Source organism: Camelus ferus, chromosome 17 (genome assembly GCF_009834535.1).
Source record: "Camelus ferus isolate YT-003-E chromosome 17, BCGSAC_Cfer_1.0, whole genome shotgun sequence".
NCBI lineage: Eukaryota > Metazoa > Chordata > Mammalia > Artiodactyla > Camelidae > Camelus > Camelus ferus.
Genome location: NC_045712.1, coordinates 39,435,590 through 39,574,505, shown reverse-complemented (window position 1 = coordinate 39,574,505; position 138,916 = coordinate 39,435,590). Strand labels below are relative to the sequence as shown.

General features: G+C 50.2%; 6 protein-coding genes and 1 long non-coding RNA gene across 24 annotated transcripts in view; 3 read left to right on the top strand and 4 right to left on the bottom strand.

The window, feature by feature from the left end:
* LOC116657251 overlaps positions 1-5,381 on the bottom strand; it is a 6,618-nt gene extending 1,237 nt beyond the window's left edge. The window contains exons 1-2 of the long non-coding RNA XR_004312326.1: positions 4,985-5,381; positions 1-678 (exon numbers count right to left, since the gene is read on the bottom strand). The exon at positions 1-678 is cut by the window's left edge and continues 1,237 nt beyond it. This is a non-coding gene — a long non-coding RNA (uncharacterized LOC116657251). The remainder of the gene's footprint in view (positions 679-4,984) is intronic.
* A 239-nt stretch (positions 5,382-5,620) lies between these two features.
* Positions 5,621-18,516, top strand: ZBTB47 (zinc finger and BTB domain containing 47). 2 transcript variants are annotated; one of them, XR_004312321.1, is made up of 7 exons: positions 5,621-5,860; positions 9,382-10,935; positions 12,552-12,699; positions 14,046-14,161; positions 14,774-14,918; positions 15,118-15,735; positions 17,013-18,516. XR_004312321.1 is itself a non-coding variant. In XM_032459095.1 (6 exons), exons 1-6 carry the CDS (start codon positions 5,858-5,860, stop codon positions 15,471-15,473), a joined length of 2,322 nt encoding a protein of 773 aa, XP_032314986.1. In that variant the 5' UTR covers positions 5,621-5,857; the 3' UTR covers positions 15,474-17,009. The 2 variants fall into 2 exon arrangements, 1 of the variants encoding a protein (XP_032314986.1); XM_032459095.1 differs by lacking the exon at positions 17,013-18,516 and having other exon boundaries at positions 15,118-17,009.
* An 8,580-nt stretch (positions 18,517-27,096) lies between these two features.
* Positions 27,097-33,611, top strand: KLHL40 (kelch like family member 40). The gene is made up of 6 exons (XM_032459096.1): positions 27,097-28,336; positions 29,650-29,810; positions 30,032-30,139; positions 30,231-30,416; positions 32,244-32,390; positions 33,074-33,611. The coding sequence occupies exons 1-6, from the start codon at positions 27,179-27,181 to the stop codon at positions 33,183-33,185; spliced, it is 1,872 nt and encodes a 623-aa protein (XP_032314987.1). The 5' UTR covers positions 27,097-27,178; the 3' UTR covers positions 33,186-33,611.
* Positions 33,612-33,828: 217 nt separating this feature from the next.
* HHATL (hedgehog acyltransferase like) lies at positions 33,829-42,751 on the bottom strand. 7 transcript variants are annotated; one of them, XM_032459100.1, is made up of 12 exons: positions 42,625-42,751; positions 40,731-40,849; positions 40,284-40,351; positions 39,641-39,754; positions 39,314-39,508; positions 38,736-38,945; positions 38,337-38,508; positions 37,825-37,969; positions 37,665-37,700; positions 34,787-34,988; positions 34,246-34,387; positions 33,829-34,057 (listed from the first exon to the last, which is right to left on the bottom strand). In XM_032459100.1, the coding sequence occupies exons 2-12, from the start codon at positions 40,834-40,836 to the stop codon at positions 33,933-33,935; spliced, it is 1,515 nt and encodes a 504-aa protein (XP_032314991.1). In that variant the 5' UTR covers positions 40,837-40,849; positions 42,625-42,751; the 3' UTR covers positions 33,829-33,932. The 7 variants fall into 7 exon arrangements, with proteins under 7 accessions (XP_032314991.1, XP_006181394.1, XP_032314990.1 ...); XM_006181332.2 differs by having other exon boundaries at positions 42,587-42,719; XM_032459099.1 differs by lacking the exon at positions 42,625-42,751 and adding an exon at positions 41,481-41,606.
* Positions 42,752-48,451: 5,700 nt separating this feature from the next.
* On the bottom strand, positions 48,452-83,417 carry CCDC13 (coiled-coil domain containing 13). Of its 2 annotated transcripts, XM_006181333.3 has the most exons (16): positions 83,154-83,417; positions 80,148-80,374; positions 79,025-79,173; positions 75,303-75,445; positions 73,664-73,753; positions 69,584-69,700; positions 68,259-68,363; positions 65,971-66,132; positions 65,151-65,327; positions 64,365-64,571; positions 62,120-62,259; positions 61,536-61,619; positions 59,174-59,296; positions 51,591-51,745; positions 49,235-49,349; positions 48,452-48,646 (listed from the first exon to the last, which is right to left on the bottom strand). In XM_006181333.3, the coding sequence occupies exons 2-16, from the start codon at positions 80,366-80,368 to the stop codon at positions 48,487-48,489; spliced, it is 2,148 nt and encodes a 715-aa protein (XP_006181395.1). In that variant the 5' UTR covers positions 80,369-80,374; positions 83,154-83,417; the 3' UTR covers positions 48,452-48,486. The 2 variants fall into 2 exon arrangements, with proteins under 2 accessions (XP_006181395.1, XP_014411901.1); XM_014556415.2 differs by lacking the exon at positions 49,235-49,349 and having other exon boundaries at positions 48,518-48,646.
* Positions 83,418-83,553: 136 nt separating this feature from the next.
* On the top strand, positions 83,554-138,499 carry ACKR2 (atypical chemokine receptor 2). 8 transcript variants are annotated; one of them, XM_032459111.1, is made up of 5 exons: positions 83,554-83,593; positions 97,397-97,639; positions 101,244-101,465; positions 113,868-113,925; positions 136,158-138,499. In XM_032459111.1, the coding sequence occupies exons 4-5, from the start codon at positions 113,895-113,897 to the stop codon at positions 137,366-137,368; spliced, it is 1,242 nt and encodes a 413-aa protein (XP_032315002.1). In that variant the 5' UTR covers positions 83,554-83,593; positions 97,397-97,639; positions 101,244-101,465; positions 113,868-113,894; the 3' UTR covers positions 137,369-138,499. The 8 variants fall into 8 exon arrangements, with proteins under 8 accessions (XP_032315002.1, XP_014411905.2, XP_032315004.1 ...); XM_014556419.2 differs by lacking the exon at positions 113,868-113,925; XM_032459113.1 differs by lacking the exons at positions 83,554-83,593; positions 97,397-97,639; positions 113,868-113,925 and adding an exon at positions 98,151-98,222 and having other exon boundaries at positions 101,405-101,465.
* Positions 91,166-105,393, bottom strand: HIGD1A (HIG1 hypoxia inducible domain family member 1A). 3 transcript variants are annotated; one of them, XM_032459128.1, is made up of 5 exons: positions 105,215-105,393; positions 98,907-99,048; positions 93,746-93,860; positions 92,991-93,125; positions 91,166-92,145 (listed from the first exon to the last, which is right to left on the bottom strand). In XM_032459128.1, exons 1-5 carry the CDS (start codon positions 105,235-105,237, stop codon positions 92,096-92,098), a joined length of 465 nt encoding a protein of 154 aa, XP_032315019.1. In that variant the 5' UTR covers positions 105,238-105,393; the 3' UTR covers positions 91,166-92,095. The 3 variants fall into 3 exon arrangements, with proteins under 3 accessions (XP_032315019.1, XP_006181396.1, XP_032315020.1); XM_006181334.3 differs by lacking the exons at positions 98,907-99,048; positions 105,215-105,393 and adding an exon at positions 97,965-98,095; XM_032459129.1 differs by lacking the exons at positions 98,907-99,048; positions 105,215-105,393 and adding an exon at positions 97,965-98,062 and having other exon boundaries at positions 93,746-93,856.
* Positions 138,500-138,916: the final 417 nt, after the last annotated feature.

Below are 138,916 nucleotides of genomic sequence, written 5' to 3'. Positions count from 1 at the left end.
TTTTTTAATAAAGTTGAATTACATCGTGTTTTGTGCTTCTTAATAGAAAATGCATCATTGGACTGTTTTTGTAACGTCCTGTTTACTGCAAATGAAATGATATAGCTGATATTGTTCAAAAACTGTAGAAAATACTTTTGTACATATTGGTAGTGTCTAATTTGTATACATTTCATTTAAATTTCCCTAAAATTTGAAAGGGGGACCTTGTAGAAATTAAAATATATGCTTAGTCTAAGTTGGAGTCTCTGCATGTTTCATCCTTCTTTATTCATCCAGATTTCCAGTCGTCTTTCTGAAATGGAAAAGGAAACAGAGTCTGCTGCCCCAGCCAGGGAAGAGACTTCACCTCCTCTCTCTGCGGCTCATTTTCTTCTGGCCGGTGTTAGCGTTGGGGCATAAGGCAGAGCTAGAGGTAACTTCAGGCAGAGGTGTTTGCCTCTGCAGAGAAGTATCAATGGTGCTTGGTCTTCCCCTGCAAACTCCAGGCTTCCTCCAGGCTCTGTTAACAGTCATCCAACTGAGGTGACCTGCATACAGATGTCTTTGTGGAGGCGGGAAGAGGGCCCCCCTATCTGTGAGCTCCTGCCTAGGGACAGCACGCTTACCTGCTAAGCCACCTGCAGCCGCCACGTTCCCTAACAGTGGTTCACCAGGCAGGCACGTAGCACTCCCTTCCTGGAGAAACATTCACAGTGATATTTTTAGCATCCACATGAGAATTTGCAGGGCAAGTACAATTAACTTTTTTCTCCTCAGAGCTCAAAGGAATCTGTATTTTCTTAGTGAATACAACATAACCTCTCACAGTAACATTTGCAGAGGTTCAGTTTTTAAAGTTAACAGTAAACCCCCAAGTCAGGCAATTCCTGAAAATAGTCAAATCTGGATGTGTTGCCATAAAATTTAAACAAAATTGCCGAGTCTGTTTGCTGTGGGGAAATCCCCAAGTGTGGTTCCTTTAGGGTCTTATATTTTAGAAAACTCCAGGATCTTTATTCACATTCTGATAGTGATCATCTTGATCAACAGGGCAGTATTGGGAGGAAATCTGTTAAAGGCTTTGGTTTTGACTTTTCTGAATTAGCTGGCAAGAGAATTCAAGGGAAATACCCTCTTACGAGCAATCATGAACGCTGTCGGGGCATTACTGTTTGGAAGAGAGAGGAGGCAGAGTGAGTGACACAGACTGGTGAGGGACCTGGAATGTGTAATGTGGCTTACCCATTGGAAGAACCTGGGCTCAGATGGCTGGTCTTAGGGAATCGACTGCCGCAGCCCAGAGTAAGAGGTGAGAGCCTGAATCCCATGAGGGACTTATAATAGAACAGGCTGGGCAGAGTGCCAAGAGGACATTTGCTTGGCAGGGAGAAGTTCTTTGATGCTGTAAAGGTGGCAGCATCTCCCTGAGAGGTCAGGGAAAGGAGCTGTTACCCTAAAAGAAGACAGCATCTGCCTGCAGTAGACCCTGGGCAGCTCCAGTCAGTGCCTGATGAGCAGGAGGCAAGGATAGCCTACCTTGGCAACACACAAAGGACTAGGAGGCTCTAATGGACTATTTAAAGATTTCAGTACAAGGTAGAGGCAATGTTCCCTCGCCCCTGCCTCCTCTTCTTGTGAATCAGAAGGCCTTGGGTGGGGCTGTGCCAAGCTTGGGGCCAAGAACTTTTGCCTCTTGGAGTCCCCAGACCCACCATTCACCATCTATAGCCATCGAAGTCCAGCTCCAGACTGAGCCAAGTTTCACTGTCCTCAGGACCCAGGCTACTAGCCTGAGGAAGTTTGCATCTTAAGCATCCTAGAGGCCTGAGGACATCGGGGTAAAAAGAGTGACCTGAAGTCTCAGGACAGACACCTGCATGCTGCATCTGGAGGCCTGACTCCCATCTGTAATATGAGACTAACGGTCCTTAGATTGCCCGTCTCTCAGCTCATCAGCCCGGAAAGAAGGTGCAAGTGGACGTGAGAACCAGGTGGTGGTGCTCATCCCTTCCTGGACCGGCCTGGAGATGAGTCAGCCTCCCAGAGGCAAACCCACAGGGGACAGCATTCTGGCTGGCACTTCCCAGTCTCAGGTCACCCAGGCCCTCCTGCCACTAAAACCTCTACTACCAGGCCAGATTCCCAGAGAGAGACTGAGAAGGATCCCACTGGCCTCAATGCCTCTGGCCCAACTTGCTTTTATTTTGAAGAAATAAAGGACCTCTCAGAGCAACTATTCTATCGCACAGTCCTAAAGGGTTTGGAGTCTGAGCCAGACTGCCTGGGTTCAAGTTCTGCTCTGACACTTCTAGTCAGGTAAGTAGATGATTGCTTGACCTTTATAATTCAGCTCCTCATCTGGAAAAGTGGGATATTAAGGACTCCTCATTTTAGGAGTGGTGAGGATTAAATGGTTAGAACCAAGCGTACATCAGAGTGGTTCAGGGACACCAGCCCCTGAGCTTACCTCCAGGAGGAGAGGAGCTGTCCCCCAGGTTTCATAGAGGGACAGGCTCAATCTCTAATGAGAGGCCCAGGCCCCTTGAACTGATAGGGTGGGAGAGAATCCTGGAAGCTTCTAGTGAGGCCTGGAATGCCAAGGCCATGACGTTTATGCTGTGGGAGAGAACCGGGCAACCTGCTGGTTTGAATTAGGCCCCCACCGCCTGCAGCTGTAGCTTATTAGTGCCGAGCTCAGTGGAGGGGGAACAGGAACACCACCCCCTCCAGCCCCCACACCCAGGGATCTGTACTCCCCACCCCGCAGGGCCCTGGGTCAGCACCTAGTGGGTCGGTTAAACTTCCTTGCCACCCCACCAACCCCATGCTGCGATGTCCCCTTCTGTTTCTGACACTGCCCACTCTGCTCTCCTTCCCCCATGGCAGCCACGCGGCTCCATGCTCCTCCAGGGAGGCTGAGCCCTGCACTGCACATGTGCACACATGTGCTGCCCCACTGCCGTTTGAATCTATTCCTCCTCTCTGACAGGGGAGAGAAGTCTGGGGCTAGATGCTTAGGGAAGTTGTGAGAAAACTCATCAGCTGTCCTCTAGAGGCAGGGGCATGACTTTGCTGACCTTGCCAGCACCTGTCCCCAAGTGTGTGAGGATCATCCAGCCCTGCCCCTGTCTCTGTAAACGCCTGGCTGGCCCTTGGGCATGTGATTCTGACCTAGGGTCCCACTCTCCAATAACCAGTCACACCGTACCTCCTCCAGAAAGCCTGCCTTGACCAAACCTAAGGGGCAGCTCCCATGGCCTGGCCTTCTCCAAGGCCAACAGAATAATTCTGCCTGTCTCCTTCTGGCCACGCCCACCCAACCAGAATCTGGATTCTGCTACATCAAATTGCCTCTAGTTGCCAGCCCACGCAGGTGCTAGTCTCCCTGCCTCGAGTACCCGTCCTTACCCGCTTTTGCTCTAGTTTAGTGACTCAGCTTTGAGGCCTCAGCTCTGAGCAGCCCCATTTGAGCCCACCAAATTGAGCTCTTCAAATAGTGCCTTCCTACCAGGTCTCCTGTGACCCACATGCCAATAGCCCCTCCCAGAGCTGGTTCTCCCCAGGGGCTCCCTGAGTAATAGGCCAGAGAAGCAAGAGGGAACAGCTGGGGTCTTCAGGAATCCTGAGCCCCCATTCCCCACCTTCTCATCCAACCTCCAGCCCCTCCTTGGGCTTCTGACTGCCTCAGCCAACGCCAATCCTGAAGGGGCCAGCAGCCCTACCTTAGTCACATTGGCCACACCCCCTGCCAAACCTCAGCTGGGAAGTGTGTCCCATGCAGCCTTCTCTGCCAGGCTCTTCCCAGCCTTCAGGGGAGACTGCTTCAGCCTCCCCTTTCCTTGGCTCCTGACGCCAGTGCCTGGCTATGTGATCTGCCTTGCTGTGGGCTTCACTATCCTTATCCAATCAGTGGGTACACAAGCCCTCCGTTACCACCTCCCAGGCCCATGTTGAGATGAAGAAGTGCACTGGGGTGGAGGAAGAAGTGAAAAGCAGCCCTGAGGTGATGGGCTGGTCAGGCATGCAGGCTGCTCTGGCCTGGCCTCAACCTGAGGCCTCCTGGGAGCTGAGTCAGCTGTCTCTGCCCCCACCATGGCCTCAAAAGTGTGAGGTGTCTGCAGTGGCTGCTCTGGGAGCATGTCCCTACCTGTGCCCCTTTCTCTCTTCCCATCTTTTTTTCCACCAGGGTCTCTCCCTACTCTCCATCCGACTATGTGTATTCCTCCCCTTTCTCTTGGCACTCATCAGTCACTCCCATCTTTGCCTGTGAGATGTTATCTCTCTGGTCCTGGGATGGCCCTGTCCTAAGGACCTCCCCACCCTGGCCTGGGGTGGGGGGTGGGGATGGGCTTGCAATCTCCCAGGACAGACCATCAGACTACATGATGGCTCCTGCCTGGGATTTTGGCCTCTGCTCCATTTCCTCCCCTGGCACCCAGAACCCAGTCACACTGAACCAGCCCCAGAGTCCCTGCCCACTCATGAGTGTGGTAGCATACCCAGGGGTCACTGCTACAGCTGGGCATGAGTGGGTGTGTAAGCATGAGTGCACATGTGGGAGGAGGGGGTGGGGGATATTGTGTGGTTCTGCCAGGATGGGGGCAATGTGAGAGTGACCAAAGATGGGGCAGCCGTCAGCTTGGAGCTGGGGCACAGAAAGGCATCTCGATGACACAGGCCACATAAGAGGCCCACAGAGGCCCCCACTCCACAATGTCGGCCCAGCCACCACCTGGACCCTGCCAGGCCCAGGGCCCTGTGGTCCCACCCTGCAGCCTGCTCAGCCTGGCGGCCTTCGTTTACAGCCTCCTGCCAGCACAGCCAGCCCCCTGCCCCCACTGGTGTCCGTGCCAGAGCAGCATTCCGCAGGCCTGGCTGCATCTCCTCAGCAGAGACGGAGCAGGGAGGCCTCAGCAGCCACACGGCTGGGGGATACAGTGGGTTCTGGGCCTCTGGCCCTCACCCCTCCAGTCTTACTTCCTCCTGGCCCTGAGCCTGTTACCTTAAAGGATTTGATCAGTGCAGCTGTGGTCCAGGTTTTTGCCTCTCCTGCCCTGAGCAGCCTTGTGCGGCCAGAGGTGGCCATCAAGTAGGTATGGGTCGACCAGAACCAAGTCCTGGAGGCACAGAGCAAAATGAGCCCTGCGCTGCCCTAGGGGAGGGGTGGGAGGTCAGGTGAGTTGGAGATCCCAGACTCGCCCTCAGAGCAGCCCAGGCCAGAGGGTGGGGGTGGTGACGCGGCTAGGATACGGGGTTCAGTCCTTCAGCGTGAGGTCGCCCAGAGGAGCAGGTGTAAGCCTTTTCTGCAGCTGGTTGAGGGGCGGGAGCGCCCAGCTTCCCGATTTCAGGGCCGCCTCCTGCTCCGACACCGCCTCTGTGGCGCAGCTGGAGGGCACCAAGGTTAGACTCCTGGACGAACTTCCCGGCGGAAAGGGGGCTCAGCGCGGAAGAGTAAGGCCGGGGTCCATCCACTAGGGTGGGAGCGGCAGGGCCTGGCGGGGGCCCCCGGTGGCCCGAAGCGGGGCGAGCTGCACCGGGACGGCGCGCACCACGCGTGTCCGCGCCCCCCGCCGGCGTGCAGGGCGGCCTGGCCCTTTAAGCGTCCAGACGGCGGCCCCAGCTGACGCGCGGGCTCCAATCGGCGCCCCGCGCCCCCCGCCCGCCGCGCCCGAGGCTCTGGGGCCGCAGCTGCTCGGCGGCTGGACTCGCCGCGGCCCTGCGCCTCCGCCAGCCCGGCCGCGCCCCCGGGGGCCATGGTCGCGGGGCCCTGCGCCGGGGCGGCCCCCAGCGCGGCGCTTCATGGAGCGGCCCCGGCCCGGCCGCCGGGGGCAGCGCGATCCCGCGGGGCCCTGTGAGCCCCCAGCGCCACGGCACCATGGTACGCAAGGCCCTGCCTGTCCCTCCGCTTATCCGCCCACCTGCCAGCTCTGCCCTCCCGAGCGCACGACCCGCCGGCTCCAGGTGGACGGGCGGGAGGGATCTTCCCCTTTGCTGGAACCCCTTCTCCTAAGTCCCTACGGGGCCGGGAATGCGGCGCTCTGGCGTGGTCCTCGGCTGGGTAGGGGTTAAATTCCTGGGGTGGGGGCCCGGCTCGAGAGACTGAGGTCCTGCTAGGCTCTGGCCGAGGGGGGCACTGGCTGAGGGGGCTGCTTCCCTGAGCCCGGACGGCGCCGCCCTCGGACTGGGTGATGGGGGAAGGGGGGAGGTCGGATTCCCGCCTGGGCCTTGGGCCACGTGGGCGCTGGAGCCGCCCTGCCTGGGGATTCGGGGCTCTTGGGCCAAGCGGAGTGGGGGTGGGGGTGGGGGAACGCCTGCAGCACTGGTCCAAACTCCTGTGTGACCTTGGGCCAATCCCCCGCCCTCTCTGGGCCTCTTTCTCTGGGATGGACGGGTGGCATGGGTGCAGAGGAGGCTGGCATAGACACTCCCTCCCTAGAAGGAGGAGCCTGGAAGTCATGAGCCTGTGCCCTCTTGCTCATTCTCGGCCCACCCACTGCTGCCCGGTGATGGTAGGATTGGCATAGAAGTATGGGGTGCAGATGCACACCTAGGTTTCATCCTAGGACCTCCAGGGAGGCCCTGGGCAGGTTAGGGAGTTGGTGATTTCGTGACAGTGAGGCATGGTACCCCTTTGGAATAGAAGGTCCCGAGCTTGGTGAGCAGCCTGGGCAGGTGTTCCTGGCACCTGGCCTCCCCCAACCCTGGCTTTGGGGGAGGGTTTGAGGGCCTGAACCACCCTGGCAACAGAAGGGCCTAGCCGCTCCCTTGGTCTTGTATCTTAGCCATGCTGGCCTGGACTTGGGGGTGGGGTGTGTGGCTACAGCTGGCTCAGTCAGATGGGGAGGGGCATCTGCAGCTTCAGGGAATTGGCACAGCTGGCTGGGGAGGCAGACACAGCTGGTGGGCCCTGCATGGGAGATGCCAGGCTAGGGGGTAGCTGTGCCCTCCTGAGAGGCTGAAAGTTATGGACTCGGGTGGCATCTGTGTGCCCTGTCAAGGAAGTCCTGTCAGGGTGCCTGGTTGTGAGGTTCTTGGGCCCCTCAAGGGCCAAGGATGGCGCTGGTTTGGCTGGGGGTACTACCTTGGAAATGGAATCTCTAGGGCAGCACTGCCCCCCAGACTAACCCCACTTCCCCTGCTGAGGCCAGAGGGGTCCTCACTGGATCCTGAAACTAGGTCTGCACATGAGAAATGTTGGGCACTGCCCTTGCCCCATGGCAGGCAGGCACTGGCATTCCATGGAGGGGGAAAAGTGGACCAGAGCCCTGTGGCCTGGGGTGGGCTCTCTACAACAGGCCTGACTTTGACAGGCCACTTCCCCACCACTGTCTGGCCCCTGGAGGCCCTGAGGAGCCTAGGTTACAACTCAGATTGCACCCTGACCCCTCACTGACTTGCAGGTGGCAGTAGTTCTGGGGAAGCAGATCTGATCCTCCCCAGGTGCCTGTTCCTGCTTTTTAAGCCATTAAAGGCCAAGGAATCTTTCCGTGTGGAACAGTGTCTAGTTGAGGCACAAATGGGGTGTTCTTAGCAGAGCTAAGAGTCCGGGAGCTCTGCTACTGCTCACTGTGGGACCCTCCCACTCTGAGCCTCAGTTTCTCCATCTGTATAATAGGGTTTGGTCCCAGAGAATGACTCCAAATGAGTCAGAGGATGGAGATGGGAGGGGCTTGGCATCTAATCCCTGTTAGATTGGCTAGGCCTGGACGAGCCAGCAGCTCTGAGACAGAAGGGCAGATAAATGGCTTCTTGGTTAAAGTGAAGGAGGCCTGTGGGGAGAACTCAAGGAAGATGGTGGTGAGAGAGAAAGAGGGCATGGGGTTGGGTGTTGCCCTGAGCTGCTGGGTGTGGAGGGTAGGGCCCAGATCAGGTGTGGAAGCAGGTTGCCTCTGGTGGGCTCATCCCAAGGCCCAGGGCAGATCCTCATTCAGGGGACTGAGAGGCTGAACACAGATACCACCCCCATACCCCCTGCCCAGTTTGGAAGGACTGGCATGAAGGGGAAGGGTGGGCTGTGGATGGATGGGACTGGGGTTTTATCCTAGGGCTTCCAGGGAGGTGCTTGGGGTAGGGGAGTTGATGGCTTTGCAGTGGGGCAAGGAGGTACCCTCAAATGTAGGAGGCTCTGACTCGGCTGGACAGGACCTAACGAGGGCCAGAACCTGGAACCTGCGGGGCTGGTCCAGCCAGGCAGGTAGTCGACAGATATTAATTGAACATCTGCTGTGCACTCGACCCGTGCAAGGCACTGGGCAGCCTGCCTGTCTGTGCTGCCCACCTTTGGGGGAAGTTGCTTTGGTGGGGCCAGGAATAATTAAGCCAGCACTTATTCTGGGCAATTCACAGGTACTGGATGTGGCCCAGGGGTCTAATAATCTGACTCATCAGATTCAAGGGCCTCCTTGAGGCTCCAGAGGCTCTCAGTGGTGAGGCCTCCAAGATGAGGCCATCTTGGAGCCTCCCAGCCTGGACCACACCTGACTTGGGGTCTGAGGGCCTAGAGGGAAAAGGATTTGGGGCAGGCCTTGGGGGTCTCGTGCCTCCAGGCATGATGGACGGGTAGCACAGCTGTGTCCTTTTACCCCTAAAGAACTTTCATGTGAGGGGAGCTGCTGGCTGCCAGGCCTGAAGCCGCAGGCAGCAGCCTGGCCCAAACTCTGGCTGAGGAAAGAGGGGCTGGCTGGATCTCACCAGCCTCTTCTAGCAGGGCAGCCAGGCTGAGGTGGGGAGAAGTTACAGGCCTTGAGCCTGGATTTCTTCACAAAAGTTTCTGCCTCTGCAAGGCCTCAGGGGCCCGCTGCGGGTGAGGTGAGGGGGGTTCCCTCAGGTGCTGCCCCAGGGATGCAATGGCCAGAGGCCGAGCCGTGAGCCAGTGAGCTGACTTCTGTTCTTGAGGTGTCTGGGGTCAGGCAGGCTTGGTTTTATTTGTGTTTGAGTGAGTGCTGGGGAGAGATTCCGGGAAATACTGAAGGGATGCTTCTGAGGATGCTTCTGGGAGGACCACCCAGTCCCCGTTTGCTGAGGTAGCCCCTGGTTTTTAGCACTGAAAGTCCCTTGTCCTGGGAAACCCCTAGGTTCCTGGCCCACCTAGATGGTTGGTCACCCTCATCCCCTTTCCTTCCTTTTTCCCCCTCTTCCGCTTCCCTTCCCGGGATGACTTCTCCCGTTTCACAGTAGAAGAGCTGGAGCCCAGAAAAGTTAGCCAACTGACCCAGGAGTTGATCTGCAGTCATGACCAGAGTTTGAGCTCTGAGGGACAGTGGATTTGGGCTTGAATCCCAGTTTCCCCTTGTTCTTGCTTGGGTTTCAGCTCCTTCTCTGTAACGTGGAGCCAGGAGTGATGGGTGGGCCACCTTCCAGATGGCCTTGACCATCTGACCTGTGCCCTCTGCCCCGCAGTTGCTGGTTGAGAAGACGACGGACTCACCGGCGGCCGAATTCTCGCTGGTGGAGGACGTGGCGCTGCACTTCGCCTGCTTGATGGGCCGCCTGAACGAGCAGCGCCTCTTCCAGCCCGACCTGTGCGACGTGGACCTGGTGCTGGTGCCCCAGCGCAGCGTCTTCCCGGCGCACAAGGGTGTGCTGGCCGCCTACAGCCAGTTCTTCCATTCGCTCTTCACCCAGAACAAGCAGCTGCAGCGCGTGGAGCTGTCCCTGGAGGCGCTGGCGCCCGGTGGCCTGCAGCAGATCCTCAACTTCATCTACACGTCCAAGCTGCTGGTCAACGCGGCCAACGTCCACGAGGTGCTCAGCGCCGCCTCGCTGCTGCAGATGGCCGACATCGCCGCATCCTGCCAGGAGCTGCTGGACGCCCGCTCCCTCGGCCCCCCAGGCCCCGGCGCCGTGGCCCTGGCCCAGCCAGCCGCCAGCTGCACCCCGGCTGCTCCACCCTACTACTGCGACATCAAGCAGGAGGCCGACGCCCCAGCCTTGCCCAAGATCTACGCCCGCGAGGGCCCTGACCCCTACTCAGTGCGTGTCGAGGACGGGGCCGGGGCCACAGGTGGCACAGTGCCTGCCACCATCGGGCCGGCCCAGCCCTTCTTCAAGGAGGAGAAGGAGGGCGGCGTCGAGGAGGCTGGCGGGCCCCCGGCCAGCTTGTGCAAGCTAGAGGGTGGGGAGGAGCTGGAGGAAGAGCTTGGGGGTTCTGGCACCTACAGTCGCCGGGAGCAGTCCCAGATCATTGTGGAGGTGAACCTCAACAACCAGACACTGCACGTGTCCACGGGGCCCGAGGGGAAGCCGGGCACTGCCACGGCCCCGGCCACCATGGTGCTGGGCCGGGAGGACGGGCTGCAGAGACACTCGGAGGATGAGGAGGATGACGACGAGGAGGAGGAAGAAGAGGAGGAAGAGGAAGGCGGTGGCAGTGGAGGGGAGGAGGAGGAGGAGGAGGAGGAGGAAGAGGAGGGTGGCAGTCAGGGAGAGGAGGAGGACGAGGAGGAAGAAGGGCACAGCGAGCAGGAGGAGGAAGAGGAAGAGGAAGAGGAAGGGCACAGTGAGCAGGATCAGGAGAGCTCCGACGAGGAAGAGGAGGATGAGGAGGAGGGGGAGGTGGGGCCCAGGCAGGGGTCTGGGCGCCGGAGCAGCCGGGCGGACCCCCCTCCCCACAGTCGCATGGCCACGCGATCTGCCCGGCGCCAGGGCCCCCCTGAGCCTGAGGAGCCCGGGCGGCGGGGTGGGAAGCGGCCAAAGCCACCTGCAGGAGTGGCTTCTGCCCCAGCCAGGGGGCCACAGGCAGCTGATGGGCTGGGGGCCAAGGTGAAGCTGGAGGAGAAGCAGCACCACCCGTGCCAGAAGTGCCCTCGAGTTTTCAACAACCGCTGGTACCTGGAGAAGCACATGAACGTGACCCACAGCCGCATGCAGATCTGCGACCAGTGCGGCAAGCGCTTCCTGCTGGAGAGCGAGCTGCTGCTGCACCGGCAGACGGACTGCGAGCGCAACATCCAGGTGGGCCTCCTGGGGCTGACGGGTAGGGCAGCAGAGGCTATCCGAGGCCACACAGCCATCCAGTGTCCGGTTGCCTGCACTGCCCGACAGTCTGCCGAGACCAGACTTAGCCCCTTGGACAGTGGGACCAGCCCAGGCCCAAGGGTGAGCCAGATAGCTGGGCCCAGGTCCTCAGGGTGGTAAGAGCTCAAATATAATGTCCTGGAGGAGGCGGACAGATCTGGGCTTTGGCACATGGAGCAGTGTGCAGATAGGATTGGAACAAACGGTACCCTTGGCCAGAGGGGAGAGGGGAGCTTGGGTTTGGGATGATGAGAGAGTTGTCTGAGCACGTGAGCCTAGGGGACAGCCAGCTTCGAGGAGGGATGAGTCAGTATTTTAGTAAATCTTTGGGCTGCCGCAAGGCCAGCAGGGCAACAGTATACAGTTGCACAGATTGTGCACCGCACAAAAGCACAGATGAGGGAAGGAGGGGTTTGCCCAGAGGAGGGCACCATTTTCCACTTGCTGCAAAGGCTGAATAGAGCAAGGGGCAGCCGGGTGGGAGGAAACCCCTGCATTCAGCATTTTGGAGATGCCAGCTGGCCTGGGCCTGGGGAAGAGGGACCGGATGAGCAGTTTGGGCAGCGCAGGGGCTGCTGGGGCCGAGCAGGGGAGCTGGGCTGGCTGCCAAGCCTTGGGCCAGCCTGGCCTTTCAGGATGCAGGCAGCGCAGGGCCAGCCAGGCTGGTTTTTACCCTTTCTGGCTGGGAGTGAGGTTGGGGGGCAGTAGGTAGGCGGGTGCTAATTGCCTAAACTAATTTCTAATTGCAGTGCCCTGTGGAGAAAGCGTTACCTGGGGGTTACCTGGTCTCCTGCCCCACCCTCGTGTACCTGTCCTCACTTGCCCACCTGCTAGGCTGCCCTTTGACTCTACCTGCACACACCTGAGCTTGCCTCCTGAAGGGGAAAGACACTTATACCTCTTCCACCCCAGCCATGCTGACCCAATTTCTGCCCGAGCCCTGGCCTGCTGCAGGGATGGGTAGAACAAGGGACCAGGGGAAGAGGAGGAGGGCAGTATGGCCCCCATGGTTCCCATCACCCCTCTCTTGCCTGGTAGGCCCTGGTACCCCCTGTGGTCCCCAACAGCCAGTCCTTTGGAACCCGCCTCCTTGGGTATCTCTATGGTGTCAGGGCATAGGTCCCAGCAGGGGGAGGCAGTGGAGATAACACCTCAGCTCTGCCGAGACCTGTTATCTGGAGGTTTTCTCCATGATCTGTGTAGCCCCCTCACCTGCTGTGGCTCTTCAGCCAGTCATATGTCTCCCTTCTGTAGAGAAACACCTTGTTGAAATGAGCACAGAGGAGGGACTTCCTAGAAGAGGTGACCCCTGATCCTAGTGAGTTCAGGATGAGGCAGGGCCCCAGGCTGCAGCCCTGGCTGGGTAGGTGGGTAAGTGTTCAGGGAGTTACCACCCCCAGCTCTCAGAACATCGCATCTGGCTGGTCCTTGGACATCAAGGCCTCTCTCTCCAGCACAGTTCAGGTGGGGAAACTGAGGCCTAAAGTGGGACAGTGACTTGTCCTAGGTCACATGGTCCTGACCCTGGACCTAAATTCCTCTCCCCCCTGCAGTGTGTGACATGCGGCAAAGCTTTTAAGAAGCTCTGGTCTCTCCACGAGCACAACAAAATCGTGCATGGCTATGCAGAAAAGAAGTTCTCCTGTGAGATTTGCGAGAAGAAGTTCTACACCATGGCTCACGTGCGCAAGCACATGGTCGGTAAGTCTAGGCTGGTGGGGGATGGAGCTTGAGGTCCGAGATGGGCCAGCTGCTGGGTGTGCTGGGAAGCACTTCACATCCAAGGGCAATATGAACGGATGAGAAGGCTCCTCGCAGCTGGGAGGCCTGGGCAGGTTGCAGTGGCGGGTGTGTCTGGACAGGCTCTGGGGCCAGGGCTGCCATGTACAGTTGGGGAGGTTGCACATGGCACAAGAGCTCCCAGACAAGATGGTAGGTGGAGACTAGAATCCAGCTGGCACATTGCGAGCCAGGCTGTGCATCCTGGCACGGGGCTGTGTCCACCGGGAAAAGCAACACCTTTTCCTAAATTGCACAAAGTGCCTTAAGGGCTGACACAGGCCCTGTCTCAACCTGAGGACAGCTGTGCCTTTGACAGGGCTGCAGGCTGCTCTGAATCCAACTCTCCCCCAGGGATCACACCCAGACAGAATAAGGAGGCCCCCAAGTGTGTTGGACCGCTCTGCTGCCTTGGGCATGGTTGTCCCTCCCATTTAGGTGGGCCTGGCTAGGAGTCTGGTGTCCAGGTGACACTCCCTTCTTTGCCTGCTTAGGGCCTGGAGCTCTAGGGAAGGGTAGCCAAGGAGGGCAGTGGGCCCTGGCCAGGCCTTACCCCCTTTCTCTGCTAGACAATGCTGGAGGATTCCAGCATGAACTGACTGGGAGGTGGGACCCTGGGGGCTGGCTCTCAGCCAGGAGTATGCTGGATGACCCAGGATTGGTGTTCCTTTCTGGGCTCAGATTCCCCAGCTCTGAAGGGGACCCTCCCTGTCTCTAATTGCTTCTTCTCAGATCCTCCTTGAAGAGTTTGTTCTGGGGGGAGCACAGGTAACTCCCTCCGGATGGCATGGACCCGAGGCTGAGGCCATCCTCTGTAAAGCCCAGCCACGCTGCAGGCTCAGGGCCATTCTAACCTCTCTTCATGAAGAGGATGCCGAGGCCCACTAAGGCCCACAGTGGCCACTCGGAGCCAGTGGCTGGGCCAGGATTTGAGCCAAGGCCAGTCCCATTTGGAATCCTTTGATCTTTCCACAAAGCTTTGGGAGTGAAGTGGCCTTGGCTGTTTCCCTCAGCCAGAGGCTAAAGAACCGTGAGGGCCTCCACGCTGCTCTGACCAGACAGACCTAGCCTGGAGGGAAGGGGCCGTGCCTGGGAGTCAGTCCAGGTCCTGGGACAGAGGCTGTGGGATAGGCCCCAGGGAAGGTGATGCCCCAGGAGGCAGGACCTGGGCTCACTTTGGGAGGTGATCAGAGGGGCCCCCTGGGAGGAGCTAGACAGGTCCCCCCCTCCCCCCGAGATGTCATGGCCATGGTACCTGCCCTGTGTAGCCCACACAAAGGACATGCCCTTCACCTGCGAGACCTGTGGGAAGTCCTTCAAACGCAGCATGTCTCTCAAGGTGCACTCACTGCAGCACTCCGGGGAGAAGCCATTCAGATGCGAGGTGAGCTCCCTTCTCCTCCTGCCCCAGGCCACCCTAGTGGGGCAGGGATCAGGGGCAGCAGCTGCTTAAAAACCAGGTGGTTGAGGGGACTGGAGTCAGGATGCAGAAAGAGAGGGGCCCATCCTGTCTGTGGTCCCTGCCTCCCACTCCATCCTTACCTGGTTGCACACCTGCCCCTCCCCACTCCCCCTGCCATCCCACCCTAACCCAACCCTGTCATGTTCAGGGTGGGAACTCTGCATGGGCTGGAACCTTGGGGTGGGTTTTCTGGAGAGGTGGAGAGAGAAGCATCTCAGGCAGAAAGATCAGAAGTGGAGCTGCAGGTGGGGATGAGGGGGCCTTCGGACAAGTAGGAAGGATGGAGGGTCTCTGCTTTAAGCATGAGGGCTCCCTCCACTCTGAGGCCTTTCCCCACTTTCTGACCCCCATTCCTGCCTGGGCTCCGCGTGCCCACGGCCTCTCCACTGCCCCACCCAGGAGTACCTCCGCTGGCCTTTGCATCCACACCTTCTTGCCCAGGAGCCCCTACCCAAGTGAGTCCTTCCCAGGGCCCTGAGGTCTGGGGCCAGCACTTCCCTCCCTGAAGGCTTCACCTCCCACCCCCACTCTCAGAACTGCAATGAGCGCTTCCAGTACAAGTACCAGCTGCGGTCACACATGAGCATCCACATCGGCCACAAGCAGTTCATGTGCCAGTGGTGTGGCAAGGACTTCAACATGAAGCAGTACTTTGACGAGCACATGAAGACTCACACAGGTGCGGCTGCCCCACGCGGCGGGGCTCAGCGCTGGCCTCTCTGCCTTCCAGGGTCGGTGAGGCTGGTACAGAACCGCCAGGGTGGGAGGATCCGAGAGTGCCAGGCTCGGGCCCCACTCCGGTTCCCTGGGCGCAGGGAGGCGGGCCGAGGGCTGGGGCGTGGCAGCCAGTGACCCATCCCTACCCACCCCGCCTGCAGGGGAGAAGCCGTACATCTGCGAGATCTGCGGCAAGAGCTTCACCAGCCGGCCCAACATGAAACGGCACCGGCGCACGCACACCGGCGAGAAGCCCTACCCCTGCGACGTGTGCGGCCAGCGCTTCCGCTTCTCCAACATGCTCAAGGCGCACAAGGAGAAGTGCTTCCGCGTCAGCCACCCCCTGGCCGGCGACGGTGCCCCCGCGGCCCCGGGCCTGCCCCCCGCCCCGCCCCAGGCGCTGCCCCTGCTGCCCGGGCTGCCCCAGACCCTGCCGCCCCCGCCGCACCTGCCGCCCCCGCCGCCGCTCTTCCCCACCGCAGCCAGCCCCGGCGGGAGGCTGAACGCCAACAACTAAGCGACTGCGCTGCGGGCCCAGGACCCTCCCCGCCTCCTCGTGGGGCGGGGCCAGCAGCCCCTCCACAGGGGGCTGGACACGCTCTGCTGGAGGCCCCTGAATTGGGGGACAGGGGGGCGGTGCAGGCTGGCAGCCCCCAGAGCGGGCGGAGGACACCTCACTCCCAAGTGCCCCCTTTCAGTGACTCCTTGAAGCCTTTTTTTTTTTCCGAAAGTGAAGGAAAAACTAAAGAGAGGAAACTATTGGCTGCATCCCCCTCCAGGTGAGGGGGTTGCTGGAGGCGCAGGTACAGTGGGGAGGGGCCTGGGGACAGGTGTGACTGGTCACACTGTGGAGGCCCAAGCCAGAGGGGGGTGGCCAGGCCCAGCTAGGGGTCAGCTTCAGTGGCTCATCCCCTCCGCTCCTGGGCCCCCCTAACTTGCCCCTCATTCTGGAGGGTTTGGGGAGGAGTTGGGGACCCAGTGGGGGGGCTGCAGCTATTGAGGCAGGGACTCGAGCCTGGATGCTCAGGAGCATGTTGGGTGGGGGCGCCGAGTGGGGAAGACTGCAGATGCAGCTCTGCACCGGTGGGAGTGGGGTGGGCAGGGGCTGGACCCCAGGCATTTGTTTCCCCTACTCACAACTCTGCCGGCAGGCACAGGGCTCCTCAACCCGTATTGGGCTGCACTGAGGGCCCTGGGTCCTGGAGATGTCCCCAGGAGCCGCTGAGCCTCAGGGTGTTTGTGGGCCAGGCCCTGAGTGGGCAGACAGGCTGGTTCCCACAGCACCAGCTCCCAAGGGGCAGCCCCAGAAAGCCTGCAAATAAGTGGACCCCAGGGGCAGGACCCTAAGGAGGAGGCTTGGGCAAATATTTTAAGGTTTCAAGGTGCTATCAGTGGGGCAGAGGGTGGAGCAGCTGTTCACAGAGCACCTCGTTCCTCACCAGCTGCCCCGGCCGTATATCCCACACTAGAGATGTGTGTCTGTGTCCGTCTCTGCTCCCTGAAGGCAGCACCAGGCCTCACCCACTCCTAAGCCTGGTGACAACCCGCTCCCCGGCTGGTGTCCAGCATCCTTGTCCCTCCTGGGCCTCTGTGCTGGTGGGTGGGGCGAGGAGCCTGCATGATCAGGCCCTGGGGGTTGGGGGTACTGGGGGAGCCCCAGCCTGTGCCCAACGCTTATCCCCACAAGGCCAGCACTAATAGGACATCCTTTTTTTTGTTGTCATTTAACGTCTTTATTCCTGCCTTTAAATGAGGAGGAAGGTTCCATAAGCTACATGTTTCCTAGTTAAGCTCTTTCCTGTTGTGTTTATACAGTTTTGTTTGTTATACTCTTTGCACCTTAAAACCCCATGACCACCCCAACACAACCACCTTCCCAGCATGGCTGGAGTGGGAAGAGGCCTGAGCCCAGGGGGGCAGTGAGGGGGACTGGCCCCATCAGCCCAAGAGCTGAGGGAGTCAGAACCCCTCTGACCTCCTTGTGAGGCCCAGGGCGCTGGGGCAGGGACTGGGGACATTTTAATCATCAATAAACGAAGCACTTTATTCTGTACAGATGTGGGCAGGCCCAAGGAGCCCGAGTGATTTGAGGATTTAGAACCCAAGCCACACCGCCCAGATTGTTCTCTGGGCTCAGAGCGGGCAGTACCCTGAGTTTCGGGGCTGCAGGAGGAACAGTGCAAGCCAGAGCCTACGGACACACCGTCAGGTGCCCCTGCTGTCCCCTGGGGAGAAAAAGTGGGCCCCTCCCCAAGAGAGGAAAGCTCCCTGTCTGGCCCTCAGCTCTGCGGCTCCTTCACCCCAAGGCTGGGGGTTCCAGCCACTTACAGGGTCAGGGCTGTGCCTCTCAGGCTCCTGCTTTACTGTCACTCTTCCCTTGTCCTGCACCCTTGATCTCCGGGCTTCCATGGCGTCCTCAGGGTCCCCTCTCCCTGCTGCCCCCTCCCCCTTGCTATTTCTAACCTCCAGTCCCAGTGCCTGGCAGCTCCTCAGAGCTGGCCCACATTTTCCTAAGAAAAGTGATCTCCCCAGATGGGCTATATGCTGGGACTCCCATGGATTTCCCACCCCGTTGCTGACACCAGGGTCTTCCACAAGGGATGGTGGCCCTGTCACATGCTAGCCTCACTGCAGCCTTAGTGAGCCTGGGGGGCCCTCGCCAGGCTGGGCCTCTGGTCCATGAGGTCAGACTTCGACAAGCAGGAGCTGGAGACGTGTACGGGGGAGCTGGTGCGAGACCTTGTCCAAGGACTTGGGTTCCCTGTTCTTACAGTTCCCTTCTGAGGGCATCAGAGGGGTCCAGACATCAGGCTGGGCACTGGTCCAATGGTCACTGTAGCTGCAGATGGGCATGGCCAACCCCTCTCCTGGGAGGCCTCTGTCCCAGTGGGGACAGGAGCCCTGTGTCCCTGGTGCTAAATGCTTTCTTCCCCTTGGGTGGGTGTTGGTGGGAACTCCTTTCTGGCCAGACCACACGGGTCTGAAGCAATAATGGAACCTCAGCAATGCCAGTATGGATAGTGGGTTCTCATTTTACCAGCTTTTACATTTCCTTTTTATCTTTTGAAACAAATTAACAAGCACCTGGATATCAGAGTGAGGGGAATGGGGCATCACTTACCAGGGCTGGTGGTGGGGATCATCACCTCCCACTGGAGCTCTGCCAGGGGCGTCCCTCTGTCCAGCTGGACTTCTCGATCCATTTGGCCAAGACCTCAAGTCCATACCCTGGGCCTGTCCCCTCCCCAGCTCCCCTTGCACTCCCTGGCCTTGGGCCAGCTCGGGGTGAGAGGCCAGAGTGATGAGGTGGGCCTCAAGCCCCATGACCACAGTTCACGACCAGCCCCTGGGGCTGAGGGCACAGAGCCTGAGCCTCTGACCCTGCTGCCGCGGCCGTCACAGCATCCCTTGCAGGAGGCTCAGTGGTGCAGAACCGTGGTGCCCAGGCATGTGGACCCTTGATGTTTGGTCCTATGTGGCCACCCCACAGCCATAGAGCGCATGGGGACAGCAGGAGGGTGAGGAGAAGAGTGAAGGGGAATAAAGGCAGTACCACTGTCCATGGCCCAGCTTCTTCTTTACCCGGTGCCGCCCTATTGGCTGAAAAGACCAGAGCAACAGCAGTGACCCGACAACTCGGCCACAGACCGCACAGACACCTGTGCCCCTAGCGTCTGCAGACCCCACCTCCCTCCTTCCCTTGAGGATGGGCTGGGCTCCTGGGCAACATCCCAGAGCCAGGAGCTGAGGCAAGAGCAGGGGTGCACCCCGCCCCAAATGTGCTGGGTCCTGGGCCAGGTGCAGAAGGGGCTTGAGACAGGTTGAAGCACCAAAAGTTGTGCACACCAGAGGCCAGGGCCCTGGGACAGCAGGGACTAGGCCCTCCCATTCCCATGCTCAGCACTGGGGATGCTGTGATGAGCAGTAAGGACTCACCCTTCCCTCGGCAGGCAGCAGGGGGTAGGTCTGAAGGAGCCCGATGTCAGCACCTGGGAGGATGTCTCAGGTGGAAGACAGGGAGTGGTCTCGGAGACAGGGGCAGGCGGCTCTCCCTGGAGACCTCTGAGGATTATTCCGCTGGAGCGCTGGCTCTGTGCCGGACGGAACTCTGGGTGAAGGAGGCCCCTGTGCCCTGTGTATGTGGCACTTGGTCCCAGATACCTGGAGAGGAGGCTGATGGGTAGGTTCACTAACTGGCCAGAAAAAAAGTGCAGGCCGCCAAGATGTGGACGTGACATTGCCTTCCACACAGTCATACTTCTCTGAAGGGAACAGGGGCTCACTCAGGTAACCCTAAAAATGAAGCTCGATGACAGGCCTGTGGGCACGGCTGCTTGGGGTGGGAGGCAGGTTCTGCTTCTGTGTTTCCACTCTCCTCCCCATCCGTCTGCCCTGCCTCGCCACACATTCCCTTCCCTTCAGCCCCACCACACTGCCCTCATTCTCCAGTGTTCCCATCCTCACCTTCCAGATTCTTGGGCACCTGTCACGTCTGGGCAGGAGTCAGAGGCCGCTGGGTGGCTGGAGGCTGTGGCTGGCGGGCACCATGGCTGACATCTCTGAAGCACTCACTCTCCCCGAGTCTTGCTCTTTGGGACCAAGCACCTCACTAACACTCACGCCCTGGGGCCTGGGTCAGAGCAGCGCCAGCCTGCAGGAGAAAGCTGGGCTTTCTTTTCCTCAAAAGCACAGTAGGTGTCAGTGAGATAAGAAAAGGACACAGCCCTGGCTCAGCAGTGCCCTTGGGGCTGCCCCCCAATTATGGGGCTTTCTAGAGCCATGACTGGTGAACAAGTCAGCGTAAGCTGTGTTCTGCTCCTGTAACAAACCACCTCTAAACCTCGGTGGCTCCACTCTCCATGTGGTGGCTCCGAATTGCAGGCTGCTCTGACCTTCTGTCATCTCTGTATTGACACAGATTTTCTCACTGATGTAGCTCTTGTGTGTTGGCAACACTTTACAATCCCTCCTCAGCCCACAATCTTTGTGGTGGCTGAGGACCTGAGGAAACAGAGGCTCAGAGAGGTCAAGTAATTTGTACATGGCCAGAAAGTATGGGAGTCAGGATTCAAACCCAAGTGTGTCTGGTTCCTAAGCCACTGAACAATGCCACCTCCGCACATTCGACTTCTCTGTGTCCCTTCCACTCAGCAGAGTTGGGCACTCGGTGGTGTCCAGGAGAGCATGGCAGTGGATGGTGAACCAGGGCTATTGGTTACAAACAACAGACCCTCCTCGAGTTAACTGAAGCAGAAGATACTTTAATGGGGTGACTGAGCTGGGAACAAACCCAAATCTCCCTGCAGGACTTGCCCCAGGGGAGGTTTGGCTGCCACCCCAGCTGGGAACTAGTGATACTGAGGACTGAACTCTAGCAGCTCTGTCCCTACTGTCCGCCAAAGCTGGACATCCCCTCTGCCACCCTCAGCAGAACACTGGAGTCTGTGTGGTGCCCACTTCCTTGCTTTTCTTTGCTCTGAATCAGTCTCACCTGGTGTGCCTAGCTGGCACATCCAGGTCACAGATCTATATCCTAGCTGCAAGGGAGGCTGGGAGAGCTCGTCTAGGTTGGAGGGACTCACGATCAGAAAAAGGCTGTCTAAACGCGCTGGGTGGCCGCAAAATGTTCACAAATACACACAGTCTAGCCCGACTGCCCAACAGCAATGCGCCCTCCTCCTCACAACAAGAACAACAAAGTGTGCTTGACAACCTCCCTCATACAAATAAAAAACGCATTCCCATTTTCCATCCTCTTCCCAACGCGAGCAACGTCACTTCTCATTGCTGACTGCGTCTAGCCCCAAAGCCAACATCTACAGTGAGAGCTGCTCTCTTCCGGTTCAGCAGTGGTCCTGTTCTGGTGCTCTGACACGTGTGGGCTGTCTTGTAAATGTAACCATCACCAACCAGACCCTTTACAGAATAGAAGGGGAATGTGGGCCGGGGGAGAAAACTAGGTAAAATATTTGCATATATATATATATATGCAAATATTTATAAAAAACTGAATCACTATGTTGTACACTAGAAATTAACACACTATAAACTGACCATACTTCAATTTTCTAAAAATGTAAGGGTTTAGGGGAAAAAATGACCCAGTAAGTTGGCAAAAAAAAAAAAAAAAAAAAAGCATATATCTTACCCAGCAAGGAAGATGCTCCCATGCCATTCAGCCACTGGTGACGAGGTCAAGACGGTGTTGATGTCGTCTTCCTGCTCTCCCCTTTGACGCTCTCCTGACCACAGCCAGCACCCCGGAGGGTCACAGAACTCACCCCAAGGGCGCCTCGAGTCTGCAGTCTTGCAGGATAGGTGCCCTTCGTGGTCCTGTATGGGGTTGCTCTCGTCACCCACTTTTTTTTCGATTTTTTCACTGAGGTGAAATTCATATGACATAGAATTAATCACTTTACAGTGAACATTAATGACATTAAACATTAAGTGACATTAGCCACATTTAGTGCATTCACAATGTTGTGTAACCGCCACCTCTATCTAGTTCCAAAACACTTTCATCCCCCACAAAAGGAAACCTCACAGCCAGTAAGCAGTTGCTCTCCTTTACCACCCCCAACCGCACACCCAGGCCCTTGGAAACGACCAATGTGTGTTCCGTCCCTATGGATTTACCTAGTTCTGGGTATTTCATATGAATGGAATTACACAGTTTATATCCCTTTTGTACCCGACTTTTCTCACTTAGCATAGTGTTTTTGAGGTTTCTCCACGTTGTAGCATGTACTGTTAGTTTGTTTCTTTTTATGGCTGAATAATAGATTCCGCTGTCTTTTATCTCTCAGTATGAGCAACAGGAATCACCCAAGAGGATCCCATGTTCCAGATGTGCATCCCTCCTCCACGTGGCACCAGCCAGACTTCTTGAAGACCAGGACCAAGCACCCTAGTCCACACAAGACTCTCCCTTTTGCCCGTTCTTCCAGGAGCTCAGACACCCAAATCAAATGGCCAAGTGGCGGTCTTGGCTTCCATCTGCATGAAAATATAATGTGTGCCCATGAAAACCATCCTTCCTTGGCTACTAAGATCTCTCAATCCGCAGAGCCCAAAACGCAAGAAGCAGCAGCAAAGTTCTGCCAGTGAGCAGAACTAGAGGAGAAGGGGGTCCCTCTCCCGCCCCCATCCTGGTTCTGGGACCCAGGGATCCTGAGAGAAACAAAGCCACATGCAATCTGGGCACAGGCTTAGAGTGCAGATTGCATCCAGCAGGCAACTCCCCAACCTTGCAAGGCAGAGTCTCTAGGCTGGTGTCATAACTGATTCCTCCCTAGACAACGTCACCCTCCCACAGCATCGGCTCCTCCTGGACGATGAGGAAGACCAGTGCACGCTGTAAGCAACAGCCCGACGCCACACAGTGCTGTTTTCTATAGATCCTTTGAAAATATCAATTTTTTTAAATTGAAGTTTTACTTGGGCAGAGTTGAAGCAGCCAAATATTTCTAGAAGTTTTTGTTTTTGTTTTAGCAAAAAACAGTCCCCTGCACCTCCTCCTTTCCAGCTCCCAATAGGCAAGCAGTTCCAATTCAGTTGGTATTTTTGGTGTTTTCATACCAGAAAAACACCTCCAACACCACTTCCCGATTTTTTCATTTCTAGGCATCAGCTATTGATGTATTTCTTCAACACTCTCATCACACACACAGACACAAACACTACACACACAGTTTCCTGTCCTCCTCCCAGCAGGGTTATATTATTATTTGAGGTTACAGTAATATTTCATGTATATATGATCATAGTTATAATTACATATACACGAACTATTACACTGATCTCAACCAAGCCATATAATAGAATATGATTCCACTTCCCTTCTTGCACAACTTTTTACTTTTGTCTCTTGTTAAACATGATTTACTTCAGTTTCTCTGTGCTTGTCACTGCTGCGTACCCAAACTCTCTGTCATAAATGCAGTTCTCCTTCCAGTACGTGCAAACACAGAGCCACCCAGTGTCTCCTGGCAGGGGAGGTGGGTCTCAGGCAAGCTGCGGGAGGAGAGCTCTTCCCTGGCTGTTTCTTGTTACTGGGCTCCTGATGAACCCCCCTTGCTGGTGATGCTGGCTTTGCCCAGTGTTGCTGGAGGGACTCCCGTTCAATTTGCAAGAGGAATGAGCCCACCCGAGCTATCTTCTGTTGCTAGGGTGGCCTCAGGAGACAGCAGGCCTGGGTCATCTTTTTTTGTGCGAGACGGGGTGTGTAAGACGTCCTGCCACTGCACTGTTCCTTCATCTGAGGGTCCCAACCCAATTCATCACTCTTTTCCCACCTTTCGGACTTGTCCTTTGATTGCCTCTTGCATTATTTCCAGGGTTTATAGTTGCTCTTAACAGGAAGGAAGATGGAATAAAGAGTCCCATATTGTCTAGGCCAGAAGTCATCTTTTCAATCATTTTTTTTTTTAAAGTAGAGCACCAAAAAGCTCATTGGAAACTCACCATGAGTGAAGTGACTCATTAACTGGAGGGCTCACTGTACAAAGATCTGACCAGATCGTTTCTTTGAGGCCCTCAGTTATTGATACCACTTTTTTTTTTTTTTTTAAATTCTTGGGCTGTCGGATGCCAGGAAAGCTGGGAGCATAAGTTCTGGTTTCAACCCTGGGGGAGGACTGTGATGTCCCAAGCACAGGAAGACTATTTAGGAGACAGATGTGAGTAGACCACCAAGTGTGACAAATGTCGGCCACATGAGGACATACAGCCTGGCTACTCAAGCAAATACTCGGCAGCCAAGTCACTTTCCAGAACCTTCGCCGGCTGGGCCTGCTCCCGCAGGGAGGGCAGCACACCTTGAGGGGTTTCTTGGCACGTTTGCAAGGTGTTCGCCGACCTTGGCAAAATGAGTGTAAATATTCTCCACAATTTCAGTAGGTATTTCTCCTAAATAAACCTTATGATGTGCCAAGATCCCTAAGAAGGCAGAACCCGAGTAGACTACCTGGATGAAGCTCAAAATAATGATCTGAGTCAAAGAAGTCAGAAAAACACCAAGGAAAAAGAGAACCTCCTGTGTAATTTTGCTTGTAGAAAACTTTAGAAAATGCAAATGAATTACAGTGACAGCAGATTAGAGTGTGGAGGCTGTGGGTATTATGGGGAGAGATGAGGGAAGGATTAAAAAAAGGGCACGAGGAAACCTGCGGGTGATGGATACGCTGCCTACCTTGACTATGGTGGTACCTACGTCAAAATTTATCAGATTGCTCACTTTAAATATGTACAGTTTACTGTGTTATTTATGCCTCAACAAAGGGTTTAAAAAATATGGTAGGACTGATCCCTATTTGCTGGTCATCTAAATTTCAGTTTCTGTAAAATGGGGAAAATGATACCAACCTCATAATTTGGGTGTGAAGATTCAAAGAGTAAAGATTAAAAGGATGCAGGGGGAGGGTATAGCTCAAGCGGCAGAGTGCATGCTTAGCATGTAGGAGGTCCTGGGTTCAAGCCCCAGTACCTCCTCTAAAAATAAATAAATAAACCGAATTACCTCCCCCCTCAAAAAATATAAATAAATAAAAATAGAAGATTAAAAGGATGAAATGAGATGACAGTTTCCTCTGATTCAACCCTCATCTGATCCCTGGGCATGTCCTGGGATGATAACAGACTGGGTGAGGCAGAGATGACACAGGACTGGCCATGACTTGATGACTTGAAATGGGGTGCTGGGTATGTGGAAGGTCAGTACATTATTCTTTCCCTGCAAATGTTTTTGTTTCCCATAATTATAATTAAATAAACACTGGCTCCCCGTTTCACTGAGTGGAAAAAACTGAAGTCTGTACACTGGCCAGACATAATCCCGAACTTACCTCTCTGCCCTTATCTCCTCCTACTCACCTCCTCGGTCATCACTCACTGGCCTCTTTCTAGTCCCTGGAACATGCCTCACGGCCTTTGTTCAAGCTGTTCCCCTCGGAATCCTCCTCTACCATCGCTTGAACCTGCTCAGATATAGTCCTCTCAGTGAGTCCATCCTGACTCTCCCATTGAAAATTGTTACCACCTCCCCACCATCACCTCCCAGGTCCCTTCCCAGCTACTTGTTACATAGCAGTTATCATCTGATGCCTTGTACAACTACTTATTTGTTGCTGTTCCCCTCTCCCAGATGAAGGGAAGCTCCAAAAAGACAGGAATTCTTGCCTGATGTGTTCACTGCTGAAGCCTCAACATTTAGTACAGGGCTCAGTAGGTTCTCGATGAATGGGTGAGCCACATATAAACATTCTAGTGGAACGTCTGGTAGGAAGCGAGCATCAGGGGCTTCATCATAATCTAAAAATACGCCACTGAGTCATCTGATAAATATAAGTTAATTGTTCACTCAGTACCTTCTGTCCTGGTCTTTGGAAAATGAGACTGTGACTGCTGGACATTTTTTTTGTTATTTGCAGGAAGCAGCAAGGTAGGGAGGGATTCCCACAGTCTTTGGAGGTGGGCAGGTCTGCTTTGAATCCTGGCTCAGCCACTTCCAGCTGTGTGACTTGGCCAAGTTGCTGAGCCTCTCAGAACCTGGTCTCCTCACTGATGGTGCTAATTGGAAATGCCATGCCATCCAGGGCCAGGCCAGGACAGAAGCCCTTGGGTGAGCCTTTGTCCTTTCCACAAGATGGACAGGACCACCTCCAGGAACTGCCCGGGTGCTGTGCCCCTCTGGGACCTGCTCATAGGGACCAAGCAATGGTTGAAAGAACTGATCAGGAGGGACAGGCAGTGACATTGCTGAAATCACAAAAGGGGAGGTGACTCAGTCCTGGCCAGCCTGAGGCCCCCTCTCCAATCCCTCCGCACCCCCCCCCCAGGTCTGAGGTTATAAACAAGTGACTCAGAGGGGTGATGGGAGAATGCCCCATAACAGTTCACATCGGTGTCTCGGGGGCTAAATTTAACCCACAGCTGCAGCCTCTGGCACTTTGGGAACAAGTTAATCTTGGTGGCTGAGGCTGGTGTGTGTATGCGTGTATGTGTGGAGTGGGGGAGGGTGGTCAGGAGTCCAGAGCAGGGTGGGCATAGGACTGGCTATCCTGAGCCTCTCCCCTGACCCCTTAGGTGCTAGACAGGGTGCTGGGGCCCCAAGGCCAGGCAGGCTCAGGCCAAGCTTCATATGACCGAGAACTAAGCACAGACAGCTAACTGGGAATATTCAACTCTGAGTGTTACTTTTTTGTGTTGGTTTTTTGATCCCTGGGGGTTTAAACACCTAGAACACCAGGAACACAGAACCTCAGTGCTTCCAAACCTCAGCAGAACTGAACTGAGGTCCTTCGAATCGAACTCGCCCATCTCCTCACCGTGCAGGAAGGGAAACTGAGGCTCGGAAGAGTGATCTGGCCTGCCCAGGCCCCACAGGCAAGAGGTGACCTTGTTTACACAAGGCGCCTTCTTGATATCTTGCATAGTCCAAGGAGGGTCTCAGAGCTGGGGCAGAAAGGGGGAAAAGTCTTCCCATTTTATTTATTTATTTATTTAAAAATATTTTTTAAATTTTAATTACTTTGTTCACTTTTTTAATTTCATTTTTGGTGGGGGTGTTGATTAATTTTATTTATTTATTTTTAGAGGAAGTACTGGGGATTGAACCCAGGACCTCATGAATGCTAAGCACACACTCTACCACCTGAGCTACACCCTCCCCCTCAAAGTCTTCTCATTTTAAATTTGGGGCCACAGGGTCCCCATGCCCAAGTTCGCTGAGCAGGAAACCCAAGCACACTGTGTCCAGGGCTGGCTAGAGTGAGATACACTCCCAGGAGGAGGATAGAGGCACAAGGGCAGTAAGCCCCAGAAGGCATGAAGGAAGGGAGACCCTGAAGAGGGACTTTAAGGCTCCCCACTTCTTGGACCTGAGGGGCAGAGTTTGGGTCATCCCCTCCCCTGAGGGACATCACAGGATCAAGGAACACAGTCAAGGCCTCACAGTCCTCCATTTAGAAATGAGGCAGGGAGGCCCTCATCTTTCCGGGAGGCCCTAGACACCCCGCCCCCGTCCCATGAGCCCCCGGGGCTGAGTCAAGGCAGCTCTGGGAGGGGGCCTCAGCTCAGCTGTCCCCTCTGCGTCATGTGCAAGAGGCCAGGCAGCTCGCCTTACAGGGCCCGGTCCACCTCTATATATAGCCTCGCTTGGACAGCTGCGTAGACTGAGCGCTACACAGCAGGAAGGCAGGGAGTGCGGCGAGGAGGCCACTCACCATGGCGCTGGGCTTGGAGCAGGCGGAGGAGCAGCGGCTGTACCAGCAGACGCTCCTGCAGGACGGGCTCAAGGACATGCTGGACCACGGCAAGTTCCTCGACTGCGTGGTGCGGGTGGGTGAGCGGGAGTTCCCGTGTCACCGCCTAGTGCTGGCCGCCTGCAGCCCCTACTTCCGGGCGCGCTTCCTGGCCGAGCCGGAGCGCGCAGGCGAGCTGCGCCTGGAGGAGGTGTCCCCGGACGTGGTGGCCCAGGTGCTGCACTACCTGTACACGTCGGAGATCGCTCTGGACGAGGCGAGTGTGCAGGATCTGTTCGCCGCGGCGCACCGTTTCCAGATCCCGTCCATCTTCACCATCTGCGTGTCCTTCCTGCAGAAGCGCCTGTGCCTCGCCAACTGCCTGGCCGTCTTCCGCCTCGGCCTCCTGCTCGACTGCGCACGCCTCGCCGTGGCCGCCCGCGACTTCATCTGCGCGCGCTTCTCGCTGGTGGCGCGCGACGCCGACTTCCTCGGGCTCTCGGCCGACGAGCTCATCGCCATAATCTCCAGCGACGGCCTCAACGTGGAGAAGGAGGAGGCCGTGTTTGAGGCGGTGATGCGATGGGCGAGCAGCGGGGACGCCGAGGCGCAGGGGGAGCGCCAGCGCGCGCTGCCCACCGTCTTTGAGAGCGTGCGCTGCCGCCTGCTGCCGCGCGCCTTCCTGGAGAGCCGCGTGGAGCGCCACCCTCTCGTGCGTGCCCAGCCCGAGCTGCTGCGGAAGGTGCAGATGGTGAAGGATGCACACGAGGGCCGCCTCACCGTGCTGCGCAAGAAGAAAAAAGAGAAGGGGAAGGAGGCAGCGGGGGCCAAGGCCTCTGACAAGGGCACAGCCGAAGCCAAGGCAGAGGAGGAGGAGGAGGCTGAGCGAATCCTACCCGGGATTCTCAATGACACCCTGCGCTTTGGCATGTTCCTGCAGGACCTCATCTTCATGATCAGTGAGGAGGGCGCAGTGGCCTATGACCCGGCCGCCAACGAGTGCTACTGTGCCTCACTCTCCACCCAGATCCCCAAGAATCACGTCAGCCTGGTAACCAAGGAGAACCAGGTCTTCGTGGCTGGGGGACTCTTTTACAACGAGGACAACAAAGAGGACCCCATGAGCGCTTACTTCTTGCAGGTGCCCGGCCAGCCCTGGGAGGGGGCTGCCAGTACTGGTTTCTCGGCACTGGGGAGCAGCCTTAGGGCCCAGAAGAGGCTTGTGTCTACTTGTTATGGAATGCCACTGGGTCTAGGATGAGATATAAACCAGGGAGGATGACTGACAGCCACTGCCTGAATGCTGAAGATAGTTAATAGGCAGTTAACAATAAGATGCATAACTTTTGTGTCTCAGTGTTGGGGACATACAAGCCCCAGGATGTTGGAGGCCCTAGCTCAGCACAGGGGTTGGAGTCAGGGAAAGTAAGAAGGAGCATGGTCACTATGGGCAGGGCTTTGCATGAGGAATGTGAACCAGAGTGTCCCAAACAAAGAGACCATCCTCCTTTCCCATTGCACAGATGGGGAAACTGAGGCCCAGGAAGGCCCAGGAGAGTAGGGTGCCTAGTCCAAGCTGTAATGTGACAGTGGGACCTCAGAGGGCAGAAGCGCTTTCCTGATGACTCGCCATGTCAGTTTAAGCCTTGCTAGCTGGGTGAAATTTGGAGACTTGGAGGAAAGGGTGTACTGCTTCAGCTAGGGGACGGTGAGCAAGGGATGGAGAAGGGAAGGAGCCTAGTGAGTGGTGTGCGCAGTGAGGCCAGCCCAGGTTTGAGAAGGGTGAGGGGCTGCTTGATGTCAGGGTTAAGTTGGGGGCAGGGGGGTGTGGCAGCTCCATCAGCCAAGGGACATTGTGGGCACATTGTATGTTCTCCCTGGGCTTCCATTTGTAAATGGGGATGCTAGTCTTCCTGCTTGATAAAGTTGTTTGAAGGTTAATTGATGGTTAAATAGTGTTCTTCAGCACAGTGCTCAGCCCTCAGAAAACTCTCCCCAAGGATGAGCCCCAAGTATGGTTATTCTAAGGCTGCCAGGGTGCACAGGGCTGCAGACTTACACTGCAGATTTTAAGGGGAGAGTGGCTGTTTTTGGACGTTCCCTGTGCAGTGGGAGGGTGTGGAAAACAGGGGGCGGGCAGGCCTCAATTCAGGAGTTGTACTGGGGAAAGGCCAGGACGGCAGCTAGACCTCCCTCTCAGAGGCCTCCTCTCAGCTGCGCATGGGTTGCCTATCACAGTGCTATAATGGTGGTCTCTGGGCACCTGGGGGGCGGGGAGACGCTCGGCTGTTCTCAGCCGGACAGGAGGGGCACCGTCTCCAGACACGGCCTCCAGGCCGTGCTGGCCCTACCTGGAGGTCCGGACTTCTCTGTGACCCGGGGGTGGCCGGAGCTGGGCTGGGACTGGGGTGGGGGCCGTGGGGAGCGATCGCTGACTGGCGGCCCGGCCCGCAGTTTGACCACCTGGACTCAGAGTGGCTGGGGATGCCGCCGCTGCCCTCGCCGCGCTGCCTCTTCGGCCTGGGAGAGGCTCTCAACTCCATCTACGTGGTCGGCGGCCGGGAGCTCAAGGACGGCGAGCGCAGCCTGGACTCCGTCATGTGCTACGACCGGCAGTGAGCTCGGGCTGGGGGCGGGGCTGAGGACCGGGCGGGGTCCTGGAGGCTCGGGGCGGAGGCGGCCTGGGCAGGGGCGGGGCGGTTGGCAGGTGGGGTGGGAGCACGGAGCTGAGAGGTCTGGGAGTTCCGGTACCGAATCGGGTACGCCCCAATGTGCGTTGGGCGGTGGATGCATGCAGAGATGGGGACTGACAGCGCCCTGCTCCCATCCCCTCCAGGTCCTTCAAATGGGGCGAATCAGACCCGCTGCCTTACGCCGTGTACGGCCACGCAGTGCTCTCCCACATGGACCTTGTCTACGTCATTGGCGGCAAAGGCAGCGACAGGTGAGGCTGGGGCCTGGAGTGAGTGCGGCTGCCTTGAGAGGCCGCTCTGCTCCTCCCTCCTCCCTCTCACTCACTGCCTCCTACCCAACAGGAAGTGCCTGAACAAGATGTGCGTGTATGACCCCAAGAAGTTCGAGTGGAAGGAGCTGGCCCCCATGCAGACCTCCCGCTCACTCTTTGGGGCCACCATCCATGATGGCCGCATTGTTGTGGCCGCGGGGGTCACAGACACAGGGCTGACCAGTTCAGCTGAGGTGTACAGCATCGCGGACAACAAGTATGGCTACTCCACTTTCCCCCAGCAGCCCCAGTACAGCCAGGGATGAAGGGCCCCACTGTAATTCCCTGGCTGTGTGGCTTTGGGCCTATGTTGGCCCTCTCTGTGTCTGCCCCGTCTTGGATCTCCACTGTTGCACTTGAACATCAGCACAGAAATAGCCCCTCTACCCCGATCAACCATGAAGTGGGTTCCTTCTCCCTACCAGGTTGGGTATGGGTTATGGCCAGTCTGGTCTGTAGAAGAGAGTGCCTAGGAGTAGGGGAGGTGACGCTACATTCCTCATTCAGAGACTCATATGAGGCTCTGGCCTGGCACTAGGGAAACAGCAGTGACCAAGACACAAGCTGCTCAGCCCTGGGAGGGCACGAATAAAACTGAGCTGTGGACCAGTTGGATTCAGCCAGCTAAAAGGGCTGGTGGGAGAAGGATACCCCAGGCAAAGGAAGGATGGTACCAAGATAGTTGGGAGAAAAAAGCCAGGCCCATTAGAGGAAAGGGCGTGGGTCAGGTTAGATGGAGTGTGGTGGGCGAGGTGAGGTGGAGGTGTTGGGTATTGGGCTGGAGAGGTGGTGAGCAGGCTGAGGGACTTTATCCTGAGAGTAATGAAATGCCTCTGAAAGGTTTTAAGCTCCCATCTGTGTTTTACTAAGATGCCTCATGGCAGCAGATATACAGAAGAGATTAGGGATTTCCCAGGAGGCAGGGGTGCAGCTGTATAGCAAGGGGTGACAGTGGCCTGGAGCTGAGGGTATGGCAGGGATGGGGCAGAGAGGCTGCACTGGAGAAAGATTTAGGCCGGGCCTTCACACGTGTGCACTAATCTCCTGGGGATCATATTAAAATGCAGATTATGATTCTCAGGTCTGGGGAGGGACCTAGGACCTAAGGGCATAGTTCTAACAAATCCCCAGGTGATCCTGATGCTGCCAGTGATCCGTGGACCACACTCAGTTGCAAGAGATTAGGAGATAGAAGACAAAGGATTTAGTAATTGAATGGATGGTGGGGGGTGAGAGGGAGAGGTGGATGACTTTGAGTGAGGTTGAGAGGTCACTAATTAAAGAACCACTGGAGTTAGGTAGGAAGAATGAGGGTCCAGTTGGGGACATGTGCATTTGGGGTGCCTGAGGGTGTCCAGGAGGAGCCCACTGGGGCAGAGACGAGGCTGAGCTGGAGGGTGAGATGTAGGAGTCAACAGTATGCGGAGGGGACAAGCTCCCTCAGGAGAGAGGGTGTCAGAGGGAGAAGCTGAGTTCCAAGCTGTCAAGGATGGCGGGGCAGATGCATTATTCAGGAAGGAGTCTGAGGAAGTGAGGCTCGGGAGGTGGGAGGGAAGAAAGTCACATCAGCCGACTGTCAGCAGTCACAGTCAGCGGACGTGGGCTCTGGATTCCAAAGCCCCCTGTGGTGGCTGGGGACCTGAGGGCAGTTTTGGAGGGTGGGATGAAGGCCTGACTTCAGGAGCCAGGGGAGGGGAGGGAAGATAGCCTAAGAGTCCTGGGCCACGAAGGGGAGAAGAGGGACTGAGGAAGCCAGAGTTGGTGCAGGAGCGAAGGTGGGACACTGGGGCGATCCCTGGTGGATGTCATGCAGCAAGTTGGATGGAATGACAAGGGGACAGTGAAGGGAAAGGGGAGGGGCAAGAGAATGCGGAAGAAGTAAAGACCAGAAGGTGTTCACTGAGAGGTCAGGAAACAGGAGGTTGTGCTGGGAGCATGGGTGCCTGGGAGTCAGATTTCGAAGGGTGCAGCTGAAGCTGTGGGTGCTGGCCGGGGACAGGCCCCCTGGATGACACACCCCCTCACGCACCCTCCTCCCCGCCAGGTGGACGCCCTTTGAGGCCTTCCCACAGGAGCGCAGCTCACTCGGCCTGGTCAGCCTGGCGGGGACCCTCTATGCCATTGGCGGCTTTGCCACGCTGGAGACTGAGTCCGGGGAGCTGGTTCCCACAGAGCTCAACGACATCTGGAGGTGAGCCTGGCCCCAGAGAGGTGAGGGGAGTCATGGCTGGGCCCCCAAGGAGGTGGCACCTGGCAGACTCATCTGTGGGCAGAGCTCATTCCTCTTCCAGGGAGCCCCGGGGAAGGGACAGCAGGCAGGCCTTGCTCAGCCCAGGGTCTCTCGGTTTGTTGGGAAAGTCTGGGCTTGCACTCGTGGCTCCACATCCTACTGTGGGCACTTATGGTGTCACAGCCGGGAGCCCATGCCAAGTTTAGGGCGTAGACCCACAGAAACAGGCTCCAGGGAGCAGAGAGCCAGACCTCTCCTCTCCCCTCCCCTCCCCTCCCCTCCCCTGGATGCTTGCCTTGAATTGGGTGGGAGAGCTGGGCCGGGATTGAGAAGGAGCTGGACCCCAGCCTCTCAGAGCCTTTGCTTTCCACAGATGGCTGATCCTTCCGGCAGGTGGAAGGAAGAGGTTTCAGGGGGTCTTCTTAGAGGGTTGAGTATGGAAATTCTCAGGAGGAGGGGTTTGGGGAGGTGCAGACCTTCCTGGAGGGAGGTGGACTTCAAAGAGTGTAGGATTCCCTGAGAGGTGGCCCTTCCTGGAATGCAGGGTGGGTGTTCTTTGGGAGTGGGCTCTCATTCCCAGGGTAGGGGCGCTCCCCAGGAGCTGACTGAGCTCCTCGTCCCTGTCCCCCCTCCTCCCACCCCAGGTACAACGAGGATGAGAAGAAGTGGGAGGGCGTCCTGCGGGAGATTGCCTACGCCGCAGGCGCCACCTTCCTACCTGTGCGGCTCAATGTGCTGCGCCTGACCAAGCTGTGACCCGCCCAGAGGGCCTGGCTGCGCTTCCCCGCCCCACGCTGCGGCCCACCCAGGCCTGGCCTCCTGGGGGAGGATCGGGGAGGAGTCTGGGAGACGCAGGGCCCACCTGGATCCCATCCCATCACGGTGCCTGAGGGGCTGCTTCAGCCACCCAGTGCTAGCCTTTCAGGCAGGGATGAGAAACTTCCAGCCTCTCTGGTATATCCTTTTCCCCCTGGTGTTCTTGGTCCATGAAGCACAACCTCATGGGTATATCCCAGGTACCCAGCCCGGCCTGGCTGTGCGTGCCGGTCACTTTCCCACAGGACTCAGTCTCCCCGGCTGTCAGATGGGGAGTGTTCCCATCAAGTGTACCTTGCAGCCTGGGTAAGTCTCCTCCTGTAAGAAGAATAAAGTGCCTTCCGAGCAGAGTGCTCAGGTCTGGAATCAGGTGCTCCAAGTGTCAGTGACCAGGTGGTTTGAAGATCTGGGGCTTCTGCATTCAGCTGTTGGGTCACCAAGGTCAGTGGTCTCTGCCCTCCACGTGTGTCTCCTCCACACTGTGTGCACCAAGAGCCTGACCCCCCTACCTCCTGCAGCACCTCATCCAGCAGGGACAGGGAGCCAGGAGACGGCTGGGGGAAGGGGCAGGGAACAGCCAAACCACAGTAGAAAAGTCTTTTATTCTATTGGTCAGGCTTCCTCTGGCCTGGCCTGGACCTGGGCCCAGGAATAGCTGAGCAGAGCCTGTCCCTCTTCCCTTTCCACCTACTCCAGCTTCTCTTTGTCCTGCTTCTGGTCCTCCTCCAGCGCCAGGGTTCGCTCTCGCTCCTTCACCAGCTGGACACCACAGTAGGTGACAAACAGGACAGCCAGTGTGGTCCGGGGGAACCCTGTGTGAGGAACAGGTCGTGGATGCCTGGGGGCACCCCTCTCCCCACCAACTCTTCTCTTCCCACTTGACTGGCCCTCCCTGACGAGTCCCTGAGGCGCTGGGGGTGGCGTGGCGGCATCTCAGAAGGTCACAGTCCTCGAGGTTGACGCCTGGCACATTCTGTATCCCCACACCCCTGTCCCTCACCTTTGAGTAGCAGGCGCTGGGCGACCATCTCTGTGAACTCAAGGCTGTTCAGGCTTACAAGGTTGTACATGACGATGGCCCAGAAGTTCATAGCCCCAAAGATGGCTCGGACCCTGCGGGACATCTGCTCCGACAGGGAGGCCTGCTCAGTCCAGGAAAGCATTGGCAGTGAGGCAAAAGGCCCAGGGAAAGAGGACATGGTGGGCCAGAGGCCTTGCCCACGTGGCCACCCAGGTCCTGGGGCTGTGCCTGTGTCTCTCAGAGTCCCAGGTCAGCTCTCCCTCATTGTTAAGGATGGGAAAACTGAAGTCTAGAGAGGGCAGGGCCTGACCAACACAGCCAAGCCCAGATGCCCCCCAACCCTGCAGAACGTAGGGAGGGCCAGGCACCCACAGGGGGAGCCACTCCTCTGACAACCAGGAGGGTGGTGGTGGGGAAGTTCTGGACTGGGAGCCAAGTGTGACTGGAAGACTCTAGAGAGCAGCAGTACCACCCCTTCCAGCGCGTCCGCCGTCCCCAGCCCCAGCCCTTCCCTGCTCACCTCAATTTGTGCTAGGGGCCCCCACACTGCCAGCTTCTGTATCCAGAGCTCAAAGTTGAGGCCAAAGCAGTTAAGGCATGACCACAGGTAGACAATATCACAGGGCCCGAGCCACAAGGTGGTGATAGCAAACGTGGCCACGGTGGCCCCCAGCTCCGGGATCACCGCAGAGTGCTCCCCGCCAATGTGGTCATACACGTACCTGCAGGAAAGGGGGGAAAAGGATACACAAAGGGGCTGCTTCCTCACCGCTGTCATCCTGGGCAAATTCAACATTCCGGGCCTCCGGTGGCTGTTCCTCCTCTACTCAACTTCAAAATGCAGAGAGCTCAGCCTCGAACTGCCTGTCTCCTCTAGCTTTCTTCATTCTCAGGTGATCTCATCCAGACCCAAGACTCCGAAACTCTATGCTGATAGCCCCAAATCTGTCTCTTTAGCCCAGTCTCTCTCCTGATGCATATGTTCCTCTGTTGCCAGACACCTCATGTGAATGACTGACACCCTCATCCCTGTCCAAACCCGCTTCATTCCCCTCTCAGCTGATGACACCTCCATGCTTTCAGTGGCTGGCCAGAAGACTTGGTACCATCTTGGATTCTCAATTCCCCTCTCACTCACATCCAATCCAGCAAATTCCACTTGATCCTGAGAACTGCTCACCAGCTCCACTGACACCACCCTAGTCCATCTCCTCTCACACAGATTATTGCAAGAGCCTCTTAAATCGTCTCCCTGCTTCTGCCTTGGCCCCTCCCATCCATCCTGAACACAGCAGCAATATAGGCCTCTTTTAAGGGTGTAACCAGGATCACCTCATTTCCACATCAAACCCTCCCACACTAGCTCATTTCAAGTAGAATAAACTCAACCACCTGACGGTGGCTAGAAGCTGTCACGTAGTCTGATTTCTGCCTCCCGCCCAGACCTCTGCATCCACCATCCTCCTCTCCTTCACTGTTCTCTCCCCTTAACTGGCCTTTCTGTCCCTCAGACACACACAGCTGGTTCCTGTCTTGAGGCCTTTGTACCTTTTGTCCCCTCTGTCTGGAATTCCCCAAATTTCCTTATCACTCAAGTCTCAGTTCAAATATCATCTGACAGAGGCCTGCCCAGACCCTAGCTGAAGAGGCTTCTATCCTGTGACACTCTTTTATTTATTTATGTATTTATTTTCTTCATAATGCTTACCACTCCTTAAAATTCTTTACATGTGTGTGTTTTACCTGTTTATGGTCTGTTTCTCCCCAATAGACTGTAAGCTCCATGAGTTCAGGGTCTTTGCCATGTTCACTGCTGTATCCCCAGTGCCTAGAACAGTGCCTATATTGGCACATAGTAGGTGCTCAATAAATATGTGTTAAATTAATTCAGTAGAAGACCCACTGTGTGACTGGCCTCTCCATTCCTTGACCTCATTTACGGTGGTTTCTTGAACACTCCCCCTCAGCAACCCTCTCCCATGGCCACACCCTAACTCTGTCATCACTTGTTTCCCTCCTTCCTAATCCCCATCCTTCACCCACCGCCTCCTGATCTGGCCCCCCAATTCCACTTCTTCAGTATCATTGACCCCCAGCCTTCCTTATCTTGCGACCGCCTCCTCAGCCTTCTTAACAGGCTTCTATTCAATGAGTCATCATTATCAATAACCTTAAGACCCTTCTCCATCATTTCCTCCTCCTCACCCATCTGGGAGAGCCCAGTCACCCACTATGCCCTCACCTGCACCCAAGACGCTAAGCCATGATGGGGAAAAGCTCACACCTTCACATATTAGAATCCATAAATCCACCACAGCCCACCCAACCTGGGCTGTCAATGCCAAGGTTTCTCTAGTCAGCTGCTTCTCCCAGGCTCTGCAGTGCCTACTCCACCCTCACCTCTCCTGCAAGTATGAGTGGGTGTGGTGGGAGACCTCGGAGGAGGAGGGGGGCAAACAGAGGCATCAGCCCCTGCATCGCTCAGCTGATGACCTTGCCTCCTACTTCATGGAGAAAACCGAAGCCTTCAGGAGGAATCACTCACCAGCCACTCTTCTGTATCCGCACTGGCTTTTCTTCCTCCTCCCTATCCCAAAGCCAGGCCTCTGCCTGGCACTGGTTCCATCGCCTCCTCTCTCCTCAGGGACCTCACTCCATCAGTCACCCTCCTATCCTGCATGGCCAACTTCTTCCTCTCTACTGAATAATTCCCCTTGGCATCCGAGCATGTCCCATTATTTCTGGTCTTTAAAACACACACTTCTCCCTTCAGCCACTCCTGTGTAGTCCCCTTCAGTACCAGGCTTCTTCCGGGAGTTGTCCACACAGGAACTCCCCTGTGATTCCTCGGTTTCCTCCTCCGACTCGCCTGCCCCTTCCCCTCCAGGGAAAGGCTGGAAACCTTCATGCCACCAACACTCAAGCTCAGTCTCCAGCTTCCTTGGCCCCAGCAGCATCTGACCCGGTTGCCCCCACCATGCCAGCATGGGACTCCCTTAGCTTCCAGGGTGTCCCACGTCCGGACTTTTCTCCTGCTCCTTTGACCACTTCTTTTGGGCCCTTCTGCTGGCTCCTTCTCCCCTCAACCAGAGTCCTTCCAGGCCCACAACTTTCTGGGAATCATCACTTTCTCCTTCCTCATGCACCCAATCCATGGCCAAGTCCTATCCAGGCTACCTGCTGTGTGTGTCCACTCCCACCATTTCTCTCACCTCCAGGGCCCCCACCGAAGTCCAAACCTCTGTCTTTCACCTAGACCTCTGCAATGACCTCCTTGTTCCCTTCTTACTTCCTTTGGCCCAGGGGTGACCTTTGAAAACTTGAACCGTTCTGGACACTGCCCTGCTCAGGCACCTGGAGGATTGGCTGTGACATACCCCCGCCCCACCCCAACTCACTTGCAAAGCCAGTCGTTGATGCCACGGTCAAAATGTCTGTGGGAAGAGAGCAGACGGGTGTGAATGGCCAGGAGCAGGGCTTCGGCGTCTCGGAGGAGAGGCCACAAGGGAAGGTGGGGATTCCCGGGGCCCGTCCCCGGACCTTAACACTCGCACTCACGTCTCAGCGAAGACGTAGAGCGCTGTGATGCACTTGGGAGGCCGGGGCGGGTCCAAGTGGTCGAGGCGTGCCACGGTGTTGACGACGCCGAAGAGGACGGCCGCCTTCACCCAGTCATACACCAGGTTTGAGTAGGCTAGGCCAGCTGGGGGTACGGGGTCGTCACTGCCTGGCGGGCATCACTCTGGCCTCCCTTCCCCAGACCCCCCCAAACCTCCCAGAAGCGCTGAACACCGCCCTCCGCTAAGCACACTCTCTCCTTGCGTCAGGGCCGCCGCCGGCACGGAGGCTCCGCCCACCCACTTCCGCGGGCTGGGGCTAGGCTCTGGAGGCCCGGGGAGACCCGGTTCCGCTGTGGAAATCTGCCCCAGGTCCTAGTGAGGTGGGTACACCTCTGGCCTCACAGGGCAAACCTACCTCCAAATCCTACGCATTTCAAGGAATAAGTCCCCGCTCCACCCACTCTTGGAGGAGTGGCCCCTGTCCCTGTTCTGGGCCCAGCGTGCACCCACCAAGGGCGCTGTCCGGGAGGCGGTGGGCGTACTTGAGGTCACTGGGGATAGTGAGGATGTAGAAGAAGTGGAAGAAGATGTCCACGGCCACGATTGCCACCATGCTGAGGACCGCCTGGGCCCGGATGCGCCATAGTTCACCCTCGGGTCTCACCGGGTCCATCTGGCTCACCTGGGGGATTCCAAGTGTCTGAGAGGGGAGGCAAACCCTGCGGGAGGGGTCCTGTCTGAGGGCAGAGTCGCCAACTAACTGCCTGGGGACAAAGGATGAGGGGAGATGCTTTTCATCCTGGCTGCCCTGCGGTTGGAGACACAAGCCACTCCGGTGTCCCAGGAGGGTTCACTACCTGCCAGGGGAGACCTAGTTCCGTGTTGGGAGCCTACGGGGTGTCCCCTCACCTGGGCGTGGAAGCGATCAAAGGTCATGATGGGCCCGAAGAAGAAGAAAGGCAGGTAGAAATTGTACTTGAGCAGGTCAGCTAGGGAGTAGCGGCGCTCTGGGTGTGCACAGCTCTCCAGTGCAAAGCTGATGCAGCGTAGCACCGTGAAACCGCTGCCCCCGTGAAACAGCACCTCTTGAAGATCAAAAGTCCCTGTTACAAACCCGCTCTGGATGGGAGAAAACAGGCCACCAGCTCACCAGGGTGCCCTTCATCTCTGGGAAGCCCACCCAGCTTCCCACAGGGGCCCAGCCTGGTCCTGCCATCTTCCTCTCTGCCAGTGCCGGTCAACGTTGGCCACCAAGGGCCAATTTCATGTCAAGTGCTGGGCAAGAGCAGGGGACGAGCTGGACCGTCCCTACTGTGGTGGAGGTGACCACCTTGTGGGCAGGGCATGCTCCGCAGTCAAAGACTTGAAGATAGGTGGGAAAGCGAAGGAAATGCTTGGGGAGGCTTGAGAGGCAAGGGTTTTAGATGGGTAAGAGGTTTGAGGTCCTGTCCCTGCACCCTCCACCCCTGCGCCACCCCAGTGCACACCTGCCAGGAGATCAGGGGGTCCAGTTTGAAGGAGGCGAGGCTGGCCAGGCCAAGGCTGAGACAGAGCCAGGGCTGGCCTGACAGTGAGACTACATAGAGGCTCACACAGTGGCCAAGTAGCAGCAGCAGGTACCAAGGGCCCATCGTGCCCACCACGGCCAGGACCCCATACACAGCATACATCCAGGAGCGGAGCTGTAGACAGGGAGGAGGCTTCATTTACCTCTCCATAGAAACAGAGGTGGGACCCCAGGATGGCTTCCCCACAACCCTTATAGCTGAGAGGGAGTTGGAAGGGGAGGCTAGGGTGGCTCAGGTCCAACTCACCTGGGGGGCAACCATGGTACAGAGTTTAGCAAACAGCACATGTCCGGAGAGGGCGAAGACAATGACGTTGCGGAAGGAGGTGAACCACATCACCCACTCAAAGTCGGCCACGTCCTGGGGCAGGCCAGGCAGGTTAAGGTGGGGTGGGGGCAGGATGGGCTGGCACTTGGGTTGGTTGGAGTCCCAGCACCTTCGCTGCCCCCATATTCTTCTTATGCGTTAAAGGAGAGCAATGGCTGAGGTCCCTCCTCCCCTGAGACGGGGAGGTGGAGAGGAATGACGGGCACCATGTGGGCTGCCATGCCCCTCAAAGCTCTCCCTCTGCCCATTGTGTTGCCTGACATTCCACAGTTACTGCATTGTTCCTGGGGAGTGTGGCGCTGGAGGCCCTGAAGAAGCACATTTGGATTTGTTTCCTAAATAAGCAAGGTCTGGGGCAGGCTTGATGTGGCCCCAGGAGGACAGAGGAGGGGCCGGTGAGAAACTGAAGCTGCTGAAGTTCAAGCCAGAGACCCTCCCCATGGCGAGCCCTCTGTAATGTGGGACCATCTGGAATAGGGGAAAGTCGGGAAGGGTTTGGGACAGGAGAGATGGGCCAGGGTCAGGGACCCCAGTCTGGAACCCTGGGGTGTGGGGGACCTACCATCTTCCGGCCAATGTACTCCCAGCCAGGTCGCACAGACTCCCGGAAGGCCTTCCTTTTGGCCCCATCTGAGAACAGAGTGTGGCCTCAGGAGGAGGGGCCCCTTCACACACAGACACCCATGTCTGCCTCTACAGCAAGGCAGACCCCACTGTGGAGGGAGGGGACAGGGTCTGGGTCTCTCTCTGCCTCTGCTGTTCTCTGGGTCTCACTGTGTGTCTAGGGCCAAGTCTCTGAGTGTCCGAGGCTCTGGCTCTGGCTCTGTCCAGGTCTCTGTGCTTCTGCATTTGAGTCTCCCGGTAACTGCATCTGGCTCAGCCTACTCCTCAGGGCCCAGGGACTACCTTGGCTCTGGAGGCTTTAAGTTTCTGGTCTTGCTGGGTGGAGCCCTGAGACCCCCCAGGGTAAGAAGATTCCCACCCTGCTGCCCTGGGGCCCAGCTGTTACCTTGTGAAGCCTCCAGGAGGCCCCGGCCAGCATAGGCTAGGGCCCCGCTCAGCACCAGGGAGTACAGGCCCAGCTCCACCGCGGGCAACGCTGTCTTGATGCCCATAGCCTGGATGGGGCTGAGGGAGACAGATAGGGTGAGGGTACTGCTGCCCCCAAGCCCTGCCTAGCCCAGTTCATGGTCCCCCACTGAGGTGGTGGGGACCTCGTCCTGAAGAGAGACTGCCCCTCCTGCCCCCTGGGGACCTCATGCCATCATTCTCCCCTCCCATCCCCAATGCCTTCCAGGCCCCTACCAACCATCTGGTGTCCCATCCAAGCTGCTCCTGCCCTTCCCATTGATGGCTCCTGAAAGCATCATCTTACTCTCAGCCTGCCTTCCTCACCTTCATTTACTTCTACATACTTTTCAGGTGAGCCAGTCCCCAACCGCTGCTCAAACTGCTCCTCCAAGGCCTCTGATAACTTTCACATGGTGAAACTCCTTCTGCATTACCTCAATCATATTTCTGGCCCCCAGAGTCTTTACTCCCCTCAGTAAGTCTCCCTCAACTCCTGACAAAGCCCCACCCCTCTGGGCCCCTTCTTGATTCCCATACCTCTCCTGATCTGCCTTTACTTCCCGGGACATCCCCAGGTCCTGCCCCAGCACCAAGCCTCCACCCCTCTCATTCAGGCTCTAGCTTCTCCCTGACCCCCATTACTCCAGCCAGCCCCTGAGCCCCAGCCTGCCACGTCCCTTGTTCCTGCCTGTGTCCGTGGCCACACAGGCCCACTCTCTCAGTGCTCTGTCTTCAGGCCCTGGCTGCTGGCTGGAGGCTGTGCTATTTGAAGACGTGCCCTGGGGTATTGGGTGTGCGGCCAGGCTGGGTCAGGCAGACACCAGGGCGTGTGCTGGCTGCTGTCCAAGGTGCTGACCGGTATTGGGCTCAGGATGAGCCTGGCCACTTCCTCCTGCCAGGGCCTAGCCCATTCCCAGGAGTCCTGCTGGGCTATCCCTGGGACCTCAGCTAGCACCTATGCCCTCTCTACCCTTCTCCGGCCTGATCCGGGGCCTTTCCAAGGGCCCCATGCATTACAGACTCAGGGTCCAAATTAAAGGGAGGAACATGTCTAGGCATCTTCTCGGGCTGGGCTGAGCCAAGAGGTGACTGTCATGGCCCTGTCTCCTGCCCCAGATCCTCCCCCAAATCTCCCTCACCAACTCTGAAACCAGCTCTCCTAGGCCCCCACAGTTGGGATTCTCCCCATTACACAGATGGAGGAGTTATGAACCAGAGAGGGGCAGGGACCTGTCAAGGTCACACAGCGGACCTGAGACAGGATTGAGTGTTCTCAGTGACCACCCCAACTCCCACCAGAATCTCAGATTGGAGAAGACCGTCCACTGCCCCTGCCTCTGCCCCTACCAGGGGGCTTCCGGACCTGACTTGTGCACTGCTGGCCTGAGGGCTGAAGCACCTCCTCATGGGCTGGGTGCGGGTAGGGAGGCCCTGAGGATTGGGTTAATGGAGCAGAAGCTTGAAACCGGAGCACGGAGAAGAGCCCGCGAAATAGCTTTGTCAGCTGCCTCCCACTCACCACTTTCCAATTTTAGCTCCCCATGGCCGGTGCCGGGTGTCCCCAGTGAGGCCTCTGTGAGCAGGGCCAGGGCTGGCCCCTGGCCTGAGACCTCTCCTGATAGACCCCCGGACCTGGGTCAGTCTGTGGACATAGGAGTGCCCCCTGCCCCCTGTCCACCTCAGGTACACCTAGGGCAAAGCCCACTTTGGGGCCTGAGGTCGGATGAGAGGCTTGGGGTGAGCTCCACGGGTCTCAAGGACCCCAGAGTGGCTCCATCTTTGGCTAGCACTGACCTTGAGGAGGCTGTGAGGGACCCTGGCACACTGCCCACCTTGGGCTCCGGGGTCCTGCGTCCAACTGCGCAACCGTCCGACCAGCTGGGCTCTGGGGCCACGGTGAGGCGTGTCCAGCCCTGGGGTCCCCACCCCCTCGAGGCTATGAACGGTGAGTGGTGACAGCAGGAGGAGCCGGGGAGGAGGAGGGCAGGGAGGAGGTGGCCTTCCTGGAGCGGAGCTGAGCAGAGTGGAGCAGAGCCGAGTGCTGCAGAGCTGCTGGCCACAGGGAGCCGCAGGGAGGATCGTGGGGGGAGGGGGGAAGGGGTGGCCAGTGGCATAGGCTCTGACAGGGACACCTGGACCTCACTTCAACCTGCTTCCTCTGGGCTGTAGAGCCTGCATCTCCCTCTCTCTGCTGGCCAGGACTCCCCTCTTCCAGGAAGCCTTCCAGGTGGCTCCTGTTGGCCTCTCCAGGCTTGTGAGCCCTTGCCCTTGCCATGCACACCTGCACATACACACACTCTCTCTTTCACACCTGGTTTCATGAATTCCAGGACACACCTGTACATGTGAATTCCCAAGGGCTGTCCCAGGGCACACCCACCTAGCCCCCTGCTCTGGTCTGTTTCATCATGCTGAGTCTTGGTGGCCAGACATAAATGCCTGGGCTAGGACTGACTTGCCTAGTGGGATTGGGACTGGCATGAGACTTGTGGGCTCCATACTCCAGCTCTGTCCTGTACAGAGCTGCCCAGGTGGAGGGTTGCTAGCACGGTCACTTGAGAGGTTCCTTGGAGTGGCTGGCATCCTCTTGATGGCAGGGTGGAGGCAGGCAGCAATGTCTCTAACCAGTTGGGACTCCTCTCGGGGAGAGGGGTGGGGGACAAGGCCCTCACTTTGGGAAGGGGCAGCCAAGGCCTCAGGCCAGGTGGCTCCTGTTGGCCTCTCCTGATGCAGAGGGGTATCCTGAAGGCCACCCCACTGTGGCCCCAGAGACCAGCTGGTTGGATGCATGGTTGGACACAGGACCACAGAGCCCCCAGGTGGGCAGTGTGCTAGGGCCCCTCACAGTTTCCTGAAGGCCAGTGCCAGCTAGGGTTGTAGCCACCCTGGGATCCTTCGGGATGAGGATGTCAGAGTCGGTGAGGGCCTGTTCATGCATGTGCATGCAGGGCACCGTCTGGGGTTTGGGAGGGTAGAAGGGGTTGTGTGACTGTAATCAGTCACAGGACAGGTCCTGGAGCCGCTGTGGATCCTTTGACCCCAGTTACACCCTCAGCTGAGACGCAGAGAGGAGGGAGTGCTCCCCTCACCCCCTCCCTGCAGGGGCACTTCCAGGGCCTGAGCAAGGTCTGAGAGGGAGAGTCCCCTGCTTTCCCACAATGCCTCAGGCAACGAGCTTTCTCCCAAGCATGCAGACACGCTGGCCCACAGGAAGAAGCCAGGAGACCCCAGCACAGTCCCCACAGAGTGACAGAGGCCTGTGTGGCTGGTCCCTGACTCTGAGGAGCATGCATGGTGATCACTGTGCTGTAGGGGCTGGGTAGGGGCTGCAGTCACAGATCATGGGTGCTAGAGGAGGCCAGGGTCAGGGAGGGGTACCTGAGCCAGACTGTGGGGATTAGGGAGGGCTTCCTGGAGAAGAGGGGACACTTGAGCAGATTCCTGAGATAGTCAATGGTTGTTAGACAAGGAATAAGTTAACCACAGTGGCCAGGCATGGTTGTAAGGCTGTACATGGATTAACTCTTTTTAATATAACCACAAGCCCTAGGGAAGGTGTCACTGCTACCATTTTCCCAAACGGATAGAAAAGGAAACTGATGCACTAAGAGGTTAAGTAGCTGGATCAGCCCCATAAGCTCCTGGAGCTGATTGCCCTGCAGGGACAAACATACAGTTCACCCACACCAGGGGCCAGCTGAGACCAGCCTGGGCCGGCCATCCAGCTGATGCCCTTGTGAGGATGTAAGAGAATGGCTCCCGGAAGCAGACGGGTGGTCTGGCTCCACCGTAAAGAGCTCAGGTTCAGCCAACTGACGACCTGAGCTCCGCCCCGCTGGTCATCCCCTTCTCCGAGCCTCAGATACTCAACTGTAAATGGGCACACTGCCGGCCCTGACCTCACTGGGTTCTTGCGTGGATTCAGCGACTCACTCTGATTTCAGGGCATGGCTCACTGAATTGCTCACAAAGAGAGGCTGTTAGAGGCTGCATGTAAGGCTCAAGGACTGGAGGAGACATGGAATGTGCCAAGGCAGCACCCGTGGAGAGGGGGTGGGTGGGCAGAGGTTTCCCTGTGGGGCTTGTGAGGGGAGGAGGTGGGGAGGAGAGGCTGGCTCTGGCTGGATGTGGGGGCCCAGAGCAGTCCCCTCGTGACAGGCCGCCCTGGCCTGAGCTCCTGGGAGCAGGGGAGGGCCCAGGGGCAATGGCGTGTGTATGAGGCTTGAATCAGCTTGAGCCAGACTACAGCCTCAACCAGTTCAGCCATGGTGCCCCAGAGGACCCACAGGGACAGCGGCCAAGCCACACCCATGGCTTAACCAGGTCTCACCTGTCAGTGTCGGAACCTGAGCGCTCAGGCCCACTGCAGCTGCCTGGGATACGGACAGGGAGAGTCCTCACGTGAGGCCGCCCCACACCAGCCTCTTTGTGTCTTGCTCATCCACCCTCCAAGGCACCTGTCTCCCATTCCCACCACCTTGTGGCCCTGGTCCAGGGCTTCATTGTTCTCATCTGTGAAAGACAAGTCCAGCCCACCTGCTGCCTACCTGCCTGAGGGCTGGGGAGGTCATCCTCAGGGCCCCGGGGACAGGTGGTGCTGCTCGGGAGGGGCCACAGGCACTAACCAGGACCGAGCAGGTTGCCCCACTCCCCGCCTGGCCCACCTGAGTTAGACCCTTCAGGGCCCCAGTCCTTGGCCCCTTTGACAACCACTCTTTCCCTTAAAGGCTCTCCCTGGGCCTGCCCTTTTCAGTCTACCAACCCACATGGCAAGGAGGTTGGAAGGACAGCCCCCGCCCCACCCAGACCTGGGCAATGAACCTGGAAGCTGCAGCAGGGAAGGCAGGAGGCTGAGGTGCTGCCTTCTGTCTCTACATCCCCTGACCATCACCCTCTGATTACACAAACTGTATCATGGCCCTCTCTTTCCCACACCTCTTTGACTGGACCAGCAGCTCCCTGAAAGCAGCACCAAGTCAGAGTCACTTCCGGGCCCCTCACAGGCCTGGAGAGGCTGGCATGCAGTTGGCATTCAATGAGTGCCTGATGGCCAGCTGGCTGAGTGGACGGTGGCCTGGGAATCTGTCTCCCCAGCTGGCCTTGGGCTTCCAGGAGTTCAGGGACCATGTCTGCCTTGGGGCAGAGGAGCTGCTGGATGGTTATTTGTTGAACTAATAAAGGCAATAGTGAGGGCTAACATTTACTGAGCACTTACTGAGTGCCGGCTGCTGCTCTAGCACTTGGCACCTTTTGATTCAGTGAGTCCTGAAGCGGGTTTCTGATGGGGGAATGGAGCAGACCTGGTCTAATTAAGCTGGGGTGCCGGTGGCAGGTGCCAGCAGACATGAGAGGGACCCCTGGCACACGGCTCCACAGCAGAGCTCTCTGGGCTGTAAATTGAAACCATTGGTTCAACTGATACCCACAGTTGGCTGAAGCAAGGACTGGATGCCCAGACTGACCTCTGCAAGATGCCCGCTAATCATTTTATCCAAAAACGTGCAAACAAGATTTACTATGCCTGACTGCAGTTTTCTCACCCCATCTCTCTTATATAAACCTTGCTTTTATTTTGGTGGAGTGAAATCAATCCATTGATACATGTCCCTTGTACAGAAGTAAACAGTTAGCTAATAACCAGCTAAGTGTCTTTGAGTCATTCTCTGACACCTATAACGGCCCTTGAGGGAAGTCTCTATTATTGCCCTCATTTTACAGATGAGGACATGGAGGCTCACAAGGTTAAGTAACTTGCCCAAGGCCACAAAGATGGTGAGTAGGGAGAGATCTGCGCTGGGCACCCTCACCCGTTCAGACCCCAGGACCTAAAGCCCTTTCCTCTCTCAGCCAAGCCCTGAGCCAGGAAGGGCAGCAAAACTACCCTTGAATGGTCAGGGTGTTGGTCACACCACCCTGTGCTTCCCTGAGGTGACCCCTGCCACTCTGATCATCCCTGAGAAGGACAGCCAGTCCTATGCCTGTATCCCCCTCCCCAGGGCTGCACTGAGGGCCAATGCCTGCAGGAGAAGGTGCCAGCCTCTTGGCCTGGTGATCTGTGTTTGGCTCACTTCTTGCTGTCACACAGTCCCCTCCAGGCACAGGCCCTCTCCCTCTCTCTGGCTCTGCCTGGCCATTGCCCTTTACGTGGGGTCAGAAAACCCTCTGTCCCAGGAAACCTTAGGACCCCCACCTCCAGAATTACTGCTTCATCCTGATGGCCTTCACAACACTAGCTGGAGGTCTCTAGACCTCTCACCCTGTGCAGGGTGGGGGCTCCCTGAGTGGGGGGCTGGCGTGGACTTCCTCCTCAACCCCATCCCTGAGGAAGGTGGCTTCCCTAGGGGAGTGTTTTCATAGTACATGCAAGGCACAAGTGACAGGTCTTCCTGAGTGGGAATGTGTGTCTACACCCACCCACACATGTGTGCTCACATGCCTGTGTAGAGGGGCCTGTGAGTGTGGACTCAGCACCGTGTGTACGCATATGCATGTACACAGACGGCTGCATGCTCCTGAGCCTAGCTATTTGTGTGGATCTGCGTCTTTTGTGTGTGCCCGTGTGTGCACTGGGGTTGGGGTAGGTGGCTGTGGGTGACCCTTCTTGGAGCCACCCCTCCCCGTGGCTGGGACTGCAGTCGACAGGTGGTGACACTGAGGCAGTCACAGCAGGGCCTGGGGGCTCTCCTGCAGCAGCCCTCCCAGCTCATCCCTGTGCCGTGGTAAGGGAGGTACACTATGCCTTTGCCTGGACCCTCTGCCTCAAAATCCTCCTGCCCGAAATTCCGGGCTGACCCCACCTCTGCCCTCTGCCTCCAGCACCCACCAACCGCAGCCTCTTGGAAGCAGAAGGAGGTACCTCTTGTGGCAGAGCTGCCCAGCACTGGCGTAGGCACGCCCACGCTGGGTAATCCGCTGAACTGGAGGACCCTGGCTTTTGGAGTCAAGCAGACCAGGGTTAAATATTAGCTCAGTGTCTTTCTGTGAGCCTCAGTTTCTCCATCTGTAAAACAGGGTGATAACTCCCTAGGTTACTAAAGGCCTAGATGGGGTCAGGTTTACACAGAAGATGCCCACTCACTGGGAGCTGCAGTGATTATGAAAATCATCATTATTATTATAAGACCCTGGTTCTGCATCTAAGGAAAAGCCCTGAGGGGTGGGCCAAAAGGTGGCTGGGAGTGTGGTGCCCCCAAGGCTGTGGTAGGTGGGAATGGCCACAGATGGAGCCATGGAGGGAGAAGGGGGTGTGAGGATGCTCTGGTGAGGAAGGGAGGGTGGGGCTGGGTGGCCTAGGGAATGCTCCCAGCCCAGAGCCCTCTGGGCTCTCCAGCAAGGGTGGAGTCCTGTGGGCATGCAGGGTCCCCTGCTAGGCCTTCGGACAAGGGCAATGAGCACCTGCCCATGGGACTGCGTCTGTCCGTTCACAGTTGGCTTCTCATCCCTACGCTCTCGCAGGTGCTGACAGGCTGTGGAGTGTCCTTCCCTGCAGTGGCCAAGCCTGCTCAGGGCTTCTCCTTTGCCCTCCTGCCATGGAAGTTTGGCTTTGGTTGCTCTTCAGAGCCTCTTCTGGGAGAAGGGGCCCAGCTGGCTGCCCCAGGTTGGCTTCCAGGAACAGATGGAGTCTTCAGACAAAGGCTCGTCCTCTCAAGGCCTGAGGCTGCGCCGTCCGGCCAGGCTGACACTGAGCTGCCATCCTAGTGTTTGTCTGCCTTCTGCTGCCGCAGGGCCTGCAGGAAGATCCCTTTCACCTGGCCCAGGGTCTCATGGTACATACGGAAGTCCTCCTCCTTTCCCCGCAGGGCACTGCCCAGGGCAGCCTTCAGCATCTCATTCTCCTCCACCTGGATGGCCAGCCTGGACCACATGGAGAAAGGGTTCAGTGCAGCCAAGCTGGTGCGTGTGTGTGCGCGTGCGCACACACACACACACACACACACACGTGTGCAAAGGGCCCTGGGAATGGGGCTGCCAGCATGTCTGCTCTTCAGGCTCAGGGTTCTCTGACCCGTCCCCTCCTCCCGTGGACCCTTGGGGAACACCATGTGGGATTCCTCTCCCGGCCCACAGCTACTGGGCCTGGCATATAGTAGCTTTGCAAAATGTTGGCTGCCTCAGAGATTGAGTACCAATTTGTAGAGGTTCCCCTTCCTGCCTTTTCTACTACTGCATTTGACCTTAAAAGATATAATTCAACAAGAAAAGTGGGTTCAGCAACCCATGCGTGACAAAATATCTCTTGGGACCATGTGGTCTTTAAGGTCATTGCTGGGTCTCTCTGCTTTCTGATGGCCAGTCACCGAATTGCAGGCCTAGAACCCAGGATCCAGCAGGACCAGCCTTCTGGGTAAATAGAAGTCTAAGTAGGGGTGATGTGATTCCTCTGCCCCCGAAGCACCTCCACCCAGACAACGCCACCCTTTCAGGAAGACGGGGCGGGAGCACCTGGTGGTCACCTCCTCCATCTGGGATTCCACGGGCACACTGGAGAACGGGGCGGAGAATGGGTCCTTCCTCTCACTCTCATTCGGGTTGTGCCTGATGTTAGAGGCAGGCAGACCTGCGGGGCAGCAGCAGCCACTTTCTGTGATGAGGCTTCCTTCTCCAGCCCCCAACTGCCCACTTCCTGCTTCTCCACTTGTTGAAACATTTTACCTCCTTCAAGGTGCAGGACAAGGGCTGCCTCCCTCCAGGCCCTGGCTGCCTCCTTTGTACAAGGTGGTTATTCTTGTTACTGCCTCCACCTTTGCACTTTACCAGTTTCTGGAAATCAGCCGGGCCTGAGGCTGAGTCTGAGTCTAGGCTGTCACTGCATCTGATGCCCTCTTATCTGGTCCCCAACCTCTGGTCCCCATACATACATACATACAGGGGATCCAGGGTGGCTGGGGCCAGGGGATGCAATATGCTCAGAAAAAGAAATCAAAGCCCAACTGGGGGAGAACTTGAGCATGATCACAGTATCAGAAAGTCTCTGTGCTGAACAAGCCCTCAGGGCTGGCGTGGAGCCCGGGAAATCCCCTGGCATCAGCGGACCCGGCTTTCACCTGCTGCTGTGCGGCCTCAACCTCTCTGAGCTGGTTTCCTCACCTATAACATGAAGATAGTAGTTCTTGCCTCTAGACCTCTGTGAGGCCACAGTGAATTCACACTTGGCTCTCAAGGCCCTGTGTGATGGGAACACCTCCTCAACACCTCGTGACTCCCCTACCTCACCTCATATTCCTCTCCCCTCCTGTTGCCTTGCTTCACTCCAGTCTCACTACCTCCAAGCCTCCAGCCAGGCTCCCTCTCCGGTGCCTTGGCACTCGCTCTTTCCTCAGGTGTCTACGCCACATCCCGCCCCTTTCCACCTTCTCTGTTCAGATGTCAACTCAACAGTGAGGCTGCAGCCGGCCCCCCACAGAACACGGCTGCTCTCAGCACCACCTCTCCCTTCCCCTGCTGCCAGCCACAGCGCCCGCCTCCATCTGACCCATCATGTCTTTTACTGGTTTGTTTATTGTTATCCTCCCCACTGGCGTAGGACTGGCACGAGGGCCTGAATTCCACAATCAGGCTCCCTGCTTCACAGATGGAGGGGTGTGCTCTGCCCCCAGAGGGCTGGTGCTCTTCCCCGTCACGGGCCATGTGGACACTTTCTCTCAGGCAGTTCCCCGTCTCCCCCTCACTATCCAGGCAGGACCAAGGTGGTTCTTCCTGCTGTGGCTTAGCCCTCCCTACTTGGGAGCCTGGCTGCCTGGCAGGAGGTGAGTCCAGGGCCTGGAGACACCACATTCCTACGGTACCTGTTCCAGAGGCTCAGAAGGGGCAGTAGGGCTAAGCCCCAGGGCTGGCTGGTGGGAAGAGGACACCACTCCCGCTTTGCGCCCCACTTTCGGCAAGTCCTTCTGAAAAGTTCTGATCTTGTCTGGGCTGGGAAAAAAAATCTGAGGGTCCTTGGCTGGGGGAGGGGATGAGGGGAGTACTGGGGTGTCGAGAGGCAGGGAAGTGGGGACGACACCACTACTCCAGAGCCTGGAGGGGTTGGGATGGGGATGTCAGAGACCGGCAGGCCTATCGCCTCCACAATGAAGATTGTTCCTCCACAGAAGTGGCTTCTGGCTCTGACCTCCCGCACCCCTACCTGCCTCAGCCCTACAGGTGCTGCCACTGCTTGTCTGGAAACTATCTTGAGAACCACTGAGCAGTAGACCTTTCAGTTTAGGACAGATAAACTGCCCTCTGCAGCTGGTGTGATAATGTGACTAGGATCTGGCCAACGGGATGAAAGCAGACGTGACACAAGCCACCTTAGGGTCCTGCCCTTGAAAGGTCAGGAGCAGCTGTCCCCTTCTCTTCTCCTCGTCCTGCTGCTACTGGGGAAGCAGATGCAGCCACCTTAGACCATGAGGGGGAAGCTGTGTATTGAAGACACAAGGTGGAGGGGCGGGGTCCCCAAGCCTGCAGGGAGGCCGCTGTGTCCCTGCTTCCACTCCACTGCCATTCCTCTCCTGGTCAGCCACGGCTGCTCTGGCCTCTCTGGCATGACCGACTTTGAACACGGTCAGCTCAGCAGGGTTGAGGCTGCGGAGGGGGCAGCAGTAGGGGTGGTGGCTGAGGGCATTCAGCGGAGGCACTGCCACCTTCTTCTGCGAAGAGGATCTGGGCCAGGGCCGCGTGGGCTGGCGGTGCTCTGGCGCTCCTGGTTCTGACTGGGGGCTGGGAGAGAGGACGCACGGCAGCAGGGCAGGCAGGGCTCCAGCCTGGTGGAGGGGCTGAGCGCTGCTGCTTGCTGGCTCTGCCCCCGGACCAGCCCTACCTGTTTTGCTCCTGGGGGCTGCTCTCTGAGAGGCCGACGTCTTCCCGGGCTCCAGGCGCATCTTCTCTAGGTGTTGCTCCAGCACCACGGTGCGGTGCCTCTCCTCCTGCAGCTTCCTCTCCGACTCCAGCAGCTTGCGGTTGCTCTCCTCCACCCTGGTGATGAGAGGGGAGGAGCCACTGGACTCCCTGGGCCTCCACCTGCTCAGGCTCTCAGAGAAGTGGGCGCATCTTACACTGGTGGTGGTGGGACTCACGCCTCCTTATTTGTGTTGCAGTGACATAGGGACGTGCATTTAAAAACCATATAGTTCTCTCCAAGGCTTAAAACGAAAAATTCAGCAGCCACACCCCACCCCACCCCTCCTCACTCCCAGCTTCTGGTATCTAGAAGCAACCACTTATACCATTTTTAGCCGTTTCTGTCACTATTTACTGCCCTATTTCTACAGATGCTTATGCTGCTATTTTTTAAGGTTTAAATACAATCTTTTGACTTCCCATCATGCAACATGAGAATTTTATTTTAGTATGCTCCCCTTACCAAACAGGAATCACCTGTCCACCTCCCAATTTAGTTATATTGCCATTTTCTGGCTGAATTAACATTAGGTGGCATATTAGTTTTCTGTTGCTGCTATCAACAAATTACCACATACACAGCAGGTTGAAACAACCCAAATTTCTCATCCCACAATCCTACAAGTCGAAAGTTCCCCAGGTCTGCTGGTTTCTCTGCTCTGGGTTTCACAAGCCAAAATCAAGGTGTTGGCTGACCTCAGCTCTTACCTGGAGTTTCTGGGGAATTGGCTTCCAGGCTCACTCAGGTTGTGGGAAGAATCCAGTTCCAACTGAAGGACTGAAATCCCTGTTTCCTGCTGGTTGTTGGCTGGGTGATTTTCATGTTTTAGAGGCTACTCGGCCCCCTCCATCTTCCAAGCCAGCCAGATACCCTTTTCATGCTTTGACTCTCTCTCAGTTCTTCTGTAGCATCTCTTTGACCCCAGCTGGAGAAATTTCTCTGCTTTTTGAGGGCTCAAGTGATTAGATTGGGCCCACCTGGTAATCCAGGATAATCTTCCTATTTTAGGGTCCATAGTGATTATTACATCTGCAAAGTCCCTCTTGCCATATAACATAAAGTATTCACAGGCATGAGAGCAGGGATTGAAGGGCACGGGGGACAAACTCCTGTCCACCACAGGGGGGTTACATCAGGACAGCTATTCAGACAGGCTGTTTACTGATGATTACATTTTCTTTCTTATTTGTTTCCTTTTCTTAGAGTTAGTGATTGCCTTCTGTTTGTTGTTATTTATTATTATTATTATTTTCTATATGCCTGTCATGAATTCATGGGCCTTGAAGACTTTGTGGTTTGGTTATTTCACTGAAGGATTGGATGTAATTTCACTGAGGCTGGGGCTAAAGTCCTTCTTGTGGTTAGGTACGGCATTTCAGACTTTGGTGATACTAAAGGCTCAGCTAGAAGACCAGGACTCCCTGAGATTTAACCCAAGCGAAGTGTTATACACACACACACACACACAGGCAGATCGGAGTGGGAGCCTGCTAATGTATGCACGGTGCTGGAGAAAGTGTTCTTCCCACCTTGGTGACGAGTCAAGAAGGAACTGGATGGTAACAATTTTAACAGAATACAACTACCAACACAAAACTGTATGCCAACACAGTATACAGCTCCTAACACGACCCGTTCAAGCATGTTCCTTGAAATTTAATTTGCAAAAGACTAAAAACAACCTAAAGGTCCATCAACAGGGGAAGGACCCAGTGAATGGTACCCTGTTCGTAGAATGGAATATGGTGGATCATGATGGAGGTGGGCTGCTCAACACAGTGGCTGCAGCCTCAGGTCCACATGTAGCTATTCAAATAAAAAGTTGTGAAAATTAAGTACAATTTATAGTTCAGTTTCATGGCCACACTGGCCACATTGCAGGTGCCCAAAAGCCACATGTGGCTAAAGGCCCCTGGACTGGACAGCACAGACGTAGAACCTCACCATCATTACAGAAAGTTCTGCTGGACAGCAGTCTCTACCAAGGAAAAAGAATGAGGTAGAGCTATTTGCACCCACACGGAGAGATCTCCAAGCCATGGGGTTGGTGAGAAAAGCAAGTGCTACGAGAATACATAGACCAGAATGACACTTATGTAAATAAATGGTAGATAAATCTTAGTGGATTAACACAATAAAATGCTCTGTGACCATAAAAAGAATATGAACTGACACGAGAATGTCCACAGTATATTAGTAAGTCAAATAAGTGGAAAATTATGCATAAGCTATGATCTCATTTAAAAACATACAACAAATGAAAATTTTAAAAACAAATAAATACTAACCCTAACGTAACTGAGCTGATGAACTCAAAATGGAGGACTCTGCTGCAATTATTCACTAGTTATCTGTGGGAGAGGGGCTTTTATTTTTCTGTAACATTTCAAGAATGTTTGCATTTCGTTTACATTTGTATTCCATTTGTCACTGGGGAAGGAATCAGAGAAACTAGCAGCAAACACTATGTAAGATGCTAAAGCACTTTATGAATTCTGACAAAACTGAGGAACAAGCAAACCCTTGATTTCTCTCCTTCTCCCCCAAATCTGATTTCCCCATTGTGGTAAATGTCACCATCACTCACGCAGTTGCTTGGCCAAAAAAACCTGGGAGACACTATTGTCTTCTCTCTTTTCCTCGCGGCTTTCAGCTCCCAATTCATCAGGAGGCCCTGCAGCTTTTCCTCTAAACAAGCACAACACTAAAGCCAGCTCCTTCTCTCTCCTCCACCTGTGGCCTTCCCCTGGGGCCACTCCTCTGTCTGCTGCTACCGATTTCTGTCTCTATTCAAAACCTCCAGACCCACTGGTATTCTGACTATTCTCTTTTGGCCAAGTCTTCATTTCCATCCATTTTTTTTTCTCCTTCAGTCTTTACAGGGCTAATTCAGTTTGCTAGATCTCCCTTGCCAGTCAATGGCTCTGAGTGTGACTCTGACAGCTTTCCAGCATTAGGTGCATCAACCTCATGAAATTCCAAATATTTTTAAAGATGTGCCTTTTTATTTCGTAATGGATTTTCATTTTATTTCAAGAGTCTGACCAAACGGACCCAATGGCAGTGTGAAGTGAAGAATATTAAATAGTTAAGTCATTGATGAATTTTTTTAAACTTTTTTTAAAATGGAGGTACTGGGGATTGAACCCAAGACCTTGTGCATGCTAAGCATTTGCTATACACCCTCCATCCCATCACACCCCTGCATTGGTGAATATTTTGATGTAAAAAATTTTTGTTTTACATGAGGACCGTAACTATTGGGATGCTGATAAAAAAAAATACTCCGATAAGGAGGTCGCCCTACCCAGGAATTAATTTAATACAAATGATACAAGATCTTTATGAAGACGAACACACATAATATTATACATTATATTCATAATGTTCAATATGTAATTTGTAAAAAGCCCTTTACAGATTAAAGAAAAAAATAAACAACTCTCTAAAAATATAGTATGAATAGGTAGTTAACAGAAAAGAACATTTAAAAGGTTCTAAACGTGTGAAAAATATGCTCATCCCCATTTTTGGTTACAGCAAAGCAGATAAAAACAACACTGAGTATTAGTGTTATTAGTCTGATTCATTTTAAAAGGGCAATTTGCCATTATTTGTGAGCATTTTAAATGTGCATATTCTTTGATTCAGCAGTTTTTTTAAAGAAATTTATGGTATCAGTATAATCACACAAAAATGTAAAGATGTGTTTAGTGTGGGTCCATCTTTGAATAATATATGTATGTGCATAATATATATGCATATATATTTTTAGATGTGCAAAGAAAACATTTTGGAAGTTATAATGGTTCTTTTCTGTGAGAACAGGGAACTGGAAGTTGGAAAAAGAGACTTTTTGTAATCAGTATGTATACACTTGTATTAGAAAAACTAATAAAATGTCCAATAGAGTAAGGCAGGGGTTTTAATGCCAACATGAAGGCAGAAGACACAAACGTGGGCCTGGATAAGGCAGCAAACTGCAAATGAGTTCTCTGCATAGTTCTGGAAGCCTCAGAAGAACGCTTTATTTGTGGTGAGAGGACTGAAAGGATATCTATCCATAAGCCAGGGAAGTGGTACAGACGACTGTAGTTGACTAGGGCTTTAAGTGGGGGAGGGAAAGCACTGATCAAGAGGACACTGAAACACAAGGCCAGCACTCACATGGTCAGGAAATCCTAAACCAATAAATTAGCATAAGTACCAACCTAAGACCACTGAAACCCCAAAAGCCAACCTGAGACCACTGAAACCCCTAAAGCGCCACAGAAGCAAAAGCAGAACCATTCTGTAAGAGCACTTTCATAACCTAAGAGCTCCCACAAGGGGAAAACCCACTGAAGATAAGCTCACAAAAACCAACACAGAAATCCAAATCACACAGGGAAATGATTCACCATAAGGGGGAGTCAACAGGCATCACTTACGATCCAAAGTAATGAAGACGACTGAGTAACTTTAAAGGGACTAGGTGAGTTTAAGACTATTACAAAGACAAAGGCAATACATTTTAATAAAAGAATAAATGCTAGAAGAAAGAGAACAGGAGATTTACACAAAAGAATGGCTTGATGTGAAAAATTCAGTTATTAAGATGGGTTTCACGGCAGGTGAAGTGCAGTGAAAGAAATTTAATGAGTTGGAAGGTTGATTTGAAGAAACTACCCAGTCATCAGCCCAAATATTAAGGTATGAGAGTTGTGGAGGAAAGAATAAGAAAGTCTAACACATGTTGAGTGAAATTTGAGGTGAAAAAGAACAGGGACAGTGGGGGAAAAGCAGTATATAGACTGGAGTCCTTGGACTGAAAAAGCACACTAATTCCTAAACAGGAAAAATAAAATTAAATGAAATACTCAGACACATTAGAATGAAACTGCAAAATAATAAAGACAAAGAGAATATCTGAAAAAGCATCCAGAGAGAAAGGACATATCTTTAAAGGAACGACAATCAAACTGATAGCAGATTTCTTCTTAACAACAGTTTGAGCTCAAAGACAATGGACTGTCACAGCCTCCTGGTGCTGAGAAGAAATACTCATCCATCTAGATGTCTGTGCCCAAGTACATTCTCACTCCAGAGAAAGGCATAATGAAGACATTCAGAAACAAAGACTGAGAGTTTACCATTCACGTGGCCTCCTTGAACTAAAGGGTGTGCTTCAGTAAGAAGGAAACTGAACCCAGAATGAAGATTTGAGAAGCAAGAAGCAACAGTGGGGGAAGACATTTTTAAACATGTTGGCAAAAGTAAATGAATATTGACTATTTTTTTTAAAGATGAATTTAAAGGCTTAATTTCAGGGGGTTTAAAAAATGAACATGGAGAGAAATATTAGAAAACAGTACTGTGAAAGATACAAGCAGGGAAGTTGGAGTTAAAACATTCTAAATTTATTCTGTTGCTCAAAGTGATAATAAAGAAACCCACTGACTTCAGACTTGCTGAGTTTCAATGTTCAAAGTTAAGAGTAACCACTAAAAAACAGAGATAGAATGTATAACTTCCAAATGCATATGGAAGAGAGGGAAATAAAACTTTATCCATCCAATATAAGGAAGAAGAATGCAGGAAAAAAGAGCAAAGGAAGATCACGGCACATGGAAAATACTGAGATGACAAAATATATCTAAATATTACAAAGATGAAGATGGATTAAACTTTACTGTTCAAACACAGATTCTCAGATTAAATTTTTATAAAAACAAAGCCAACTTTATGTTTAAAGAAAGGCTGGGGGAGGGCATAGCTCAGTGGTAGAGTATGTACTTAGCATGCACGAGGTCCTGGGTTCAATCCTCAATACCTCCATTAAATAAACAAACAAACAGACAAACAAACAAACCTGATTACCTCCCCCAACCAAAAAAAAAAGGTATATATAGCGACTTTCATCTTGGCAGAACAACAACCAGATTATCACCTCCTTCTGTAAACAACTAGAAAAATGGATAAAATGTAAGAAATATGTTGTTTTCAGCCACTGGACATTGGACACAGGACTTTACCATTGCTTTCAGCCTGAGGCCCCTGGCATGCCGTGAAACAGAATTAGGCAACCTCCAGACTCGTGAGAAAGAACAAACCATCGTGTTCGAGGCCACTATGTCTGGGATGGTCTGTTTTACTGCAATAGATAACTGAGCCACCTTGGTTCACAAACCCCCCCTAAACTCAGCTGCAACTCAAAAGGAAATGGGAGAGAAAGACATAATTGAATATGTTTTTTTCATTTGGTAGACTAGAGCCTTGTATTAGCCACTGTATTTCAATTACAGAAAAATAATTAATGTTACTTTTTTTTTTTATATACCTGAGCATCTGAAATTCATATTCTCTCTGTGTTCTTACTACTGAAAAGAAAACAGTTCAGCTGATCACATTTCACTGCAAAAGGAGTTGCCACCTGCTGACCACTTCCCAGCACCCCAGCCCCCTCTTTGGGGACTATATTCCATCTTTCCCTTGGGCAGGCTGCCCCTCCTCCATTCTATGAGCACCTAGAGGTTCTTCCAGTCAGAGTGCCTGGCCTCCGCCCAGGGGTGGACGTGCACGTGACCCAGGCCAGCTAGATCGTCTCTCCCAGAACCTGTTAGCACAAGAACTGAAAGCCACTGGGCCTGTGTCATTCCCATGGCCCAGGAGAGGCCACTCAAGGGTTTCTGCTACCAAGATTCCTGTGCCTTCCTGGGCTCTTCTCCTACCCTGCACCCCAGCGCCCAGCACCTTCCAAAAATCTCCTTTCCCTTAACTTAGCCAGGATTGGCTTCTGTTGTCTGCTGTCAAAGAGCCCTGACTGACATGTGACACGGCCTGTCCGGGAACTCAGTGGTGTTCTTTATAGTTTTCAGTGAGGAGGTCACATGGTTAGGCCATGTGTTGGCCTAGGCACCTACAGTTCCTGCCAAGAGGGTCACTTGAGTGAGGAACACTGATTTATCTGAATAGAAATCTGTCAACACCCCTTTGGAGGAAACCAAACTTCCTGGTCCAGTGCCTCGGGCCGCATTCTTCCCTCCCCTCCCCTCAGGGGAAGTCCCAGCTGCCCACCTCTCCGCAGTTCTCTTCCCTCTGTAGCTCCAGACCTCAGTCTAGCTTGGGACTTCTCCCCACCAAAGCTTCTGGCGACACTCAGTACAGAGCCACGGGCATCATAGGTTTCCATCACTCGTGGGTTGGTTTGACTGATTAACCTACTCCAGAGTGTCTCTCTCCTGAGACGCCCACCTCACGGCCACATGCATGCAATACTCCTGCTGAGGACGCGTAGGACAGAGCAAACCACGACTGTGATGATGGGGCCCCGAGGCTGTGAGCCCTTGGGGGACACATGAGATGTGGTTGGGAAAGCCTGGGACCAACACTGTGGGAGCCCAACTCACCAGTGAGGTGGGCCCCGTCATGGACACGGCCTGGCCCCTGTCCAAGAGGGAGGCCCTTGTGTCAGGCTGCCCGCTCCCAGCCCACAAGAGTGCATCCCTGGTGCCAGGGGTTACCGTTTCTGCAGGACGGTGACAAACTCGGTGAGCCGGTCACGCTCCACCTCAGTGGCCTGCCAGAGGGCCTTGAACTCTGTCACCTGTGTCTGCCAGCCTTTCTGTTCTGGGGAGTCCGAGAACCTGGGGACCGGGGTGGGGGGCAGAGGTCATTTAAGGGTTACCCAAAGAGATACTTGTCTCTGTGATGGTGGGAGGGACTGGAGGGACATTCAGGGTCCTCAGAGAGAGCCAGAGAGAAGGAAGCCAACCCAGTCCCTCCCAGCCCCCCTCCTCTGGCCTCTTCCTCAGTCCACCACTCCTGGCCCTGCGGAAGTCTCTAGACCTCACTTAGCAGGCGCCAGAGCCAGACCCCACCAGGGCTGGAGTTGCATCAGCACCTCTGTCCATCCAGCCCCTGGAGGAGCCTGGAATTAGTCTGGAGTTTGGTTCTTGGGGACCTGGGGTGTCCTGGGAACTGGGGCCTTGGTCTCCCTTCTCAGTGCCAGGTGGGCCCAGCTTCTGTCTCCCTGCCAGCCTGCCCCGGCCCTCCTATATCTCCTGGCATGGCCCCAAGCCCAGTCCACTTTCCTGGAGTCTGGACACTTGCTTTTGATTTGGTCAGTTCTCTCCAGCCCTGATCCAGCCCATCACCACTTCCCTCCTTACCACTGGGCCTGCCTACCAGCCCCTTACCTGCTGCCTGGGGTTAGGACAGAAGGTGAGCTCGGCCCCCCACCCTGACCCCCCCAGAGCCCACATGTGAGTGCTAGGCTGCTCTCTGCTTTGCCCTCCCTTCCCAGGGAGGCCTTGGTGACAATGGTTTGCTCTTCCAGTGGGATACAAGGAGGGCTGGGCTGGGGCCTGGAACCCAGAGGCTGACTGGCTCCGTGGTCCTGGCCCAGTCTCTTCCCCTCTCTGGGCCCCAGTCATCCCTCTGAACAGGAGTTGGTTGAGATGGGCTCTGAGGACTATAGGCTCCTCCTTGTTCTGGCCCCTAAATATACATTAAGGCCTTGCTGCTCACAGTGTAGTCTCTGAATTAGCGACTGTGGCATTATCCAGAAGCTTGTTGGAAATGCAGGACCCCAGTCTCTAGCCCAGAGCCTCAGAGTCACACCCACATCTAATCTGGCGGACCCTCAGCAGATTCGTGCGCACAGCTCAGTTTGGAAAACCCTGCTACAGGCACCTCCATGATCTCACATTTTAGGGGAGGAGCTGATCCCCTCCCCTACCCACCTCCCAGGCACCCCATCAGAGCCACCATGCCCACCCTGATAGACCCACTCTCTGGGGTCACTCCTGCCCCATGAACATCTGTCCTGTCACTGATGGGAAGGGACTGTAAGCTCTAGGAGGGCAGGGCCTGCATATGGTTGGCTTCAGTAAATATTTGTGTTGAGAAAAAACAAGCTTAAGAACCAGTCTGGGCAGCCCAGGGCACACTGGCTTCTGCATCCCTGTGGAGTGCAAAGGTCACCGCCACATAGCCTGGAAGGGACCCTGGGGGCAGCCTATCCGTCCTCTTGCTCCTACTACTGTGACAGCAACCTCAGAGCGGCAGAGCCTATCATTCTCCCTGTGGTGTGAGAGGAGCGTGGCATGGCGCCTTGAGGCTCAGGGTGGGCCCCTCTCCCCTAACTGCCCTTGCGACCCCAGGCTGATGGGTGGGGCGGCTGCAGGGGTGGCCTTGGCCCCTGGCCCCTGGGCTGCCCCATGTCAGGCTAGAAGTCTCCCTGGCACTTCTTGGGAACAGCAGCCCAGGGAGGACTGATTTGCCCAGAGCCACATAGCAAGTCAAACGTGGGACAAGGGCCACTCAGAGGCCTTGACGGAACCTGAGCTGACCTGCCTGAGGGGTGGGGGCAGCAGGAGCTCCAGTGGACAGTGGGTAGGGCTTGGGACAGGGCAAGACAAAGCCACCCTTTGTCTGTGAGCTGGCAGGAAGAACAAAGGGTCCATTTAAGCCGAAAGGCTTGATTCTATCAACAAAGATGGGGCCAGAGGGCTGAGGGGATATCAGTGGGAACTCATATGACGTGAAAGTCTCCCCCTAGAGACTGACTCTTGATGGGCAAGAGGAGGCAAGGGAAAGTGCTGGGCTCCAGGTCCTGGAAGATTCCTCGTGTTAACTCTGTGGCAGCAGGAAGGAACACTAGACTGTGAATCAGAGACCGAGACTCTAATTCTGAAGCCACTTACTTTATCACCTTGGATAAGGCACTGGACCTCAATGACCCTCCACATCCTCACATAGTCTTGGAAGAGTCCCTGGACTTGGCCGGGCATCAGTTTCCCCTCCTTGTAATGGGATGGCAATACTGGCTGGGCAATCAGGGATGGGAAGGCCTGTGAGGGTCCGGGGGTCCCAGGGTCCTACCTGGGTGAGGCCCCGTGAGGGCTGGGCACGGAAGGCCACGTGAGGGCAGATTCCACCAGTGTGTGGCCCAGGCTGGTCACGGAGCTGTGTGAAGGCAGAAGGGGTTCATCACCATGGGCGGGCAGGCTGGGCCCCGCTGTGAGGGGTACAGGGACCAGCAGGGAACTGGGGAGCCCAAGGTGGGGGGCTGGTGTGGCCCTCACAGCAGCCCTGTGGATTTGCTGCCATTCTTTCCAGAACTCTTGCTTGCTCAGAATGAGACAGAACCAGGGGCCAGCAGAGCCTCAAACAATTCCACACAAGTCTGTTTGAGAATCCTAGAAGCAGGCGAGATTCGAGGCCAGCTGGGAGAGGATTTTATAGGGAGCTGCAACCAAACCCTCTTGAAGTAATGATACCTGGACCTAACTGGCTCCTTCATGCAGATGCAGGGCTGATGGGGAGGGGCAGGGGACATGTACTGGAAGGACAATGGCACAGTCATGGTAAAATTGCACCCTTCCCATCCAGGGCAGCAAGAAACCACCTCTCCCCTGAATAATTAATATCACTTTCCAACCTCTCCATCCCATTTTTTTTCTTACCGAGAAGATCCAATCCTGCCAGCGTGATCGCCTGCTGTGGCTGGGGACTTGGTCAGGCTTGGGTCCTCGGGCAACTTGGTGTAGGTGGAGTTGACCTCAGGCCCACCAGACCCCTCACCTACTCCTTTATTCCGAAGATACTGTAGGGAACAGATGTGGGTTCCATTCTCAGGGCTTTGGCTCAGAGGCCTGGAGAAGGCAGGAAGGGGCCTTGGCTTGATTTCGGGGCTTTCAGTGGATATGAAAGAGGCTTCTTTTCAGGAGTGCCAAGCGAGGCCTTTTTGGTGAGGGCACTCCTTGCATGATAATGACAGCTGATAATGCCTCTCTTCAGAAGGGGAGCTGCATGGTCAGAGGAGGGGGGCTTGGCCAGGAAGCTGTTCCACTTTGGGGTGCCAAGGGGAAGTGCAGGGACAGGCCTATCTCTCCGAGTAGCCCCACCCACATGGGGATGAATGCCAGGTGTGACTTGAAGCCACCAGCCTTTGTCAGCTGGAGACACTCCGACCTTCCAGACACCTGGAGCCAAGAGCAAGGGCCGGCAGCCTGGCGGGGAGGCCAGGCGTCCCAGGCCCCTGGCCCCACCCCTCCACTCTTACGGATAGCTGGTGGGGCCGACTGGAGGAGGAGCACTGGAGGACCCCCAGCAGGAGGTCAGGCCACCATCAAGGGGTGGATAGTTGGTGTGAGCCCCAAACTACCTGGCATGTCTCCCAGGCCCCGCCCATTATGAGAAAACATGCAGTGTGCGCCAGTTTGTCTGGTGGGCAGTGCTTGGCCCTCAAGCGGCCAGTGACCTCAGAGGTAAGGATCTGTCCTCTTTTGTGTGCCTGGAGCCAGGACAGCAGTGTTGTGAGGATGCTGGAATGTTCCTGAGTGCCCCTTCAGACTTCACTCCCTGGTGAACCCGGGATGGGAAGCAGGGGGCGGCCTGCAGGTGATGCCCGCACACTACCACATGCACTCAGTCCCCAGGCCATCCTCCTGCCCCAGCCATTCTCCTGCCCTGGCTCTCCTGCAGCCTCAGGGCTTCTGCATTCTCTCCCACAGCCTGTCCTGGCCTCTGGGGATGGACAGCTACACGTCAAATCACCAACACTGGCCAACACCAGCCTGAGGCTGGGCTGAGGAGCACCTGGGCCCACATCTCTGACTGGACCAAGGAGCTCTGGGAACAAAGGGCAGGGCTGCTCTGTGACACATCTTGGCTGTACAGTCAGCCTAGCTGCGAGGCTCCTCTGTCACTGAGAAACCTGTGTGAAGGTTGAAGAATCTTTCTCCCCAGAGCCTACCAGCTCCCCTCCCCACAGGCACCACCACCGCCACAGGGAGGGGCCACAGCAAGTCCCTGGTGCCCTAGCAGCCCAGGCTGTGCCCTCCGGGCCTCTGCCAAGACAAAATATCCGCAGAGCTCACTTGTTAGACAAGCATTTACTGAGCAACTACTGTGTGCTCGGTCCTGGGCCAAGCAACGAGGCACCATTGAGTTTGGGGAAGAACACAGGAGAAAGATTACACAATGTGATAAAAGTTTGTCTTGAGGATGCAGAGGGAGTTGGGAGAATGCCCAGGAGGGGCAGTAAGACTGAATGGGAGCCCTGGAGCTTCCTGGAGGAGCTCATGAATGGTAAGATCTAAAGGCTGACGGACAGCTGGCCAGGCAGAGGCAGAGGGGGAGGAGAGGGAAGGCGTGTTTCCGGCATGTGCACAGGCCTGGAGTGGGGAGATAGCACGGAAGTGGAAGAGCTAAATGGCCAGAGAGGTGGAGAGGGAGGAGTGAAGAGAAGATGCAGGAGGGGCGGCAGCAGGAGCTGGTCACATGGTGCCCTGCAAACTGGATGAAGAAGCACATTTTCTCTTCTACTATCCCGCTGCCTGGAATGTAGATGTAAAGGCTGGCACTATGGCCACCATATTGGCTCATGAGGATGAAAGCCCCCAGTTGGGGAGGGAAAGGGTGAGTTGGAAGGAGCCTTAAGGATTGGGTGAGGCTGAGGGTGACAGGGAGCCATGGACAGGTTTTATGTAGAACAAGAAGACAGTCAGGTCTGTACCTTAGAGAGGAAATGGAATGGGCCGGAGAGCCAGATGGAAGCAGGGAGCTAAAGTGGGGCCAGGTAGGACGTGGTGCAGCCTGAGTGGAGGCAGGTGGAGAGAAGTGGAAGTGGCTGGGATTTCTTTAGATACTGGGTGGACTTGCCGGGACTTTGGAAGTGATGCTGGGCTGAGCCAGCACCCTACTCACCTGCACACTGAGTTGCCCAATCTCCAGCTCCAGCTGCCGCACCTTGGCCTCCCGCTCAGCCACCATGGCCTGCAGCTGGGCCACCAGGCTGCTGCTCCGCTGAGCCTCGTTGTTGAGCTGCTGGTCCAGGTGGTGCTGGGACACTCGTGTCTTCTCCTCCTGCAGGCTCAGGCTGCCCAGAATCTCCTGTAGCTGCTTCAGCTGGTCCTGCAGGGCCAAGTGGGAGGGTGGGTGTGTGTCGGCCATGGCTCTGGGTAAAGAGGGACAAGAGAAGACTGCCTCTCCTCACCCCCAGCAACCCACCCTTTCCCTGCTCCTGCAGGAACCTAACAGTGGGATGCCAGTGTTGCCTTGGAAGCAGGAGGAACACCTTGCCTTTCCTTAGGGGTATTCAACCAGGTTTTCCTGTCCTCAACATATGTCCCTAGGGATTATCTTGGTGACTAAACATTATAAACTGCTCCCTGAGTGCCCAGAAGGGGGCACTATCACACAGACAAGGATATGTGCCGGCCCCCTCGGTTGTCCCTTCCATTCCTCGATGAGAAGTAACCCAGGGTGTAACCCCATCTGCTACCCCGCCATCCTCTTCTTTCTCCTTTGGGGTCCACAGGCCCAGTGGCTCATGCTGGCATCGGCCTCTCCTGGCCCTCAGGCAGCCTCTGAGCTGCTCCTGTCCCTGGGGCTGGGCTTGGGGCTGGGACCAGAGGCTGCAGAGGGCTCCTGGGCCCACAGTGGCCGGGTGGGTGACAAGACTCTTGGGGGGGGTTCTTGGGGGGCACTCACCACGAGGGCGTCGATGAGCTCGTCGTCGTGCCGGCCCTTCTCCACGAGGGTCCCCATCTGACTCCTGAGGGTCTTCACTTCGCTTGACAGCACCTTGTTCCGGGACCGCATGCCTTCAAATTTCTTTTTCAGCTCTTCGAGCTCTCTCTGGAGGACGTCGCGCTCCGCTGCAAGTTTCTGTAATGCGAGAGCGTGGTTATGGGCAGTGGGGCTGAGCAGACCTGGGCCACGGCCGGGCCCTCGCTCCCGCTTGCTGGGGAGGCCAGGGCTGGGCCTGGGACTTGTCGAGGCCACCGAGCAAGTCAGGGGAGCCGAGCCCTGACTCCCAGCCCTGGCCTTCCAGGGAGGTCAAGCGGCCCGAGCACACGATGGATGTCACTGATGGGTGGCAGCCCTCCTCCCCTCAGCCCGAGAACGCAGGGCCAGAGTCAGACACGAGAGGAAACCTACTAGCCCACGCTGGGTGTGTCCCCAACCCCAGCCTGAGTGGGGAAAAGAAGAAAGCCACACTTCAGCAGACAGGGCCAAGTCTGGGATTCAAACTGAAGAACCTCACTCCACCAAGAGCTGGCTTCAAGTCCAGCATCTCCAGAACAGCCTGAGTAGGGCCCCCTGATGTCCATGAAATGGGCTCTGGGTGAGGAACCAGTCAGGCAGCTCAAGGTGGACAAGGTGGATGGACAGGATGTGAGGAACATGCACAGAGGTTACCCACACCCCAGGTGTCTCCTGATGAGGGGCACCCCTGTGTCCTCCGGGGATGGTCGTGGGCTCCCAGCCCCACGTGGCCCTGGTCTTCCTCCTCCCGGGCCCACGTTACCTCCCAGCCTTCCTGTTTTTCCCTCTCCAGGTTGCGGATCCGCAGCAGGTTTTTCTCCTGTGCCGACAGCTTCCTCGGGTCGGGATAGACAGACAGCTCGTCACCGGCTGTTTCTGCAGACCGGCTCTGACTCTGTCCCAGCTGTTTCTCAAGCTCTCGAACCTGAGGGCAGGAAAACTCACTGTTCCACAACAGGTCTGCAGTCAGACCCGACCCGTCAGAGGGGCCGAGGTGTGGGGAAGACCCCGCCAGACACGGTTCCAGATGAATGTGGAAGCCCCTGTGAGAGGGACTGGGGTGGGGAGGGGTCTGTTGTGGCCTCTTGAGTGAAACAAGGGAAGGCACTAAAGAGGTTTAGCTTGGAAAAGAAAAGCTTCAAAGTAAATGAGAAAAATCACCCCATCTCTGAGGGGTGTTTGAGGCCGAGAAGCAGATGTGTAGCCCCAGGAACTGGGGAGGGAAAGGACAGCAGATGTCAGGACCAGGAAGAGCTCGCCAGCAGACGGGCCACCCAGACCTGGGTGGGCTCCTCAGGAGGCCAAGGGTTCCTTGTCATGGGCAGGAGACACTGTGGAGGGAGGGCAGGGTGTAGAAGCTGAGAGACCAGCTCCAAGCCTCACTGGCTTTGTGTGCACAGGTTACTTAACTTCTCTGAACATCATCTGTGAAAGGGCCTACGAGTACACCCTGCATAATGTTGTTATGAGAATTCAGCATCCTGAACTACTCTGAGCCTGGGAGCCCCCAAGATGCTCCTCGGAATGACAAATCTTGGGGACCACCTCAGACCAACAAGTCAGAGCTCCAGGGGAAGTCCCTGGGGATCTGCATTTTAAACAAGTACTACAGGTGACTTCTAGGATTAGGCAACTCTAAGAAACCCCAAAATGGCCCGGGTGAAGCCCTCAGCACAGGGCAGGTAGATGTCATCCCACAGGGTGATGGCTTTATCACACTGGGGTTAAAATGGATAACCCCTACCATTCCTTTAACCCTGATTTCCATGTTGACACAACATAACTGATGGAACAAAGTTGGATAAGCCTGAGCCAGGGGCAAAATTCACTCAGATCCCTGGTAAAAGGGCCCCACTGTGGCTTTGAAAACACATATTGGTGCCCTCGTGTGGCAACGTGTGGTAATTCCATTTAAGCTGTAAAGAATCCAGTAGATGACTTTTAATCATTTGTTTACACAGCCTAACAACACTAATAATAATGTGCTGAGTGCTCATTAGTCCAGGCACTGTGCTAGGTGCCTCCCAAATGTTATTTCATTTAACCCACAGCAACCCTACCAGGAAGGTATTGTTGTCTCCATTTTGCAGGAGAGGAGACTGAGGCACAGAGAGATGAAGTGATTTGCCCAAGGACACTGAACTTATAGACAAGGAACTGAGGCCAGACTCAAATGCAGGTCTCTGGAACCCCAAGGCCACACACTGGTCATTAATTACAGTTTTTCTGAGACCTTTTCCCCTGTTACGCTGGCTTCAAGGATCCCACAGGAGACCCTGGGGATCAAGTCCACCGGGGAACCGGGGGATGAGGGTGATGTACTTGGCAAAGAGTGGAAGCAACACGTCTACTCATGTGTCTCTGGGTTTCCTGGTCCAGCTAACCTTTGGACAGTGCTTCTTCCCTGCTGGGCACTGCGCTGAGCCTCTTACACATCTGGACTCATGCAGTCCTCCCCACAACCCTGCGGGGTAGGCACTCTCATTATCCACAGTACACAGAGGAGGAAGCTGAGGCACAGAGAGGTGAAGTAAATTGCCAGAGGCCACACAGCTGGTGGGTGGAGAGCTGGGATCTGAACTGAAGCAGTCTGGCTCGGGAGACCCTGCTCCTAGCCTCCAGAGATGCTCCCAAATATTTAGAACATAAAGAGCAAGACAAGGCTAGGTTTTTGCGGGAAGGGTAATTAAAACTTTCAAAAGCCTACAAGCATCTGGAGAAAACTGGAAAAAGCCTACAAGTACCACAGTCACGCAAATTTATATGAACTAGGTGGGGAGGGGGGAATCTTCCTGGAATAAAATAAATCAAAGGCTCTGGCATTTGTTGAGCATCAGTGCCTGGCACGGGATGTTATATAAATGCTTGTTCATTAAATAACAAATGAAAATCAGGCTGGCTGGGGAGAATGTAAAACAACAGCCCCACCAGTGCGTGAAGCAGAACCTCAAGGCCTTTTTTGGGTTCTGTGTCTCTATAGTGGGTCAGCGTGGGTCTTTCTGGGGCATTTCAAGCCCTGTGTTCAGGGCCAGGGGAAGTCTGATGACTCACCTTGCTCTGCAAGACGAGAATTTGTTGAGCCCGACCCCTCCAGGTCCCAGGCGAGGACAGGAGCTGCTGGATGTTCACATCTTCCCCAACCTCGCTGGTCAAAACCTGAAAAAGGTGGGGCCTTCAATGTGGCCAGGAGAGAGGCCCCAGCAGAGCCCTAAAGCTGCTGCACATTCAGAAGCAGTGTGGGGTGCATGGGGCTCCCGGAAGGCCTGGCCTCCACCTACACAACCTCCTCCCTGCCTCAGAAGCCAGGTGACCACACTCCAAGAGCCGCTCTCCCAGGGAAAGCAGTAAACCCATCATCCCCGGCACCTCCTGGCGTTGCTTAGAGCAGACAGGGAACTGCTGACAATGCCCAGATGGGGCCCCGTGCTCTTGCCGTGTTCTGGGATGAGTGACACACAGAGCTGACTAAAACCTGCTTCCTTCGTTTGTTCACCTGTTGCCCAGAACTGAGATCATTCTGGATGGCTACAGGAAGGATATCACCACAGGGCCTCGCCCTCTGGGCAGCCACTGACAGGGAGCCACATCTGAGTGCAGCAAGGAGGGGGCTACCGAATATTGCCTGGGGATGTTTTGGTTCCAGAGGGCCGGGCTTTGTGGCCATTGAAAGGAGGTGTTCAGGCCCCTCCGGGAGGCTTTGAGGTGGAAACTGCATGCCCCAGCTTGTGCCCTGGGCCCCTCCACAGCCTGTCACGGAAACCTGATCCAGCGGACCAAGTCTCTGGTGCTTGTTTCCACAATAGAACTCTGTTTTGGAAAACTTGGCCAGTCTGAGTGGTTCCAGCAGGGAAGACAAATGCCAGAGAATTCACTATGTAAATAAAAATAAATAATGAACCAGCTGGGCCTGTGTCCCAAGTCTGAGTGTTTTCCTTTGAAAGGGGCCTTTAATACACCAACAACCTTTCCTTTTCTAATACTACAGACAGCAGAGGGCAGGAGGCGGGCCTTGAGAGTCTTCCAAGTCCAAGGTGGCTTATTAAGGAGACATCCAGGATCTCCAGGGGTGACACAGCACAGGGATGGTTTAAGGGACCCTCCCAGGGTGGACAGCACTGTCCTCCATGGTCCAGGGTTGGGTGGGCACCACAAGGGTCTGTAGACAGGTTCCCGCAGGCAGCCAGCAACCCAACTCCCCAAATGGGTCTGTTTCAAGGGCTGTTGGAGGGAAGTTACTGGGTCTGGAGCCTGACCCAGAGCAAGCAGTGTGATGCTCACAGGGCCAAGCTCCTGCATGGAAGCCATTGTCCCAGCCGTGCCCTTCCCCGCCCCAGCCCCAGCCCCGTGAGAGGACCTGAACCCTGGCTCGGAAATACCTTCTGGGCCATCCGGAGCTCCTGCTTCACAGCCTGGATCTGGTTGCGAAGGTCACTGATCTTCAGGTTTGTGGCCACCAGCCTGTCCTGCAAGACCTTCAACTCTGGGCTCTCCGGCTGGTTGGGAAAGACAGGAGGGAGAGTGGTCACTTGTCGCCTAAATAGTGATGATAACCATAGCCTGTTTCTCCAGGTGTGTGCAGGAACGACCCTAAGTGCTCAACAAGGAGCAAGTCATTTCAGGCTCACAACCCCTGGGAGGCAGCTGCTGTCACTAGCCCCTTGCAGATGCAGAGCCGAGGCTGGTGGAGGGTAAGCCCCCTGGCCCAGGGGACCTGGTGGGAAAGGGGGAGCATGCAAGTGGCTCCTGGCAGCCCAACTCTGGGGGCTGAGCCCAGGGCGCCGAGTGTCGCACACACCCGTGGACGTGCATGGTGGCCACAGACAGGGAGCATCTGGAGGAGGCTGCGGCTCCACACCCCCTAGACACTTCCGGGGTGCGGACTCTCTGCTGTGCTCAGAGACTGGCATCATGGCGAATCTGTCCTCACTCGGAATACAGACAGAACTAGCTCATTTACAGAAGGGATCCCCAGCCTGGCAGGAGGGCCATGACCACCCTAACTTAGGGCCTCCCTCTCCTAGAATCGTCAGACTGGTCCTTGGGCTCCCTTCTTTGACAACAAGCCCACTGAAGAGAAGTAAGGACCTGGTTTAGTCCCCAAATGTTCCATTTCTGCGGCTTGAAGAACTGCAGCAGCCATGAAAACTGCCTGCTGGGACTCTTAGCAATTTCTTCTTTTTATTTTTTTTAAATAATGCTTCATTTAAACTCTGCAGATAAAATTTTTCTCAAATGTGCTGCCCATTTCTGTCTTCAGTAGAAGTTCCTGAGACCCGCATTACAGAGACTGCAAGGTCAGCCCATTCCAACCCCTTCTGTAAGTCATGAAACTAAGGTCCAGAGGGCGGAAATAACATGCCTCAGTGCATACAGCTGGTTGGAGGTGACCAAAGTGGGGTCCGAAGCCTGGTCCTGCACTCGCACTGGCTGATTCTCCCAGATGAAGGCTGTTGCTGGTGCCCGGGCATTGTGGCAACAGGAACATTGGCTGGTGGGCTTAGTGTCCCATCAGGCAATGACACTGAGACTACCTGCTCCCGTCCCAACAGATCAGGTGGACTGGACTTCTGGGAAACTGCCAGGTATCGCAGTGGCTTTCCGATCTTTCCTGAGTAGGCATGAACAAAACGTCCTGCCAATGCCAGTGTGCAAGATAGATCCCAGTAGACTGGGTCCAGGGAATTCCACGGACCCAGAGGCTCTGGGCAGCCCTGCTGAAAACCACTGGTCAAGGAAACCAGACCTGCAACACATGGTCCAGAAAGCCAGGCTTCGTCTGGTTTTCTCATCTAGGAAATGGTTGTCAAAATACTTCCCTGTCCTGCTTCCTCACAGCACCACCGTGAGGCTAAATAGAGTAACCGACGTGAGCAGAATTAGTAAATTGAGAACTTATTTAAAACACATTTGCATCTTTTTTTTTTTTAAATCTAATTTTTGTTATGTCCTTCCCCTATCTGGCTGCCTGCCATCCCTTCTCAGAGCTGTTGGGGCCTGTCTTCCCTCCAGCTAAGGCGCTGCTTTCAGTCTGCCCTGGGTGGGAAGCAGCACCCTCGCTGTCTTGGGTGCCTTGAGCCCTGTGGCCCTAGTGGGTGGTGGTGTGGAGCCGTGAGAGCACGTGCACTGCCCACGTGCCTGCTGTGACCCTGCTCAGAGCAGAGAGAGAGCACACGGATTGGCCGTGGGTCTGGAACCCAGGCAATGACACCCTCTCCAAGCCTCATTTCCTCATCTGTGAAATGGGGGTATGTTTTTACCAGACTGTGGGGTACCTGCGAGTGTGGCTAGAATAACACATGGAAAGGGTGCTGCCTGTGGCAGATTCTGACAGAGGGCGATGCCCGGAGGTGGGGGGCCTATCCTGGCTTGGGTGGGTAGCGGGCCAAAGGGGCTGGTGCTCCGGCGAGGGCTGGGCCCGTGTGCGTGAGCGGCCGTCACCCTCTCTGCTCTGCCAGGGCCCGGTCCCCACCTCCTTGGCAGCTGGGCCAACCTTACCTCCCTGACATTTCAGAGTTGTTTCTGCCCTGCGTGAGATTGCACAGGCTGTGTGGGGGACCTGGGCAGGGGCACACCCCCACTTTCCTCTCCCTGGGCTGTTTTCCCTGAGGGAATAACTGGAAAGCTTCCGTGCGGAGCAGACAGGGCCAAGGCCGCTCCACCACAGCCTCCTGAAGCCCCACACGGAGGGAGGGCGCTCGGCTCTACTCTGGAATGTGCGTGGAGCTCTGGCCGGACCGTGGCCTCCAGGGTGTTGCCCAGGCTTGGGCGGCCATTGACAGTCTATTGTTTTCTCTCTCTGATCAGGAGATGCCCAGGAAGACACACGGTGTGGAGGAATGGAGACCGCAGCCCACCACCTGCTCCTCTGCCAGGAACCTCCCAGGCTCCCTGCGGCCACAGAACAAAGTTGGAACTCCTACTCCAGCTGCCATTCAATACCTCCCTCCAGGGTGACCCCACCCCAGCTCTGTTTGGCTTACCATTCCCTTTTCTCCCTCAAGGGCCGCAGGCTACAGCCAAACATTATTCAGCTGACGCCCAGCTGGCAAATATTGGCAAAAAAAAAAAAAAAAAAAGGAATATTGACGCTGCCCTGCTCTGAGCTTGCACTGTTTCTGCTGGAAGGCCCTTCCCCATCTTTCTGCTCCAGCAAGGCCACCTTGGGAAGTCCTTGTCATTCCACCTCTGAGCTGCCTCAGGTAGAGGGGGTGCTCCCTGTGTGAATGCAGAGCCGGGGGTTCTCTCAGAAGGCCCTGCCCCCTCCTTCCTTCAGAATGGCTATTTGTCTCCCCTCTTGAACCGCCCCCATCCCCGCCATGGACAGTGGACCTGTCTTTGATGCTCTGTCTACAAGTCTCAGAAAACCCTGTCAGGCTCAACAAGTGACCGAAAAAGCAGTTTCCCATCCAGGGCAGCCCCATCAGAGACATGGATGAACCAGGGACTGCTGAACAGTGTCCCAGGGGCCGGGAAAAGCCCCAAAGGGCACTCAGTCTAGCTCTGCTGAGGCTGGAGTCCCTCCACAGCCTCCCTAGCAGCGAGGCAGGCCCACATAAGAATAGTCTTTGGGAGACACGTTCACCCCTGGAGCCTGAGGTGCCCCTCACTGTACACCAAAGACTGGATTCTCCTCGGACAGGCATGAGGCAGCTTGATCCTGAGCTGCTGGCAACAGGGAAGATGGGGCAGGAAAGGAGCATTAAACTAGGAGTCCTGAGGCTTGGATACCGTATCACTAACTAGTCTGGCTTCTTAAGAAAACCCCTGGGGAGGCCTCCTGGGATGTTCTTGAGACTCTGAAGCTGTTTGTTGTCTGGCTTGGGCTCCGTGTTCCTCCCAGGCAGCCCACCAGGTCAGACTGCCTCCTTTTTGTGGAGCTGCAGCTCCCACACCCTGGGCCTCATGGATGCTCACCAGCTTAGTCAAATGGAATCTTGGGAACAGCCCCCATTCCCAAAAGTCACTTTTACTCTGTAGATTTGGAGCTCCACAAAAGGAAGACTTCTCATAATATTGACTGCTTGCCCCCTGAAAAAAATCCCAGGGTTCCAATGAGCAGTAGTGAGCTCCCAGTTCCTGGGGTAATGTAAAGGCTGGAGGGCTCCCCAGTGAGGATGCTGCAATGGAGATCAGCTTGGGGTGGGGGGTGTTGGACCAGGCTTTCCCTCTTGGTCCTGAAATTCTAGGATTCCAAGGTCCTCAGCCCTCTCGACCTCCCTCTCTGGGGACTGAATCAGAGTTAGACCCTCACCGGCCTCCACTGGGGCATTCCTGGCCTCAGGCCAGAGACCTGGTCACTGTCCCCTGACGGCCACTCTGAGGATGCCACCATGGTGGCACTGGCTCAGCAGTGGGATAGAGGTAGACCCCGGACAGAGGCACCCAGCCTCCCATGGAGGAAGGGAGGCCCAGGCCCATGGCCTCACACACGCCCCAGTACCGAAGAGAATTCATACCAAGGCTCTGTCTCCCATCTGGGTCCTTGACAGCTTGGCTCCTGCGTTGGCGGCCCCCTTGGCTGGCAGCTTGGCCAGGGCTGTCTGCAGCTGAAAGAGCGAACCGGGCATTTAATATTTAATTCTGCTCAGCAACCGCGGCGCCTGAGTGCAGTGCTCTGGTGCTGCCATTGAGTGTGCGGTCACTGCTCTTGTCGGTTTGTCCTTTAAGCTCACTTTAAGGACCACTCACAGAAGAACTCTACGAGCTGCTCTGTGGTGGGGAGGGTTTAACTGATTGTCTGCCCCACTCCCCGGTCACGGAGTAGAGCAGCTGTAGGATTCACAAACAGCTTAGTGAATAGCAATCCTGCAGCCAGGATCTGCTTCTAACAACAGTCTGGGAGGTGGAGAGTGAAGGAATTCCAGACTTCACATTACAGATGAGGAGACAAGGGAGGAGACACTGAGAAAGCTGCCACACGGGGTCATGGCCTGGTGGCCAAGACCACTGCCGTCTAGGGACTGCCGACCCACCCTTTAAGGGTTTCCCATTTGTCCTTCACACAAAGACCATCCCTGTCTGACAAAGCTGGGCATGACCTGCCCTTTCACCTCTCTGACCTCATCTTGTACCACTCTCGGTAACACTGGTCCCCTTTCGGGCCTTTTGCATCTCCTGGGCCCTCGGCATGGAGGCCCCTCCTCTACCCCTCAGAGTCGGGCCCCTTCTCAGCCTCCAGGGACCGACTGTGCCCGCCCCCTCCTCTATGGAGCCCTCGATGCTGGTCTGACTCCAGGGGACCAGGCCTATCTTGCTCCCCACAGTCTCCCCAGGGCTGGGCACAGAGCCTGAGATGGTTCTCATAAAGATATGTTCTAGAATAAAGATGCTCTAATGCCAAATGTAATGACTGAGGAGGATTCTGGAGAGCAACAGAATTGGATTTAAAATCCGGCACCACCACATGCTGTGTGACTGGAGAAAGCCTCTAAACCTCTGCTGGCCTCAGCCCCTCAGCCACAGAAGGAGAGGCCGCGAAGATTCTCTCTAACACACAGAGTCCACCCTAGCTCCCAAGGGACCATGAACTGCTCGAGCTGGGGCCTGGCTGGACAGGAGGGGTTTGTGATTAGCCGTGGGAGGGCAGCAGGCAGCAGAAAGAAGAAGGCAGACAAAGATGAAACCAGCTGGTGGAATGCTCCTGGCTCTAGCTTCAAATCAGCAAGGATCCCTGTTGACTTATTTAACAAACTTTTATCTAGGCACTGTTCTAAGCATTTCACAATGTTCAGTCATGTAATCCTCAGAAACCCCTAGTGTGAGAACCATTATTACAGCCATGCATGGGACAGGTGGAGGAAACTGAGGCACAGAAACTTTGTAACTTGCTCAAAGTCACCGTGCAAGTCAGTGGTGGAGCTGAGATTCACACCCAGGTGGTCGGGCTCCAGGCCCGAGTCCTCCCCACTGTACCAGCTGCGTCTCCACCACCTGCGTGACCCCTTGCTTCCCAATACTTCCCCCTCTCAAGATGTGGCAGACACTGACCCCCCAGCCCTTGGGAAGGACCCAAAGCATCTAAGGGTGTTCCCTCTCTGGAGGAGTGGCTCAGCGTGCGGGGAGCCCCCTAGGGCAGGGGGGCCCGAGGACCCTCACCTCCTGCTCCAGCTCCTGGATGCGGTTGCTTAGCTGCCTTACTCTGGTCTTCGCACCCTCAGACTCTGCCATCAGCACACGGTTCTTTTTGGAGAGCTCAACGATTTTGGTGGCAATCACGTCCCCAGCCATACCGGCTGTTCCTAAGATGAAGGAAAATGGTGAGGTCAATGAAAAACACGGGCCCACGCATTGAAATCACGCCACATCATCAACAGCACTGGGTTTCAGAAGCTAAAGCTGCTTGGCATGGACACTCACGCAGGGGCAGAGGCTAGACACCCTGAAGCCGAACTCCAATGAGTGGAAATGCAGTCACCTGGTGAGTCAGTGTTTTCTAGGAAAATTAGAAAATCAGGAAGCAGAGTTGAAATTCTACGGGAGATGTTTATTGCTCCAATTCTTCACGTCCCGCTCAGTGATAGGTTATACATCCGCGCCCTGTGTCCTATAACTTTGCCATGCCCTCCAGTGAGTGAGGCGTACCCCCTCCACCCCTCTCTGCCTGCCTGACTCTGGGCTTAGCCAATGATTTGTTTATTGTTAGCAGATAAGGTACAGGGAGGGGCTTGAAAAGCACTTAGACACTTAAACTCACTCTTCCCACTTATGCTGTTTCTACAAGAAGAGCATATCCAGGCCAGCTGGCTGGTCCCAGGAAGAGAAGAGGGACACACAGAACAAAGCTGAGCCACCCTGGCCAAGCGGGGACTAGATCAGTTGACTCCCAGCTAAACCCAGATATTTGAGCCAAATCAATGCTTATTGCTGAAGGCTGCTGAGATTATGGGGTTGTTTCATACACAGAACTTTGTGGTAACAATTAATCAATACAAGTGCACACCTTCATTTAGGAAATACCTATTGAGTTTCTAACAAGTGTCGGACACTCTCGGTGCTAGGCATTCAATGGTGAATAAAAAAGGCTTACGGAGTTGACATTCTAGCAGGGGAGGAAGATAAGAAAACAAACAAAAATGTATTCTAATATCTGGGAGGAATAAGGGCTGTGAAATAAACTGAAGCTGGCCAAGGGGATGCGAGGGATGGGGGTGGCGCTCTCCTAGCCAGGGTGGTTGGGAAAGGCCTCTCTGAGGAGGTAATGCGGGAACAGAGACCTGAATGAATAAAGTGGCTGATCAAGCAGTGAAGAAGAGTGTTCTCAACTCAGAAGAGTGTTCTAAGCAGGGAAAATGGCAAGTGCAAAGGTCTGGAGGCAGGAAAGTGCTTGGAGTGTCTGAGGAAGCAGCTGGAAGGCAGTGGGCAAGGCGGGAGGCTGCAGAGGAGGCAGCGGAGGGATGTAAACGGGGGAGGTTGCCCGGTGTGGGGGCTGCACAGAAGGCAGGCGGTGGGAGTGGCGCAGCATTGCTGCTGACTGGCGGAGTAGCCTTGCGTTCCCTTGCCCTCTCTGGAGGGCAGTTTTTCCATCTGTGCAATGGTGGTTTGGGTCAGAAGGCCTGCAAGTTCCCAGAATGCTTCTGACACTGAAGCAGTGGGTAACTGGCAGAGACACCTTCTTAGGCCTGCTTTGTAATACCACTGGGTTGCCCCGCAGAACAAGACTGAGAGTGACAATGGGTGGAAGGTAAACAAAGGTACTTGACAGTTTTTAAGTCAGCTCAGGCCAGGCTTGCTGCTGACACCCAGGCAGTGATTTGCGCAATGCGGAGCAGCTGCCTTCAGCCACCTCGTGTCTGCTGAAGAGGGTGAGGACACATCAGGAAAAAGGGCTCAGAACCTGAGGAGAGAAACCCAATCTAGAGGTACAAATGGTCCCGTGGTGAGTTCTTTGGTTATGTTTTTTCCCCAACACTCAAAAGCAGAACAAATCATGGAACTAGACATCAGAAAGAGAGCTAAAAGAAGCCCTTTCTAGTCCAAAGGGCAGGAAATGGGGCTTAGAGCAAATGGGAAAAATCCTCTTTTTTTCTTATTCTCTCCCAAATCCTGTCTCCAGACAAGCCCTACTCTTGAAGATGTAATGCCGTGATCATGGGGGCAGTAGTGAATGGGCAGGCCCAGAAATGCCAAATTTCTGGGTAAATATAATAGACTCTTTTTGTCTCCTTAAGTCCTTTAAAATATGTATAATGGTTGAAAGCAAATATGACAGCATTGTCTGACAGGATTTTCAACATCTGTAGATATTATACATATAAAAGCTGTAACATAAGGAGGGAGGGTAAAGGGACCTGTACGGTGATAAAGTTTCTTCATTCCACTGAAGTGGTAAAATATTAACTCTAAGTAGACTGTGAAAAGTTAAGTATGATGTTCTAATCACTAGAGCAATTACTAAAAAAACTGTACCAAGGAATAGAAAAAGTAAATTAAAGCCAACACTAAGAATCCAGCCAAAGGAAAACCAGTCTCAGCTGTCAGCAGCCTGTCACTGTGGCCTGGTTTAAAACCATGAACTGGGCCAGGCAGACTTCTCTCTTCAAAACTTGAAGTTGGAAATCAGAAATGGGGACTTCTGAGTGAGGACTGGATTTAAGAGGTCTTGAGGGAGACCAGGGGCTGGCAATCAGATGAGGCCATGAGCAAGCAGGCAGAGACAGCAGGAGACAGAGGACATGGGGCAGGCTGGAGAAGAGGGCGTAGCCCCAGATCCTGTCTCCCGGGTCTCCTGGGATGGGGAGACATCTCCTGCTCTCCCCCTGAATCCCATCATCTACTCAACAGCCTTGCAAAAGCTGTCCCTTCACATCTGAACCCTGAGGCAGGTTGGGTGTTGCCTTCTCTTCAGTGTGGCTTTATTTTAGACAGAAAAGGCCAAAGAAGGGAGGGAGGCACAGCAGGCTACCAAGGGCCTTTAAGATACTAAATTCCTCTGGTATTTTAATTCAGCACGGGTCCTCTGGATGCCCACACCTAAAGGCATTTACTATCAAAGGTAGAGAGGGATGTGCAGATGCCAGGTGAGGCCTGCTGCCCTCTGTGATTGGTCACACTGACTTTGTGTTTTATTAGTCAGCCACCTGGGAATTGTTCAATGGCCATACGTGTGGCGGAGGCCAATTAGGGCCAAGGGCCCCACCAGATCTGCAGGGCCAAGGTCTAGCACATGACCACAGAGTCAATGGTCAATGTCCAGCCCATACCCACAGGGCTAAGGTCATCCCCAGACCCACAAAGCCAAGGTCCCTAACCGATCTGAGAGGTCAAGGTCTCCAGCAACAGAGCCAAGGTCTAATTCAGACCTGAAGAACCAAGGTCCACTCTGGATACTGCTGGGTCCCAGGAAACCCCCCTGGAACAGTGAATTGTCTCACCCACCCTTCTGAAGCAGCAACAGCAAGTGCTGTAAACACCTACTTCTACTGGGAGCTTTTCATGTCCATGATATGGCATTTGAGCCAGATCGTCAAGATAGAATGGACGCCCCTGGCCCACTGAACACGCAGCAAACATCAAGGAGCACTCTCCCCACGACTCCCAGCAGGGTCCCCCATGCTGGCCAGAATGCTGCCCACTGCCCCCAGTGTTCTCAGCCTCCACTTTCTGGCCGGCTGGCCTACCTGGCCGGCTCCATTCCTCCCCCTTTGCCCGCATTTCCAGGACTCATCTGGACAAGCTTGACCAAAGCTGACCCTTGGCACTTGCTCTCGAGCACCTGCCCTCTGGAACCTGCCGTCTGTCTTGCCCTGTAGGCTTCACGGCAGCTGGGCCAGCCGACCTGGACTTCAGGGCAGGGACTGTCACAGCAGTGGTGGAGCTACCTGTGAAGGCGAATCTGTCCTCTTCTATTTTCTTTTTGAGGTGTTTGATTTCAAAGTCCCTCTCCTTCAGCAGCTTATACAATCGCCCGTTCTCATCCACTGTTTCCCTGAGTTGATCCCGAAGCTGTTGGATCTCGTCCTCAAGCACCCTGCAATGCAAAGGCAGAATCACAGGGACCGATGGGCAGGGGTCAGCCTCCAGTGCCCAGGCTTGTGGTACCTGGCCTGGCACTCACTAGGCGGTGGTAAGAACTGGTCTGTATAAAATAGGAATGAGAAATTAAGGGAAACTTAATGAGCAGATTTTTAACACACTGTTCTCAAAACTGAATGATTAAGGACACACACACACAAATGAACGGAGAATGAAGTTTTGAATAACATGGCTTCCTGCAGAGTCAACAGAGGGATATATGAAACCCCCATTCAGAGAATTGATACTTCTTTCCAGTATCCATGGAACATACATAAAATGTATTATAATATAGACTTCAAAGGCAATCTTAGTGATTTTTTTTAGCTAAATGACTAGCAAAGAATTTTGTATCAGTCCAGACTCCTGCTTCTAATAACCAATATAAATCAATATGCATCTGTGCGACTGTGTCCAATTTAGAGAAGAATGAGAAGATTCTGGACTCCTTTCAACCTTTTCGCCAACAGTATGAAAGCAAGGAATCCATCCGGTACTTCTTGACAGGTATGTTTGTGAACTTATGTGTCAGGAAAGGGAAACTGGTGCAGGAGAACAATCCCAGATGAGACTTGGAGCAATGGTCACCTGTGAGTCATCAGAGCCAGCCAACCAGCTCCTCTAAAACTGAAGCACAGTGTTCATGAAAGAGACACTACATAAGAAAATTCAAGTGAATAAATGACATCTTGGTGAGTTTCAAAATTTCCATTTGACTTTAAATGGTTTTTTAATACATTTCACGTCATATTATGTCCACAGGTCCACAGACCTATCAGATGCAAGAGACTTCATTAACAATCTCTATGTCAAAAAAACCTCTGTGTCTCAACATCTAGTCAACCTGACTGTCGAACTGTCTGCAATCATTCTCCTACACCTTCCCTACCTCCCTGCAGTGCTCCTGGGAGAGTTCAAATTTGCATTTACCTCTGCTCAAAGCTGGTTTTCGAATTCTGCTCCCCAGCTTGGAGGACGCTGAGGCCATCGGAGATCTCTAGGGGCTCTTTTTGGTCATCGACTTTGCTTTGGAGGCTCAGTTCTTTTTCCCTCCGTTTCTCCATCTGCTTCTGTAACCGTCTGTGTTGCATCTCCTGCATGGCCCTGAACTGGAGCCGCAAGGTGTCCTGAGAGCCTTCATCCTCTGCCATCTTGTCCTTGGAGTAGGAAGAGAAGCCTGAATTTGTGGAGAAGCAAACTCCACAAAGTGCTCCTTTTCCAAGAGTGGTCAGCACACCGTCAGCCCTGTCTCCAGCCCCCAGCCCTGAAGCTTCCTGCTTAGCTTTGCACATGTCCATGTGGAATCTCAGAAGACCCACCCTCATTTCAGATCCCCTGACTGGCAAAGTTCAGCTGAGCTGAGCATCGCCCCCATACCCTCTCATGCCTGAATGTGCCACTGGACCTCGAATGACATCAGAATACTCCCTATCATTCAAATTCAACAGTTGACTCCTTCCTGTCCCTAAAAACAGTGGCTCTCAATTCTGGCTGTACATTAGAATCTCCTAGGAGCTCCTAAAATATAACAATGCTGGGGCACATCCCTGGACCAATTAAATCTGTTTATAGGAGTGGGGCTCAGACACCATTAGTATTTTTAATTGAGATATAATTTTAAATTGAATTATAATTAACATATAAAGTATATAAATCCTGAGTGTACAGCTTAATAAATCTTTACATAGGTATACCCTCCTGTGGTGACCACTCAGATCAATGTACAGGGCACTTTCAGTCCCCAAACAGGCTATCTTGTGCCCCCTCCAGTCAACCACCTACCATGGTAACCACTATTCTGACCTCTGCCATTGAAGGTGAGTTTTGTGTGTTTTTAATCAGCTCTACTGATGTATGATTTACACACAATAAAATACACCAATTTTATGTGTGCAAATGAGTTTCTTTTGCAGAGGGAGTAACTAGGTTTATTTGTTTATTTTAGAGGAGGTACCAGGGATTGAATCCAGGACCTTGTGCATGCTGAGCATGCACTCTACCACGTGAGCTATAACCTTCCCTCTGTGCAAATGACTTTTGACAAAGACATACATCCGTGTAAACCACCATCGCCATCATGACAGAACATTCCTATCACACTGAAAATTTTCTTTCTAGAGGACCTGTGGTTTGGCAGTGAGTTTTTAGATACTATACCAAAAACATGATCCATGAAAGAAAAAATTGATAAGTTGGACTTCGTTAAAACTAAACATTTCTGCTCTGCAAAAGACAGTTAAGATAATGAAAAGATAAGCCATAGACTAGAAGAAAATCTGCAAAACACATATCTGATAAAGGACTGTAAACAAAATATACAAAGAACTCTTAGAACTTAACAATATGAAAACAACCCAATTAAGAAGTGAGCAAAACATCTGAACACTCACCTCACTAAAGAAGATACACAGATGATGAATAAACATATGAAAAGACCTTCAACATCATATGTTATTAGGAATTGCAATTAAAACAACAATAAGACCTTATGGCACACCTATTAGAACGGCTAAAATCCAAAACACTGACAACACCAAATACTGACAAGGATGTGAAGCAGCAGGTACTCTCATTCATTGCTGGTGGGGATGCAAAATGGTACAGCCACTTTGGAGACAGTTTGGCAGTTTCTTTCAAAGCTAAACACAGTCTCACCAAATGATCCCACAATCATATTTATTCTAGTGAATTGAAAACTCATGTCTACACAAAAAACCTATGAGCAAAAGTTTCTAGCAGTTTTATTCATAATCACCAAAAATCAGAAGCAACCAAGATATCCTTCAATAGGTGAACAGATAAACAAATTGGTTTATCTATTCCCCATACAAGAGACTATTATTCAGTGATGAAAAGAAATGAACTATCAAGTCACAAAAAGACCTGAAAGAAACTTAAACGCATATTGCTAAGTGAAGAAGCCAGACTGAAAAATCTATATATGATAGGGTTCCAACTATGTGACATTCTGGAAAAGGCAAAAGTGTAGAGAATTAAATAGAGCAATGGTTGCCAGAGGTTGAGGAGAGGGAAGGAGGGAGGAAAAGTGGAGCACAGGCGGGTTTTAGGGCAGTGAAACTATTCAGTACGATACTTTAATAGTGGATATATGATATTATGCATTTGGCAAAACTCATAGAAATGTACCATACAAAAAGTGAACCCTAATGCAAGCTATGGACTTTTAAAGTTAATGATAACATATAGGATTATCAAGGATAACAAATGTACCATGTCAATGCAAGATGCTAATAATGGGGAAAGAGGAGAGGAGTATATGTGAACTCTCTGTATTTTCTGTTTAGTGTTTCTGTAAATCTAAAACTGCTCTAAAAAATAAAGCCTAAAAAAAAATTTTTTTTTTTAAGTTAAGGCTAAGGCTGCATAGCAGGAACTCACCGCTCAGGAAGGACTTATCATGGGATGAGGAGAATGGCACCCACTCACCACGCCACTTCCTGTGGCAAAGCAAAGATCCCAGAGGCAGCTGAATGCATAGGGGACAGGGACCAATAAGGAAGGGCTGAGGCGACTTCCAGACTTGGGCCGCCTTTGACCCCACTAACCTCTCTCTCCCCTCACCCTCTCATCTAGATCTCCTCCCACTCTGCGCCCTGTACACTGCACGACAGGCTCCCCGACTGCCTGACAGGCCAACATCAGTGCAGATACGGGTTTGGGTTGAGGATGGGGAGGAGATGATCGGCTCTCCGGGAAGGAATCCCGCTCTGAGGAGGACTCCCTTCTCCGAGTCCTCGGTTCTGAGGTGGCTGGACCCCGGGCGGGAGGTTGGGGGAAGTGCATCGCGTGTTCCCGCTCTCAGTGTGGTGCCAGAACCAGCGCTCCATAGCGCAGACCAGAAGAGGGCGCTGGTAAGGCGGACCAGAGTTGTTCTGACTATGCCACCTACTGTGTGACTTTGGGCAGGTGACTCACCGTCTGCGCCTAACCTCTGTATCGCGCGGAAAATGAATGTCTGCCGGGCGAGGGGAGGAGGCCGCGGGTAAGGATTTACAGAATGAACGTAGAAGAGCCCTCGCTCTGCGCCCTGCACGCAGTGAGCGGCCAGCAGCGCGCTCGGTGGGGGAGCGTGTGCGCTGCGGCTCCGGCCAGGCTCTCGGGCGGCTGCCGGCTCCCTCGATTCCCGCCCGGGCCCTTCCTCACTTTCCTCCGCACTTAAAGTGGTCACCCCTCTGCTCCTTTTTTGGGCTGCCGCAGTTCTGTCACCAATTCCGGACCGCTTCTTGCGCTGCCCCGGCAACCGTCACCAGGGAAACCGGCCAAGCCGCCGCGTGACGTCATCACGGGCCTACGGCGGCCGAGACACGCCGGCAGCTCGGAAGGGGACGGAGGCGCAGAGGGTCCTGGCTGAGGCGGTAAGGAATTAGGCGCGGTGGGCTGCATGGAAAAGGGCGTCTTGTGTCTGAGACTTTAAAGTTGACCCAGGGGTCCGCTTCTGTGGAACATATGTTTTAAAAGGTTTGTGGACCAAACGTTTTTTGCAGAAATGCACATCCCTCAGTCTTGCGGCGGGAGTTAAAGTGAATGATCCCACCGTGAAATTCAACGTAGCCACTCAGAATGTCTTTGAAAAATGTGAAAGAGTGGAGGGGAGATGTTATTTCCTGACAGTGAAAAAGGCAGGACACAAAACAGTAATTGCTAAATAAATGAAATGTTTTTTAAAACGAGGCACGGAAACAAGACGGGGAGGAAATAATAGAAATATTAACATAAAAATGGTTATATTCGGGTGCTGGAATTGCAATACTGTGTTTTTATTTGTACACTTTAGAGAATTTTAAATATAGTGAAGGTGGTTTATTTTCGTAGTGGAAAACACGTGTGTTTTTAAAAAAGGCACTTCCCAATTTAAGTCACTACTCTATATTCAGGGATATGTTGGGTGGGAGGTAACTTTGTAGGAAAGGAGAGCTAAGGAAACTTTCCAAATATTTGTCCAGGCCTTTATAATTTGAAAGTCTTCGGATATCTCTTGGTTGTTTTTCCTTCATTTTTTCCTCATAAGGCATTGACTCCATAGACATACATGAAGGTGCGGCACCAGAACACATTTTGCAAAATTCTAGTGCAGTATCAAAACCAGAATATTGACGTTGATACAGTCCACCTAACTTATTCCGATTTCCCCAATTTTACTTGTATTCATTTGTGTGTGTGTGTTTACTTCTTTACAATTTTATCACGTGCACGTTTGCATATCCATCACCATCTTCAGATACTGAGCGCTTAAATCACCACAAAGATCCTCATGTTGAGCTTTTATAACCACACCCACTTCCCCTCCCTCCGCACCTCCAAAGACCCTAACCCCTGGTAACCATCAGTCTGTTCTCCATTTCTAAAATGTTGTCATTTCAGAAATGTTATACAAATGGAATAATATAATATGTAACATTTGAGGACTGACTTTTTTTTTCTCAAAATAATTTTCTGGAGATTCATCCGAATTGTATGTATCAATTTGTTCCTTTCTATTGCTGAGTGGTTTTCTATGGTATGAATGTACTGCAGCTTGTTTAACCATTCGCAGGTTGAAGGACATCCGAGCTGTTTTCAATCTGGGGCTATTACAAATAAAGCTGATACGCACATTCATGTCTAGGTTTTTGTGGGAACCTACGTCTTCATTTTACTGGGCTAGATGCCCAAGAGCTCAGTTGTATGGTAATTGCATGTTTAGTTTTGTAAGAAAGCATCAACCTGTTTTGTAGAGTGACTGTACCATTTTGCATTCCCAGCAGCTATGTATGAGTGATCTGGTTTCTCCACATCTTTGCCAGTGTTTGATGTTGTCACTATTTTTTACTTTAGCCATTCTAGTAGGCATGCAGCGACATCACATTGTGGTTCTAACGTGTATAATGGATAATGATATTGAACTTTTTTTTTTTCAGGTGCTTTATTTGCCATCTGTATAACCTCTTTGGTGCAGTGTCTGTTCATATCTTTTGCCCAATTTCTAACTGTTGACTTTTGACAATTCTTTATATATTCTAGATGCTAGTCCTTTGTCAGATTGTGTTTTGCAAATATTTTTTTCCCAGTCTGTAGCTTGTCTTTTAATTCTTTTCACATAGGTTTTCATAGAACAAAAGGTTTAAATTTTGATTAGGTCCAGTTTATCAATTTCTTTCCTGCATCATGCTCTGGATGTCAAGTATAAGAACTCCTTGCCTAGCCCTCGATCCTAAAGATTTCCCCCTGTGATTTTCTAAAAGTATTAGAGCTTTATGTTCATGACTTATTTTGGCATGATTTTTGTGTAAGATGTGAGGTTCAGGTTGAGGGTTTTTTTTTTTTGCCTACGATGTCCAATTGCTTCAGTGCCGTTTATTGAAATGTATCCCTTCTTGACTGAATTGATTTTGAGCCTTTGTCAAATATCAGTTGTACAAACTCAACAACAAAAAAGCAACCCAGTTCAAAAATGGGCAAAGGACTGGAAGAGACATTCATCCAAAGAAGAAATACAAATGGTTAATTATCAGATGTAAAGATGCTCAACATTGCTAGTCATTAAGGAAATGCACATCAAAACCACAGTGGGATATCACTCTGTACCCATTAGGATGGCTATTATTTTTAAAAATGGAAGGTAACAAATGTTGGCCAGGATGTGGAAAAATTGGAAACCTTATGTGTTGCTGGTGGGAGTGTAAAATGGTACAGCCGCTATAGAAGTTTGGCAGCTCCTCAGAAAGTTAAGCATAATGTTACAGTATAATCCAGCAATTCACTTCTGAGTAAGTGCCCAAAATACGAAAGCAGGAGCTCTAACAGATAATTGTACACCGATGTCCATGGTAGCATTATTCACAATAGCCAAAAGGTGGAAACAATCTAAACGTCCATCAACAGATGAATGGAAAAACAAAATGTATTATCCATGCCATGGAATATTACTCAGCTATTGAAAGGAATGAAGTTCTGACCCATGCTACAACAATGGGTGAAACTTCAAAACATTATGCTAAGTGAAATAAGCCAGACACAAAAGGACAATTGTATGATTCTACCTACCTTAGGTGCCTAGAATGGAGACAGAAAGTAGAATAGAGGTTGTCAGGAGACAGGGGAAGAGGGAAATGGGGAGTTACTACCAAAGGGTACAAAGTCTGTTTGGAATGCTGAAAAGGTCCTGGAGGCAGGTGATGGTAATGGTCACATAGCATTCTAAGTATTTTTAGTACCATTGAATTGTACACTTAAAAGTGCTTAAAATGGTAAATTGTTATGTGTAGTTAACAATAAAACATTTTAAAAAATCAGTTGACCATGTTTCTAAGGGTCTGACTGCTCTTTTTTCTAATCCTTAAATTAAGTCCTTCCCACTGTTCAGCGTGGCTCCAACTTTAAATTGGGACCTTTATTCTTGCTTATTTATCTTCTTTAAGATAATAAGATCACCAGATAGATTTCCCCTCACTGTAATGATATGCTGTCTCCCACAAATAAGTCAACATAACATGACATAACATGAGGAGTTACTGATCCCGCTCTTCCTAGACAAACAAAATTGAATAGAATAAACTGTCAGAAGTAAGAATACCTGGATTTTAACTCTGTGACATTAGTCAAGTCACAAACCTCAACTTTCTTCTTAAAATAGCAATAATAATTGCTATTCCCATGATAATCACTTTGGTCATGTAAGTGCTTTGTAAACTGAAAGGCTCTTCAGCAGTTAGGTGTTATTACAGGCTTGCCTGTTTTGCCTCAAAATGGAAGTGAGCTTTGCTGCAGCTTAAAACCAAGGCTCCATTTGGCTCTCTCCATTTCAGAGCTCTCCTCTTAATGGACCTTAGCTTTGCAGGCCCAAAATCTAAGCTGGTCATTACACCAGGAGTGTCTCTTGGGGCTGGCCTCCGCCAGCCCTGGTATTAAGTGATTGACATATAAATGAGAACACTAAGCCACCAGTTTACTCTAGGGGATTGTGACCCATATCCAGAGCTCCTCCCTTCCCAGAATCAAAGACCCACGAACCTGGAAGAGTCATCAGAAAGATATTGTGAGCTTGGATTCAGAGCAAACAGAGGCAAACTGCACTGAGATATTTTTGACTCAGGGTTAAACCTTATTATTCTGTTTCACAATTGGAAGCACCCCAGAGATAAAAATTGTCCATTGTCTCCAGGTTCAAGTTCTTTCTTGCTAAAAGGTGCTGGATACACACTGCCAATTCTGCCTCTCCAACTTGCCACGGATTTGGGCTTTCTTTGTTGGCCGCCAGCCTCTCATAGACTCCCCTCCAGCACACTCTGTGTTTTAGCTTAACACCACTTGGGCTACAGTCAAGTCTTATTTTATCTGTGGAGCTGTTTTGTCTAAGATGCGTTTGTATATATGCTCATTCATCATATGTTGACTTTATTAGAAAACTCGATGTTCTGCCAAGATTCATTAGTCCTTAGTTCCAAGGGACCTGTCTGATGGATGAGATCTGCCCTGGCTCTCCTCCAAGCACAATGGATTGGTAATATATTTTGTTTTTCCCTCAAATTTCTTAGTTTCACGCTTGGCTCATACCATGGTCTTTCAGAACACTTGGATGAAAGCACCTTGTCTCAGTGGTAATTGGTTCCTCCCCTGTTGATTAGGTTCCCAATGCCTTGTGTACTTCCTAGTTTTTAATTTACTGCCTCCACAGTAAGACCATGTGGGAATCTCCACAGCTTCCTTCCTATAAAGGCCGAAACAAAGAGTGACTGAGGCTATTTATATATGAAAAAATCTGAGGATAAAGCAGCTATAGTATATTGTAAAAAAGTATTGGACTTAGGATCTAAGTGTGGATGTGTGTGCGGTGGAAGGTGGAAATGAAGGGAAGGGAAGAACAGGTATTTCCTGGACAGGCATTACTTCATGTATCTGCCTTCCCTCCCTTCATGCAGTCTTTCCACGAGACCTGGGGTCTCAAGTTCTGCGTTTGGGTCCCAGCTTTGGGACGTTTCAATTGTATGGCTTTGACTAAATTACAGCTTTCCTTGTTGAAAGAGTCAGGATAATATATCCTTCAGTTTTTGTGAGGAACTAACAAAAAAAGAGTGTTAAAGTATTCAATATGCAGCAAAGCACTGTATAAAAGCAAATTAGTACCATGGTGGATTATGTGTGGTGTGTGTTTTGAACACAAATTTGGCAAGATTTGAAAAAAAGGCAAAGTTCACTGTGGCCTAGAGAAGTTCAGAGCTTTACCAGAAGTAGGATTTGGGTTGGGTCTATAAGGAGTGCGCTGGGTTGACTGGGAGTGGGGAAGGGGTAGAGGGACAGTCAAGGAAGGAAGGGAGTCCGAGCAGAGGTCTCCGAGGTGGGTGGTGGTGAGCCCAGGGCTTTGGCGTCAGTGGCTCGGCTGGAGGGACGGGGCAGAACAGGACCTGAAGGGCCTAGGTTGAAAGTGGTGGCAACAGAGAGGAAAAAAACAAACCTGAGTGATGAAGGGCTCTGCTTATGAAAACTGGCAGGATCTGGTGACTGGTTTCCTAGTGATACATGAACAGCAGGAAGGAAAGACACTTGCAGGAGTTTGAGCCCAGGGAGTGACACCTCTGGACAGAGAGGGAAATCCCTGACAGAAGTGGGTGAGCTCAAAAGGAGCGCCAGTTGGGAAGACATCGGTAAGGATGCTTGCACACAAGCCGAGTTTAGGTAAGAGGGCTCTTAGCTGAAAGGTATGATGGCGTTTCCACCTCATGTTATAAGATTTTAGTCACTCTTTGACTAACTTCAGTTACACTGGGATGGGAAAAAGACCTAACATTAACGTACAGGATACTGTAGAGGGGGCCTGTCCTGGGTTCCTCTGAGAGGACCAGATGGATGCTGGCCTCTGCTCTGGAACTATTGATCACTACTGAATTTAGGAGAAATTTTTGTCCTGCTAGAAACAAATTATGTTGCTTCGTTTCAGTGACTAAGGGGGAAGAAGGCTAAAGCCAGGATGCATGAATAGTGCTGGCTCTTCCGTGAATTTACAGCAGGTAAATCACTCACTAAGAAAGTGGCAATCCAGTCACTGTTGGGTCAGTATGTAAGTAACAGTTGGTAGTTCCACAATTTGACACATGAGAACTTTAAGGTACCTTATGTTCATTCAGCTTTGTTCGGGCCTTTGTTACGAAGGGCCGTAGATTTACATGGGGACAGAGCCTAACTTTTAAGTTCCTGAAGCTCTGAGCAGCATTTCCTCATCTGTGAGGCAAGGGAGGGATCCTCCACTCCAAAATTCTGACTCCGGGATACATATGTTCCCCGAGGGAGTCAAATTCCAACTCTCACGACCAGATGTCGCTGTTGCTCGTTAACTAGAACTACGCCAGTAACTTATCTGGGGTCGGCAGATCCTGAATGTAAAAAAAACAAAGCTTACTTATTCTGATTGACCCTACAAACACTTATTGAACATCCATGAGCCAGGGACTAATGCCAGGTGCTTTGGATGAAAAAGATCTTCATGTCATCAAACAGACTAGTAGAGGAAAGAGGCATGAAGCCATCATACAACCAGGGCTCTGATAACACGCAACAGTTAGCCAAGCAATCCCTCAGTGAAAAATCATCTTAAGTTACTATGGGGATACCTTCCCTGACTCCAGCCCCAGGTGAGGTCTCCCAGCCTCCTGACACTATACCTAGCATTCATGCGTTTTGAAATCACAGATTCAACGCCAGCCTTCCCTGCTAGACTGTAAGTTGTGAGAGGAGGGCCCAAGCGCCTACTGTGCTGCTACATTCCCAAGCTTGACGGTAACAGTGGTAACTGCAACCATTCAGAGTTTGTTCGTGCATCAGGTACTACGCTAAGCCCTTTACCTTCACCATTACATTTCATCTTCCCAACAACCCTAGGCCACTGATACTGTCCCCATTTTACAGATGAGGAAACCACAGCTACTGGACTTGTAAGTGGCAGAACCATGAACCCAGGTCTGATCTGATAAAAAATAGTATCACATGCATCTGAGCCACTTTTAAGAACTAGCATAATCTGATGCCAGCCTACATATCCACCATAATTTACCACTCTCCTTTGGGCAAGCAGCCTTACTCATTTTCTCCCAATCACTGAATGCTCACTACAACCTCAACATTTCACTCTGTTCATCTATCCTCTGGCATCTGTCTAGATCAATTTCCCTCAAGTTAGTATTCATTTCACAAAATCAGTAATGTACTCATCCATCAGAAAAATTTTCTGAAACTTGTTCCCAAATTTGTTCTTAGAAGTTCTTCTTCTAAGAAGGCTTATCCTTCATGAAAAAAAATTGTTAGGACTGTCTACAAGCATCTCCTATAAGGTCTACTGGAGGGTGGGAGGAGTTCCTAGTAGTAGCTTACATTTTTAAAGCACTTTCCCTATAGACCCATAGACTGATCTATAAGCTAGATGGGACCATAGAAATTACCTAGTCCCATCTCTCATTTCTAACTAGGAAGAGATTGAGAAAACCCTGATCTGGTCCAGGTTATACAATCAATGGAGTGGTGAGTCTGTACTCACCACTGTACCCTTTTGTCGGTGTTACTTTACAATAACTGCTGCCAACCCAGCATTAATTTCGCAAACGCCAACGTTTGAGTCTTGAACACCCACTGGCATCTACCCCTTGACTGCCCAGGTTCCAGTCCCAAATCTACAACCTTCTCTAGCTGTGTGAAACCATTCATACCTCAGTGTCCTCCTCTGTAAAATGAAGATCATAGTACTCCTTAGGGTTGTTAGGAAACTTAAACACATGAAAAGTGCTCAGAGCAGTGTGTGGCACACAGTAAATGCTCAATAAACGTTAGCTATTACTCCTGTTTGGTAAATATTCTTTAACCATGGCTCCTATGAAAGGCACAAAATTTTCTCTTTTTTCTTGAAACTGCTTGTGCTACTTTGAAGAATGATGTTTTTTCCAAGTTGAAACAAATACAAAACATTTGCTAGGTTCACTTACTTTATTAACACTACATTTACCATGTTATCACCATGGAATGTAAATTCAGGTTAGACAAGAGAATTTCACAAGTGCAACGAGTTTTCTGTAATATACCAAAGGTGGTTTATAACGTCTCACCAAACCAGCTTGCTTATAAATCATTAATCACTTCCATTATAATTTATTTAGTTTAACATTTATGATTCTTACAGAGAATATAAGTATTTTTCATTTACCTTTGCATTAGCACTTAAAATACACTTCTATTTCAAGATGACATCTAAAAATTATTCTAATATAACAGCAGCAAAATATAATTCTGCAATTACAAAAGAACTAAATGGGGATCTGTAATTAAGTTATTCTTCTGTTTACAAGTATGATTCTGAAATAAATACTACTAGGATGCTCTGTTATCAGCTTTTACATTTGACTTAAAAACACACACATACGGTCAGTTGCAGGGCCAGGTTTAAGACCAACCAGCCCTTAAAACTGAGTACTCAGTCCACAAGGCAGTCAGAAGAGTTAAATTAACTAAGGTAAACAGGATTCCAACGTTACATCAAAAGCATGTGATATTCTGCAGCAACTGGGAGTACTTGGGACTGGCATGTTGTCTTCTGTAGAACTAATTTTATCAGGAGAGTTTAAGAAGGTGAACATTTTACTACCACCAAGTGCATTTAAAAGTGACATGTTTCTTTTGTGCTAATCTGACTCCCCTGAATGACCTGGCCAGTGAACTAGTCACCAGTAACTTGGTCACCAGGCAAATCAAACCTGCAAGAAAGGAAGCCAGTGTTCAAATTACCATGTTATTGTCTGACCCACTCAACCGATTTATTTTCAACATAAACATATAACCTCAATATGAGATGTCAAACTAAAGCAAGCACCGCCAACAAGACCAAGACAGCATCTCTTCTTCTAAGGTTTCCGTTTTGCCCAGAATTCCTGATACATAGAATAGCCCATACCTAAAGAAAAAGAATGCTAGTTAAACATTTAAATATTTTCTTCAATAGTAAGAAAACTGTAAACAGTTCATAAAATAGCTAAAAGTAGCACTCTTCCTAGCAGACAATATTTACAAGGGGAATCAGACCCCAGCCTGCTTATACTCTTGTCTTCTTAAACAATTCACATTTCTGAAGTTCTTTTTGCATAGTTTCCCAAGTAGCTCAAGGCTAGTATGACCGGCTCAGACTGTTAAAAATATAATCGATATTTGTCTGGCAACCTTAAAAAATCACTCTCGGTACATAATACCAGATAAGGTAAATGAACTATAAAGTCAATTAAAGTATGTAATATCTTTTCCACCTTCAAAAACTCAATAAAATAGCAATCATATCTCTCCCGGATAATGGATCTTACTACCAACCCTATTTGCATATCTAGACTCTTCAAAGAAATTATAAACTCAACGATGCCTAGGATTGTCTTTCTTTAAAAGCTTAGTAAAATTCTATTATAGACAGTAAAACTGTGTCACTATTTGAACTATTTCTATTAATCCAGTTTTTAAATGAAAATGAATATGTGACATTTGCAAACTGCTTTAAAATCAGCTAAAAGTATCCACCTTGTTTGATTTACAAAGAAATCCACTAATGGGGAACCACACATTTTTTTTTTTAATATTTATTTTGTTTGTAGGGTTTTTTGGGGGTGGGTAATAAGGTTTATTTATTTAGTAATTTTAATGGAGGTACTGGGAACTGATCCCAGGACCTCGTGCATGCTAAGCATGTACTCTAACCACTGAGCTATACCCTCCCACCTGGAACCACAAATTTGAAAATGTTCTGTAGGAACCTACCAAGAGTCATTGCTCCCACAACAAAGCCTTGGGCTGCCACACGCATGTGGATCAGATGAACGGACATTTTAGTATTTCCTCTGCTTTTCAATTTATATAATCCGTATGCAACAATTGCTGCAAAACCTGCCATTCCTGTGAAACAAATAGTCATGTGTATGTCAGATGCATTGGAACGGGGAACCAAGATGATTTTTACCATCAATCAATGATTTTTTATAAAGATGTTCTGAGACCATTACTTAGCTAACATACAGACTTTCTAATTTTCCTGCCTCAGATCCAAAAATCCATAATTGGTAGCAAGCAGTAGCAGATCCAGAAAGTTAACAGCATCTTTAAAATGTTGGCTTGTGGGGCCAGGAGATAAATTTCTTTGAGTGTCAGGGGAACTCTTCCTCTCTGTTCTATTCCCATCCCCGAAGGGATCAGTTAATATAAGCAGAGACCTTAATAAACTGTAACTGTGATAACAGCTTTTTTGTCTTTTGAATCCTTCCAGTAGATCACTGAGGCTGAGGGAGGGTCCCAACACATTCACTGAAATAAGAATCAATAAAATAAGTATGAATACACACAGAAGAATTTCTATAATGAAAGTTATATCATGCCAACCTCAGCATATTTTAACAACATATGAAAAAATATTTGAAAATCAGTGCTTTTAGGAAATGCTTGATGAACAAGTTGACTACACTTCTATTGTGTTAAAGCTTACAGCAGATTGATTATTAGAACATCAAAGTCAAACTTACCAATGGGGACAAATGGTGCCTCTCTAGCTTTTCGGATAAGTTTAGATCCCTCATCTTCATCATATGAAGAAAGAGAAACATCTGTGTTGCTTGACATAGTGATTGAAGGATCTTCCTGAAAAAGAATTTCCATGAGGTTCTGCAGCTAAAAGCATACCTTCTTTTATAAGACTGTTCCTTTTAAGTGGTACCCAAAAAGGCGAGATACTGGCCAGATCATTGTGTGAGTAAGGGGGCAGTTAAAAAAAAAAAAGTCATTTCCATTATCACAGAGACCAAAGGTGCCCTTCTCTCCTGTCAGTCATTTTCCTTTACATAGGAAGCTAATAGGCATTTCATCACAATGAGGTAATAACATTCAATTGCACCTCAGTCATAGTAACTATGTACATACTTCTTTCCCACTGAGGTGATCTGAACAGCCTGTAAACTTTACCCTTAGATAAAGTAAGGAAGTCAGACATAGTACGGAAGTGTACAAGTCTCTGATTAGTGTCAATTATAATAAACTCTAAAGTCCACTGTCCATCCCGCTACTCATACAAAATCTTATCTTAGCTTCTGGGTTTTTCAGGCACATCATACTCCCTTCTGTAATAACAGCCCTCATTCAACACTTTGCTATTCAAGGGGCGTTGGTAATAGTCAAGCTCCTCAAAGACAATCCAACTCTAGAGGTGGGGCTTAGAGCTAGTTTGAAAAGTGAAATCATCCCTCCAAGTCACCATCCCCATTGGGAAGAGTTCAATTTGTCGTCTGACAGAGAAGAAAACCTTAATCCAGAGGACTTGTACAGTATCACACAGCTAGACAGGAGAAAACAAGGATAAGAACTAGACCTCTTTTTGTTTTGGGTGCTCCATTACCTACTAATTGAGTAAACCTCTATTTTCTGAACTTTTATTATATACAAGGTTCAACAAGTTCAAGGTTCAGGATGCTCACTATATACTTGAGGAGATAAAATATAAACACTGAAATAATGGTTCACAAATTAGATTTTTTTTTTTAAAAAGGAGAGACATAACAGTATGATTACTTGTCAATAGCATAACAGAGACAATGACAACTGAACTTAGAGTGTGCTATCTTTAAGCTAAAGTAGGTTTGGGAAGTTTTAGAGAAATAAGAAACTGGTCTCCAAGAAACTGCATAGATGGAGAGATTAAATACTGTATTTGTTTTAGGCCAGTATGTTTATTAGTTTCCTTCATAACTAACTAATCATAAACTTCTAAAAGGCAAAAGTTCTTAACTTTTGTCTTAACACAAACCCTCCTCCCACCTCCCTCCCCAACCCCACATTCTAATCATGTTAAACTTCCTACAGAGGCTGTCTAAACCTCCAAGCCTCTGTACAACCTGATTCCTCTGCCTAACACTTTTCTTCCCTTTCCTTCTTCAGATACTCTCTTCCCTGGCTAACTCCTCCATTTTCCAGGTTCTTATATTAACAGACCTCCTCTGGAAAGTCTTCTTTGAACCTCTAAGTTTAGGTTAAGTGCTTTGGTTTTGCAGTCCCATAGGAGTCCATGCTTTCTCCACAATAACTCTCTTGCTTGAATCTTTGAAGTCAGGAGGCTACATCTGCCCTCCTTGTATCTCTGTCCATTGTCTGGCACAATGCTTTGCATGTGGTAAGTATACCACAAAATGTTTGCTGAATAATTTTAAAAGTAATATTTTTTCAACAACTAAAACTATTCTCAGGTAATTTATTTTGGAATATTTAGTGAAAAGAATTATACACATTTTTGTAGAGTTTAATCAGTAAGAAAAATGCCAAGCAATATGTACTTAAGGGCTTGTTTCTTTTTTAATTCTTATATTGTATCTATGAAAGAAGAAATGATAACCTGAATAGGTCTTGCTTGGATCCTTGCAACCATGAGACAAAACCATGATATACCACAATCCAGTTTTGAAAACTAGCACCTTCTTTTGCAGATATAAAAGCTTGTTTTCTTCCTTTGCCTTAATTTTTCCTCAACTATGATGTCATTTGGGGAATTGTCTTTAAAAGCAAGCAAGTTGGTAATTTTTCCTTTAATCTCTCACATCTAGATCACTGTAATTGTCCAACAGGTCAATGGAGCAAAAGTTTTTATGTCCCACCTCCTTTCAGAAGGGAGGAGGATGGCTATCTACTGTATATAAAAGAAAATCCCTGGATCTCCATTCCTCACCCCTGATACAGACCCTTAAGTTTGTATGGGCAGGACATTTGATCAGAAAGTAGCCTATGGGGTAAGAATCAGGGTGTGATGGAACCATGTAGTCATCATTTGCTTTAAGTGACTAATGATAATCTGTCTCTGATCCAGAACACCTTGTATGCACATTTCAGGATGAAATTAATAAAGAGGAATATTAAAAATCCGACCCATCATAATTATTTGTTATTATATAGTTCAAATCATATTTTATATGATCTTATAAATTCTAACAGTGTTTATCTATAACACTCCCAAAATATGAGATTTTGATAATTCTCTTCCTAATGACCACCTAGAAGTTTTCCAAGTAATCATGATTTACAGCTACCTAAATTGAAAATGGTTAACTTTTAAAGTATCAGGGTCAATAACTGCAAATCATATAACTTGAAAATAACAATCCAGATGACTAATCCATGCCAGTAGCCTTATTTTACAGATAGAAAAAGGGTTATGAGGGGTTATGTGAACCCCTCAACAGTAATACATCTCTGACAGAGGAGGATTAGAACCCAGCTCTCCCTACACAGTCCAGGGTTCTTTTGATTGCCAATGTATTGCCAAATCATCAGTCTTATAATATTGGTATACATGTAATCTGAAAAATATTAAAACCCATTCCTTAACAGAAGCCCACACCTCTTTGACTTGTAAAAAAAAAAGCCAGTCAAGCCTAAAATTGAGTAGAACCTTCTTCCCCAAGGCTTAACTCATCGAACAATTTCATTTGTTCACTAGCACCACTTCTAGATTTTCTTTTATTATCGTTTTCTCACCCACCCACAGCAACTGACTCAGATCTCTGTCAGAAAGTTGAACAGGTACAAAAAGAGGCACCGATAACCAGATACTCAAAGCCAGCTTGGAAAACACGAACCTGTCTGTAAACTTAGCAAGAGACTACTGAAGACCTTTTCAAATGAATGGGAACCTAAAAAAGGCACAAAGGAAGATGCGATGCCTGGCATCAGGTGGTGTAACAGGTCACAGGATCCACCATCTAACAAGAGTGGTTTCAAATTTTCATGTTTCATCAGGAGTCTGTCAGCTTATCTAAAATGGGGGCAAAGGCCCCATCCCGGAGATTCTGATTCAGATGGTCTGGAGCAGGACCCAAGGAATCTGTATTTTAAGAAGGCCCCTTTAAGTGATTCTGGTGCACAGGGAAGCAAGAGAACCCTTGGTATACAGAACTCAAACACGATTGTCAGGCTGGGGCCAGGTACCACTAGAATCCGTCAGAACTTTTCATCCAAACCGGTCGTGCCTGAGTACTTCCGGAGGCAAAGGTTCCTTCCCTAGGGATTACCCCAGAGGGAAACAGATGCCTCTCACACCGGTAATATAAAAGAGACAAGCGAATAAACCTGCCGAATCATTTCTGCTGATCCTAATTCTAATCCTGTGCTATATTTTGTAATCTCTAACTTGGCAGGTTTACTCTTCAGGAAGAAACGTGAATTCCGTCCAGATGCTTGATACAGGCCCTGGGCCTTCTGACTCTCCTGGCTCGAGAAGAAGCCGAGGTCGGGAAGGTCGTGTGCTTCAACCCTCCCTTCAACCCTTCAACCTTCCTCCCCCTCTCTTCCTGTGACCTTGCCACGACTCCGCGGTCAGCGAGCTCTTCCTCCCAGTCCCTCCTCACCCATCGCTGGGCCCCGCTCTCAAGAAGCTCCGGGTACGCTACCGGGTGCCCGCTCCCCGAAGTCGGCCCCAGCACCCCCGCGAGGCTTCCCTCCCAGCCACAAGCCTTTGCCCCTCGTAGGCTCCGTATGGCCCCATTCGACGGGGCGGCAGGCCTTGTCTTTGGACCCCCAGCCTCCCCTGAACCACGAGGTCGGGCCTGAGCCCAGCCAACTGGACATCGCCCCCTTAGCATTGCCTCCTACTCCTAGCCCGGCGATCCTCAACCCTCCCAAGGTCCGGCCCAGGGCGGCCTCACTTCTTCCCATCCCGAGGCCGGGAGCCCCCAGCTCCCAATACCCCGCCAAATCTCCACTTACCAACTACAACAAGCCCGCTCAAGCACCAACCGGCTTCAGGTCCCCCTCCCGCACTCGCCGTCTGCCGGCTTCTCCATGTCCCGCCCACGGCCGGCCTCAGCCAATCGGAAGCCGGAGGCTGGCAAGAGGGTGTGCCGGTGCCGGCTGGTGGGTGCGTGCGTGTGCGCTGCGGGTGGGGCGGCAAGAGCGAGTTCCGGGTTGGCTGGAGCGACGTGCGCGGGCGCGGCTCCGGCTCTCACGTGGGGGAGCGCGTCAAAGGTGAGAGATTCGTGTTGGCGGTTCGGCTGAGGAAGCTTCAGGCTCCCCCTCCCCCACGCCCCGGCCTTGGGCTCCGCGGTACTTGAGAAGACGCTTGCCCTTTTCTCCTCGGGCCCCGGTGGCGGCGAGCACTTTGAATGCCATGTCCCTTGCTCCAGCGGGCGGGGCCGGCCCTTGGGAGGCATTGGTGAGGTGTGAGCGCGTCCCTGCCTTGGGCGGTGGGGCGACGGGGCGCTCGCTCCCTTCCCACGTCCTGGTGTTTATCCGTCGGGAACGTGTGCTTTCGGGCTCCTGTGGTGGCGCTTCCACTCTAGTGACAGGCGGCTGTTAATTGTAAGCACGGGGTCGCTAGAGCTGCAACCTCACTCAGACTGAGGTGACTTACCTGAGGGAAGAAATGTCAGGCCCCTTGTGACTGAACTTTCGGAGAAAGAGACTGGTTTGTTCGTAGCCAGTAAATATCTGGTGAATTTGTACAAAGCATCAAGCACGGTACCTTGGGGACTATAACGCTGACGAAATTAGAATCTGAATATAAACCACAGAAGGAGATAGATTGCCAAGTGCTCTGTGAGGAGCCCGGTGCCATGGGCTCAGGATTCTGAAAATCTCTTGTCTCATAGTCGAGTTAAGACACATACGGGAAACATTCATGCTGTGTCTGATAAGTTAAAAACTCCATACCTTGGTTGTGTGGTGTGCTTTTAAGCTCCTTGAGGGCACGTGTTTTGTCTTGTTCAGGCCGGTGTCTCCTTGAACACAGCCCAGGTAGGGTCTCAATGATGTTAAATGAAGAAAGGACTTAACTCTTGCGGTAGCTGGAAGGCTTGAAAGATAAGTAGGATGATCAGGGACTTAGGGTAAAAGCGCTTGACTTATCATAACAGACAGTGCAGAAGCAAATATAAGAATCCAGTCATCTCTTAGGCATTGAGGAGGTTTGCAGTAATGTAAAACCATGCCACTCTTCTGATTTTTTCTTTTGGGAAATACTTTTTAATGAAAAGGGTATTCACGCTAAAATATATAGATAAATGATTGATAGCCTGACAGATTTGAATATGAAAGTAAAGCAAACATCATCAAGTTCCTTGATTCTGGAAATACAAAGGCCGACAGCAGTAGTTACCACAGCATATTCATTCCTGAAGGGAATTTATACAAGTCAAAATGGTATTAGCTGATTTGCTAACTTCCAGAGAATGGGATTTGGGGTCAGGCAGACCAGTTGTTGTCAAGAGCTGAGTGCGTTTGGTAGTAAAGAATGCATCAGAAACGGACTATCAGCATTACCCAGCCGGAAAAGTTAAGACTGTTCAGTATGTGGTTTGTTATATTCTTTGTATTGAGGCGGTATCCTTGGTCTTAGCATATGGAAGGCTGCTACGTGCAGTACTGTAAGCAGGTAGGGTAGGGAGGTCCCTGGAGAAAGAGAACTTGACATAAGAGAAGCCATTTTAGGCCTAAGCCATTTTGTGATGTATGCCTGGCCACAAGGCTTGCCCTTGAACAGGTCTCAGTAAAAATCACCTTAAAGGGAACAAAAGAACAAAACTGTTATCAAGCAAGGGAAGTAACAATAGCAAGGATAATAAATCAGTCGTGAGGACTCCCAGTTCTGTTTCAATGGTAAAGGTTAGCCTGAAGCACGTTCTTGGTAGTTTTGCAGAATTTAAACCCCCTTCAAGCACTCAACCACCAGATCAACTGGAACCCAAGGGATGATGATGTTGGCTGTTTCTGACCCTTGGGACTTGAATCAACTAAAGCTTAGACTCTGTTAACTTTTGCCCCAGTTCCATGCTAAGATCTCTGCTGAAATCTCTTCATGAATATGCATATACCACCCAAACCCCTTCATGCATATGCATGTACCTTGGCTTAAAACTTCCCCAGTTTTACAGTTCAGGGGAGACATTGCTTTGGGAAAGATTCCCTTTGTTCTTCCTGTTGCAAGTAATAAATCCTTCCTTCTCCCAATCTTTGGCTTGGTCATGTCTTTTGGCTCGACACCCACCAAGAGGTAAACCCACTTTTCAGGTAACAGTCAACCCTCTACCACCTTGACAAGGACTGCTTCTTTAAAGCAGCTGTAGTCCATACAGACCAGTCCCCAGGGAGAAATGACTAGGGTCCAGGCCATGATAAAATTCCTTTTTTTATGTTACTCTGTAACATATCCATAGCTGAACTGAATTAACTCTTCTTCCCCCTATTCTGGATACCCCTTCCTCACAAGCCTGCACTTTCTCCTAAATTTCCTGACTTGGTTGGTGGAACTTCTCTCCATCCCATTAACCCAACATGAAACTTGCATAAATCCCTACTCCTAGTTTTGTGCACACTTAGCCAGTGACATCCTGGTAGATAACTGAGTAACGAGGGGCCAGCCTTGGGCAGATCTTTGGCAGAGATGAGACTGTGCCTTCCCTCTCATAGAACTGTGCTCTGACCAAACTGGACCGGATTTGCCCGATTCCCATACGCAGTGACATTGAGAGGATCATTTACACAGGAAAGCATTATACAGGAAATACATTTGTGCAATTTTAAACTTGATGCAAGAATTTTCATTGATGGTATTTTCCAACAAAAAGCTGTGAGATTGTCACTAAAAAATGGATCTTGGATTTATTGCAGTTCTTCAAAATTTCTTTTTGTTCTTCCTCTTAGTTGCTTTGGGGTGGGGTAGGTTGAGGGGCAATGGGCATGGAACTTCTCTAACCTAGCTGAAGTTCCCCTGCCTCTTTCCCTTGTTTTGGAAAGAGTTGGATTTAGGATTAACAACAGAACCGTCTTATCTTAAAATTTATCTAATTTTATATCCCATATAATTTATTATATGTCTTTTAGTAGAGAATAGTAGGCAGAATTTGGTCTTTTTAATATTCACTTTTACGTAGTTTTAAAATCAGAAAATTTGTAATCTTATATAATCTACATAACTGAAAAGGGTCATTTAACTAGATTACATAAAAGCAGAACTGATCACCAGAAGAAAAAGATTTCTGTTTACCACAGGTGAACAGCTCTTTCCGCCAGAAAGGATGAACATGATTTTCTACTTGGGCTCCCCAGCCAGTTCCTGATATGTGGTATGATGTCGAGCACCACCGTGGTTGTGCGTGAACACTGGGTTACAAGGACCTGGCATCAGAACTTCTGTTACATTTTGCCCACAGCTCCTGGTGGTGTCCTGCACATGGTAAATACTGGTTGAATGACTCAAGACTCTCTGCAGAGGTGAGTACCTGAGTTCAGTGACAGCGGCTACCTTTCAGCCTCCAAGGCTTCAGTAGTTGGGCAGGGGCTGTGGGCTCCTGTGGCTTCTTAATTCTCTTGATCATCCATCAGTCACAGTTTCCCTTTCAGAACCTACCTCTCTTCTCTCCCACTGCCTTGGATACTGATTGCCTCTCTGCTTTCCCCTACTCTGACTCACCCAACAATGACTTAGGGCTATTTTTATAGTCTAATTCTCTGAGAATGAGGTGCCTCTTCTGGGAGGCCCATTGTACTCAACAGCACTGCAAATAGGTTTTTATTGACTGATCTCCAGGCTCTCCCAAGTCATTTTGCCATCACACTGACTGCAAGGCACCATCTGTTTGTCTTGATGGCTTGATGAATTGAGGGCTCATAAATGTAGCTGACATCTAAATTAGATTCAAATTTCAATAAGGACAGCGGAATGACCTCCTTTGCCAGAGATGGATGGACAATTACTTTTATGACTCTGAGAGAAAAATGGATTCTGCAAACAGATCACTTCACCTGAATTGGTGACCCTTAATTACTTTACTTCTCTATGCTGATGCTTTTGCTCAGGGACAGGAACCTGCCTGCCCTGTTTCAGGAAGAACCAGAAAGGAAAGATTATCTGCCTGACCCAAGTTCACTCAGTGAATCAGCAGACAAGTGGTAAACCATCAAAATCCTTCTGCTACTTTGCTTTATGAGGTTCAGAAGAGTTTTTCAAGAATGATGAGTATTAAAATAACTGTAGAAAAGGTGAGCTTATGACCTTGGCCTGTTGCTTAGTGCAGTATGGCTGGTTAGAGGGAAATCACAGGCAGTGAGATGGCTAAGCATTAAGTGTACTGTGCAGATTGTGATTCTCTAGAAATTGGGTGGACTGTTGGTTTAGTGTAGTTCACCAATAGTTTTAAAGACCACTTCTGGCTAATTTGTTCTTTTGGTTAGCTGGGATCTGGAATCCTTGTGGTCCATGGGCTATTGCCCTCTGCATCCCCACCCCCTACCCCTTGCAATCACTAATCTATTTTCTTTCTCTATGGATTTGCCTATTCTGGACATTTCATAAAAATGGAATCATATAATATGTGAACTTTTGTATCTGGTTTCTTTCACTTAGCACAGTGCTTTCAAAATTCATCCATGTTGTAGCATGTATAGGTGTTTCATTCCTTTTTGATGGCTAAGTAATTATTTCACTCAATGGATATATACCACGTTTTGTTTATCCTTCATCAGTTATTGGACGTTTGGATTGTTTCTACTTTAGGTTATTATGAATAAAATTATTGGGAACAGTCATGTACATGTTTTTCTGTGGACATATGATTTTCTTGGTGGATCATATGATAACTTTTATGTTTAACTTTTTAAGGAACTCCCAAATTGTTTTCCAAAGGGGCTACACCAATTTACATTCCCAGCAGCACTGTATGAGGATTTCAGTTTCTCCACATCCTCACCAACATGTATTACTGTCCATCTTTTTGGTTTTTTGTTTTTTAAAATTATTTTTAACGGAGGTACTGGAGATTGTACCCAGGACCTCGTGCATGTTAAGCGTGCTCTCTACCACTGAGCTATACTCCCACCCCCCGGGTCCATCTTTTTGATTATAGCCATAAAATGGTATCTCGTTGTGGTTTTTTATTTTCATTTCCCTGATGCTAGTAATATTGAATATATTTTTATGTGCTCATCGGCCATTTGCTATTTCTTTGCAAAAATGTCTTTGCATACTTTTACCATGATAGGATGTTGAAGGTTTGTCAGATGCTTTTTTCTACATCTACTGAGATGATCATGTGGTTTTTGTCCTTTATTCTAGTTATATGGTATATTACATTGGTTGATTTTTATGTGTTGAATCAACCTTGCATTCCTGGAAAAATTCCAATTTTAATTAATCATGGTGTATAATCCTTTAAATATATTGTTGGACTTGATTTGCTAATATTTTGTTGAAGTGTGTGTGTGTTTGTCTATACCCACAAGGGATATTGGTCTGCAGTTTTCTTGCAATCTCTTTGTTGGGTTTTGGTATCAGAGTAATAATGGCCTCATAGAATGAGTTGGGAAGTGTTCCTTCCTTTTCTATTTTTTGACAGATTTTGAGAGGATTGGTAGTAATTCTTCTTTAAATGTTTGGTAGAATTCATAAATGAAGCTGTCTGACCCTCAGATTTTCTTTGTGGGAAGCTGTTTGATTACTAATTCAATCTCTTTATTATAGGCCTATTCAGATTTTTAAATTTACTTCCAAGACAGTTTTGGTAGTTTGTATTTTTCTAGAAATCTGTGCATTTTATCTAAATTATCTAATTTGTTGGCATACAACAAATTGGGTAATTTTTCATAGTATTCCCTTATAGTCCTTTTAATTTCCTTTTTATAATCCTTTTTATAATTCTTCATTTCTTCCTGTTGTTAGTAATTTGAGTCTTCTCCCTTTTTCCCTAATCAGTCTAGCTAAATTTTTTTCAATTTTGTTGGTCTTTTTGAAGAATAGCTTAAAACTTTTTTCTCTATTGTATTTTTGTTATCTCTTTCATTTATTTCTTCTCTAATATTTATTTTTGTCTTTCCTTCTTCTTGCTTTGGTTTAGTTTGCTCTACTTTTTTGGGGGTCTTAAGGTAGAAGGTTAATTCATTGAATTGAGGTCTTTTTTCTTTTTTAACATAGCCATTTACAGCTATACATTGCCTTCTAAGCATTGGTTTCACTGTATCCTATAAGTTTTGTATGTTTTGTTTTTGCTTTCTTTCATTGCAAATTATTTTATAGTTTCCCTTGTGGTTTCTTCTGTGACTTGTTGGTTATTTAGGAGTGTGTTGTTTAATTTCTGCCTAATTGTGAATTCCCCAAATTTCCTACTGTTGTTGATTTAGTTTAATTCCATTGTGATCAAAGAACATATTGTATGATTTCAGTTCTTTTAAATTTACTGAGACTTGTTTTATGGCCTACCATATGGTCTGTCCTGGAGAATGCTCCATGTGTACTTGAGAATAATATGTATTCTGCTGTTATTGAATGCAATGCTTTATCTGAATTTTTAGGTATTCACTTTTCACCTGGTAAAACAGTATTCATCCTTTGAGTCCCAGGTCCAAAGGATTTCATCTGTCAAGTCTTTCTTAATCGATCTCACCAGCTAAAATGTACAATTTCCTCATTTGAACTTCTGTCACTCATGAACTTCTGTGATATATGGATGTGCCAACACCCATAGCTATGATATAGCCTTTATTACAAGTTAGTCTTTCTAAACTCAGATGTTATGATGCTTCTTCTGTGCAAAGACTATGTTTTAACTGTATCCCCACATCCCTGAATATAGAGTGTTCAGTAGTAACTTTAAAGCATGCCTTTGATGGGGCAGGGGAGGGTATAGCTCAATGGTAGAGAGAGTACTTAGCATGCACAAGGTCCTAGGTTCAATCCCCAGTACCCCATTAAAAAAATTAAAATAAATAAATAAACCTAATTATACCCCCTATCCCCCCAAAAAATAAAGCATGCCATTAAAAGGATGAGAGAACTGGGTGGTTATTGAATACCTCTTAAACATTGAGTTGTAGGCTGTATACTTAGAGTAGAGCAGGAAAAGAAAGGCATTGCACTCTGCCTCTGGGGAACCTACAGCTTAGTTTAGAAGACAGAATATCTGCATGAGAAACCTTTATCACAGGATCTGATCAAGTGCCAAGACAGGGGCTCTAGGAGTTAGACTTACCCACTTTGTCTCTCTCCATGCATGGGGAGGAGACTTGCAGAGTTGTGAGGTTTGGAACAACCCTCAGGACTCCTGATTTCCAGCCATCAGCCACTGTAGAATCCTCTGGCAGCTAATCACCCAGGCTCTGCTTGGACACTTTCACCCACAGGGAGAAGCCCCAGCACTCCCACTTAGGACTTGATGATTGTTGTTTGCCAGCTTGGGGTGGTGAGGGAAGATTGAATTGCTTTTAGCTACCACACGCCCTTCAATCGTTTGCACAAAAGGAACTATAAAGCCTAAAAGAATATGTGTAAAGTCAACAAGGAAAGAAAAGAGCTCTAGTCATAAGCTTTAATCTCAGTGGAATAGGTCAAAGATGCTTACATTACATTTTGATGTCAGGTAAGGAAAGTCAGATCAGTTTCACTCTGAGAGGGTCACTTCTGGGGGAACCAAAGTGAATTATTTTCTGAGGCCTATTATTCTCTCAGAGCCCATGTATATGTGAATGTTCTGGGAAAGTCTGAGGGTATGACATTTGGTGAGGTGAATTCATCCCACATACCAGTTAGACATTTTTTTTTGGTAGCCATTTTATTTATTTATTTATTTAAAAAATTTACATATATGTACTGTTGATTATGTCTAAGAATAGTCAAGAGCTTTAGCTTTTAAAACTTACATAGTTATCAAAGGAATAAAGCCAACACAAAATAAGAATCAACAGAATGCAATAATCCAATCATAAAGGACAGTCAAATGTGCACTAGTTACACATTTTATTCTGTCTGATTTAGGATAAAGACTGATGATTTCTGGGGCTAATCAGGGTATTTCTGGAGATTTCTTGTCAGAAATACAGTGTGATGGTTTTCAGACCAGAATGTAAATTCTTCTCTAGAAACCTCTGAAAATAAAATTACATTAGAAAATAAAATTTTATTATGAAGTACTTAACAAATTGGTGGTATACATTAAATAAAACAGGAGGGCAATACTAGGGCTGGCCCATAGTCATGGATAACAGTTGACTTAATGAGTAGTATCTTTGTTCCAATCTTCTTGGTCACATTTATTGACAGCCAGTCAGAACAGTCCTGGGAGAGGTGAACATCAGGCCCTCTGATACTGGAGAATTAGAGAAGAGACAGAGCAGGTCTGGTGGGTATCAGACTTGAGCAGGGTGGAAGATTGGGTGAGCTGTGGATGGAGAGAAGGGGAGAAGACATGAGGGTCGGTGAGAGGGCCACAGACTTCAGACATGTAAGACATACTGTTTGATCTATGCAAAGTACTTTGAAGGCTGTAAACCTGGGCTTTGGTAGAGGCAAGGCACAGGAAAATTGCTCTCCGTGTGTCCACATAGGTGTGTCAGGACTCTGACAGCTTTTGAACAGATTTAGCTTACCATGTGCAAAAAAGTCATACACTCAACTTTGCACTCTAGGCAGTAGTTCCTATTGACTTGATGACTAAGGCAGTCCATCTCTGACTTAGCAGGAATTCTCTTCCCAAGGAGGTCAGGGGAGAAAATGGGAGTGGTGGGCCAGGAATAAAGGGCAGTTCTGGGTGGGCCAGAGTAAGTCACCTTTCCCAATGCTAATACAAGGAGATCAGGCCAAGGGCTTATGCCTCTGCTGTTTATTCTCTTCACCTTTCCCCCCAGTCCTGGCTCTGCCAGCTCTTCCATCCTTTGACTTTTCTGATACGACCCTTGAGTTAGGGTCTAATTTCATAGATAGGGACCCTGAGGCCCAGAGAGGCCTTATTCCTGTAAGATGCCAATTTCAGAATTGGGACTAGAAAGCCTTTTTGATGACCAACCCCTTGCACTCTGTCCTCCACCATGTGGCTTTCCTTTTTGAGTCTTCTCCCCATTGTGCTGAGAGGCAAAAAGGACACAGAATGGGACACGGCAGAAACTTGGAGTGGCCATCCTTAACTATAAAGTGCCCTAGGGGACATATGGAGAGGCAGGAGGAGACAAGGCAGAGGCCCACGTTCCATGACTCTGTTCCCTCCCTTCCTTCCGTCTGTGGTGTAGTCCCTACAAGTGACAAAATCTTGCTTTAAAATTGTGTCTGTGACTCCCCCACCCCCGACAGTTTGGCATAGTCAGCAAGATACGGAGCTACGCAGACTCTAAGAAGAGCAGTAGGTGAAATGCAGGGTGAAACAGCAAGTGCCCACCTGAGGAGATCCCTTCATGTCTGACTTTTACGTCCTCCTCTCCTGCCTTCTGTTCCTGATGATGCTGTATCTGAGTTCTGTCCCTGGGCTGGTTTTCGTTTCAGAAAGGCTTTGTTGCTTCTGACAAGCATCATAAACTAAACCTGTTGGTCTGTTTGTCTGGCCTCTGTTGTAACCCTCTCCTCTCAGACCCCTCAAAATCAGGTGTACTCTGTTTCCCTTTAGGTTAAATAAATGTTCTATGGATGCTCCCATCTGGGTCAGGAACGGAACTCCAACCACCCCCTAGTCAGTTAATTTTAAACATTTTGGTGCCTCTTTTGTACAACTTGGAATTAGTATACCAGAGATGACCCAGAACTTCCAGGACTGATCCTGGGACCATCATTTCCTGAAATGTTCAAGGCAAAACAAACAAAAAATTTCTGTCATGGCCAGATTGAGTCAGAGATCTGTGAGAAAACAAGGCTTAAATTAAAGGGCTAAATCCTTAATTGCCACCCAGTGGAAAAACCTCACTAGGAATATTGGTGAAATGATTTTCTGGGAAGTCTTTTATGTACCTGTAGAAAGCCCCTGATAGCAAAACATTAAGCCCCCCTATTTTTAGAGGAGGCTCGCCAGTTTCTACTTAATGACTTCTTATTCTAAATCCACTCTGCATTGCTTTGCTTGTGATGTTAGAACATTTCTTCCTTGTCAGCAGGCTCAATATTAAGCTCTGTCAGTAGGGGGTGCTAGAAGGCAAATTTCATCTGCATGAGCAGGTGCTGTCCTATCTTCCTATTTTCTGTCTTCTGCCTACTAGTACTCTAGTTGGGTACTAGTGGGAGAGTCCTGCTTGCCAGTCAAGGCCCAAATATTGAAAATACTGTCAAGATATAATTAATATTAAATTATTAATGAGATATTTCCATTCTTTTATTTGTGCTAAGTCTTTGAAATCTGATGTGTGCTTTATACTCCTGAATTCGGACTGGTCACATTCACGTGCTCAATAGCCACGTTGCTACTGTATTGGACAGTGCAGCTTTGGAACATGGTTTGACCACACATACTTAATGGGAGTGACACTTTGGGAGATAGTTTAAGAAAAGAAACTACATAAAAATATTAGACTTTATTCTGGAGATTTATTGATCATATTGATATTATATTTTTAAACCTTTTCCTGATATTAGATATAAATAAACAGTAATTATTATGCATATTATTTTAGGAATCAACATTTTCAGTATAAAAGAAAAGGAAGTACAATCATAGAATCAAGAATTTAAGTAGAAACACTGTTGAGCATTACTCAATCATGTTGGTATTAACCTGTTTACTGGTGTCATGAAGAATACAGAAACTGTTTAAAAAAATAGTGGTTAGGAGACATTTTCTGATACAAAGGGAATATTAGTAGAATGAACCTGTTCTGTCCTTGAGTCAGATGAAGCCATGAGAAATGTCCAAAATCCAGTTGGATCTCATTTTAAAGATCCTCAAGAGTTATGTAGTCCCGTGAATATGAAAGAATGCACAGTTCCATCAGGTCTTCATGTCTGAAAACCAAATGCAAAAGACATTACTATGAAACATCAACTTCAAAGTATATTTATGTAAAGGTGTTTACATATCTTAACACATGCACTTTATACATCTTAAGATTTCAAAACTCAATCACATAATCAACATGGCTAGGAGCTGCAGACTTTTAGGGAGAAAAAGTATGTAACAAAACTTGAACCCAGGGAAGTGGACTAGATGATCATCCCCTATTTATGTATTTAGGTATATATTTATGTACTAACTTTTTTTCTGGAGTATTATAATATCTTGGATTTGCTTTAAATTTTTTCACCCAGTCAGTACCACTTTGATACTGTGGAGTGAGTAACATAATCATATATGGAGTTTAGTGTTGTCTCAAATAAGATTCTCAGCCTCCCTGCTCAGGTGTCTGCTAGTAAGTAGCAGACACTAGTATGATAACTGCCTTCCTTAGGTAGGTAAACGTCTTTTTAACCTGGGACACTTTAGAATAAAGCATAGAAATATTTAAGGGAAGAGACCCATAGCATGAATTTTTTGTGTGTGTGAAATAAGTGGCTTTGCATATTTGATGTATTTGTCACAGGAGGGTGGGTTTGTTCTGGTAGAATGATAGCTTTGTAACTGGCTTAAAATATTTGATCAATATAGGTATTTTTTAAGGTAAATTCTTATTAAATTATTCTTTTTAAAAATTTTTATTGAAGTATAATCAGTTTACAATGTTGTGTTAATTTCTGGTGTACAGCACAATACTTCAGTCATATAGGAACATACATATATTTGTTTTTGTATTCTTTTCACCATAAGTTACTAGGAGATATTGATTATGGTTCCCTGTGCTATACAGTATAAACTTGTTGTTTATCTATTTTATATATATTAGTATCTGCAAATCTTGAACTCCTAATTTATCCCTTCCCACTTTCTTGGCCCCCCTGGTAACCATAAGTTTGTTTTCTTCCCACTCCCTTTCCCCACTGGTAACCATAAGTTTGTTTTCTATGTCTGTGAGTCTGTTTCTATTGTAAATAAAAGTTCGTCTTTTTTTTTTTTAAGATTCCACATATAAGTTATATCATATGATATTTTTCTTTCTCTTTCTGGCTTACTAAATTATTCTTAACATTGAAGCATCTAAGACACCTTTAGATTCCTAGTATTTAAAGTTTAGTATATTGGATTTACAAGTATGAATTTCTTCCCAGAAAAGCTTTGTTTAGTAGTTAAAGTACACAAAGGGAAATGCTTGAGATGAAGCAGGCCATTGTGTGAATGCATTTATAAGCACCCTGTTCTGTCTGTAGCCCCTTGTCACTTTCCAATGTAAGAACCATCACAGAGCCAATGGAGTGGGGCCCCAATAAAGAAAAGGCTGCCCACACACTAGCAGGTTGCTATTCTGTGCTGTCTGTTTATAGCCTCCACCAAGATGGGCAACCTGTTTTCCTCAGGTCCCTCCCTTCTCTGTGCCTGGCAGAGCCGCCATCTTAGGGCACAATTGGATGAAGGAGCACCATAGAATAAAAAAACCTGCTAGGCTTGACCTGGGTTTTCCCGTGTGTTGTTTTTCTTTACATGCACTGTCTTTCTTCTGTTACTGGTAATGTGGGGAAGCACCCAAAAATGATGATCCAAGCCTTAGGAGTTGCCCACTGGATCTGAATTGTTATGCTTCTCTGGGTAGCCTGAGGCGACTCCTACTGGAAGGCAGGTGCTACAACAGCCAGAAGAACGACTCCAAAAATGCATTCCTCTCTGGGAAAAATGGGCTCATCTAAACTCAGACTGATGTTCTCATTTTATTGGACAACTTTACAAATGTGTGTAAATCATAAACCACATACATATCCCTTCCAAATTCCAAAGGCCTGGTGAGATAGAAGCAAAACTATGGCACCAAGCAAAACTAAATAAAACTTTGCAACAAGCAGGCTTTACAGGACCTGAAGCCCATCCAAGGAACAAGATGAACTCTAACGCTGCAGTTCTTCAGTCTACCAGATCTTGAGACTCAGGCCATATCAACATTGCTATCTAGCTGGTTTTCCAGTAGTGTCATTCCAACCCTGAGGGATTTCTTACTTGTCTGTGGATTTCTTATTGTCAAGCACTCAATTATGTCCTAGGTTCCTTTGCAGCCCAGGCCACCCTAGACTCTATATAGCACATATGTTCCAGCAGGTTTCAGGGTCTGTGAAAATGAATTTAAATAAAGAACTTGGAGGGAAAGAACCCTATGATGTTCTCTTGACCATCCCACAGATGTGACTCTGGGGGGCTCTTGACCATCTTCAAGGATGCAGGGGTGACAAGCCACAACTACATCAAAACTGAGAGCAAATGAGGTAAATCTGGATACCCTTCTTAGAGACCACCAAAACCCTGGGAAGACTTAGAAAGAAGAGGTGGGTTACTTTGTGGCATTCAAGATGGTCTGAATGAAGACCACACGGTGTAGGACCATGTGGAGATGCCAGATAAATAACCTCAGGTCTAGTGTGTGAAGACTCCTGGGATAATACTATAGGATCCTTGAGTCCTCACCTTGTTCACCACCAGAGTTTGCTGCTGCATATCAGGAAGATCCTTCTTCCCTGCTTCTTTCCACCATGGCTCTCTCGTTCAAATGTCTTTTGCAGTGGTGACCCACGACTACCCAATAGTTCGTACACAACAGACTTTAGCATTGTCTCTGAAGTTCTCTGATTGCTGCTTATTCCACGTTTGGGACACAATGTGCTATAAAAATTTCCCCCACCTGAAGACTACCTAGGTCAGACGTGGCTCCTCCCTGACATAGCATGTTTGTTGGTTAGCTGCTTTGGAATATAGAGAACTCCTCACCTTTAGGAACATTTGGTTTTATGCTCTTTTTCTAGCACTAATCATTGGAACTGGGATTTTTGAATTTGGAAGTCCCAAGGTAAAACCTGTAGGGATTCTAGGACAAGGCCTAATGCAACTAAGGATGCCACTGGGGTTTCACAAACCCAGGAGTTGTCTTTTGCCTCTGTAAAGGAAGAGTAAGATAGCTCATGAACTTAAACTGTGGCTCAAGGTAGATGGAAAAAGATAACCCATAAAATTAAAGAAGTATCCCAGGTTCTTCACTCCATAAGAGTAATCATCTTTCTGTTGGTTCAGGTAGATCCTGGACATTGGTGGACAATTGTTGAAAGTAATTCATTACAAATTAATTATCCTGATTGCAAGATGAACTCTCTGTATTTTATGCTACTTAGAGTTTGCTTGTCATGTTACATTAAACAAGCCTCCCTCCCAACTCTTAACTTTTTGAAAGGCTAAACAAATGGTCCTCTGAGGAGCAGAGAAAAAAAGACGATACTATGTGAAATTATTTATAGGCTGACAAGACATAGTTGTAGCTACTAAATATATACTATATGTAGAGGTTACATCTATCAAAGGGTGGATACAGAGGAAGGCAGCCACCATCATCCCCAGAACTTCATGTCATTTTTTTTCTGAAAAATAAACTGAATTAGCAGAAATCCTTAACTTTTGATTCTTTTCACTGAAACTATGACCCTCCTTATGTATCTTCAGTGTTTTACTGGACATAAACTCTGACCTCTTTCACTATGTCCATTATCAGATGCCCCTTCCAAATCCCTTCTGAAGTTTGCTTATGTAGGTTCATTGAGCACAGGCCTAAATGTAAAACCTAAAATCATAAAAATTCTAGAAGAAAGCATAGGAAAAAATCTTTGTGACCTGAGGGTGAATGGACACAAAAAGCACAATCTATAAGAGAAAAAAATTGTTTGGACTCCACTAAAATTAAGAACTATTGCTCTTCAAAAGGCACTGTTACAATGAAAATGCAAGTCACAAACTAGGAGAAAATATTTTCAAATCATATACCTGATTAAGGAATTGTATCCCTGATTTACAGAGAGCCCTCAATACTCGATAGTAAGAAAACACTCTGCCAATTTTTTTTTAAATGGGCAAATGATTTGAAAAGACACTTCACCAAAGAAGATAAATGAATGGCAAGTAGGCATCTGGAAATATATTCAATATCATTAGTTCTTAAGGAAATGCAAATTAATACCACAATGAAATACTACTTCACACTTACTAGAATGGCTAAGAGTAAAGACTGACCAATCCAAGGACGTAGGAGGATGCGAGCAATTGGAACTCGTGTATTTTGCTGGTGGAAATGCAAAATGGTACAGCTACTTTGGAAAACAGTTTGCCTGGTTCCTTACACACCTAAACATACACTTACCATACAACCTAGCTGTTCCATTCTTAGTTTTTCCCCAAGGGAAGTGAAAACCTATATTCACCCGAAAACCTGCACATGAATGTTTATAGCAACTTTGTAATCACAAAAAACTGGAAACAAACCAAATATCCCTCAACTGCAGAGTGGATAAACAGATTGCTTCAGCCATAATTGTTGTTGAAGGGAATGTAATTTGGTACAATCACTTTGAAACACTGTTTGGCAGGATTTACTGAAGACAAACATATTCCCCAGCAATTTCACTCCTAGAGACATACCCATTAGAAATGCCTAATGTGTTTGCCAAAAGGCTTATACAATAATGTTCATAACAGCACTGCTGTAAAAACCATGTGATGATGAGTTTGACTCCATTTTTTTTTGGATTTTTTAAATAATTGAAGTACAGTCAGTTACAATGTGTCAGTTTCTGGTGTATAGCATGATGTTTCTGACTCCACTTTTGATGTTTGACCATGACAGCCTTCAAGCCCCATCACTCCCCTTTTCCTTTTTTGCCCCACTCCTGGATAAGAAAACCCAGGTACTTGCTTCCTTGGTGTGGGTGAGGAGTTAAGACCACTCAAACTCCAGCCAGTGGAAGAGGGAGTCTTCATCCTGGACCCCCCTCGCCCCAACCACTGTGAAAACTAGAGCCACTTACCCTTTCTTCTTAAACAGGTCCTGCTCTCCCCAGAAAGCCTTACTATGTGGCTGATAAATCTTTCAGATCCTCTTGGTGAGTGTACTACATTATTAATCTCCAGCTCTAAATGAATTTTTGGATGGGTGGAGGGAGGCATGGATACCACTGTCCACAGAGCAACCATAAAGCAAACCCCAAACTGGACATTATTCAAATGCCAACTCAACAGATAAATGGACAAATTGTCGAATAATCCCCTAATGGAACCTATAGGGCCATGCGAATGAGTGAACTACAACTGCATATAATCTTGCAAACATAATGCTGAACAAAAGAAACCAAACGAAAGAATATACTCTATATGACTACATTTAAATAAAGTTTAAAAACTGGCAAAGCTAATCTATGATATTAAAAGTTAGGATAGTCACCACCATTCTTAAAGTAGCAGGTTACTGGAAATGAACACAGAAGGGGAGGTTTTCTGAATGTCAGGCTCAGTCTAGGGGGAAAAAAAATCAGGGACTGGATGAAAGGATGGTCCCAACTGTTCTGGCTCTGCTGGTTCTGCTGACAAATTGAGTGTGAACCAGCCCCACCCAGTGGACAAATATAGAAATGCATGTCGATCTTAAAAGAGGGAGGTGACGGGCCTCTCCTGGGAGCCTCATTGTGTCAGCCAGTTTGGGGAATAGGGTGCAGATTATGGGCTCAGAAATGAGATGGAGTGTCTTAAGAAGCATCTGAAGTTAGCCTTCATGTCGTGCCACAAGTATCTGGCCTCAGCCAGACTGAGGGGGACAAATGACTTCTCTGACCTGAGAGGTAGGAAGCTGAGGGCTCCACTCTCCCCAGGCTTGGTCTACTTCACCAGGCAGTCTAGGCTGGGTTTGCGTATCACCTTTACTCAGGTGTTAGATGCTAATCCAGTAAGGCAGGTAATAATCCCCATTCACAGATGAGGGAATTGAGGCCTAGGTGACTTGGTTTGTGAATGGCAGAATTAAGGTTTGAACTCAGATCTGTCTAGCTCTAAACCAGGGCTCTAGTACTGTCTTAACCTTTTTTGTGCCATGGCTCCTGCTGGCAGGCTGGTGAAACCTATGGACTCATCTCAGAATAATGTTTTAAAAAGCATAAAATAAAACACATTAGATTACTGATCCTATTGAAATTGCCAAAAAATGCCAATCCTATTAAAAAACAGGTACCAAGATTTTTTTTTTTCAGTTGTGTCCTGGTATCTGCTATATATATGTTGCTGTATTGATTTTTTAAATATAAGATAAAGCAGTTGGTCTGAAAACAACCAGAATTTCTAGGAAGTAATGACGGTATATAGTTTGAGATGTCTGCTATGATGGTGATGTGAAAGAAACTATCAGTGATTTTACTGGTGACAGAGTCACGGGTCACATTCCATGTGAAGGAAATGCTGAATTTCCATTAGAGGCCAATGAAAATAAAGATGTTATTCTGTTCCCATCTAAGTTCACAGACCTCCTGCATAAAAGGCTTGGGTCCACTGGGGATCTTTGGACCCCAGGTTAAGACCCCCTGAGTCTCTTGCCTCTGACTCATCTCCCGTTCCTCCCTGACTGTTCCCAGCCTTCATTGGAAACCAGCCTGTGAGCTGGTAACTCGCCAAGAATGTTGGGTGTTTGCTGAACGACAAGGAGAGACCACAGGGCTCAAGAGACATCGAAGGCCTCTAATACCTCAGGCAGGCTGTTGGACTCAGAGGTACACAGAGGAATCCCTTCAAGAAGCTCTCAGGCTAGTAGAGGCAGTGTCTCCAAGTAGTTTATGGTTACCTTTCAAATGAATTAGACGAAAAGTGAGTGTTTTGGAAACAGAGGAAGAACAGCCTTTTGGGACAGGTAGTCCAGGAAGGTGTCCTGTAGGAGACAACACCAGAGATTGGGGGTGGACAACTTCAGAGGGGGCAGTGTAATGTAGTAGTTAGGCACACAGGCTATGTTGTCAGATGACCTGAGTTCAAGACCTGACTCCATCACTTCCTGGCTGTGGGTAAGTCGGCCTGATTTCTCTACCCTTGCTTCCTCGTCTGTAAAATGGAGTGACCCGAACATTTTATAGGGCTGGTGTGAAGATTAAATGAGTTTAAATACCATTAGCCATGATAATGGTGCTGCTTATCATTGGAGAGGTAGACAGAAGGACGAAGTCTTTCTAGGGGTTAGGGGCAGCTTGAGCTGTGCAGAGACTGGATCATATTTTTGTGAAAGGAGCAGAGCAGGGAGGGCCACTTGCTCTATGATTTAAGGTGGAACACAAAAAGCATGTTTTATTTGCATAGTTGTGTTTTTGTCTTATTTTGCATTAGGAGAATAACTTCAAAATGTCACCAATAGTACTCCATAAGACAGGGCTAGTGTGAGTACTTATATTTTATAAAGTGATGGTTTGATTTAGAATATTCGTAGAATAATACATAGCATAGGTGGTACGGGGCGTGGCGAAGAATGTGAGAGTGGTAGCAATGCCTGGTTTGAATCACCAGATCAGGAGATAGGAACCACCTTCGCTTAACAGAATTTTAGAGAATCTCTTGGCCCAGCCCAGCATTCCCTGCAGCCCTGAATGGGACATGGAGGCTGACAGTAAATACACAGTTTTTAGGAAAAGCCCAGAAATGCTGTCCACATCCTTTCACTTCTGGTTGCATTTAAGGGCAATAGTTTAGTCTGTGGGTCATCACCCAGAAGCGAGTTGTGAAATCAGTTAATGCGTCATGTCCAGCCTTTAGGAAATATGTAACAGAATAGAATCGAAAATAAGAAAGCACACTGAGGGTAATCAGGGTAATTATTATTTTGTGAAACTTGTGCCGTGGACCGCCAGGTAAAATGCATTTCCTGCCCTGTGGGTTACAGGCAAAAGCATCTGTTCAGGTGAATACAGGCCTGCCTCCTAGTATGAGTTCTGCTCCTGTCTGCCGCCTTGCAGGGTGGTCTCCACACCCTGTAAGCCATGGAGGCAGATTAATTTTGCTGGGTGGCTAACGTGTTATGCTTGTGTTTGGGGTACTGATTTAGCCAAAGTGTACTTGAGCCCATTTATATGCCCAGAGCCCTCCACCTCTGAGGGATTGCATTCTCTAGGGTGGGAGGCTTGTGATCAGGTCATATAGGCCACTGGAACTTTTCACAGTCACCTTCCTGAGATCATCCAAATGTTCCTTTTTGCAGATTTTCAGCCCACACCCAGGGCTTCTGCTTCCAAACATTTCATCATATCTCCAATCACAGCATTTTTTTTTTATCTCATGGTTTCCTCATTTTGTGGCCACACTTCCCACTGTGATATGTAATATCTGGGTGGAGCATGTCCCCAACCTGAAGCAGCCTGTTTTGCTGGCTCACCTCCCATGGGCCGTGCTGTCCTGTGAAACCTGAAGAGGTTTTGTCTCAGGGGTTCGTTCCTCTGCATTCAGTTCAGCAGTTTCCTCCCATTGACCCTCCCCAGGGGTGGCTGGGTAGGAACTCGAGGGGACAATCCTTAGATAGAGTATACAGATAACTGTCCTATGGAGACCTAGAGACAGAGATTTGAGTGTAAATTTTAGTTTAAACTGTAGGAAGTTGCCGTTTTTATAAGGCAAAGAATAGCAGCTATTGGCAATGTCATGTGGTTCAAGCACTAGTTTATTTGGGAGATGGAGACACAGGCAGTATAGTGGGGAAATGAGAAAGGGGAGGGCAGGTCATGTAAAGGATGTGTTATCAAACCAGTTACTCCTGTGGGTAGCTGGAGTGTAATCCCATTGGAGAAATTCAGGAAGACAGTATAGAACACAAAACTCAGAGTTATTCCACCCAATGGACAAAGGATGTGGGCTATATTTGCAACAACCATTGGTTGAGGGCTCATGAGCGGGTGGGAAGCATTGTTTCCTTGGAACTTCTAGCATGCTGCACTGGTGGGCAGGAATGAAACAGGCTTTGTCAGCCAGAGCAAGCCCTCAGATGAAGCTGTGTGGGTATTGCCAGTTGGGAGTCAGCCAGTGTATACTGAGTGGGTGAGGACAGGGTACAGGCGGACTAGCAGCAGCCCCTGCTGCAGAAGCTATGCCCTTGGATTCTGAAAGTGCCGCTAACTCTTGGCCACAAACTCAGGTATACAAAAAAATGTGGTCATATTTTTGTAGAACAACTTAGCTTCTGTTTGGAGACTCCAATCCACAGGATATTGGAAAATAAATCTCAGTCACCATGAGAGTCCCCCCTTTGTCCAGAATTGCATCAGATCTAGGTGATTCAGTCAGTGCCAAGGCCCAGATGAGCGTTGCGCCACCGGGTTCTTGGTGGCATCTGTCCATATGGGCCTCCACCTAGACACCATTTCCTGTCTCCCTGTTGGTCACCAGCCCTATGAATGCACAATCAGTATGATCCACCAGCACCTTCAGGCCTGGCAGTTCATTGAGTATCTCATTTCGTTGCTTCTGTGCCAAGCTAGGGAGTGGGATGGGGCTGCCTGTGACCCTGCTCACGTTGGACTCACCATGTGATAAATCTCTCTGTGCTTGGATCCCACAAACCCCAGGACAGACTGGGAGGCAGAACACAGGGTCTCTGTACTGTCTAGATTGATGTGCTGCTTCTCCTGGGTAGAAAGAGAGCCTTAATTTCCTCGCACTTCTGTACTCAGAGGACTGGTCTCTTGCATCACAGAGACACTGCTGAACTGATCTTCATTAACTGGGGGGACGGGAGTCAGAGGATGAAGAGGGGCTTAGGCACGTGGCAACCTGAAACCCAACCACTGCCTCAAACCTAAGGAGAATCTGCTCTGCTCACAAATGAGTCATGTGAGTGACTTTGAGGAGGTGAAGTAGAGTGACAGGGGTGAGTCCCTCACCTGGGTCTGCTGGGGCAGGAACAGTATGGGTGAACTGTGAGTGGGCTGGAAGTTCAAGGAAGCAAAGACTCAGAGCTTGAAGTGACCCTGACAACATAAGCTCCTGGGAATTTTAGCAGGGGCAGTTTAGAGGCAAACCCATTTCATTCTGCTTCAAAGGACAGTGTCATCTCAGCTGACTTTGAGTTACACTTGACCTCACTTGTTGAGAATTTTCTTATTTTAGTTGGAGGAGTCAGGGCTCACATTGAGACAGGCTGTGACCTGGGACCCAGTACCCTTTGCTACAGTGCTTGCACCTGGACAAACATCTCCTTAAACAACAGAATACAAAGAAACTATAAGGGACTAAAAATAACTGCATACATGCGCAGTTGGGGCAAATTACAAACGACAAGGTAAAGAAAGACCAAAAACCCAACTGCCACTTCTGAGGTGTGGGGAGCAAAAGCAGGGAACCACGCATGATTCCTGCACACAGCACCACCAAGGGGGTGGGCAGACCACCTAAACCACCCCTTTGGCCTGACCCTGGATCCGCCCCTTCCTTCACCCCACTTAAGGGACCAGCTTGCCTGTACTCAGGAAGTAAGAGGGAACCTGTTACTTCTTTTCGCTCCCTCATGCTGCAGCATGAGTCCCAGTAAAGCCTTGCCTGAGTTTCTCCTCTGGCCTCTTAGCATTTTCTATTGATTAAGGAAACCAAGAACTCTGGCCAGTAACAACACTGAGCTGATCACCCAGCCTCCTGTTTTCCCAAGAACAACCCCCTAACTGGGAAGTTTCAGGTGGGATTTGTTCTGTCTCCTGTTTACTGTGCCCAGCTCTCTGTGGAACTGTGTAGCCTTTTCAGGAGTCTAGTGGCCAAGCGCCAAGGAATGCCAGGAGCTAAAAGGCCATTCAGGAGGAAGACGCTAGAGCAAGGTCAGGGGTGTGCAGGAGTGCGGGAGGAGACTAGAAGTCATCAAAGGTATGGAAGCACCATTGTACAAGTGCTGAAGAATGAATGGGGCTGGGCGTTGAGCATCCGTGGCTGCTCACCTCACAAGAAGGGCAACAATCACACAGTATGTGCCTCCTGAGTGATGAACAGAACTTTGTGAGGTTTCAAACCTGAATGTGATCAAACTGCCCACTTCCAATTCACAGGAAATACAGACAGCAGAGAAATGGATTAAACAACACCATTGTTGCAGAAAAGTGTGTTAAAGCTCAGTGTTACAGCTCCGTGTTACAGCTCAGTTGTGACAGCAACCTGGATCCAACTCAGAGAGTTGGAGAACTCAGGTTTATTACGCCAGCGGGCCCAGAGGAGTTAACACTCCAAGCTCTGGACCCCGTCTCTGGGTTTACACAGGCTTTTATATGCTGCCAGTATACACTTTGAAAGATCATATGTAAATAAAGTATAACAAAAGTTGACTGATTAGGAACAAGCTTTGTAGAAATGGACCAATCAAGAGTGAAAGAAATAACCAATCAGGAGTGAGCTCTATGCAAATGAAGTACTACAAATGAACCAACCAGGAGTTAGCTCAGGGAACCAATAGATTTTTAGGGGTAAGTTCCACTTTACTAGAAGTAAGCCGTTTCAGGCAAAGTGAGATGGAGCGCTGGGCCAGGGTACCGGATGGTGCTGGCAGGAGAGTAGTGGCCCTGCCTGGGGGTCCTGCTGGTCTTTTTTATAGGGCTTCTCACCTCACCATGAGGATGCAATCAGCTCGATCCAGACTGGGAAACTTTACATACAGTATGAACAACCATCTTCTTCAAGAAGTAAGTTGTAAAGATATACAGGTGGCCTAATAGGCATATGAAAAGATGCTCAACCTTGTTAATCATCAGAAAAATGCAAATTAAACACACAATGCGCTATCACTTCACACCTGTTAGAATGGCTATTATCAAAAAGACCACAAATAGCAAATGTTGGCAAGGATGTAGGCGAGGATGTGAAGAAAAGGGAACCCTCATACACTGTTGGTGGCAATGTGAATTTGTGCAGCCACTGTGGAAAACAGTAAGGAAGTTTCTCAAAAATTAAAAATAGAACTAACATATGACCCTGAAGTTCCACCCCTGGGTGTATGTTGGAAGAAAACATAAAAACTAATTCAAAAAGATATCTGTGCCCCAGTATTCATCGTGGCATTATTTACAATAGTCAAGATGTGAAAACAACCTAAGTGTCCATTAACAGATGACTGGGTAAAGAATATGTGATATATATATATATATATATATATATATATATATATATATATATATATATATATGTATGTATGTATGTATGTATGTATTCACACACACAATGGAATACTACTCATTAAAAAATAATGAAATATTCCCATTTGCAGCAACATAGATGGACTTGGAGGGCATTATGCTAAGTGAAAAAGTCAGAGAAAGACAAATACTGTATGATATCACTTATATGTGGAATTTAAAAATAAACTAGTGAATATAATGAGAAAGAAACAGACTTACAGATACAGAGAACAAACTAGTGGTTACCAGTGGGGAGAGGGAAGAGGGAGGGGCAAGATAGGGGTAGGGGATTAAGAGGGACAAACTATTATGTATAAAATAAATGAGCTGCAAGAATATATTATACAGTGCAGAGAATATAGCCAATATTTTATAATAACTCTAAATGAAATATAACCTTTAAAATTGTGAATCACTGTGTTTGTACACCTGAAATTTATATAATATTGTATATTAACCATACCTCAATAAAACAAAACAAGACAAACAAACAAAAGAAATAAGTTGGGAGGAAAAGCAAAAAGTCAGAGATGGAGAGGGAACCTACAGACCTAAAAAACTTTCAAATATATATCAACCCCTTGTGTGTGGACCTAATTTGGATCCTGATTTGAAGAAACAAACTGTGAAGGGAAAAATTTATGAGACCAGTGACTGGATATTTGATATTAAGGAACTAGTGTTAACTTTCTAAAGTGTGATAGTAGTCAAAGCCTTTATCTTTTAGGCATATGCTCAAATATTTATAGCTAATGTTATATGATGTCTGGTATTTGCTTCAGAATAATACAGGAAAGGGTAAGTGGGTGGATGTGTAGGTGAAAAAGATTGGCCACTAGTTGATAATCATTGAAGCTGGATGATGGACACATTCATTATCCTTTTCTGACACTTTCTGGGGCAATATGTTTGAAAATTGCCATAATAAAAAACTTAACTATAAAACATCTGGTGAAGAGAAAACATCTGGATTTGGAAGGGAGGTGCAGTCAGCCAACTGGCTGGGGGCCAAGGGTGGGAGTGAGGGAGTCAGGCGGCCTGGGCTTGGGCAGCCACGTGGGGAGGGCCTCCTGGATAGGCAGATGGGGTGAAAAGGTAAAGGAGTGCTCGGCAAGGCTTCTAGCTCTCAGCTGTTGGTTAAACTCAGCTTCTTCAGTTTCTAAGACCTTAAAAGTGTTTAAAAGAAAATAATTCCAGAGAAATGACATTGGCTACAGAAAGTTGGCAGGTCAGTCCGTCCATGCTTCCCACCCACTTCCAGGCTCTTCTTTGAGCACCAATTTCAGAGCCGTACATGATGTTGTCTTCTTTGCTTGGAGCCGAAGGGTATGCCAGGCTGATATTCTTTGCAGTCCCTGACCTCGGGCTGGCTGGGCATCCTGGTTTCAGTCACTTGCTCCCAGAAGCACAGACAGCCCTCCTCATGGGCAAAACCCTGGAGCCCAACAACAGGGTATCACAGCTGATGGAGTGTGGACAGCATCGGATCCAGCCCTCTCCGGGGCAGCCCCAGGGAGTGGAGTCTTTGTGTACAAAAAACGTTGGGAGCAGTCTTAGGTAAAAGTTGGTAATTCTGGGAAACTTTCTACATAGAAGCATTCATCCAGCCAGTCCACTTTAATTTAGTGTCTACTGCATGTCAAGTGCTGGCTGGGCTATTCTGTGAGGGATTCTCAGATGAGTGAGAAATAATTCTGTCTTAGAATAGCTAACTAGATCTGAGTTGCAGGGAAGGGAGAAAGAATGAGCAAAGAATTAAACAGAATATTCACATACATTGTGGGCAAGAGAGCACTGGGTGGGGAGTCAGAAGGTCCAGGGGCTCCTAATCACTGTGAGTCTGGGCAAGTGTCTTTCTCTCTAAGCCTTAGCAGCCCTGTCTTCAAAATGGGGGTGATGACCTCACCTTGGCCTAACCCACAGAGAAGACATCTGGAGAACCAGTACATTAACTCTAATGTGTAATATGTGGTTGAAGGTATTTTGATAAATGAATAAACATGTTGGTTTCAAACAAATATGTTTGTACCAAAGCAAGGGGCTAGTAAATGGTGAAAAGTTTACAGATTCCCTCCCACCTTAGCTGAAAGCAGCCCTCTCCCAAGGCCCTGAGCACGAGACCCCGGGCATATATGCAAAAGGGAGACACAGCATGTCTGGGGTGGCTGCAGGGGGCCAGCTGGCGGGAGTGGCACAGAAAGAGGAAATGGAAGAGGTGAGATGAACAACAGTTCCTTCCTATTGTGCCGTCAATGGAGCATGATAAGAAGAAGCTGGTCTGAGATTCGGCACAACATCTAATCAAACTGACTAAACAGAAATGCTAACAGAACTTCTACACTGGAGAGCAAGTTTGTGATTTGAATTCCAATTGAAGACCCTAGAGATGGACTAGACTGACCTTCTTGTGGGCTTCTCCCAGAATGGGGTGAACTTCGCCCAAGGAATACAGAGAAATGGGGAGGAAAGAGACAGCGAGTGAGACAGAGGCTGAGACAGGACCAAACCGAGGCTCCTCCATCAAGTGCTGGCTGGGCTACGATGGCAGATCAACTGGCTGGCTCTCCAGCTCCTGGTCTGTGTGGGTAGCACCAGGTACTCTGCGTGCAGATGAACAAGGCCCTTGACCTTTGGGAATTTGCAGTCTGGTAGGGAGATTTAACCCAGAATAATAGGTCCCTTACAGACTTGGGAAGCTCAGAGCAGGGCATCAGGGAGGCCTGGAGAGACTTGGGGAGGCTTCTGGGGGGAGACAGACCTGGAGCTGGTTTGTGGAGAATGAGAAGGATTCAGCTGCAGGCAAAAGGTTGACAGATTCGCAGTCAGTGCTTGGCTGAAGAGAGAAGCAGGTATTTTGAAAACATTAGTAGATGAATCCAGTGTGTTAGGAGTATGTCAGTATAGTAAAGATTTTAAGGTCTCTACCCTGAGGATGAAGGGCGTTGTGTCACGTGGGAAAGGACATCCTGCTGCCTGGCTTCAGAGGCTGGTCTACTCCCTTCCCAGGGCAGACAATCCTTGCACATCTTAAAGAGAAGGAAGGAGACGAGTTCAGAGCCTTCTCCCTCCAGCCCACTTTGACGTGGGGAAGTCCCGCTTCTTCTCCTTGACTAGTTTCTCTTGCTACAGTGCACTGCAGTCTCCGCACTGCAGCCGGGGCCAGTGGAGGACAGCTCGTAACTCTCCCCTGGGCAGAGAGCAGGTCCTCTGCTTGAAAGAATTTGGGTAAGTGCTGCCCAGCTGTCTGCCACCTGCACTTCTCAGCAACTGTCCCTGCAGCAGAGCAAAGAAGTGGGAGTCAAGAAGGAAAAGCTCAGGGCATGAGGTTGGCTGGTGCTGCTATTGGGCTGGGTCAGGATTGGGGTGGAGGGCATAATGACCAGCTGGAGAGAAGTGGAAGAATCTTGACGTACCTGGCTAGCCTTTCCTAGAACTCCCTGGCTCTGGAGCCATGACTGACTTCTGCTGACGGGAACCTTCCCGTTCCAGGAAAAGGCCCAGCTCTTGCTGGGAAGTGCCTCAGGGAAACCTGGCCACTGATGCAAAGATTCTGAGCTCCCTCTGGAACCTGCCCTGACCACCAGGGAGGAGGTGTTCAATGTACTGTGGCTGGCAAATCAGTCCAACAGGAAGCAGATGGGTTAAGATATTTCAAAAGAGGATGAGACAGTTTGAACAGTGAAAGAAATAATGATTATTATGGAATAAAATTAATACTCATAACTAGGAAGAAGGGCCAACTCATAATAAAATTCCAATTAATAAATGTAGAAAGAATGATGGAAATAGAAAATCACCATTTGGCAAATACCACAGTAATAATTGTTGGAAAGCATTGTCAATGGATGCTGAAATTAATGGTAAAACTATAAGAAACAGGCTATTTGTATAGTTTCAAAGTACCTCCCCACAAGATGCTTATTAATTACAAAGGAATAAATAGAATTTCACAGTGGAAAAACCTTGGCAGATACCACCTTACCAAGTGATCAAAGTTAACATTGCCAGCAACGAGACACCGAACTCAGGTGCCTCTGGTATCATGCACTGAGAAGGACACGTCACCTCTGCGGTGTCCCTGCCCAAAATACATAACCTACATCTAACCATGAAGAAGCACAGAACCAAAATTTAGGGGCATTCTACAGTTCTTTTCAAACCTGTCAAGGTCATGAAAAACAAAGTAAGACTGAGGAACTGTCCCAGAATGGAGAGACCAATGAGACACAACCACCAAATGCAATGTGGAATTCTGCTTCAGATCTTGGACCAGAGGAAGAACACCAGTGAAATAATTGGTGACATTCCAGTAAGGTCTGTAGATGAGTTAATAGTATTGTGTCGATGTTAATTTTATGGCTTAGATCATTGTGCTGTGGTTCTGCAGGATGTTAACATTAGGGGAAGCTGGCTGACAGGTGTACAGGAATCCTGTGCACTATTTTTGCAAGTCTAAAAATTATTTTTTAGAAGTTCAAAAGAGAGGGTGAAGAAGGAGTCCAGGTTCTAGAACTTTGCTGTTCCCCTAGATGGAACCCAGGACTCTGTGACCTTAATTGGTAACTAACATTTGGCCTAGAGAGACTTGGAAACACATCCACTAGGAAGGTCCTCTGCTCCCCTCTGTTGGAGTGAGAACCCATCACAGGCTTGACCTCCACTCTGGGTGGCCTATTGGCCCCAGAGAGAGGCAAATGTCTAAGTACCTCCCTGGGGACATTCAGTTCTCATTATATCTGTCTGAGGGAGGCACCATCCCCACCCCCAATAAAATCTGAAAACCAAGGCTCAGAGAGATGAAACCATCATATCTAGGTCACACAGCAGGTACATACAGAGCCAGATTCAAGCCCAGGTCTGTGTGACCCCAGTGCCGGTGCCTGTAACCACCTGACATTATTCTATTACTGCTCAGATCAGGTAGAAGCAACGAGCATTCACCATGCACCTGCCATGTGTCAGGCTAGTAGTGGGGCTGGAGGTGAACGTGGCTGAGACACTGACCCTGGACCACAGATGCTGTTTTGGCAGAGGGGTACCCTCATACTGCCAAGCTTACGGCAGGCAGTGTGCGCACACATATATTTGTTCATTTAGTCTCTGCTCTTGCCTGGCCCTGGGCTCAGGCTGGTGGGTCAGATATGGTCCTTGCCCTGGGAGCTCATGACCCAGTAGGGAAACAGACAAGTAAAGAGGCAGCTGGCTATACAGAGATACATTCTTTGGTGGGAGGGGCAGGAGGCACAGGGAAGAGGGAGAGAGGGAAGATGGTTTGGAAAGTCTAAGAGATGAGAATATTGCTGACACTGTAGGTGAAGCAGACACAGTGCTGCTTGGAGGGAGCTATGGTCCAGGAAGAAGAGCTGGGGGCAGATGGGGGGTATGATCCTGCTGGGGAGGGATCCAGGATCAATGAAGCTTTAGGTCGGGAAGGCCACCTGGATAGAGGACAGGGTAAGCAAAGGCCTGGAGGTCTGGACTGAGGCTGTTAGTGTCCTTGGCCCAGCTGCAGGGGGGATTTGTTCCAGAGAAGTGTAGTTGGGGATACATGTTTTCCAAAGTAGTTAGAGTGTCTTTGGGGAGGGGGGGATGCTCTTTCATGGGGACAGTCATTTGAGCTTGACTCATTTTCAATGAGGAAAACAGCTTGTGGCTGTGTGGCTGAGGTGGGGCTGCGGCTGTGCGGCTGAGGTGGGGCTGGGGCAAGTGCAAAGCCAGAAAGCAGGATGTATGCCGGAAGCTGTCCAGAGAGGAAGAGCTTATAAAAAAGAATCACTCCCTCTGTACTTCCCTGAGGAAGAAGGTCCCAGGTGCTGCTGCTCTCCTTCTGGGTGCGAGGTGGACATCCCCACGCAAGCAGGCCTGGCTCTGGTAGGTTAGAGCTGCTTTTGGAATGGGGTGGGTCCTGTGCAGGGGCCACAGGGAGAGACTGGATCCAGTGCCCTGGAGAGTGAGGACAGGTGTGGGGAGAGGGAGGAGTTAACCAGGATGAGTGTGGAGCTTTCCCTCTAGGACAACTGTTGGAGCAGCTTTGGCGTTAGGCTGTCCCCTTGCCCCTTCCCCTTGTGCCCTCCATCCTCTGTTGTGACTCTCCGGCCAAGTTCTCAGCCCCCTTCATCTGCCTCCAACTGTCCCAGGATCCTCTCATATTCATCCCAGCTTGAGCCAAGTGTCATTTTAGGGCCTGGAAGGGAACCAATCATTATGTGCTAGGCACTTATTTAATTATTATAAAAACACCACCAGGAAAGCATCTTATAGGTGAGAGAACTAAGGCTCAGAGAGATTAAGTAATTTGCCCAGGGTTACTCAGCCATCTGTTCTTCCATGCAGCACCCTGCCGAGTGTACCACCCTCCTGGGGGTGGTGACAATGGTGTAGATATTTCATTTTGACCCCAGCATAATGCTGCAGTGCAAATATGAGTGGTGAAATTTCAGGCAACCACAAGAGAGGCAAAAAAGAAAAAAGCAAAAGTGATTCAGGAAAGATGTGAATAATCACACCTTCTTTCGCAGCAGCAGCAGCAGCAGCTCCTTGAAGAGTTGTGCTCTAAAATTGCTCAGTTTCAATTAACTGAAATAAGCTTTGGGAGAAAGGGTTGCTCTTGTGATTTTATCAATGTCACAAACATCCTTGTTTCCCGATAAGAGCCAGGAAACACTGAGTGATGTGGGGTCCCAGGGAGCATGGGGAACGGGCAGGTCTCACTTATCCCAGGGAGCAGAAGGCGGCATGTCTGTCAGGAGGTAGCAAGGGGACCATGCTCTGTGGCGACCAGATAAGGCCACTATCTTCCAGCCAGGCTCTGTGGTTCCACAAATCCAGGGGAGTTAGTGCAGCAGATGGGGCTCTGGGCATGAAAACAGATAAGATACACCAATATGTTCCCGAGGTTTATTTTGGAGACAGGTAGGATTATGGGGAATTTTTTAAATCTCTCTTCTATTTTTTTCTTGTATTTCTACATTTTACATTGAGCATATATTGCTTTTGTAATCAGAAAAAAATGCGTGTTGAAAAAGTAAAGCGAGAGAGAGAGAGAATGTGCAGCCATCCAGGACTTAGCGATCAGGGCTCTAGGGTCAGGTCGGCCTGGCTTGTGGTGTGGCCCTGGGCTTTCTGTGAAATTAGGGAGGTGACACCTGCTCACCTCTTCACAGAGGGACCAGGAAGACTTCCAAGGCCCGGGATGTAAAAGAGCTTCAGGTAAATGTCAGGACTGGCTACTGTTGTTTCCATTGTGTTGTGTACATCACAATGACTCCAAATGCCATGCTTCCCACAGAAGCCCATGCAGAGGGCTGCTGTCAGTCCTGCGAGTGTGAGGAGAGGGCTCACAGCAGCAGAGCTTCTAGTGTGTGGTGCAGGGCACCGGATCTGGAGCTGACTACAGGGACTTGATTTCTAATCCTGCGCACTTGCTGTGTGTCCTTGAACAAGTTGCTCCCCCTCTCTGAGCCTCAGTTCCTCATTTGTAAAGTGGGACTAATGATAGTACTTGTCTCATAAGGTCGTAAAGTTGTTGTGAGCAGTAAGTACCTTAAGATATACAAAGTGTGACAGGGGGTGGTGAGGGGCACCACAATTGACTTGTTTTTTTCTTTGAGAGGCAATGTATTTTAATGTTTAAGATCATGACCTCACGGTTTAATTCCTGGCCTACTACTCATTTGCTCTGTGACCATGGGCCAGTTCCCTAACCTCTCTGTGCCTCAGTGTTCTCAGCTATAAAATGGGCTAATAATAGTACTTAACTTCTATAAGGTAAATGTGAGGATTACATAAGTTAATATATATAAAGCTCCTTGCCCTAGCGCCGAGCACATCATCAGGACTCCATGGTGTTAGCTGTTATAATGTTTGCACCACACTTAACACCATGAAATCCTTTGCTGTGTTACTTATTTTATGATGAGAAAACAGCCTCTTGAAAGTCAAGGGCTCAGGATGGAAGCCCTGACTTTGTCTTGGGGCTGGCAGGACCTGAAGGTTTAAGCCCAGGGGCATCTCAAACTGAGCAGTAGAGCGGAGACCCACCTCTGCCCACACTGAGTTGGTCATTCCGGAGTTCTCGGCCTGTGTACTGTTTCCGTGGCACTGGACTTCTTACCTCATGTCCTCCTTATGTGGCCCCCAGTTCCTTTTCCTGTTTTCCATTCACGCACCATCAGCCCCACAATCAGCCTTCCATTTAAGCATTCTGTGTGATGGCAGCATGGTCTCCTGTCACTTCTCCATTTCTAGTCTCCAGCCTTCACCTCTGTCTTTTAATGAACCAGCCCAGACTCTGGGCCTGGGTTCAAATCCCAGCTCTGCTGCTCACTAGCTGTGTGGCCTTGGGCAGGTTCCCTAGCCTCTCTGTGACTCAGTTTCCTTACAGGGAAAATAGGAGATAATAACAGTACCTGCCTCAGAGTGTTATTGCAAGGATGAAATGAATTAATGCATGTAAAGTTCTAAGAACAGAGCCTGCCCGTAGTAAGTGCTATGTGAGTGGTCGGTATTATTATTGTTGTTCTTATATACAAAGTAGAGCTTAATGTCTAGTGTGTCACCAAATCCAGGAGGAAGAAAATAGATCCCAATGCTATTACCAGCTCCAATAAAGACAAGTTTTCTGCCACCTGTACCCCAACACCAGAGAGCTTTCTGCAGCCAGGTATTGTGGTTGGGGTGTGAGTAACTTCACAAGTCACACCTTAATTTTTCTAGCCGCAGCTGGGCCAGGAATACAGTATGGGAATGCTAGAATTATAGGCAGAAGGGGGCCCATCACAAGCTGAGCCAGGGTGAAGTCCAACCTTGGGACTCTGTTTTGACCCCATTTCTCCCAAAGCAATCAAGGGAGCCTTCTCGGGGAGGGAGCTGGGGGTGGCCATAGGGCACACTCCTGGGGCACTGGTCCAGGGAGGCGGTGCCAGGAAGAAGTGACACTTGAACTTGGCTCAAATGGAAACATCAGGGGCTCTGGGCTGGTCATGCTCCATGGTCACGGGCTCCCAAGGCTGATGTGCCAGAGCTTGCCCAGGCTGAAGAAATAATTTACAGAAGAAGGGTCTGGGCTTGGTGGCGTCCAGGGCACCAGTAGGGGAGGGAGAAAATCAAGCCAGGGGAAAATGAGGAGAGAGAAGGAGGGAGGGAGAGGAGTGACTGTGCTGATTAATTCTATGGTCATTTGTTGACTGCCTCTCAGCTGCCACCCCTGTGCTGGGGGGAGTTCCAACCCTTGGGAATCCCCAGTCCAGCAAGTGATCTTCAGAAGGTGACTCTTCTTTCAGGAGGTGAATTTAAGGCTGAGGAGCGACCTTCTGTGAGTGCTTGGTGGGGTTGGGGTGCAGGGTTCACCAAGCCAGCGGTCAGCGCAGGCTTCTTGGATGGGAGGATTGATACTGCATTTGAATGGATACGATTTCCAAATCCTTTTCCAAGGAAGTCAGCAAAATTATTGTGCACTGGAAGTGATCTCAAATGTTATTCTTTGTTTTATATTATGAAAGCTGGTGTGGCCTCTTGGGGTCACGTTTGATCTTGTTTGTTTGTCCACTGGTCTCAGCTGCACTATGGACAGCACACTCAGCATGGATGTGCTGTGGGCACCTGAAAGGGGACCCACATGTGACCCTGTCCGCGAGGGCTCTCAGCTGGGGAGGAGGGCTGCTGTGGGACTGATGTGGAAGGTAGAAAAGGGAAGGTGGTGAGAGTCACAGATAGGGAGACAGCAAGACATGCAGGTTTGATGAGGCTCCACAGGGTCCTTATAATTTTTTTGGTGGGGAGGTAACTAGGTTTATTTATTTACTTATTTATTTTTAATGGAGGTGCTGGGGTTGAACCCAGGATTTCTTGCATGCTAAGCACATACTGTACCACTGAGTTATACCCTCCCCTTACCGGGTCCTGATCAGGAGTATGGTGGTAGAGGCTTAGCAACCAGTTCTCAGCAGTGGTGGGTGAGGTAAGGCAACTCCAATTTGTAGCATTTGCCATGGTGTAAATATTCCCACCATGACCAATTTCAAGTGACTGACTTATTACTGAATGCAGAATTGGTTAATTCCATGATCATTTGTTGAATGCCTCCCAGATGTCACATTAGGAGCTCTCACAAGCTGGCAGGAGCCAGCCCCAGCCAATGGCTGACTCTGAATCTTCTCTTCCACTTGTTGATGAGGCCAGAAGTCCCACTCTCGAGGCGTTGGTGGTATAGTGGTGAGCATAGCTGCCTTCCAGAAGTCCCACTCTCAGAGGCTCATCCTTCAAGTTCAAGTTTAGTCCTTGTTGAAAAGGGGAGCTGGGGGAAAAGCATCACCAGCTCTGTTACCGAGTCGAAGCTCGTACTGCTCCCCTGCAGGACTGGGGATGAGGTGTTGGGGTAAGGAATAGTGACTTTATTTGGAAAGCCAGCAGACTGAGAATATGGTGGACAAGTGTCCCAAAGAACCATCTTCCCTGAGTTAGAATCCAGGCTTCTTTTATACTAAAAGGGGAGGGTGTGTGGCTGGTTGTTGCAGACTTCTTGGTGCTGACCAGACCCTGGAGGGGATGTAATAATCCTTTGTTCTTGCACCTGTCCCTGTGGGTCTGGTCACGACGATGCTGTAAATCTTCAACAAGACAAATGTTATTTTCTGTTCTGCAACTTTTTATTTCTATATGAATGAAAAGTGTTATGCCTTTAAAGGTCAAGCCTGGGAAGCAGAGCCTGGAGAAAGGGTTATTATGTATATTTCAGGCTATAGGTGTCATTCTTTTACCTTTTGATGAGAAAAAGGTGCAGAGCCAGCATGACTAAACTCAGGCTCCAGAGCCAATATGGAGTCAGGTTTGTTCTTCTCTGTTTTAGTTCTAGCTTGTATTGTTAGGGCCATTCAATCCTGAGCCCATCATTTGCTGATCTCAAGCTATGGGTGATTGGGCTTCACGTCTCCAAACCTCAGCTTCCTTGTCTGGAAAATGGGCATCATAACAGTACTGCTTCCCAGATTAAATGAGGACATTACATGTGAATGTCCAGCTCACAGATGGAGATCAGCTACCATGGCCACCTTCCAGTCTAAATGAACATAGCCATATCCTCTCTTTTATTGCCTCAACTTGGACCACTCTGAGGGGCCTCGGGAAGCGAGACCTGGATCCTCAGGAGAAGACATTACTCTCTAGCCAGATTCTTGGTAAGTTAAAGCTGGAGCCAGCCCAGGCCAGCAGCCTCAGGAAGCCAGTGGGTGGATGATGTTACTGCCCCAGAGACAAGCTGTGGTGTGCCTCTGTGCCCTTGGCTTCACTGCAGGGGAAGCTCAGCTGACCTTGTCCTTGCTGTCCTTCCCCCTTGAAGCCTCCCTCTCTGGCCTCTATCTAGTTCTCTGGATTCCCCAGGGTTCTACTTCAGAGCTTCATCTGGGGTTGCCTTACTGTCTGCTAATTCATATTAGGATGTGAATAACTGATACCCCCACTCACTGTCTGCTTTGCACAAGTTGTTTTCTGTCTGAGTCTAATTTCCTCATCTGTAAGTTGAAGGAGGTAGACATGATGCACTCTCATTTCCTCAGTCTGATATTCAGAGGATACAAAGGGTCACAGAAAGTGTATTACCTAGCGCCACTGTGTCAAATTGCCACAAATTCAGTGGCTTAAAACCACACAAATGTATTATCTTAAAGTTCTAGAGGTCAGAAATCTAAAAATGGGTCAGCAGGGCTGCATTCCTTCTGGAGGCTCAGGGGAGTATTTGTTCCCTGCTTTTTCTAGTCTTTAGAGGTTGCCTGCATGCATTGTCTTGTAATTGTATCACTCTGACCTCTGTTTTCATTGTCACATTTCCCTTTCTGATTCAGACATTCTTGCTTCCCTTATAAAGGACCCTGGTGATTCCAGAGGCCCCACCTGGATAATCCAGGGTACTCTCCCTAGTTCAAGATCCTTAATCACATCTGCGAAGTCCTTTTTGATATATAAGGTAACATATTCACAGGTTTCAGGGATTAGAATGTGGATATCTTTGGGAGGCTATTCTGTTGTCTATAGGGAGGCCGTGTGTTCCCAAAGAGGCTCAGTAAAGCCTTAGGGGCATTAATGGTGGAATCTAGAGTCTAGACCAAGCATTGAGGGCAAAACCAGGGCAACCAAGACCTCCTGAGCTCAAATCACCTTTCTCGGTGGTCCCTTTTGGTAACTGCTGGACAGGGCAGGACAGAAGCCAAGGATGAAATGGGACCAGGGACAAGGCACTATTCCTGAGTCTGAATTTCTGTGACTTCCTGTGTAATTGTGGAGAAGTTACTTTGCTCCTGGGTTAAATGGGGTTGATGATTCCTTCCTGGCTTGCCTTACAGAACTACCACAGTTGATATGACGGTGCCTGGTCAGTTGTCAGGTGCACGTACGGGTGCCGGTTGCTGTTGTCATCTTTGTTGGTATTATTGGTGAAAATGATGTGAGGGGCTGGTGGCCCCTAAGGTCTAGAGGATGTGGAAAAAGTCCCAGGGTGAAAGATCTGGAGGCCAGAGGCCCTGAGAGGGAAGGGAACAAAGTGTTCTAGGTGAAGGGAGCCTTGTAAAAGTGACCTGGTCCAGCCTGGGGCCTGCTGACCCTGACCTCTGGCTTTAATCAAAGCAATCATCAGACTTGATTGTTTATTAAAGCAAAAGTCAGGGACTTTGAGAGGCCAGGTCAGGATCAAGGTCGGGGCTGACAGACTGGAAGAATTGGTGTTTACTTAGTGGCCACTCCTGAAACTCCTGACTAATACGCCGTAATCAGACCCAAGGGCAGAAGGGCACTCTCTTCTTCCAACCCCAGCAGCTCGCAGACTCCCAGATGTGCTGGGGGTTCCTTACTGCTGCCTGGAAAAGGAAGGGGCTCAGGAACAGGAGACCCCAGATGCACAGGAGGGGAATGGAGGACTGAAAAAAGAAGGCACAGGGCCAAGTTCTTGAGACCAGTCAGGAGCAGAGCCTGGCCCTAGACAAAGCCGCCCATGCTGAGGTCTTGGGGTGGGGACAGGGTGTGTGTGAGTTTCCCCAACATCTGGCCCAGATGCCATTTGACAAGAGCCCAAGGGTGGGACAGAGGCTTGAGGAGTGGGAGGACCCCAGGGCTCCCCTGGAGGAGGTTCTGCCTCAGCAGGATTACATATTTCCATCAGCCGTAAGGTTCCAGTGTCAGGGATGCTAGAAGAGTCAGCTCAGGGCCTGAGTCAATATTTCTTTCAAAACTCTACCTGGAAAAAAAAATAGACAAAACTTTTACCAGGAAGGACTGGGGAAAATGTTTGCAATATATGTGTAAAAAGGTAAAATCTTTACTATATAAAACCTCTTATAAAATGAGAATCCCACCCATTAAAACAATAAGTCATTCACAGAAGAAATACAAACTGGCATTGAACATATTAAAAAGTTCAACCTCGCTGGAATCAAATAATTAAAAATTAAGTGCAGAGGTACACGGTGGAGTTGATTTGTATTTCTTGGTTTGTGGCCATTATCATTGCCAGCCTACAAACCCTACTGGTGGCTGTCCATGACTGCCTGCTTGGGCCACAAATTCTTTTTTACCTTCTTCCTCTCTCTTCCCTAAACCCTCTTCCCCAATGGCGAACAATCTAATATGTTGAATATGAAGTCTCTCTCCGTTTGGTACACAGAGCAGGATTAAGCAAATACTTGGTTCATGACAGACTCTTGTTTTTTTTTAATTTAAAAGTTTTATGGGGTTTTTTTTGGGGGGGGGCGGCAGATAACCAGGTTTGTTTGTTTGTTTATTTTAATGGAGGTACTGGGGATTGAACCCAGGACCTCGTGCATGCTAAGCAGGTACTCTACCACTGAGCTATACCCTCCCCTTGTGACAGACTTTTATCACTGGTTCATATGAGGCTCTCCAATGAACCTCATATGAGAAATTCTTTTAAAAATGATTTTTAATAGTACAGTTCAAACCTGGGAAACCACTGCCAAGAGGGAACTTGTCCATGGATGGTGATCTACCCCCATCCCATGTCTCTGGCTTCTCCTGCCCAGGCAGCTGCCATCTTGAAAGTTGTGCCTGTCTTTCCCCTGTCTTTGAACTCCTTCACAGTATATGTGTACACACATTTGTTTCATTTGTCTTAATTTTTATATTAAAAGAGTATCATGTATATATTTTTATGGGACCTGGAGATAGCAAATGTATTCAGAAGGCAGTAAGAAAGGCAGTGACTCAGGGTGGTGATGAGCGGAGGTAAGGAAGGGATCTGGGATGCCTCCCACATTTCAGTCTTAGATGATTGGGTGGTGGGTAGTGCCATTCAGTTAGATAGACACAGGAGAGGAGAAGAGGCTGGTTTGGAAATGATGAACTCAGCTCTGGGCTGAGCAAGAATTTAAGCTAATGTTTATCGAGTGCCTCCTATGTTCTGAGCATTCTTCATAGAGCTTGAAATACTCTGCATGAATTATCATATGTAAGCCTCACAAAGACCCCACAAAGTAGGCACTATTATTAATATCATTTTAAAGATGGAGAAACTGAGGGATAGAAAGGTTTAGTAGATTCTGAGTCTACCAACGTGGATCCCACCTTTCGGCTACAAATACTAGATAAAATATTTTTTATATGTTAAATATTTACATGTGAAAATACTGATATAAAACTCAATACTTATAAATAAAATATTTTTAAAATGACAAAAGCAAGAGAAATCCTCAAGAGAGAGAAGCAAAGAGACCTCAAAGCCAGAGTGGACACACTGGATAGTTATAGAACAAGCAAGTCCTACTGAGGAGTTGCTCTCATTTAAAAAAAATTATAAGCCACACAAAGAAGAATAATTATAAGCCACACAAGAGGAAGAGAATGTAGACATAATAAATGGGTGAATTGGTATCCCTAAGTAATAAAGAAAAACGTGAAAGACATCAGTCTATAAAGGATGAGGGAGACAATAAAGAAGAGAAATCATAATAAACGAAGTGAATACTATGAAAACACCTACCCAAGGTGACATAACTATTGGGTGGTAGACTTGGGCTCCCCACACTTGTGCTCTTACTTGCTAGACTGCAGGTACTGATGTAAATGTGAAGAGTCTATTGGACACCCCAGAGCAGTAGCAAAAGTGGGTTTGGAGAAAGGAATGGAATGCCTGGGTTCATCTTGTGTCTCTCCCACTGCTCTCTGGCCTGCAGAGCTCCAGGACCAGGTGCCTCCTCTGGGCATGGCTGCCACCGCCTCCCCTCTGCCACCCACCACCAAGGTGGCTACTTCTGAAAACAGCAGCTCCTTCTATGACTATGAGTACTACCTGGACCAGGTGGCCTTCATGCTCTGCAGGAAGGACGAGGTGATGTCATTTGGCAGAGTCTTTCTGCCAGTCTTCTACAGCCTGATCTTTGTGCTGGGCCTGGGCGGAAACCTCCTTCTTCTAGTGGTCTTGCTCCGCTACGTGCCTCAAAGACGGATGACAGAGATCTATCTGCTGAACCTGGCCATCTCCAACCTCCTGTTTGTGGTGACGCTGCCCTTCTGGGGCATCTCTGTGGCTTGGCATTGGGTCTTTGGGAGTTTCTTATGCAAGATGGTGAGCACCCTCTATACCATTAACTTCTACAGTGGCATCTTTTTCATTAGCTGTATGAGCTTGGACAAGTACCTGGAGATTGTCTGTGCTTGGCCTCACCACAGGTTGAGGACCCGGGCCAAAAGCCTGCTCCTTGCTGCCAGTGTATGGGCTGTGGCCCTGGCTGTCTCCATCCCTGACATGATCTTTGTGAGGATGCATGAAAACCCCCTGGGTGTGTGGAACTGCTATGCAGATTTCGGGGGGCATGGGACCATCTGGAAACTCTTCCTCCGCTTCCAGCAGAACCTCCTGGGGTTTCTCCTTCCCTTCCTTGCCATGATCTTCTTCTACTCCCGCATTGGCTCTGTCCTGGTCAGGCTGAAGCCCCCAGGCCAGGGCCGGGCTCTAAGGATAACCATAGCCTTGGTGGTGGCCTTCTTTGTGCTGTGGTTCCCATACAACCTCACCTTCTTTCTGCACTCACTGCTGGACCTGCAAGTCTTCGGGGACTGCAGGGTCAGCCAGCACCTGGACTACGCACTGCAGGTGACAGAGAGCATCGCCTTCCTCCACTGCGGCTTCGCCCCGGTCCTCTACACCTTCTCCAGCCGCCGCTTCCGCCAGCACCTCAAGGTTTTCCTGGCCACTGTGCTCAGACGGCACCAGGCACCTCACCTTGCCCAGGCCCCACTGTCCAGCTGTTCTGAGAGTAGCAGACTCACTACCCAAGAAGAAATAACTGGCATGAATGACCTTGGGGAAAGGCAGGCTGAGGACATCCCCAACAAGGGGGATGTGGGAAAAATTCAGCCTGAGCGGCCAGACCACGGTCCGTGAGAGCAGATGGGACCTGGTTCAGTTGCGCTTGCTCCAGAGTCCTGTCTTCAGAGGCCTCAGTGACCATGCTGCTGCGAACTCGGTGGTCAGTTCTTGGTCCTTGGCCATCAGCAGCACGTACTCACTCCTGCCTTCTCCCTCCACTGTCTTCACTGCCTTCCAGGCCTGAGTTGCTGCAGTAGTTTCCCAGCTGACCTCTGTGCTTCCTGTCCTGCTCTCCTGTCATCTGATCTACACCCAGCAGCCAGAGCAATCAGGCCATCACGTCCATCTCCCTCGGAGGAGCCCAAGGCCCACCACCCAACAGGCCCAGTTGGGGAAATATTATTGTGATATTTTTAAATGGTGGCTCCAGGCTCTGGCAATCAGGAGGGGCCAGAGGTGCTCTACCTGTGGGAGTCCGCAAGTGAGAGGCAGAGTGAACACGTCTATCTGGTGACCCAGGAGCCTATGCCTCCTTCTGCCTCCTGTGCCTGCTCTCAAGAGCCTTCAGGGCTCCCGGGAGCCTGCACCATCAAGTCTAGAACTTTTGTCCGACATTAAGGCTGGAGCTTTCACAGTTAGGATCCCAGACACCTTTTCTCCCTTCTGCTCCTTCATCCCCATTTTCATTTCCTAGATGCCAGGCACTCCTTGTTGTTTCCTGCATGTTCCCATCTCTTTGCTTTTGGGCTTGCCAGCTCCCTCATGGAACAGGGATCATTTTCCAGCCAGGTATCCCCTCACCCTTGTGTAACTGAATCCTGCTGGTGCTGGGAAATCACTCCTTGGTCATCTGCCCTGTGCTTTGGGTGGAGATTGGGTAGAGCATGAGTCAACTCATCCAGTTACGGCCTGATGATTCCCTGGCTCAGTAACGCATTTAGGGATGGGCACATGACCCAAGCAGAGCTGGTGAAATGCAACTCAACTAGAACATGCTAGAACAGAGGCATGAAACTGAAGCTGAAGGGGATGTGAGGTCTGGAGCCACTCCTTCCTCATCTCAAGCTTTAGAAGGTGAGGTGACAGCACTGTGAGTGAGAAGATCCAGGGGGCAGTGCTCTGGCCCTGGAATCAAGGCACTGCTGAAGCTCATCCCAAACCTGGACTTTGCAGTTATGTGAACCAATAAATGCCTTTCTGGTTTGGGGTAGTGTGTTTTGTTACTTGCGATCTAAGGATTCCTCACTGGTACGCCCTGCCTGGGTCCTTCATGTCTCCAGTGGTTGGCATCTCCCTGTCCACTGACACATACACTGAGAAACCTTTCCCTGGGGAGCCCCTGGCCCATGGTGGCATCTCTCAAACTTCTAAAGCACTCACTGCTTTCCCCCACCTCCCAGAACCACCTGGCTCAACCTGCCCACGTCCTGCCATGCCTGTCCTGCAAAACCCAGCACAGAGCCTGGCAGGCAGTAGTGAGAAGGAAACTTTTAGGTGGATGGAACAAGGCCAGGAGGACACATGGCTGGGTGAATGTAAGCTCCAGGAGAACAAGGACTTTGCCAGGTATAAAATCTGCCTCCCCTGTGCTTAAGCCAGTCTCAGAATGTAGTAGGTGCTCAC

Excerpts from the sequence above, each read along its gene's own strand:
- ZBTB47 (XM_032459095.1), top strand. Across the intron at positions 10,936-12,551 it reads ACTGCGAGCGCAACATCCAG|TGTGTGACATGCGGCAAAGC; the intron begins GTGGGCCTCCTG and ends TCCCCCCTGCAG. Across the intron at positions 14,919-15,117 it reads GCACATGAAGACTCACACAG|GGGAGAAGCCGTACATCTGC; the intron begins GTGCGGCTGCCC and ends CCCCGCCTGCAG.
- KLHL40 (XM_032459096.1), top strand. The coding sequence starts at position 27,179 with ATGGCGCTGGGCTTGGAGCAGGCGGAGGAGCAGCGGCTGTACCAGCAG. Across the intron at positions 29,811-30,031 it reads GTCATGTGCTACGACCGGCA|GTCCTTCAAATGGGGCGAAT; the intron begins GTGAGCTCGGGC and ends CATCCCCTCCAG. Across the intron at positions 32,391-33,073 it reads GAGCTCAACGACATCTGGAG|GTACAACGAGGATGAGAAGA; the intron begins GTGAGCCTGGCC and ends CTCCCACCCCAG.
- HHATL (XM_032459098.1), bottom strand. The coding sequence starts at position 41,361 with ATGTCCCGGGAAGTAAAGGCAGATCAGGAGAG. Across the intron at positions 39,509-39,640 it reads GTACCATGGTTGCCCCCCAG|CTCCGCTCCTGGATGTATGC; the intron begins GTGAGTTGGACC and ends CCCTGTCTACAG. Across the intron at positions 38,509-38,735 it reads TTGATCGCTTCCACGCCCAG|GTGAGCCAGATGGACCCGGT; the intron begins GTGAGGGGACAC and ends GGAATCCCCCAG.
- CCDC13 (XM_006181333.3), bottom strand. The coding sequence starts at position 80,368 with ATGGCAGAGGATGAAGGCTCTCAGGACACCTTGCGGCTCCAGTTCAGG. Across the intron at positions 59,297-61,535 it reads CCTCACGGGGCCTCACCCAG|GTTCTCGGACTCCCCAGAAC; the intron begins GTAGGACCCTGG and ends CCCGGTCCCCAG. Across the intron at positions 48,647-49,234 it reads ATGGAGGAGGTGACCACCAG|GCTGGCCATCCAGGTGGAGG; the intron begins GTGCTCCCGCCC and ends CATGTGGTCCAG.
- HIGD1A (XM_032459128.1), bottom strand. The coding sequence starts at position 105,237 with ATGCATGGAGAGAGACAAAGTGG. Across the intron at positions 99,049-105,214 it reads CATGGAGAGAGACAAAGTGG|CCTTCCAGCTACCGCAAGAG; the intron begins GTAAGTCTAACT and ends TTATCTTTCAAG. Across the intron at positions 93,861-98,906 it reads AAGCACACCACACAACCAAG|GAAGATCCTTCAATCACTAT; the intron begins GTATGGAGTTTT and ends ATTCTTTTTCAG.
- ACKR2 (XM_032459111.1), top strand. The coding sequence starts at position 113,895 with ATGTGGCTGATAAATCTTTCAGATCCTCTTG. Across the intron at positions 113,926-136,157 it reads AAATCTTTCAGATCCTCTTG|AGCTCCAGGACCAGGTGCCT; the intron begins GTGAGTGTACTA and ends TCTGGCCTGCAG.